The 121,896-nt window shown below is 47.6% G+C and overlaps 1 protein-coding gene across 1 annotated transcript; it reads right to left on the reverse strand.

The window, feature by feature from the left end:
- Positions 1–41,638: 41,638 nt before the first annotated feature.
- VANGL1 (VANGL planar cell polarity protein 1) lies at positions 41,639–119,722 on the reverse strand. The gene is made up of 8 exons (XM_063445800.1): positions 119,659–119,722; positions 101,316–101,376; positions 79,630–79,738; positions 47,746–48,350; positions 47,134–47,267; positions 46,708–46,825; positions 43,258–43,492; positions 41,639–42,616 (listed from the first exon to the last, which is right to left on the reverse strand). Exons 2-8 carry the CDS (start codon positions 101,372–101,374, stop codon positions 42,365–42,367), a joined length of 1,512 nt encoding a protein of 503 aa, XP_063301870.1. The 5' UTR covers positions 101,375–101,376; positions 119,659–119,722; the 3' UTR covers positions 41,639–42,364.
- Positions 119,723–121,896: the final 2,174 nt, after the last annotated feature.

Genomic DNA, 121,896 nt, shown 5'->3' on the forward strand with positions numbered 1-121,896 from the left:
AAAGAAAAATAAAGGGAAAAAATATAAAATAATAATAATGAAATAAAGATAAAAAAAATAATAATTAAAAAATATGGATAGAGGACAAAAATGAGATGAATTGATGTGCATCCTAAATAAGGGTGATATGAAATCACTTCATTCAGTCCGTTGGGGGAAACGGTGTTGAGCTCGTAAATCCAGAATGTCTTTTTCCTCAATAACAAATTATCCCGGTCCCCGCCACATTGTGGTTGTGGTATGTGATAGATTGCCACAAATTTAAGAGTTGCAAGAGGATGTTTCTTCTCCAAAAAAAGTTTAGCGACCGGTTTATCCGAGGAGCCATCTCGGTATGCTGTTCTGATGTTAGATCTGTGACCCCTGATACGATCGCAAAGGGGAGTGATGGTTTTACTAATATAAGCAAGTCCACATGGGAAAGATATCTTATAAATGATGTGTGTTGTCTTGCAGGTAATAGTGTGACGGATATTATATAGTTTGTTATTGTGAGGATGGTTGAATGTATGTGACGGGACCATGTGGCCACAAGTGACACAACTAAGACATCTCACGCTACCCCTGACTTGGGTCGATTTGGGTTGATAGCATATCACTGGGCCTGTCTTAACCAGCACGTCACGCAAATTTTTGTTACGTCTATGGCATATCATAGGTGCCTCCTTGAACACTTTGGGTAATGTGTCGTCCGTAGACACCATTTTCCAATTGTTTTTGACATTGTTGGAAATCAGTGGAGATTTGTTGTGATAGGTGTAACGGACACCTTCCGTTGACGGATGCTCCTAGCACTTCCTGAGGACTCCAAGCACTGCAGCAGACACTACAACCACCGCAGACTCCACAACCGCCATAGCTTAACTGGAACCGCGCAGTCTTCCTTCCACCCTGGATCAGCTTTTGTCCTCCAGGACCATGTGGGAAAGACCTCTTCCTTCCACCCTGTTTGAACCTCCAGCATCCAGGACTGTGTGGGGAAGACCTCTCCTCCAAGGAGAGCATAACAGGAACAGCTCTTAAAAGAGCTATGTGATTCAAGCTCAGGGGAGTATGCAGAGCATAGCTGTAACGGATCGCCTGGCACCCCGACCGGGTACCTCTGTTAAAGGATGCTCCTAGCGTTTCCTGAGGATTCCAAGCACTCTGGCAGACACCACAATCACCGAACTGAAGCAGCATATGAATCTTCTCAAGCATAGGAATGCTGTAGACCGTTGAATAGGAACCTGTCAGGGACCAGGAACCAGACAGAGACAGAAGTAGATGCAAACACACCTTTATTAATAAATAACAAATAATAAACAAAAGCAAAGTCCAGGAATCAAGCAGGGGTCAGTCACCAGAGCGGGTAGTCAGACAAGCCAGGATCAGGAGCACGGAGAGCAGCGGAGTCAGGAACAAGGCTGGAGTCAGGAACCAGGATCAAACAGGAAACACAGGAACAAGGAGACTTCTGGGAAACAGGAAACCACGCAAGGGCAAGGAGGTTCTGGGCTTAGCTGCTTAAATAGGCAGAACTGATTAGCAGCAGGGTTGATTACTGCTCACAGGTGAGTAACCGTGGCAACAAGCAGAAGCAGCTCAAGTAATTGCAGCTGCAAACTCAATCACTGAAACAGAAAGGTTTTGCTGTTTAAAACAGCAAAGAAACCCTGACAGTACCTCCCCCTCAACGATTCCCCCCATCTCTGTTGGTGGGTCCGGGCTTCATGGGGAAGCGGGCGTGATAGGAACGAAGGAGGGATGGTGCATGGACATCAGAGGCTGGAACCCAGGAGCGTTCCTCTGGACCGTATCCTTTCCAGTGCACCAAGTATTGGATCTGTCCTCTGAAGACCCGTGAGTCAATGATGCTGCGTATTTCATATTCCTCATGATTGTCAATCAGAACAGGACGTGGACGTGGCACTGAGTTGGTGTAGCGATTACAAACCAACGGTTTCAAGAGGGAAACATGGAAAACATTTGAGATGCGCATGTTAGCAGGAAGGTCAAGTGCGTAAGCTACAGGGTTAACCCTTCGAAGTATACGAAATGGCCCAACGTATCGGGGTGCCAGTTTTTGTGAGGGAACACGGAGGCGTAGGTTGCGGGAAGACAGCCAGACCCTCTCTCCGACCTGATAGGTAGGTGCAGGAAGGCGTCTGCGGTCGGCCTGGAGTTTGTAGTTCTGCATTGCGCGTTGCAAAGAACTCTGAACCTGCACCCAAGTGGAACGGAGTTCCCTGAGATGTCCCTCCAATGCCGGTATCTCCTGTGGCAAGAACGTATCAGGCAACATGGACGGTTGAAACCCATAGTTTGCCAGGAACGGGGATAGCCGGGAGGAGGCATTAATCGCACTATTGTGGGCAAACTCCGCCCAGGGTAGCAGATCAGACCAGTTGTTCTGGTGGTCAGAAATGTAGCAACGCAGAAACTGTTCCAGTGTTTGGTTAGCTCGTTCCGCTGCACCATTGGATTGCGGGTGGTAGGCCGATGAGAAGGAAAGCTGAATTCCCATTTGCGTACAAAAAGCTCTCCAAAATCTGGACACGAACTGGCTACCCCTATCTGAGACTATCACTTTGGGTAACCCATGCAAACGAAAGATCTCCCGACCAAAAATTGTTGCAAGTTCCTGGGAAGTTGGTAGTTTTTTCAAGGGAATGCAATGCGACATCTTCGAGAATCGGTCAACAACCATGAGAACGACTGTATTGCCACGAGAGACCGGAAGATCTACGATAAAATCCATGGACAAGTGGGTCCAGGGTCGTTCACCATTAGGTATGGTTTGCAGGAGACCCACTGGAGGGCGTCGTGGGGTTTTGTTTTGAGCGCACACAGGACAGGCAGCTACAAAAGCGGTGACATCTGAACGGAGACTAGGCCACCAAAATTGCCGGGATACGGACCAGATTAACTGGTTTTTGCCTGGATGTCCAGCTGCTTTGGAGTCGTGGTATGTACTCAATAGTTTCGTACGGAGGTTAATAGGTACAAAACAACGGCCATTAGGTTTCTCTGGAGGAGCATTACTTTGTGCAGCCAGAATCTCCTCGCCTAGGGGTGAGGTGAGGTTAGTACGGATGGTTGCCAGTATATGGTCCGGAGGAATCACAGGAGTAGGGGTTATCTCCTCTCTAGATGGAGGGGAGAACTGTCGAGACAAGGCATCAGCCTGGATGTTTTTTGTACCGGGCAAGTAAGAAACCACATAATTGAATCTTGATAGGAAGAGAGCCCATCTAGCTTGCCGGGGGGAAAGTCGCTTAGCTTCAGAAAGATATGTTAGATTCTTGTGGTCTGTGAGTATGAGGATTGGCACTGAAGTACCCTCAAGAAGGTGCCTCCATTCTTTGAGAGCTAAAATTATGGCTAGAAGTTCTCTATCACCAATCTGGTAGTTGCATTCCGCCGGGTTCAATTTCCTCGAGAAATACCCGCACGGATGCCTGGAACTCTCTGGGTTAGGACGTTGAGACAGGAGGGCGCCCACTCCTGTCTCAGACGCATCGACCTCAAGAATGAATGGTAAGGCAGGGTTAGGGTGTGCCAGTATAGGGGCAGCAGCAAAGGCGACTTTGAGAGACTCAAAGGCAGTAATGGCTTCCTGTGACCAATGCTGTGGATCAGCATCTCTCCTGGTCATGTCCGTGAGAGGTTTAACCAAGGAAGAAAAGTTGCGTATGAACTTCCGATAATAATTGGCGAAGCCCAGAAACCGTTGTATAGAGCGAAGACCCGTAGGTCGAGGCCATTTAAGTACAGCCGAAAGTTTCTCCGGATCCATAGAGAATCCAGTATCTGAGATAACATATCCCAAGAATGTAACCTGTTTGCAGTGAAACTCACATTTCTCCAATTTGCAGAACAGACTATTTTCTCGAAGTCTCTGTAGAACACGAGAAACGTCTGCGTGATGGTTCTCGAGAGATGTGGAATGGATCAGAATATCATCAAGATACACCACCACACATTGCTGCAGCATATCTCGCAGGACGTCATTTATAAATTTTTGGAAAACCGCCGGAGCATTGCAAAGACCAAAGGGCATTACTAGGTATTCGTAATGGCCGCTCCTGGTGTTAAATGCGGTTTTCCATTCGTGGTCCTCTTTTATCCGGACGAGATTATATGCCCCTCTCAGATCAAGTTTGGTGAAGACCGTTGCTCCCTTGAGGCGGTCAAATAATTCCGTGATTAATGGAATGGGGTAGGCATTCTTAATAGTAATGCGATTGAGACCCCTATAGTCGATACAGGGTCTCAACTCGCCATCTTTTTTCTTTACAAAGAAAAAGCCGGCCCCGGCAGGAGAAGATGACTTCCGAATAAAACCCTTAGACAGTGCATCGGTAACATACTCCTCCATGGCTCGATTTTCTGCTACAGACAGTGGGTAAATCCGGCCCCGGGGAGGATTGGTACCCGGTTGGAGTTCGATACCACAGTCATACGGACGGTGTGGTGGCAGAACGCTGGCTTGACCCTTGTCAAATACATCTTGGAATTCTTGGTACTCAGCGGGTAAGGAAGAGGCAGAACATGCGCCCAAAACTTTGACCGGTTTCTGGAGACAGGACAATGTGCATTGCTGGGACCATGATAATATCTCAGCTTTGCGCCAATCAATTGTGGGGTTATGCTTCTGTAACCAAGGGTATCCCAAAACAACCTGGTAATATGGAGAGGAAATGACCTGGAATTGGGTCGTCTCATGATGTAGAGCCCCTACAGCCAGAGATATGGGCACGGTTTCTTGGGTCACGTGGGTTGGCTGTATTGGTCTGCCATCGATGGCTTCGAAGGCTAGTGGGGAGTTGCGAGACTGTAAGGGTATAGAGTGCTTTGCTGCAAATGCACAATCTATAAACAAGCCTGCGGCCCCAGAATCAAGTAACGCCCGGGTTTCAATGGATGAATCAGACCAGGAGAGGATAACAGGCACCAAGGGTTTGTGCATACATATCTCTGGGTCTGCAGAAAGACCACCCAAGATCTGCCCCTGACAGTATCTTGGGTACGGACCCTTTGCCGGACGGATCGGGCAAAACTTTAACATGTGACCGTGGTGTCCGCAGTATAGGCACAGGCCCTCCCTCCTCCTAAAGGCTCTCTCCTCGGCCGAGAGGCGTGAGAAGCCTAACCGCCTTGGCTCCACACAGACAGAGGACTCAGGACCAGGAGGCAAGGGAGGTGAGGGAGGTTCGGGTGGGCAAGAAAAGCTCGGTGTCAAATTTACAAGAGGCCTCCGCAGGCGCTCCTTGGATAAGGATCTCTCTCGGAGTCTGATATCAATGAGGGTGACAAATGATATCAGTTCCTCGAGATCTTTAGGTAATTCTCTGGCTGCAATCTCATTTTTAAACACATCGGAGAGACCTTGTGCAAAGGCAGCCACAAGAGTCTCGTTGTTCCAGCCACCCTCTGCTGCCATGGTACGGAATTCACTGGCATACTCGACAATAGTTTTTGTGCCCTGAGAGTTAGACATGAGTAGTTCGGCAGTAGGGGTGGAGCGAGCTGGAATATCAAAAACCCTATTGAAGGATGCAACAAATTCAGGGTAATTGTAAATAATAGGCTTCTCCGCCTCCCAGAGAGGTTTTGCCCAAGCTAGGGCCTTTTACGACAGCAAAGAAATCATGAAGTGAACTTTGTCACTGTCTGTAGGAAATGCCTGGGGCAGGGTTTCAAGGTATCCTTTAACCTGATTTATAAATTCTCTGCACTGTGCTGGGTCGCCGCCAAAATGCTGAGGGAGCGGGACAGACCCAGTCATTTCTCTAGCCGCTACAGGTTTGGAGGTTACAACCAGTGCTAGAACAGGAAGTGAGGCAGAGGCGGCCGCAATCGCAGGCTGGCCGGGTACTGGATCCAGATGGGCATACTGGTCCAAATGGTGGTTCTGCTGGTCCCACTGGGTAAGCAGGTTAGGTATAGGTGTCTTGCCTGTACCATCTGTATTCATGGCCCTTGCGTAATGTCAGGGACCAGGAACCAGACAGAGACAGAAGTAGATGCAAACACACCTTTATTAATAAATAACAAATAATAAACAAAAGCAAAGTCCAGGAATCAAGCAGGGGTCAGTCACCAGAGCGGGTAGTCAGACAAGCCAGGATCAGGAGCACGGAGAGCAGCGGAGTCAGGAACAAGGCCGGAGTCAGGAACCAGGAGCAAACAGGAAACACAGGAACAAGGAGACTTCTGGGAAACAGGAAACCACGCAAGGGCAAGGAGGTTCTGGGCTTAGCTGCTTAAATAGGCAGAACTGATTAGCAGCAGGGTTGATTACTGCTCACAGGTGAGTAACCGTGGCAACAAGCAGAAGCAGCTCAAGTAATTGCAGCTGCAAACTCAATCACTGAAACAGAAAGGTTTTGCTGTTTAAAACAGCAAAGAAACCCTGACAGAACCATACGAATAGGCTTGCACTCCTAGCAGTCAACTGGAACAGCATGCGATAAATCCTCCCCCAATAATGAGATGACACATCACTTTGAGGGTAAAAACTGGAACTCTGGACTGGCACATCCAGCCTGGCTTTTATTTCCATCTTACACATATAAGCCTGCCCACAGGGCACCAAGTATTGGATCTGTCCTCTGAAGACCCGTGAGTCAATGATGCTGCGTATTTCATATTCCTCATGATTGTCAATCAGAACAGGACGTGGACGTGGCACTGAGTTGGTGTAGCGATTACAAACCAACGGTTTCAAGAGGGAAACATGGAAAACATTTGAGATGCGCATGTTAGCAGGAAGGTCAAGTGCGTAAGCTACAGGGTTAACCCTTCGAAGTATACGAAATGGCCCAACGTATCGGGGTGCCAGTTTTTGTGAGGGAACACGGAGGCGTAGGTTGCGGGAAGACAGCCAGACCCTCTCTCCGACCTGATAGGTAGGTGCAGGAAGGCGTCTGCGGTCGGCCTGGAGTTTGTAGTTCTGCATTGCGCGTTGCAAAGAACTCTGAACCTGCACCCAAGTGGAACGGAGTTCCCTGAGATGTCCCTCCAATGCCGGTATCTCCTGTGGCAAGAACGTATCAGGCAACATGGACGGTTGAAACCCATAGTTTGCCAGGAACGGGGATAGCCGGGAGGAGGCATTAATCGCACTATTGTGGGCAAACTCCGCCCAGGGTAGCAGATCAGACCAGTTGTTCTGGTGGTCAGAAATGTAGCAACGCAGAAACTGTTCCAGTGTTTGGTTAGCTCGTTCCGCTGCACCATTGGATTGCGGGTGGTAGGCCGATGAGAAGGAAAGCTGAATTCCCATTTGCGTACAAAAAGCTCTCCAAAATCTGGACACGAACTGGCTACCCCTATCTGAGACTATCACTTTGGGTAACCCATGCAAACGAAAGATCTCCCGACCAAAAATTGTTGCAAGTTCCTGGGAAGTTGGTAGTTTTTTCAAGGGAATGCAATGCGACATCTTCGAGAATCGGTCAACAACCATGAGAACGACTGTATTGCCACGAGAGACCGGAAGATCTACGATAAAATCCATGGACAAGTGGGTCCAGGGTCGTTCACCATTAGGTATGGTTTGCAGGAGACCCACTGGAGGGCGTCGTGGGGTTTTGTTTTGAGCGCACACAGGACAGGCAGCTACAAAAGCGGTGACATCTGAACGGAGACTAGGCCACCAAAATTGCCGGGATACGGACCAGATTAACTGGTTTTTGCCTGGATGTCCAGCTGCTTTGGAGTCGTGGTATGTACTCAATAGTTTCGTACGGAGGTTAATAGGTACAAAACAACGGCCATTAGGTTTCTCTGGAGGAGCATTACTTTGTGCAGCCAGAATCTCCTCGCCTAGGGGTGAGGTGAGGTTAGTACGGATGGTTGCCAGTATATGGTCCGGAGGAATCACAGGAGTAGGGGTTATCTCCTCTCTAGATGGAGGGGAGAACTGTCGAGACAAGGCATCAGCCTGGATGTTTTTTGTACCGGGCAAGTAAGAAACCACATAATTGAATCTTGATAGGAAGAGAGCCCATCTAGCTTGCCGGGGGGAAAGTCGCTTAGCTTCAGAAAGATATGTTAGATTCTTGTGGTCTGTGAGTATGAGGATTGGCACTGAAGTACCCTCAAGAAGGTGCCTCCATTCTTTGAGAGCTAAAATTATGGCTAGAAGTTCTCTATCACCAATCTGGTAGTTGCATTCCGCCGGGTTCAATTTCCTCGAGAAATACCCGCACGGATGCCTGGAACTCTCTGGGTTAGGACGTTGAGACAGGAGGGCGCCCACTCCTGTCTCAGACGCATCGACCTCAAGAATGAATGGTAAGGCAGGGTTAGGGTGTGCCAGTATAGGGGCAGCAGCAAAGGCGACTTTGAGAGACTCAAAGGCAGTAATGGCTTCCTGTGACCAATGCTGTGGATCAGCATCTCTCCTGGTCATGTCCGTGAGAGGTTTAACCAAGGAAGAAAAGTTGCGTATGAACTTCCGATAATAATTGGCGAAGCCCAGAAACCGTTGTATAGAGCGAAGACCCGTAGGTCGAGGCCATTTAAGTACAGCCGAAAGTTTCTCCGGATCCATAGAGAATCCAGTATCTGAGATAACATATCCCAAGAATGTAACCTGTTTGCAGTGAAACTCACATTTCTCCAATTTGCAGAACAGACTATTTTCTCGAAGTCTCTGTAGAACACGAGAAACGTCTGCGTGATGGTTCTCGAGAGATGTGGAATGGATCAGAATATCATCAAGATACACCACCACACATTGCTGCAGCATATCTCGCAGGACGTCATTTATAAATTTTTGGAAAACCGCCGGAGCATTGCAAAGACCAAAGGGCATTACTAGGTATTCGTAATGGCCGCTCCTGGTGTTAAATGCGGTTTTCCATTCGTGGTCCTCTTTTATCCGGACGAGATTATATGCCCCTCTCAGATCAAGTTTGGTGAAGACCGTTGCTCCCTTGAGGCGGTCAAATAATTCCGTGATTAATGGAATGGGGTAGGCATTCTTAATAGTAATGCGATTGAGACCCCTATAGTCGATACAGGGTCTCAACTCGCCATCTTTTTTCTTTACAAAGAAAAAGCCGGCCCCGGCAGGAGAAGATGACTTCCGAATAAAACCCTTAGACAGTGCATCGGTAACATACTCCTCCATGGCTCGATTTTCTGCTACAGACAGTGGGTAAATCCGGCCCCGGGGAGGATTGGTACCCGGTTGGAGTTCGATACCACAGTCATACGGACGGTGTGGTGGCAGAACGCTGGCTTGACCCTTGTCAAATACATCTTGGAATTCTTGGTACTCAGCGGGTAAGGAAGAGGCAGAACATGCGCCCAAAACTTTGACCGGTTTCTGGAGACAGGACAATGTGCATTGCTGGGACCATGATAATATCTCAGCTTTGCGCCAATCAATTGTGGGGTTATGCTTCTGTAACCAAGGGTATCCCAAAACAACCTGGTAATATGGAGAGGAAATGACCTGGAATTGGGTCGTCTCATGATGTAGAGCCCCTACAGCCAGAGATATGGGCACGGTTTCTTGGGTCACGTGGGTTGGCTGTATTGGTCTGCCATCGATGGCTTCGAAGGCTAGTGGGGAGTTGCGAGACTGTAAGGGTATAGAGTGCTTTGCTGCAAATGCACAATCTATAAACAAGCCTGCGGCCCCAGAATCAAGTAACGCCCGGGTTTCAATGGATGAATCAGACCAGGAGAGGATAACAGGCACCAAGGGTTTGTGCATACATATCTCTGGGTCTGCAGAAAGACCACCCAAGATCTGCCCCTGACAGTATCTTGGGTACGGACCCTTTGCCGGACGGATCGGGCAAAACTTTAACATGTGACCGTGGTGTCCGCAGTATAGGCACAGGCCCTCCCTCCTCCTAAAGGCTCTCTCCTCGGCCGAGAGGCGTGAGAAGCCTAACCGCCTTGGCTCCACACAGACAGAGGACTCAGGACCAGGAGGCAAGGGAGGTGAGGGAGGTTCGGGTGGGCAAGAAAAGCTCGGTGTCAAATTTACAAGAGGCCTCCGCAGGCGCTCCTTGGATAAGGATCTCTCTCGGAGTCTGATATCAATGAGGGTGACAAATGATATCAGTTCCTCGAGATCTTTAGGTAATTCTCTGGCTGCAATCTCATTTTTAAACACATCGGAGAGACCTTGTGCAAAGGCAGCCACAAGAGTCTCGTTGTTCCAGCCACCCTCTGCTGCCATGGTACGGAATTCACTGGCATACTCGACAATAGTTTTTGTGCCCTGAGAGTTAGACATGAGTAGTTCGGCAGTAGGGGTGGAGCGAGCTGGAATATCAAAAACCCTATTGAAGGATGCAACAAATTCAGGGTAATTGTAAATAATAGGCTTCTCCGCCTCCCAGAGAGGTTTTGCCCAAGCTAGGGCCTTTTACGACAGCAAAGAAATCATGAAGTGAACTTTGTCACTGTCTGTAGGAAATGCCTGGGGCAGGGTTTCAAGGTATCCTTTAACCTGATTTATAAATTCTCTGCACTGTGCTGGGTCGCCGCCAAAATGCTGAGGGAGCGGGACAGACCCAGTCATTTCTCTAGCCGCTACAGGTTTGGAGGTTACAACCAGTGCTAGAACAGGAAGTGAGGCAGAGGCGGCCGCAATCGCAGGCTGGCCGGGTACTGGATCCAGATGGGCATACTGGTCCAAATGGTGGTTCTGCTGGTCCCACTGGGTAAGCAGGTTAGGTATAGGTGTCTTGCCTGTACCATCTGTATTCATGGCCCTTGCGTAATGTCAGGGACCAGGAACCAGACAGAGACAGAAGTAGATGCAAACACACCTTTATTAATAAATAACAAATAATAAACAAAAGCAAAGTCCAGGAATCAAGCAGGGGTCAGTCACCAGAGCGGGTAGTCAGACAAGCCAGGATCAGGAGCACGGAGAGCAGCGGAGTCAGGAACAAGGCCGGAGTCAGGAACCAGGAGCAAACAGGAAACACAGGAACAAGGAGACTTCTGGGAAACAGGAAACCACGCAAGGGCAAGGAGGTTCTGGGCTTAGCTGCTTAAATAGGCAGAACTGATTAGCAGCAGGGTTGATTACTGCTCACAGGTGAGTAACCGTGGCAACAAGCAGAAGCAGCTCAAGTAATTGCAGCTGCAAACTCAATCACTGAAACAGAAAGGTTTTGCTGTTTAAAACAGCAAAGAAACCCTGACAGAACCATACGAATAGGCTTGCACTCCTAGCAGTCAACTGGAACAGCATGCGATAAATCCTCCCCCAATAATGAGATGACACATCACTTTGAGGGTAAAAACTGGAACTCTGGACTGGCACATCCAGCCTGGCTTTTATTTCCATCTTACACATATAAGCCTGCCCACAGGGCACCAAGTATTGGATCTGTCCTCTGAAGACCCGTGAGTCAATGATGCTGCGTATTTCATATTCCTCATGATTGTCAATCAGAACAGGACGTGGACGTGGCACTGAGTTGGTGTAGCGATTACAAACCAACGGTTTCAAGAGGGAAACATGGAAAACATTTGAGATGCGCATGTTAGCAGGAAGGTCAAGTGCGTAAGCTACAGGGTTAACCCTTCGAAGTATACGAAATGGCCCAACGTATCGGGGTGCCAGTTTTTGTGAGGGAACACGGAGGCGTAGGTTGCGGGAAGACAGCCAGACCCTCTCTCCGACCTGATAGGTAGGTGCAGGAAGGCGTCTGCGGTCGGCCTGGAGTTTGTAGTTCTGCATTGCGCGTTGCAAAGAACTCTGAACCTGCACCCAAGTGGAACGGAGTTCCCTGAGATGTCCCTCCAATGCCGGTATCTCCTGTGGCAAGAACGTATCAGGCAACATGGACGGTTGAAACCCATAGTTTGCCAGGAACGGGGATAGCCGGGAGGAGGCATTAATCGCACTATTGTGGGCAAACTCCGCCCAGGGTAGCAGATCAGACCAGTTGTTCTGGTGGTCAGAAATGTAGCAACGCAGAAACTGTTCCAGTGTTTGGTTAGCTCGTTCCGCTGCACCATTGGATTGCGGGTGGTAGGCCGATGAGAAGGAAAGCTGAATTCCCATTTGCGTACAAAAAGCTCTCCAAAATCTGGACACGAACTGGCTACCCCTATCTGAGACTATCACTTTGGGTAACCCATGCAAACGAAAGATCTCCCGACCAAAAATTGTTGCAAGTTCCTGGGAAGTTGGTAGTTTTTTCAAGGGAATGCAATGCGACATCTTCGAGAATCGGTCAACAACCATGAGAACGACTGTATTGCCACGAGAGACCGGAAGATCTACGATAAAATCCATGGACAAGTGGGTCCAGGGTCGTTCACCATTAGGTATGGTTTGCAGGAGACCCACTGGAGGGCGTCGTGGGGTTTTGTTTTGAGCGCACACAGGACAGGCAGCTACAAAAGCGGTGACATCTGAACGGAGACTAGGCCACCAAAATTGCCGGGATACGGACCAGATTAACTGGTTTTTGCCTGGATGTCCAGCTGCTTTGGAGTCGTGGTATGTACTCAATAGTTTCGTACGGAGGTTAATAGGTACAAAACAACGGCCATTAGGTTTCTCTGGAGGAGCATTACTTTGTGCAGCCAGAATCTCCTCGCCTAGGGGTGAGGTGAGGTTAGTACGGATGGTTGCCAGTATATGGTCCGGAGGAATCACAGGAGTAGGGGTTATCTCCTCTCTAGATGGAGGGGAGAACTGTCGAGACAAGGCATCAGCCTGGATGTTTTTTGTACCGGGCAAGTAAGAAACCACATAATTGAATCTTGATAGGAAGAGAGCCCATCTAGCTTGCCGGGGGGAAAGTCGCTTAGCTTCAGAAAGATATGTTAGATTCTTGTGGTCTGTGAGTATGAGGATTGGCACTGAAGTACCCTCAAGAAGGTGCCTCCATTCTTTGAGAGCTAAAATTATGGCTAGAAGTTCTCTATCACCAATCTGGTAGTTGCATTCCGCCGGGTTCAATTTCCTCGAGAAATACCCGCACGGATGCCTGGAACTCTCTGGGTTAGGACGTTGAGACAGGAGGGCGCCCACTCCTGTCTCAGACGCATCGACCTCAAGAATGAATGGTAAGGCAGGGTTAGGGTGTGCCAGTATAGGGGCAGCAGCAAAGGCGACTTTGAGAGACTCAAAGGCAGTAATGGCTTCCTGTGACCAATGCTGTGGATCAGCATCTCTCCTGGTCATGTCCGTGAGAGGTTTAACCAAGGAAGAAAAGTTGCGTATGAACTTCCGATAATAATTGGCGAAGCCCAGAAACCGTTGTATAGAGCGAAGACCCGTAGGTCGAGGCCATTTAAGTACAGCCGAAAGTTTCTCCGGATCCATAGAGAATCCAGTATCTGAGATAACATATCCCAAGAATGTAACCTGTTTGCAGTGAAACTCACATTTCTCCAATTTGCAGAACAGACTATTTTCTCGAAGTCTCTGTAGAACACGAGAAACGTCTGCGTGATGGTTCTCGAGAGATGTGGAATGGATCAGAATATCATCAAGATACACCACCACACATTGCTGCAGCACGTCATTTATAAATTTTTGGAAAACCGCCGGAGCATTGCAAAGACCAAAGGGCATTACTAGGTATTCGTAATGGCCGCTCCTGGTGTTAAATGCGGTTTTCCATTCGTGGTCCTCTTTTATCCGGACGAGATTATATGCCCCTCTCAGATCAAGTTTGGTGAAGACCGTTGCTCCCTTGAGGCGGTCAAATAATTCCGTGATTAATGGAATGGGGTAGGCATTCTTAATAGTAATGCGATTGAGACCCCTATAGTCGATACAGGGTCTCAACTCGCCATCTTTTTTCTTTACAAAGAAAAAGCCGGCCCCGGCAGGAGAAGATGACTTCCGAATAAAACCCTTAGACAGTGCATCGGTAACATACTCCTCCATGGCTCGATTTTCTGCTACAGACAGTGGGTAAATCCGGCCCCGGGGAGGATTGGTACCCGGTTGGAGTTCGATACCACAGTCATACGGACGGTGTGGTGGCAGAACGCTGGCTTGACCCTTGTCAAATACATCTTGGAATTCTTGGTACTCAGCGGGTAAGGAAGAGGCAGAACATGCGCCCAAAACTTTGACCGGTTTCTGGAGACAGGACAATGTGCATTGCTGGGACCATGATAATATCTCAGCTTTGCGCCAATCAATTGTGGGGTTATGCTTCTGTAACCAAGGGTATCCCAAAACAACCTGGTAATATGGAGAGGAAATGACCTGGAATTGGGTCGTCTCATGATGTAGAGCCCCTACAGCCAGAGATATGGGCACGGTTTCTTGGGTCACGTGGGTTGGCTGTATTGGTCTGCCATCGATGGCTTCGAAGGCTAGTGGGGAGTTGCGAGACTGTAAGGGTATAGAGTGCTTTGCTGCAAATGCACAATCTATAAACAAGCCTGCGGCCCCAGAATCAAGTAACGCCCGGGTTTCAATGGATGAATCAGACCAGGAGAGGATAACAGGCACCAAGGGTTTGTGCATACATATCTCTGGGTCTGCAGAAAGACCACCCAAGATCTGCCCCTGACAGTATCTTGGGTACGGACCCTTTGCCGGACGGATCGGGCAAAACTTTAACATGTGACCGTGGTGTCCGCAGTATAGGCACAGGCCCTCCCTCCTCCTAAAGGCTCTCTCCTCGGCCGAGAGGCGTGAGAAGCCTAACCGCCTTGGCTCCACACAGACAGAGGACTCAGGACCAGGAGGCAAGGGAGGTGAGGGAGGTTCGGGTGGGCAAGAAAAGCTCGGTGTCAAATTTACAAGAGGCCTCCGCAGGCGCTCCTTGGATAAGGATCTCTCTCGGAGTCTGATATCAATGAGGGTGACAAATGATATCAGTTCCTCGAGATCTTTAGGTAATTCTCTGGCTGCAATCTCATTTTTAAACACATCGGAGAGACCTTGTGCAAAGGCAGCCACAAGAGTCTCGTTGTTCCAGCCACCCTCTGCTGCCATGGTACGGAATTCACTGGCATACTCGACAATAGTTTTTGTGCCCTGAGAGTTAGACATGAGTAGTTCGGCAGTAGGGGTGGAGCGAGCTGGAATATCAAAAACCCTATTGAAGGATGCAACAAATTCAGGGTAATTGTAAATAATAGGCTTCTCCGCCTCCCAGAGAGGTTTTGCCCAAGCTAGGGCCTTTTACGACAGCAAAGAAATCATGAAGTGAACTTTGTCACTGTCTGTAGGAAATGCCTGGGGCAGGGTTTCAAGGTATCCTTTAACCTGATTTATAAATTCTCTGCACTGTGCTGGGTCGCCGCCAAAATGCTGAGGGAGCGGGACAGACCCAGTCATTTCTCTAGCCGCTACAGGTTTGGAGGTTACAACCGGTGCTAGAACAGGAAGTGAGGCAGAGGCGGCCGCAATCGCAGGCTGGCCGGGTACTGGATCCAGATGGGCATACTGGTCCAAATGGTGGTTCTGCTGGTCCCACTGGGTAAGCAGGTTAGGTATAGGTGTCTTGCCTGTACCATCTGTATTCATGGCCCTTGCGTAATGTCAGGGACCAGGAACCAGACAGAGACAGAAGTAGATGCAAACACACCTTTATTAATAAATAACAAATAATAAACAAAAGCAAAGTCCAGGAATCAAGCAGGGGTCAGTCACCAGAGCGGGTAGTCAGACAAGCCAGGATCAGGAGCACGGAGAGCAGCGGAGTCAGGAACAAGGCCGGAGTCAGGAACCAGGAGCAAACAGGAAACACAGGAACAAGGAGACTTCTGGGAAACAGGAAACCACGCAAGGGCAAGGAGGTTCTGGGCTTAGCTGCTTAAATAGGCAGAACTGATTAGCAGCAGGGTTGATTACTGCTCACAGGTGAGTAACCGTGGCAACAAGCAGAAGCAGCTCAAGTAATTGCAGCTGCAAACTCAATCACTGAAACAGAAAGGTTTTGCTGTTTAAAACAGCAAAGAAACCCTGACAGAACCATACGAATAGGCTTGCACTCCTAGCAGTCAACTGGAACAGCATGCGATAAATCCTCCCCCAATAATGAGATGACACATCACTTTGAGGGTAAAAACTGGAACTCTGGACTGGCACATCCAGCCTGGCTTTTATTTCCATCTTACACATATAAGCCTGCCCACAGGGGAGGTGTAAAATATCCAATAGCATAGAGGTTACCTCCCACACATCTCCTCCCCTGAGATTAATACTTAACACAATTATACAGTACACACGTTTCCCCAATTCCTTGATGTACCTCAAATACATATGATACACCTCTAAAACATTCCCTGATAGCCCTGATCTGGGTGAGCAACATACTCAAAAATCACCCAGATCGGACCAGGGGTTCGGGAGTTAGGAGCAGGCAAAAGATTTGACCGACCGCATGGGTAAAGTATCCGAAAACAGTTCCATGTATTTTGGCCCTGCGGTCGGTCACAGAAAAGGGAATAAAAACAAACAAATTGCCTGGGTTATGGAGCCTAAGGGGGATTCGAATGAATCCCCTAGTTCGTGGGGTTCTTTCTACCCCGTTCGGTAGTTTCCACACGACATACTGGAAGTCTGGAGGTCTCAGCGGTGTTTGCCTAGTCGAGTGTCCGATTTTAGTTCCAGACACTCGACGGCAAAACACCGCTGTTCGGGAGTTTAAGATGGCCGCCGCCACGTGTTTGTTTCCCGAATGGCGGCCACCCAGAGGACAAAGACCACACTGCACTGATTGCCAATTACCCGTTTGCAACATTGTTGCAAACGGTAATTGGAGGCACACTTATTCCTGGGTGGTCTGGTTGTTCGGTAGTTTCACTCAATATAATGAATGGAGTGATTCTACTGTACTATGCTCCACAGTCTTAAAGGGACAGTGTTCCCAAAAGTCCCAATATGTCCACGGATGATTCTAAAAGGGCCAGCAGCAGCAATACAGAATACAACATGCCCAAATATAGTCCAAACGTACCAATTGTCCAGGGGCCATAGTCAGCAGGTAGGAGGCAGGCAGCCAGGCCCCTTCAATGTCCAGTGGCGAGGCGGGTTCCGCCACAATAGCAATCCCCAGTGTGATTATAACAGCTCTCTCCAATAACGAGACAAGGCTACGTTTTGAGGGATCAAAAAGAACAGTGATACGCCCTGCCGATAAGGGGGGAATTACATCGCCCTTAGGCCCATGGTGAGGATAGAATCCAATTGTTGCTGAATTTGCGCCGTAGGATCCCCTGGCAAGACCTGGTAAGTGTTAGTGTCATTCAGTTGACCTCTTATGTCATTTGCATATTGTTGGTAGTCCATTATGACGGCCCCCTTATCGGCAGGGCGTATCACTATCTTAGGGTCTTTGGCCAGGTTGTCTATTAGAAGACGTTGTTTCTTCGGGATGTTATGGTTAGGTTGTTGTATGGCTGTAGTAGTTTCTTGTAAGGTGGTAGAAAGAAACATTTTAATGCTGGCTTTATTTGTTTTAGGATTGAATTTGGATTTGGGTTTAAATTGTTTGAAGCTAGTATGCTGTTCAAGAGTGTTTGAGTTAGCCTTATTGAAGAATTCACGTAACCGCATGGTTCTTCCAAAATGGAATAGTTCTACATTCCATAAAAAAATGATTAGGAAAAGCTGTAGGAACAAAGAGTCCTAAAGAAAGTATCTTTAATTCTTCTGGAACTAATTGGCGTTGTGACAAGTTGAACACTGGAATCAGCGTTTGAGTGGTGGTTTTCCACGGGTGGTTGGACCGCCCCTTGCGACTCCTTCTCGAGATGCGTTTTCTGTGTCCTTGGTACGGCTCCTTGTAGTGGTGCCCGTAGTTGGGGCTCCTAAAAAAGGTGCGTTGTCTCACGGTGGTTCAGTTTCAGAGGCTGATTCAGCTGGTGTAACATCCACCGTGGGTATGTTGGGACATATTATTTTCCTTCTCTGTCGCCTTGGTCTGCATGGTTGTGTGCCAGTAAGCCATTTGTAGACACGGTGCTCTTGGTAATCTTGAGAGACACGTTTGAATTTTTGAATTTAACAAGATTGTTTTTGTATTTCAGCAATTCCTCTTTAAGTTTATCTTGGAGATGACAATATGATGCCATGTTCGGTCTCTCTTGCTGTGATTTTCCGCATCGTGTCCTCATAATCAGATTTGACGTCTTGTATAATTATTAGCATCAAATCAAGTGATGCTTTGTTAAGCACTGAAGTCCAGTCCTTGCGCACTTTTGCCTTTGATCTTCCTATTGTAGGGATATTCATGATACAAAAACCCCTTGGTATCTTTTTGGCTTCATAATAATCTGAAAGAAACATCCCATGGAGATCCAAATCAATGCGTTTCTTATGCAGCCTGAGTAATTCGAAGTATATGTCTTTAAGAGTGACATTAATGGGCAAATCAGAACTGGATTGACTATATATATATATATATATATATATCTATATCTATATAGATATATAGATATAGATATATATATATACATACATACATAAACAATTTGCAACTTATTCGCCCTGGGTGTGAAAAACTTTGAAAGAGTTACCAATACAAAGGCCAGGCTAAGAGGGGCAATCAGGGCAGTAAAAACTGGTTTCCGTCCTTATGCTCCTCTGGTAGCCCACCCTGCACCTGCTGCTAGGCCCGGCTGATGGTTCCCCACTGTGGCACTCAGTGAGCAGCCCAAAAATCAGCTGAAACTGAAAATCCAGAAATTTGGATTTAATTTAAGAATTTGCCTTTTTGTATAGAATAAAAGGCATTGTGTGTTGTCATTTGCATTAAGTAAATGCCAAGTTTTTTTGTACCATGCCCTGGTCTTCCTCAGTATTAAATAGGGCTGCAGCAGTTGGTCGGACAGGTCAAATTTCCCCAAATGCTTGTTGTACTGCCTAATGCAGACTGGCACCCATCTAGTTTCTTGTCTGCCACGAACTGGGATCCTTAAAGTGGGCTCACTGTGCATGGATGTTGGCATGAACACCTTTTTATCTTTAAATTTGAGATCCAGCAGTTCGTCCTGGCAGAGAGCAGCTGTTTCCCCCTCTTGAGCTTTTTTTGTGCCAGAGCTTTTGGGAAACTGGCACAGGTTTTTCGGATGGTGCTGCAGGCCACAGTTTCAAAGCAATAAAGCATCCTAACAAGAGGGATGCTGTTGTAGTAGTTGTCTATGTACAAATGATACCCTGTGACAAACTGCCCTTTGTCACTGGTTTTTCATGTGACCAACTGCCCATTGCCCCTGACTTTTGGAGGAGCCTAATTGCCAGCCTCATGCCTTATGACTATGGCCCTTGGGTGTATGGCCCTTTAAAAACATTATTTGGGCATATTGGATTGTAACATTTTTTTCTGCCCCTTTAATTCCATGGGAAAATGTGCCACTTCCCCTCCCCCTTTTTCCTGTCCCATTGTTTTCCAGCAGGGCGTTGTCCCAGGGACACTGCCAGACCAGTTGAAACTGGCTGCTTTGTCCCTCCTCAATCTCTCATCAGCCCTAGCTAAACTTTAACCCCATGGCGATTTTATTCTGTTCGTGGGATCTGAACACTGTTTGGATATTGAGTGCTCAGATCCAAGCTATCTGGGGATGGGATAGGTTGAATGTGGGAGTTCTGTTCAGTATAATAGGAATTATGCATTTCTACTGTTGTTGTAAATGGAGATATTCCCTGTACCTGGAGATAATTAAGTTACCACACCCACTTAAGCCAATTATGTCCAGGATAGAGGAGAAGATAGACCGGCTGCACAGCCTAAATCTGTGAAACTGTTTTGGGCACGAAAGCCATGCTTGCAGTCAGTCAAATAGGACTTTCACCTAACTTTTGAACCACTGGACCAAATTGTATGATTTTTGGATATGTTTGTATAATGATTATGCTGATTCAGAATATGTAAATTTATGGAAATTGCATGTATGGTTTGGAAGTTATGAATATTGTGTAAAACTGTATATTTTCCTGCCTGTGATAATTAAGTTAACTAGTGATGTCCTGAACGGTTCGCTGGCGAATAGTCCTGGCGAACAAAGCGTGTTCGCGTTCGCCACGGATGGCGAACATATGCGATGTTCGGTCCCCCCATTCGTTATCATTGAGTAAACTTTGACCCTGTACCTCACAGTCAGCAGACCCTCCCTCCCAGACCCTCCCACCTCCTAGACAGCATACAATTTAGATTAATTCTGAAGCTGCATTCATTTTTTTGTTTGTTTATTATACATTATCCTCCATAGCCAGTAACCTGTGTTTATTATACATTATCCTCCCCATAGCCAGTAACCTGTGTTTATTATACATTATCCTCCATAGCCAGTAACCTGTGTTTATTATACATTATCCCCCCATAGCCAGTAACCTGTGTTTGGGGGGAGACCTAATGTCCTCCCCCCTGGCCCCCACCCCTGAGCGGTGGGTGGGGGCCCTAAACAAAAGTAAGGGGGGAGGACCTAATGTCCTCCCCCCTGGCCCCCACCCCTGAGCGGTGGGTGGGGGCCCTAAACACAAATTGGGGGGGGGAACCTAACGTCCCCCCCTGGCCCCCACCCCTGAGCATTGGGTGGGGGCTCTAAACAAAAGTAAGGGGGGGAGGACCTAATGTCCTCCCCCCTGGCCCCCACCCCTGAGCGGTGGGTGGGGGCCCTAAACACAAATTGGGGGGGACCTAATGTCCTCCCCCCTGGCCCCCACCCCTGAGCGGCGGGTGGGGTCCTAAATACCAACCAATAGGGGGGACCTATTGTCCTCCCCCCCGGCCCCCACCCCTGAGCGGCGGGTGGGGGCCCTAAAAATATGTGTCCCCCACAGGGGGCCCCCCTTTATTAGTATTTAGGGCCCCCACCCACCGCTCAGGGGTGGGGGCCAGGGGGGAGGACATTAGGTCCTCCCCCCCTTACTTTTGTTTAGGGCCCCCACCTACCGTTCAGGGGTGGGGGCCAGGAGGAGGACATTAGGTCCCCCCCAATTTGTGTTTAGGGCCCCCACCCACCGCTCAGGGGTGGGGGCCAGGGGGGGAGGATATTAGGTCCCCCCAATTTGTGTTTAGGGCCCCCACCCACCGCTCAGGGGTGGGGGCCAGGGGGGAGGACAGTAGGTCATCCCCCTTTACTTTTGTTTAGGGCCCCCACCCATCGCTCAGGTTAAATGTCCCCCCCTCATTATTTTTAGGGTGAGGGGGGTAGGTAGGGGGATCATTTTTTTGGGGGGGAGGGGGTGACTAGGGGTTTGGGGACCCCTAGTCAGCTGTGGGGACACACATTTTTTTTAGGGCCCCCACCTGCCGCTCAGGGGTGGGGGCCGGGGGGGAGGACAATAGGTCCCCCCCTATTGGTATTTAGGACCCCACCCGCCGTTCAGGGGTGGGGGCCAGGGGGGAGGACATTAGGTCCCCCCCAATTTGTTTTTAGGGCCCCCACCCACCGCTCAGGGGTGGGGGCCAGGGGGGAGGATATTAGACCCCCCCCAATTTGTGTTTAGGGACCCCACCCACTGCTCAGGGGTGGGGGCCAGGGGGAGGACATTAGGTCCCCCCCAATTTGTGTTTAGGGCCCCCACCCACCGCTCAGGTTAAATGTCCCCCCCCGTCATTATTTTTAGGGTGAGGGGGGTAGGTAGGGGGATCATTTTTTTTGGGGGGGGGGTGACTAGGGGTTTGGGGACCCCTAGTCAGCTGGGGACACACACATTATTTTTAGGGCCCCCACCCGCCGCTCAGGGGTGGGGGCCGGGGGGGAGGACAATAGGTCCCCCCCCTATTGGTATTTAGGACCCCACCAGCCGCTCAGGGGTGGGGGCCAGGGGGGAGGACATTAGGTCCCCCCTCTTTATTAGTATTTAGGGCACTCCTAGCAGTCAACTGGAACAGCATGCGATAAATCCTCCCCCAATAATGAGATGACACATCACTTTGAGGGTAAAAACTGGAACTCTGGACTGGCACATCCAGCCTGGCTTTTATTTCCATCTTACACATATAAGCCTGCCCACAGGGGAGGTGTAAAATATCCAATAGCATAGAGGTTACCTCCCACACATCTCCTCCCCTGAGATTAATACTTAACACAATTATACAGTACACACGTTTCCCCAATTCCTTGATGTACCTCAAATACATATGATACACCTCTAAAACATTCCCTGATAGCCCTGATCTGGGTGAGCAACATACTCAAAAATCACCCAGATCGGACCAGGGGTTCGGGAGTTAGGAGCAGGCAAAAGATTTGACCGACCGCATGGGTAAAGTATCCGAAAACAGTTCCATGTATTTTGGCCCTGCGGTCGGTCACAGAAAAGGGAATAAAAACAAACAAATTGCCTGGGTTATGGAGCCTAAGGGGGATTCGAATGAATCCCCTAGTTCGTGGGGTTCTTTCTACCCCGTTCGGTAGTTTCCACACGACATACTGGAAGTCTGGAGGTCTCAGCGGTGTTTGCCTAGTCGAGTGTCCGATTTTAGTTCCAGACACTCGACGGCAAAACACCGCTGTTCGGGAGTTTAAGATGGCCGCCGCCACGTGTTTGTTTCCCGAATGGCGGCCACCCAGAGGACAAAGACCACACTGCACTGATTGCCAATTACCCGTTTGCAACATTGTTGCAAACGGTAATTGGAGGCACACTTATTCCTGGGTGGTCTGGTTGTTCGGTAGTTTCACTCAATATAATGAATGGAGTGATTCTACTGTACTATGCTCCACAGTCTTAAAGGGACAGTGTTCCCAAAAGTCCCAATATGTCCACGGATGATTCTAAAAGGGCCAGCAGCAGCAATACAGAATACAACATGCCCAAATATAGTCCAAACGTACCAATTGTCCAGGGGCCATAGTCAGCAGGTAGGAGGCAGGCAGCCAGGCCCCTTCAATGTCCAGTGGCGAGGCGGGTTCCGCCACAATAGCAATCCCCAGTGTGATTATAACAGCTCTCTCCAATAACGAGACAAGGCTACGTTTTGAGGGATCAAAAAGAACAGTGATACGCCCTGCCGATAAGGGGGGAATTACATCGCCCTTAGGCCCATGGTGAGGATAGAATCCAATTGTTGCTGAATTTGCGCCGTAGGATCCCCTGGCAAGACCTGGTAAGTGTTAGTGTCATTCAGTTGACCTCTTATGTCATTTGCATATTGTTGGTAGTCCATTATGACGGCCCCCTTATCGGCAGGGCGTATCACTATCTTAGGGTCTTTGGCCAGGTTGTCTATTAGAAGACGTTGTTTCTTCGGGATGTTATGGTTAGGTTGTTGTATGGCTGTAGTAGTTTCTTGTAAGGTGGTAGAAAGAAACATTTTAATGCTGGCTTTATTTGTTTTAGGATTGAATTTGGATTTGGGTTTAAATTGTTTGAAGCTAGTATGCTGTTCAAGAGTGTTTGAGTTAGCCTTATTGAAGAATTCACGTAACCGCATGGTTCTTCCAAAATGGAATAGTTCTACATTCCATAAAAAAATGATTAGGAAAAGCTGTAGGAACAAAGAGTCCTAAAGAAAGTATCTTTAATTCTTCTGGAACTAATTGGCGTTGTGACAAGTTGAACACTGGAATCAGCGTTTGAGTGGTGGTTTTCCACGGGTGGTTGGACCGCCCCTTGCGACTCCTTCTCGAGATGCGTTTTCTGTGTCCTTGGTACGGCTCCTTGTAGTGGTGCCCGTAGTTGGGGCTCCTAAAAAAGGTGCGTTGTCTCACGGTGGTTCAGTGTCAGAGGCTGATTCAGCTGGTGTAACATCCACCGTGGGTATGTTGGGACATATTATTTTCCTTCTCTGTCGCCTTGGTCTGCATGGTTGTGTGCCAGTAAGCCATTTGTAGACACGGTGCTCTTGGTAATCTTGAGAGACACGTTTGAATTTTTGAATTTAACAAGATTGTTTTTGTATTTCAGCAATTCCTCTTTAAGTTTATCTTGGAGATGACAATATGATGCCATGTTCGGTCTCTCTTGCTGTGATTTTCCGCATCGTGTCCTCATAATCAGATTTGACGTCTTGTATAATTATTAGCATCAAATCAAGTGATGCTTTGTTAAGCACTGAAGTCCAGTCCTTGCGCACTTTTGCCTTTGATCTTCCTATTGTAGGGATATTCATGATACAAAAACCCCTTGGTATCTTTTTGGCTTCATAATAATCTGAAAGAAACATCCCATGGAGATCCAAATCAATGCGTTTCTTATGCAGCCTGAGTAATTCGAAGTATATGTCTTTAAGAGTGACATTAATGGGCAAATCAGAACTGGATTGACTATATATATATATCTATATAGATATATAGATATAGATATATATATATACATACATACATAAACAATTTGCAACTTATTCGCCCTGGGTGTGAAAAACTTTGAAAGAGTTACCAATACAAAGGCCAGGCTAAGAGGGGCAATCAGGGCAGTAAAAACTGGTTTCCGTCCTTATGCTCCTCTGGTAGCCCACCCTGCACCTGCTGCTAGGCCCGGCTGATGGTTCCCCACTGTGGCACTCAGTGAGCAGCCCAAAAATCAGCTGAAACTGAAAATCCAGAAATTTGGATTTAATTTAAGAATTTGCCTTTTTGTATAGAATAAAAGGCATTGTGTGTTGTCATTTGCATTAAGTAAATGCCAAGTTTTTTTGTACCATGCCCTGGTCTTCCTCAGTATTAAATAGGGCTGCAGCAGTTGGTCGGACAGGTCAAATTTCCCCAAATGCTTGTTGTACTGCCTAATGCAGACTGGCACCCATCTAGTTTCTTGTCTGCCACGAACTGGGATCCTTAAAGTGGGCTCACTGTGCATGGATGTTGGCATGAACACCTTTTTATCTTTAAATTTGAGATCCAGCAGTTCGTCCTGGCAGAGAGCAGCTGTTTCCCCCTCTTGAGCTTTTTTTGTGCCAGAGCTTTTGGGAAACTGGCACAGGTTTTTCGGATGGTGCTGCAGGCCACAGTTTCAAAGCAATAAAGCATCCTAACAAGAGGGATGCTGTTGTAGTAGTTGTCTATGTACAAATGATACCCTGTGACAAACTGCCCTTTGTCACTGGTTTTTCATGTGACCAACTGCCCATTGCCCCTGACTTTTGGAGGAGCCTAATTGCCAGCCTCATGCCTTATGACTATGGCCCTTGGGTGTATGGCCCTTTAAAAACATTATTTGGGCATATTGGATTGTAACATTTTTTTCTGCCCCTTTAATTCCATGGGAAAATGTGCCACTTCCCCTCCCCCTTTTTCCTGTCCCATTGTTTTCCAGCAGGGCGTTGTCCCAGGGACACTGCCAGACCAGTTGAAACTGGCTGCTTTGTCCCTCCTCAATCTCTCATCAGCCCTAGCTAAACTTTAACCCCATGGCGATTTTATTCTGTTCGTGGGATCTGAACACTGTTTGGATATATTGAGTGCTCAGATCCAAGCTATCTGGGGATGGGATAGGTTGAATGTGGGAGTTCTGTTCAGTATAATAGGAATTATGCATTTCTACTGTTGTTGTAAATGGAGATATTCCCTGTACCTGGAGATAATTAAGTTACCACACCCACTTAAGCCAATTATGTCCAGGATAGAGGAGAAGATAGACCGGCTGCACAGCCTAAATCTGTGAAACTGTTTTGGGCACGAAAGCCATGCTTGCAGTCAGTCAAATAGGACTTTCACCTAACTTTTGAACCACTGGACCAAATTGTATGATTTTTGGATATGTTTGTATAATGATTATGCTGATTCAGAATATGTAAATTTATGGAAATTGCATGTATGGTTTGGAAGTTATGAATATTGTGTAAAACTGTATATTTTCCTGCCTGTGATAATTAAGTTAACTAGTGATGTCCTGAACGGTTCGCTGGCGAATAGTCCTGGCGAACATAGCGTGTTCGCGTTCGCCACGGATGGCGAACATATGCGATGTTCGGTCCCCCCATTTGTTATCATTGAGTAAACTTTGACCCTGTACCTCACAGTCAGCAGACCCTCCCTCCCAGACCCTCCCACCTCCTAGACAGCATACAATTTAGATTAATTCTGAAGCTGCATTCATTTTTTTGTTTGTTTATTATACATTATCCTCCATAGCCAGTAACCTGTGTTTATTATACATTATCCTCCCCATAGCCAGTAACCTGTGTTTATTATACATTATCCTCCATAGCCAGTAACCTGTGTTTATTATACATTATCCCCCCATAGCCAGTAACCTGTGTTTGGGGGGAGACCTAATGTCCTCCCCCCTGGCCCCCACCCCTGAGCGGTGGGTGGGGGCCCTAAACAAAAGTAAGGGGGGAGGACCTAATGTCCTCCCCCCTGGCCCCCACCCCTGAGCGGTGGGTGGGGGCCCTAAACACAAATTGGGGGGGGGAACCTAACGTCCCCCCCTGGCCCCCACCCCTGAGCATTGGGTGGGGGCTCTAAACAAAAGTAAGGGGGGGAGGACCTAATGTCCTCCCCCCTGGCCCCCACCCCTGAGCGGTGGGTGGGGGCCCTAAACACAAATTGGGGGGGACCTAATGTCCTCCCCCCTGGCCCCCACCCCTGAGCGGCGGGTGGGGTCCTAAATACCAACCAATAGGGGGGACCTATTGTCCTCCCCCCAGGCCCCCACCCCTGAGCGGCGGGTGGGGGCCCTAAAAATATGTGTCCCCCACAGGGGGCCCCCCTTTATTAGTATTTAGGGCCCCCACCCACCGCTCAGGGGTGGGGGCCAGGGGGGAGGACATTAGATCCTCCCCCCCTTACTTTTGTTTAGGGCCCCCACCTACCGTTCAGGGGTGGGGGCCAGGGGGAGGACATTAGGTCCCCCCCAATTTGTGTTTAGGGCCCCCACCCACCGCTCAGGGGTGGGGGCCAGGGGGGGAGGATATTAGGTCCCCCCAATTTGTGTTTAGGGCCCCCACCCACCGCTCAGGGGTGGGGGCCAGGGGGGAGGACAGTAGGTCATCCCCCTTTACTTTTGTTTAGGGCCCCCACCCATCGCTCAGGTTAAATGTCCCCCCCTCATTATTTTTAGGGTGAGGGGGGTAGGTAGGGGGATCATTTTTTGGGGGGGGAGGGGGTTACTAGGGGTTTGGGGACCCCTAGTCAGCTGGGGGGACACACATTTTTTTTAGGGCCCCCACCTGCCGCTCAGGGGTGGGGGCCGGGGGGGAGGACAATAGGTCCCCCCCCTATTGGTATTTAGGACCCCACCCGCCGTTCAGGGGTGGGGGCCAGGGGGGAGGACATTAGGTCCCCCCCAATTTGTTTTTAGGGCCCCCACCCACCGCTCAGGGGTGGGGGCCAGGGGGGAGGATATTAGACCCCCCCCCAATTTGTGTTTAGGGACCCCACCCACTGCTCAGGGGTGGGGGCCAGGGGGAGGACATTAGGTCCCCCCCAATTTGTGTTTAGGGCCCCCACCCACCGCTCAGGGGTGGGGGCCAGGGGGGAGGACAGTAGGTCCTCCCCCTTTACTTTTGTTTAGGGCCCCCACCCACCGCTCAGGTTAAATGTCCCCCCCCGTCATTATTTTTAGGGTGAAGGGGGTAGGTAGGGGGATCATTTTTTTTTGGGGGGGGGGTGACTAGGGGTTTGTGGACCCCTAGTCAGCTGGGGACACACACATTATTTTTAGGGCCCCCACCCGCCGCTCAGGGGTGGGGGCCGGGGGGGAGGACAATAGGTCCCCCCCCCTATTGGTATTTAGGACCCCACCAGCCGCTCAGGGGTGGGGGCCAGGGGGGAGGACATTAGGTCCCCCCTCTTTATTAGTATTTAGGGCCCCCACCCACCGCTCAGGGGTGGGGGCCAGGGGGGAGGACATTAGGTCCTACCCCCCTTACTTTTGTTTAGGGCCCCCACCCACCGTTCAGGGGTGGGGGCCAGGGGGGAGGACATTAGACCCCCCCCATTTGTGTTTAGGGACCCCACCCACCGCTCAGGGGTGGGGGCCAGGGGGAGGACATTAGGTCCCCCCCAATTTGTGTTTAGGGCCCCCACCCACCGCTCAGGGGTGGGGGCCAGGGGGGAGGACAGTAGGTCCTCCCCCTTTACTTTTGTTTAGGGCCCCCACCCACCGCTCAGGTTAAATGTCCCCCCCCCCTCATTATTTTTAGGGTGAGGGGGTAGGTAGGGCGATCATTTTTTTGGGGGGGGGGGAGGGGGTGACTAGGGGTTTTGGGACCCCTAGTCAGCTGGGGACACACACATTATTTTTAGGGCCCCCACCCGCCGCTCAGGGGTGGGGGCCGGGGGGAGGACAATAGGTCCCCCCCTATTGGTATTTAGGACCCCACCCGCCGCTCAGGGGTGGGGGCCAGGGGGAGGACATTAGGTCCCCCCTCTTTATTAGTATTTAGGGCCCCCACCCACTGCTCAGGGGTGGGGGCCAGGGGGGAGGACATTAGGTCCTACCCCCCTTACTTTTGTTTAGGGCCCCCACCCACCGTTCAGGGGTGGGGGCCAGGGGGGAGGACATTAGGTCCCCCCCCAATTTGTGTTTAGGGCCCCCACCCACCGTTTAGGGGTGGGGGCCAGGGGGAGGATATTGGGTCCCCCCCAATTTGTGTTTAGGGACCCCATCCACCGCTCAGGGGAAGGACAGTAGGTCCTCCCCCCTTATTCTTGTTTAGGGCCCCCACCCACCGCTTTCTGTGGCCAGAAATTCGCCTGCCTATTGAAGTCTATGGCGGTTGGCCGGGTTCGCCCATTCGCGAACATTTGCGGAAGTTCGCATTCGCCGTTCGCGAACGGAAAATTTCATGTTCGCGACATCACTAAAGTTAACCCATTGTGTACAGTAATTACATCACAGGCAGAGGGGAGGGTTTGGGTGCCTTGGCTGGGAGTGTCTGACTGTACTGTTCTGTTTTGGTTGGCTGATAGAACTGCATGTCCTGTATCCCACAAGGTCCACGTGGGTGGTAACCTTGTGGGAAAACTTGTATAAAAGAAAGTCCTTTGTGCTCATTAAACAGTTCTAGTTGACCCTCAACTCGCAGCTTTGACTCGTGTTTGGAGGGGACAGCGATAATCACTACAGGGATTGCTATGCTCTTCATACTCCCTTAGCTACTGAGCTCTTGTTCCTGATCCTGCTTCGCTCTACAGAAGGAAGAGGTTCACCCACTGGAGCCTGGTCATAGGTCCAGGGTGGATAGCAGACGGCGAGATCCCAGCCCAGCAGCGGCGTTTCGTAGAGTTTGCAGTACTTATGGTGCCAACGGTCCTTTGGTGAGCGCTAGGAGCATCTTTTCTACGGTCCAACGTTCAGCTAGCCTGGAGGCAACCGTAACATACCCCTTGTTTAGCAATAGGGTAATTAGATCCTATACAATTTTGCACTAGTCCCAATGATATCCGGGCAATCTGGGGGAACCAAGTGACTGTTTTTACCTTCGTAAACACGGAAGGTGTAAACATAGCCACTGGCACTTCGCAAAGTTTGTATAACTTTATCCCATATCGGGATCTTTTGGCCGGGATTTATTGCTTAAACCCCAGTCTGCCCTTGTAGTTCATTGAAGACTCGTCTATACAAATATTTTTTTGTGGGGTGTAAATTGAGCCAAATTGTCTGTTGAAGTGGGAAATTAGGAAGCGAATCTTATAGAGGTTATCATACTGAGGATTACCTCTTGGGGCGTGGGGCGGGACCGCTGCCTGTCCGTGAAGTGCCTGTCTGTGTGATTTCCCCATTCTTTAGTTTATTGTGCCCACTCCCTGTTTGGGATGTCTTCCACAAAGGGAATCTGTTCACCTCCTGAATGGGGACTACCCCAATCCCTCATTTAGAATGTTCACACTTCGCCACATAAGTGTCAAACCCCAAACCGACAGGAGGCGCCCAGTTACAGGACAGAGCGTATAACAACGGCTGACAGGAAGCTAAGATGGAGACGTCCAGTTACAGGACAGTGCATATAACAATGGCCGACGGGGAGCTAAGATGGAGACGCCCAGTTACAGGACAGAGCATATAACAATGGCTGACGGACAGCTAAGATGGAGACGTCCAGTTACAGGAAAGAGCGTATAACAATGGCTGACAGGAGCTAAGATAGAGGCGCCCAGTTACAGGAGAGAGCGTATAACAATGGCTGATGGGGAGCTAAGATGGAGGCGGCCAGTTACAGGACAGAGCGTATAACAATGGCTGACGGACAGCTAAGATGGAGACGTCCAGTTACAGGAAAGAGCGTATAACAATGGCTGACAGGAGCTAAGATAGAGGCGCCCAGTTACAGGAGAGAGCGTAAAACAATGGCTGATGGGGAGCTAAGATGGAGGCGGCCAGTTACAGGACAGAGCGTATAACAATGGCTGATAGGGAGCTAAGATGAAGACGCCCAGTTACAGGACAGAGCGTATAACAATGGCTGACAGGGAGCTAAGATGGAGACGCCCAGTTACAGGACAGAGCGTATAACAATGGCTGACAGGGAGCTAAGATGGGGACGCCCAGTTACAGGACAGAGCGTATAACAATGGCTGACAGGGAGCTAAGATGGAGACGCCCAGTTACAGGACAGAGCGTATAACAATGGCTGACAGGGAGCTAAGATGGAGACGCCCAGTTACAGGACAGAGCGTATAACAATGGCTGACAGGGAGCTAAGATGGAGACTCCCAGTTACAGGACAGAGCGTATAACAATGGCTGACAGGGAGCTAAGATGGAGATGCCCAGTTACAGGACAGAGCGTATAACAATGGCTGACAGGGAGCTAAGATGGAGACGCCCAGTTACAGGACAGAGCGTATAACAATGGCTGACAGGGAGCTAAGATGGAGACGCCCAGTTACAGGACAGAGCGTATAACAATGGCTGGCAGGGAGCTAAGATGGAGACGCCCAGTTACAGGACAGAGCGTATAACAATGGCTGACAGGGAGATAAGATGGAGACGCCCAGTTACAGGACAGAGCGTATAACAATGGCTGACAGGGAGCTAAGATGGGGACGCCCAGTTACAGGACAGAGTGTATAACAATGGCTGACAGGGAGCTAAGATGGAGACGCCCAGTTACAGGACAGAGCGTATAACAATGGCTGACAGGGAGCTAAGATGGGGACGCCCAGTTACAGGACAGAGCGTATAACAATGGCTGACAGGGAGCTAAGATGGAGGCGCCCAGTTATAGGACAGAGCGTATAGCAATGGCTGACAGCGAGCTAAGATGGAGACGCCCAGTTACAGGACAGAGCGTATAACAATGGCTGACAGGGAGCTAAGATGGAGGCGCCCAGTTATAGGACAGAGCGTATAGCAATGGCTGACAGCGAGCTAAGATGGAGACGCCCAGTTACAGGACAGAGCGTATAACAATGGCCGACAGGGAGCTAAGATGGAGACGCTCAGTTACAGGACAGAGCGTATAACAATGGCCGACAGGGAGCTAAGATGGAGACGCCCAGTTACAGGAAAGAGCGTATAACAATGGCTGACAGGAGCTAAGATAGAGGCGCCCAGTTACAGGAGAGAGCGTATAACAATGGCTGATGGGGAGCTAAGATGGAGGCGGCCAGTTACAGGACAGAGCATATAACAATGGCTGACGGACAGCTAAGATGGAGACGTCCAGTTACAGGAAAGAGCGTATAACAATGGCTGACAGGAGCTAAGATAGAGGCGCCCAGTTACAGGACAGAGCGTATAACAATGGCTGACGGGGAGCTAAGATGGAGACGCCCAGTTACAGGACAGAGCGTAAAACAATGGCTGACAGGGAGCTAAGATGGAGACACCCAGTTACAGGACAGAGCGTATAACAATGGCTGACAGGGAGCTAAGATGGAGGCGCCCAGTTACAGGACAGAGCGTAAAACAATGGCTGATGGGGAGCTAAGATGGAGACGCCCAGTTACAGGACAGAGCGTAAAACAATGGCTGATGGGGAGCTAAGATGGAGGCGGCCAGTTACAGGACAGAGCGTATAACAATGGCTGATAGGGAGCTAAGATGAAGACGCCCAGTTACAGGACAGAGCGTATAACAATGGCTGACAGGGAGCTAAGATGGAGACGCCCAGTTACAGGACAGAGCGTATAACAATGGCTGACAGGGAGCTAAGATGGGGACGCCCAGTTACAGGACAGAGCGTATAACAATGGCTGACAGGGAGCTAAGATGGAGACGCCCAGTTACAGGACAGAGCGTATAACAATGGCTGACAGGGAGCTAAGATGGAGACGCCCAGTTACAGGACAGAGCGTATAACAATGGCTGACAGGGAGCTAAGATGGAGACTCCCAGTTACAGGACAGAGCGTATAACAATGGCTGACAGGGAGCTAAGATGGAGATGCCCAGTTACAGGACAGAGCGTATAACAATGGCTGACAGGGAGCTAAGATGGAGACGCCCAGTTACAGGACAGAGCGTATAACAATGGCTGACAGGGAGCTAAGATGGAGACGCCCAGTTACAGGACAGAGCGTATAACAATGGCTGGCAGGGAGCTAAGATGGAGACGCCCAGTTACAGGACAGAGCGTATAACAATGGCTGACAGGGAGCTAAGATGGAGACGCCCAGTTACAGGACAGAGCGTATAACAATGGCTGACAGGGAGCTAAGATGGAGACGCCCAGTTACAGGACAGAGCGTATAACAATGGCTGACAGGGAGCTAAGATGGAGACGCCCAGTTACAGGACAGAGCGTATAACAATGGCTGACAGGGAGCTAAGATGGAGATGCCCAGTTACAGGACAGCGCGTATAACAATGGCTGACAGGGAGCTAAGATGGAGGCGCCCAGTTACAGGACAGAGCGTATAACAATGGCTGACGGGGAGCTAAGATGGAGACGCCCAGTTACAGGACAGAGCGTATAACAATGGCTGACAGGGAGCTAAGATGGAGGCGCCCAGTTACAGGACAGAGCGTATAACAACGGCTGACAGGGAGCTAAGATGGAGGACCAAGTTACAGGGTAAAGAAAGAGGTGTGGATTTCTACTTTCTACAAATTTCTATTTGTTACATATAGCGATAGGTAAATATAACATTAACGATCTGCTTTGAATCCATTGTGCCTGTGATTTATAGTCAGATTTAAAGGACAGTCTGGACACCATAACATTGCCCACGTAGAAACTGGCGGGTTTCATTTTGGAAATGCTGTAAAGGAAGTCTAGTCGAGTGGTATCAGACCCAGATAAGTATCAAACTGTCTAAAGCAGCTCAACTGGGAGGCATCAGAGGTCTCCTGGCACCATTATTACTACAAAAGTCCTATTTTATGGTGAAATGATAAATGAGAGCCCATAAACAGAATCCGTGCATTCCTATCCAAGATGAATATTTTTAAGACATGAACGGTGAAGATATTTCCATGTCTGGATAAGTGAGCAGTAGTTTGAAGAGGTAAATCCTTGTGTCCCCTGGGTGGTGATATACCCACAGACCTCCTGGTTACACTGCACAGGTTTTCATCATAACCAGAGCATGCTAGGTTAAGAAAGCGGCGCCGGCCTTGCCTCTGTGTCAGATATTGCTGCATTTGAAAAGGAATCAGTGACATGAAGTGGTTAAACCTTTTGGAATACTGATTTCACTTTTTGTATAATAAATGTGCGAGCTGATCTTGTCACCTAACGCAAAGTTTATGCAACAAGTAAATGCTGAGCTCTTCATCCAGAATGCGAACTATGAATATTAAATAAAACCAAACCATCTTTTAACCAGAATGAATTCAGCCCTATGTACAATCCTATGGGTCTCTAATAGAGTTGAGGAAACCCAAACTGTAAAGTTCGGGTTCGTACCGAACATTATGATTTTTTTTGACCCGAACCCAAACCTGGATATTTTAGTAACATTTCGGGTTGGAGTTCGGTGTTCGGCAATTTAATGGCGCGTTTTGAAAAGCTGCAGGGAAGCCTACTAATGGCATGGCTGTGATTGGCCAGTGCAGCATGTGACTCAGCCTCTGTATAAGCTGGAGTCACGTAGCGCCGCACGTCACATGAGCTCTTATTAGTGTAGGGAGAGGATGCTGCAGCTGTGAGGGACAGATTAGGAAAGAATTCTGGTGTTGAATCTGCAAACTACAGCGATTATTTTTGTGGGTGCTATACTACATTTTTGTACCCAGCCCTGAGCCCAGTGCCACAGAGAAATAAGCAATCAGTCTGTTTGTTAGGTGGGCGTTGGAGGCCATTTTTGCAAGTGCATGTGTGCCAGGCACGTTACTTTAATCCTGTTCTGGTAGCTCAGTGGGCAACATCTAGGCATTTTTAAATACTGCTGTGACATTGCAGTTTAAACTATTCACATTTTGGTGCTAAAAAGTAAATTTGGGGCAGGCACTTCATATCTGAGAGTCAAATAGAAACGTCAAATACTGCTGTGACATTGCAGTTTGACTAATTCAAATTTTGACGGTGCTAAAAAGTAAATTTGGGGCGTGCACTTCATATCTGACAGTGAAATAGAAACGTCAAATACTCTGGTTACATCGCACTTTGAAAAATTCTAATTTTGTTGGTGCTAAATAGAACATTTGCGGCCTGCAATGCATTTCTTGCAGTCCAATAAAACCCTTAAATACTACTGTTACATTGTTGGTTTAAGAAATCACTTTTTTTTGTGCTAAATTGTACATTTGCGGCCTACGGTGTATTTCTTGCAGTCCAATAAAACCGTTAAATACTACTGTTACATTGTTGTTTGACAAATTCACATTTTTTGAGACGATGAAGTAACTATTAATTACGCCTGTCACACTGTTGTGTGACCTCTAGAATTTTTTTCTCTTTAGGACACCGGCACTGCCTTACTGTCAGTGAACTTAATTGTTGACTATTGGCGGTTACATTGTCGCCTGACATAAACCATCTGCTAGTTTGGTGGGTGAACGCAAAGAATCGGGGGGGGGGGGGCGTCAAATAAGGGACGTGGCCCTGGTTGTGGTGCTGCTGGTGTTGGTGGAGCTCCTGTTGCAGGGAGAGGACGTGATCGATCTGTGCCAGCTATACGCACAAGTGAAACACCTTCCTCAGGTGCTAGTAGGCGACAGAACCTTCAGCGTTATTTGGTAGGCCCAAATGCCGCTCTACGAATGGTGAGGTCAGAACAAGTACAGGCGATAGTAGATTGGGTGGCTGACCGTGCCTCCAGTTCCTTCACACTGTCTCCCACCCGGTCCCCTGCTGAAAGCTCAGAGTTGGAACCTGCAGCCCATGGCCATCTGTCTTTGCAAATCAGCCAAGCATTTTTTGACGACTTTGCTGGTGGGGTTTCCGTGGGCCATCCACCTAGCCCTGCCCCAGAAGTGGAAGAGATTGAGTCCACTGATGCACAACCACTTATGTTTCAGGATGTGGACATGCAAGGACCACCGCAGCACGTCTCTGATGATGACGAAACACAGATGCCAACTGCTTCTTCAGAAAATGTGCCGATGACAAGACATGAGTGGTTTGCACGCTGTGCAATCAGAGCCTGAAGCGAAGCATAAACGTTCTAAACCTGAGGACAACCTGCATGACCAGGCATCTACATGCAAAGCACGAGCTGCAGTGGTGTAAGCACCTACAAAACCAAGAAAGGTCTCAGGCTCCTCCTGCTTACTCTTCTGCTGCTGTCTCGGCGTCTTCCTCCATCTCTGGAGTGACAGTGGCACCTGCGACCCCGCAAACAGAGGATGTGGCAGCAAAGCCACCATGTCCGCCTCCGTCCCCAAGTATCTCCACACTGTCCCATGGAAGCGTTCAGCTATCCATCTCCCAAACACTAGAGAGAAAGAGGAAGTACACCCTACCCACCCACGATCCCTGGCCCTGGATGCCAGCATTTCAAAATTCCTGGCCTTTGAAATGCTGTCATTCCATTTGGTGGAGACGGACAGTTTTAAATACCTGATGGCGGTGCACAACCAATTGGCGGACAAAATTAGGTGTGCACTGCACAACGCCATCTGTGGCAAGGTCCACATAACTACTGATACGTGGACCAGTAAGCACAGGCAGGGACGCTATATCTCCCTAACTGCACACTGGGCAAATGTAGTGGCAGCTGCGCCTGAGGCGGATAGCACATGTCCTTCCGCCACTGAGGATTTCAGGGCATTTCTCTTTGCCTCCTGTTGCCTCCTCCTCTACCACCTCCTCATCCGGTCAGCGTAACACCTTCACCACCAACTTCAGCACAGCCAGGGGGAAACGACAGCAGGCTGTTTTAAAACTCATATGTTTGGGGGAAAAACCCCACACCGCACAGGAGCTGTGAACGGGCATGGAACATCAGACCGATTTGTGGTTGTTGCCACTGAGCCTCAAGCCCGGCCTGGTGATGTGCGATAATGGGCGAAATCTCGTAGCAGCTGTGGGCCTAGCCGGTTTGACGCACATCCCTTGCCTGGCGCATGTGCTGAATTTGGTGGTGCAGAAATTCCTGGAAAACTACCCAGCTATATCAGAGCTGCTGCAGAAAGTGCGGGCCGTCTGTGCGCACTTTCGGCGTTCTCACCCTGCTGCTGCTCGCCTGTCTGTGCTGCAGCGTAACTTCGGCCTTCCCGCTCACTGGCTCATATGCGACCTGCCCACAAGGTGGAACTCCACCTTGCACTTGCTGGAGAGACTGTGCGAGCAGCAGCAGGCGATAGTGGAGTTTCAGCTGCAGCACGCACTGGTCAGTCGCTCTGCGGAACAGCACCACTTCACCACCAATGAGTGGGCCTCCATGCGAGACCTTTGTGCCATGTTGCGCTGTTTCGAGTACTACATAGAAACATAGAATGTGACGGCAGATAAGAACCATCAGGCCCATCTAGACTGCCCAATTTTCTAAATACTTTCATTAGTCCCTGGCCTTATCTTATAGTTAGGATAGCTTTATGCCTATCCCACGCATGCTTAAACTCCTTTACTGTGTTAACCTCTACCACTTCAGCTGGAAGGCTATTCCATGCATCCACTACCCTCTCAGTAAAGTAATACTTCCTGATATTATTTTTAAACCTTTGCCCCTGTAATTTAAGACTATGTCCTTTTGTTGTGGTAGTTTTTCTTCTTTTAAATATGGTCTCCTCCTTTACTGTGTTGATTCCCTTTATGTATTTAAATGTTTCTATCATATCCCCCCTGTCTCATCTTTCCTCCAAGCTATACATGTTAAGATCCTTTAACCTTTCCTGGTAAGTTTTATCCTGCAATCCATGAGCCAGTTTAGTAGCCCTTCTCTGAACTCTCTCTAAAGTATCAATATCCTTCTGAAGATACGGTCTACAGTACTGCGTACAATACTCCAAGTGAGGTCTCACCAGTGTTCTGTACAATGGCATGAGCACTTCCCTCTTTCTACTGCTAAAGGCCCCAGGGAGAGTGCACAGCTTAGCGGACAGGGGCACATGTATGAGTGTGGGATGGATAATGCATGATTGGCTATATGCTACTTGTGGGAGTGTGAGATGTGAGGAAGTGGGTGGTGACAGATCAGACTGACCTCAGTGCCACTTAGGAGCCGGGCCAGCAACAAGTTTCCCGCCCACCCTCCCTTTGCTGCTTTGGGTCCGGGGGGTTGTCACAGCGAGGCGGGGGTGTGAACTTGCCAAATAAGGGATGGTTTGGTAGATTAGATGAAAAAGGGGGATAATGGCCGGGTCTCATCCTCCCCCTGTCTCTTATGGTGAACCTGAAGGAGGTACTAGGTTGGACGTGTCCCCACTGGGTTGTAAGTCGACCAGTGGGGAGCATTATGGTTGGGCCCCACCGAGTTGGTGGGGAGCCCTGAAAAGGAAGATTTTTTTTTTTTATTATGCCGAGGGGGGGAGGTGAGAGCCTTGGGGAAGTTAGATTGGCAAGGACAGTTTCTTTGGTTACTGTATGACTATATGCAAATTGTTTGTTAATTTATGATATTGATTATTTCGTTATATGTTAAAGGAGTTATACAGTATTTGGTTGTGTTAATAAATGCTGTGGCCTGTTTTCTCCAAGAAGTTGTCTGTTGTTATTTGAAGGGGTACGTTATGGTTTTGTGGGGGATGAAGGGAATGCTATCCAATGCCCACTACGTACATACATGCCTCTCCCTATACAACCAAGCATTCTGCTAGCATTTCCTGCTGCTCTATTACATTGTCTGCCTACCTTTAAGTCATCAGAAATAATTACCCCTAAATCCCTTTCCTCAGATGTTGAGGTTAGGACTCTATCAAATATTCTGTACTCTGCCCTTGGGTTTTTACGTCCAAGACAAATTATCTTGCACTTATCCACATTAAATATCAGTTGCCTCAACTCTGACCATTTTTCTAGTTTACCTAAATCATTTGTCATTTGGCTTGTCCCTCCTGGAACATCAACCCTGTTACATATCTTAGTATCATCAGCAAAAAGACATACCTTACCATCAAGTCCTTCGGCAATATCACTAATAAAAATATTAAAGAGAATGGGTCCAAGTACAGATCCCTGAGGTACCCCACTGGTGACAAGCCCAAACTTCGAATATACTCCATTGACTACAACCCTCTGTTGCCTGTCACTCAGCCACTGCCTTACCCATTCAACAATATTGGAATCCAAACTTAAAGATTGCAATTTATTGATAAGCCTTCTATGTGAGCAAGATATTACTTTGCTGCAGAAGGATTTAGATAGACTGGAGGACTGGGCACTCAAATGGCAGATGAAATTTAATGTTGAAAAATGCAAAGTTATGCACTTCGGCGTAAAGAATACACAAGCAACGTATACCCTTAATGGAAGTGAATTAGGGATAACAACACACGAAAAGGACTTGGGAATTGTTATAGACAACAAACTATGCAACAATGTGCAATGTCAATCAGCAGTGGCCAAGGCCAGTAAGGTATTGTCATGCATGAAAAAGGGCATTCATTCTCGGGACGAGAATATCATTTTGCCTCTCTATAAATCACTGGTAAGACCACATATTGAATATGCTGTGCAATTTTGGTCACCTGTTCTAAAGAAGGATATCATGGCACTAGAAAAAGTGCAGAGGCGGGCTACAAAATTAATAAAAGGAATGGAACATATCAGCTATGAAGAAAGGTTAACAAATTTAAACCTATTTAGTTTAGAAAAACGTCGCCTGAGAGGGGATATGATAACATTATACAAATATATTCGGGGCCAATACAAACCATTGTGTGGAAATCTATTCACAAACCGGACTTTACATAGGACACGAGGCCATGCGTTTAGACTGGAAGAAAGAAGATTTCGTCTAAGGCAAAGGAAAGGTTTTTTTACTGTAAGAACAATCAGAATGTGGAATTCTCTGCCTGAAGAAGTGGTTTTATCAGAGTCCATACAGATGTTCAAACAGCTACTAGATGCATACTTGCAAAGACAGAATATTCAAGGATATAATCTTTCAATGTAGGGTAATAACTGCTTGATTCAAGGATAAATCTGACTGCCATTCTGGGGTCAAGAAGGAATTTTTTGTCCTAGCTTGTTGCAAAATTGTGCTTCAAACTGGGTTTTTTTTTTTTTTTTTGCCTTTTGGATCAACAGCAAAAAACAGGTGTGAGGAAGGCTGAACTTGATGGACGCAAGTCTCTTTTCAGCTATCTAACTATGTAAAATGTAACTATGTGCAACAGTGTCAAAAGCCTTACTGAAATCTAGGTAAGCAATGTCTACTGCACCACCCTGGTCTATTATTTTAGTTACCCAATCAAAAAAATCAATAAGATTAGTTTGGCATAATCTCTCTAAAGTAAGCCCATGTTGTCTCTGATCTTGAAATCCATGTGTTTTTAGATGTTCAACAATCATATCCTTTAACATGGTTTCCATTACTTTCCCCACTACTGAATTAAGGCTTACTGGCCTATAGTTGCCCAACTCCTCCCTACTACCTTTCTTGTGAATGGGCACAACATTTGCTAACTTCCAATCTTCTGGGACTACTCCTGTTAACAATGATTGGTTAAATAAATCTGTTAATGGTTTTGCTAGTACACCACTAAGCTCTTTTAATAACTTTGGGTGTATTCCATCAGGTCCCATTGACTTTTTTTTGACAGTTGAAATAGAACCTCTTCCTCTGTAAACTCACATGTAATAAATTACTAATTTGTCCTTTTTCCTAACTGAGGTCCCTTTCCTTCATTTTCATCTTTAAATAATGAACACAAATATTCATTGAGGCAGTCAGCTTGACCTTTATCCTCTTCTACATACCTCCACCAACATGGCCAGTGCCGATGACGCCGTTCTCAGCATTACTATCCCGCTTCTATGTCTCCTTGAAAAAACACTTCGGGCGATGATGGAAGAGGATGTGGCACAGGAGGAAGAGGAGGAGGAAGAGGAGGAGGAAGAGGGGTCATTTCCACGGTTATCTTGCCATTAACAGTCATTAACAAGTGGCTTGGAGGGTGGGCTCTTGCACCAGCATAGGCCAGGTACACAATTGTCCAGCCAGGGCACAGTTCTAAATGAGGAGGAGGAGGAACCATGTTCACAGCAGGGTGGCAGCCAACGCAGCTTGTGGGCATCACTGGAGCGTGGCTGGGGGGATACGGAGGACACAGACGATACACCTGCCACAGAGGACAGCTTGTCCTTGCCTCTGGGCAGCCTGGCACACATGAGCGACTACATGCTGCAGTGCCTGCGCAACGACTGCCGAGTTGCCCACATTCTAACTTGTGCTGATTACTGGGTGGCCAGCCTGCTGGATCCCCGTTACAAGGACAACGTGCCGTCCTTAATTCCCTCACTGGAGCGTGATCGGAAGATGCGCGACTACAAGTGCACGCTGGTAGACGCGCTGCTGAGGGCATTCCCAACTGACACCGGGGGCTCTGTGGAAACACAAGGCAAAGGCAGAGGAGGAGGAAGAGGTCGCCAATGCAGCTGGGGCACCGCCAGCACCTCAGAACACAGGGTTAGCATGGCCGAAATGTTAAAAGCTTTGTCAGCACGCCACAACAACCAGCACCACCAGTTAATATGGAATGTCTTAGCAGGAGGCAGCATTTCAGCAACATGGTGGAACAGTACGTGTGCACACGCCTACACGTACTGACTGATGGGTCTGCCCCATTCAATTTCTGGGTCTCCAAATTGGGCACATGGCCTGAGCTTGCCCTTTATGCCTTGGAGGTGCTGGCCTGCCCTGCAGCCAGTGTATTGCCTGAAAGTGTGTTTAGCACGGCAGGGGGTGTTATCACAGACAAGCGCAGCCGCCTGTCCACAGCCAATGTGGACAAGCTCATGTTTATTAACATGAACCAGGCATGGTTCCCACCAGACTTGTCTGTACCTTGTGCGGAATAGACATTTATACCGTCCTCACCCAGCCATACTCAAGTGCACTTATTCTTTGTTTTCTTTTTTTATATGTCCCAATATTTTGGGGGCTACCCCAATAAAATAAAAAATAAAAAAAGTGTTGGCTTCCTCCTCCTTCTCCACCGCCGCTTCCACCTACACCGCCACGGTCACTGCCTCCTCAACCTCCTACTCCACATCCACCTCCTCCTCCTAGTTCAAGATTATTATTTTTATGTATTTTATGTTATTTTAAGTGATTTCCCTATCCACATTTGTTTGCAGGGCACTTGTCCTACTCTTATCCCCATTTTACTTCCTTTTGCAGCCCTCTAGCCCTTTCCAGGACTTTTTTAGAGCCACTTTAGTGCCCAAAAGTTCGGGTCCCCATTGACTTCAATGGGTTTCGGGTTTGGGGTCAAGTTCGGGTCAAGTTCGAGCCCCGAACTCAAACTTTTTGCCGAAGTTCGGCCGAACCCGAAAATTCAGGTGTCCACTCAACTTTAGTCGCTAAGTCTCAAAGTGAATCTGTAATTGACCTGGCAGCCTGACATCTAGAACAACCAGACTGGCATACCTCATCACTGACCTAGAACAGCCAAACTGGCATACCTCATCGCTGACCTAGAACAGCCAGTCTGACATACCTCATCACTGACCTAGAACAGCCAGTCTGACATACCTCATCTCTGACCTAGAACAGCCAGTCTGACATACCTCATCGCTGACCTAGAACAGCCAGTCTGACATACCTCATCGCTGACCTAGAACAGCCAGTCTGACATACCTCATCGCTGACCTAGAACAGCCAGTCAGATATATAGTGGATTAGTGGGGAGCACAGTGTGTTACTTTAATACTATATGAGTGGAATATTTACTCACTGTTACATATTAGCATATATGCTGTATATATTGATATCAGTCACAAACAATGAACATATAAATCCTTATCACATTGGTATGCGCAACATTTGGAGCAAAGGATGATTTGCAAGTATTCATCCATTGTTAATGTCTATCAAGGTCCTTCCTTTGGAAATTAGTATCGAGATTTCTTCTCACTGTATTGCCATTACAAAGGCATGCTCAATCGTGGAACAGTTCCTGTCGTGTAGTATTTGCGGATTTCTCCACTGCCAGGGTTATTTTGGCTCTTGATCTCATAGTCAGGGATATGTCTGAGCCAGTGTCATTATCGTTAAAAGAGAATAAGGTTCTCTGGCTACCAGAGCTCACAGATTTAGATCAGGAGTCGTAACAGTGAAGCGGTGCGAGGTTGGAGGGATGAATGTTTCATTTAGTCTGAGCGTGGGAACCCCACTCACAGTCACCACCAGATTAGAGTCTGTGGATTGCAGACAGAATGTCATATTTGATCGTATGGGTCGTGTTACTGGTTCCTCGCTCACCAAAGTCCAGACCCCTGTGGGGATCGTCTGGTATTGAACAAGAGGACCTGGCTGCAAATATTCTTCCAGAAAGGCCTGTGGTAAAGAAATGATTAAAATTACTTAACAAGGTAGAGTGAATTCTATATTTTGTCAATGTTTTAGATGTGTATTTAAAGCACAGTAGAATATACATTTTGCTGTCTGTAGGTCTTGTTTGTGGGTCTTGTTTTAACTGCTTCCATAAAATGTTATATAACTTTTAACTGTTTGGCTCCCATTTTTACTCAACCGCCCCACCCCATGGTTTGGGTGCGTTTGCTTAGTTGAGAATTCACATTATAAGTTCATTAACAGAACATGAGGGTTGTCTAATGGATAAACTAATAATTATAAAAAAAATCATATGTAATAATTACACGTCTTTCAGCTCCATTAAAAACCTAGAATAACATGGAACTTCAATGATGCTAAACAGGAACCATCCAACACAGAATCTTTAGTTGCCATGTATAGAGAGATCTGTCTACGAAGCTGTATGGAATGGGTCGATGTGGGCTCAAGCCATGCATGATTTACAGAAGATATACATGATGATATAAACGTGAAAACATATTTACAGTCATTGGCTACCTGCATATTGAATTAGAAGCTGAACGCTATGAGCACACAGCACAAGAGTAATTTCCCATCCGACCACTCACTGATTCACTCCAGGAATAAATCTAGGACTTCACCTGTGGTGACATGTTGTGCGTCAGGCACATCGTTAGATGTTGTATGATGGATTCCATGCTGTGCAGGTGAGCTTGTCGTGTTGTGCGCAGGTAACGCTGAAGACTCTGAGCAATCAGTGGAAATACGCTCTGAGCAGCATCTCTTGGGTGTAGTACATATGGACTCTTCCCCTCTTTATCTTGCTCAGACAAACGCTGTAACTGACAGAAAGCTTCATTTATGGAGATTACCAACCTGTGGGCATACAGTAGAAAAAAAATATTTTTATTTGAAAAGACACATTATCATGGCCAAGATGGTAGCCAGTATCAAGTTCTGAAACCAATAGATCAACACATTCCACACCTCATCCAACCCTTTATACCACATGTCACAATGTGAGCAGGTTAACTACATCCTACCCAGCACTCCTCCACCTTCATATCCTTTGTGCTATTCATCATCCCTCTTTACCTGGTCACCCTGAGATCATCCAACATATTATTCTACACATCACCCAACTTTGTCCGCCCGAGAGCAGTCCTACATCCCACCTAGTGTCCTACTCATTACCCTCTATACTTGGTCACCCTGAGATCATCAAACATAGGGTTCTACTAATCACCTAACTTTGTCACAATGAGAGCAATCCTACATTCCACCCAGTGTCTTCTCACCATGTCACACTGACCGTGAACAACCTCCACATATTATCACTCAAATTCCTCACATTATTCTGTGGTGTCACACAGGGGAGGCCGTTTATATCCAAACCATAAAATATGTTAAATAATTGAAGAAGAATGGCACAATCTGTGCGAAAATACTGCATTTATTTATCTCTCTCAGTATTCATATGGACTACTGCCAAAATAAGCTGTAATTAAATTAGCTCCCTGTTTTGTTTTTTTCACGTTGACAGAAGTCCCGGTCAACCAGCCTTCACTGACTATCACTGTTTGACTCTGTCTGTAACCCCAGATTCCTGAGTGGTGCCTGTGGCGAAAGGGACCTCACCACTAGTTTTTGGTGGGGACTGATTGTCAGCCTCATGCCTTGGGACTATGGCCCCTGGGAGATTGGGCACTTTAAAAACAGTATTGGGGCTTATGGACTTGTATTGGTGTTTAAAAGACTGTTCTGGCCCTTTAATTGAAACTGGCTGCTTTGTCCCTCCTCAAGCTCTATTTCAGTCCTTGCTAAACTTAAACCCCATGGCGATTTGACTGTGTTCGTGGGATCTGAGCGCTGTTCGTATATATTGAGCGCTCAGATCCAAGCTATCTAGGGATAGGTAGAATGTGAGGGTTCTGTTCAAAATGATAGGAATTATGTATGTTTGTGTACTTTTGCTGTTGTTGTGAATAGAGATATTTTCTGTATGCTCTAGATAATTTGCTTACCACACCCAAGCCATGCTTGCAGTCGGTCAAATAGGACTTCCATCTAACTTTTGAACCACTGGACCAATTTGTATGATTTTGACATATGTTTGTATTTGGAGTATGCTGATTCTGAAAATGTACGTTTATGTGAATATGATGTATACTTTTAAAGTTATGAATATTGTGTAAAACTGTGTGTTTTCCTGCCTGTGATAATTAAGTTAGCCCATTGTGTTTTACTATATATTACTTGTTTGATTGGTTGTTCTTCAAAACCCTGTGGGCAGTATGAGTTGTGTAAAATGTTTCATTAAAACTTCAGTTCTACTTCACCCTCAATTTGGAGTGCTGTCTCTTATTGTGGGAATCTGCTACAAGGGATTGCTATGCTAGTCATACTCTCTTGCTATATCACTACTAAGCTCTTGTAAGAGCTTGTTCCTGTCTTGCTCTCTGAAGGAGTCTACGGTGGTTATGGTGTCGGCTGGAGTGCTTGAAGCCCTCAGGAAGCGCTAGGAGCATCCATCAAAGGAGGTACCCAGTCGGGGTGCCAGGTGATCCGTTACAGTGCTAATCTCCCCCACACATGCCAATGGCACCTGTGACAAATGCCCTGTGGTCTGGTCGTTTGCCACGAGCTCCTGGAGGAGCCTGTTAGCCAGTCTCCTGCCCCAGGATTATGGGCCATACAAAATACCCTACAAACTACTCGGTTCATGTGATTTGGGACTATGTTGTTCGGGAACCGAACAATCGCACGGACCAGAGACCACCCAGGAGCTTGTTAAGCCCAATTGACACAATAGTACCAGGGTAGAAATATGGATTTCGCTTGGTAGTTTGCTCGGTTTTAAACTACCGAACTCTACCGACCGTTAGCACTGATTTCATGGAACTGTTTTGGGCATAGGACCATGTGCACAGTCGGTCAAAATTATGACTTCCATGGAAATCCCGAACCCGTGAACCGATCTGGGTGATTTATGGATATGTTGGTCACCCAGATATTTTGGCTTTTGTGGGGTTTTCATGTGTTTTGGGGTTATTTTTTGGGGCAGGTTTGTTATATTGCCTGCTTCTGTACGTAGAGATAATTCAATTGTATGTTTGTGTGCTCATGTAATTATCTCTCAGACACAGAGGATGAGTATGTTAGATGTTTGCTTGTAACTAGTCTCCTCTCCAGGGCCAGATTAAGAGCCCAGTGGGCCTGGTGCTGACAATTATGATGGGGCCTAATTACAGAATCTTATCAACCAAAAACACTAAAACAGTCATACCTCCCAAGTGTCATGTATCTGATGGAGATGGTGTTGGAGGGAAACTCAAAGGATGCAGCTATAAGAATACACATACTCTATGCTAATCTCTCTCTAATTTATGCTTTCATCTTTCAAGTAAATCCATACCCCCTAACAGCAGTGTCCAGTGAAGCAGGAAGTCAATGGGCGGGGTAAAAGGGTGGGCCACTGACGCGAATCACGTGAGCAGAACTGCCAAAAGGGGCGAGCATGCCCAAAAAGGGGGCATGTCCGTCCAAAGAATTGGACGCCCAGTCCCCTAGTCTTGCAGTGTGTTAGTGTCCTCATTTCTCCCCGTCTCCCCATGTCTGTGTTTCCCTTGTCACTAGGATACCAGGGGACACAGACACCAGGGGACACTGAGACACCAGGGCACACTGAGACACTTGGGGACACTGGGAGACATGGGGGCACTTGTGGATACAGACATGGGGACACTGGGAGACATAGAGACACTTGGAGACATGGGGACATAGACACTGGGAGACTAGGGGACACTGGGAGACATGGGGACACTGGCTGGGCATACATACCTTGTATATTACTATATCCGTTCTGGTGTATGTATGTATGTGTGTGTGTGTGTGTGTGTGTGTGTATATATATATATATATATATATATATATATATATATATATTACTGTATGGGAGACAGACACAATATTACTCTATGGGAGAAAGAAGTTTTGAACCCCTGTTTAGCTCTATATTGAGAAGACAATCCTGATATGTTCATTATAATCACTCCGTAGGAGATTACAGGACAGACACCAAGCTTTCTCACCTGGCTTTACGTTTGCGGACCTTGCGAGCATATTCAGCCTCTTCATAATATCTCTCCTTGTAACTGGATGAAGTCGAGATAAGAGATTGAGATTGTCTGACTGTACTTTCTTCTGGACCTGTGGGAGGGAGAGACCATTAAAGAGAAATCCTTTGATAAGCTTCAAAGTGTCTGCACCCATTCTCTAGGTCAACCAGTCTGGAAAGATCACTCTTTAATAAATTATTTTTGTATATATACTGCCCACACTTTAAATATTTATCAAATATTTACAGGAGAGTTATGGGTGAGATCAATGTGTTCTCCATCCCTCTAGTTTACAGGAGAGCTATCGGTGGGTGAGATCAGGTGCAGTCAGTTATCACTTTTGTCTATTGCTTTTGGACTTTATGAACAATATCAAAACCTGCAGCTTCACATACTCACCATCCACATTGTACATTTTAACACCAAGGATCTGAGAATGCTTTGCCGGTTTCTTGGCTGCCAGATATGAAGGTTTAAAGACAGGGAAGTCCTTGTGGTAATTCTCCAGAACAAACAGCGCCGCTCTCTGTATACTGAACATGTGGGAAAATCCGATAGAACTTTGAGGATTGCTCATATTTAATTACATGAATCCATTAGTCTAACAAGAGATGGTTACAGCTTGAAGGAAGGCATAAGAGAGATCAAGTATCATGGGGAATGATGACCGTGGTATAAGCCAGGACTGGCTTATAGTTAAACAATCTGTGGGTATGGGAGGGCAACAGATGTGTAGTCAAGATGGAAAGTAAGATTCAGAAGACAAAGAACAGGTCAATTTGTGAAAATATGTAACTATTGGTTATTAGTGCAGACAATCAGAGTTAGTAATGCATTAGAAATGTGCCACTAGGCTTGTCATTGTCACAACTCGTTGACCAAATGAAAATAATGGAATCGCCTATCCCATCTCATAGGTTGGGTCCACAGTGATTGGTATGGCTCTTCTCATTGCTAGGTACCACAAACAATTTAGTTTAATCAGTCCTCTCATTACTTAGAAACATTTACCTGAGTTTTCCAAGACTGTAGAATCTGGACTCCCCATCACTGCTTCGCATGACCTTAAGGAAGAAGAAGGGCTGCAGCTGTCGGAGCTCCAGCAAAACCACTGCAAGGTAATGGATGAAGATAAGAGCATCCAGCAAGGAAGCTGAATACTGCACCACACCCAGCAAGTTCTTTTCATTCCCCCCAAGAACCCGTACTCCATAAAACAGCCAGTAGGACATAAGGAGCAGGAAGAGCAGCAGGAGAAGCAGAGCATGGAACTCCACCAGACGAGGGAGAGAACTACTTGGGCGTCGCAGGAAAACTGCCCAGGATCCTAAGATCAACAGCAACATTTTAAAGGCCACAGAGATGTAAAGTCCCTCACAAATGACTCCACATGGCTCCATCTCAGGCCCCCACACAATATGTGGGATTGTAATAAATGCAGGGGGTGTGAGGAGTGCAACCGCACCTAGAATACAAAAGACATAGAACCCCAAAAGAGTCCGTATGTTTGGCTTTGTCCTCTCAGTAACCGTGTAGAGCTCTGTCTGAGTCAGATCTTGTACCGACGTGCTGCGCTCTGAGGTCACTGCTGTAGTAGTCTCAGCCCAGTTATCATCCTATAATAAGAAGGAGATTAAATAATGCTTAATATAAAAAATGGGTAACATAATGTATAGCTTGGAGGAAAGACGAGACAGGGGGGATATGATAGAAACATTTAAATACATAAAGGGAATCAACACAGTAAAGGAGGAGACTATATTTAAAAGAAGAAAAACTACCACAACAAGAGGACATAGTCTTAAATTAGAGGGACAAAGGTTTAAAAATAATATCAGGAAGTATTACTTTACTGAGAGGGTAGTGGGTGCATGGAATAGCCTTCCAGCTGAAGTGGTAGAGGTTAACACAGTAAAGGAGTTTAAGCATGCGTGGGATAGGCATAAGGCTATCCTAACTATAAGATAAGGCCAGGGAGTAATGAAAGTATTTAGAAAATTGGGCAGACTAGATGGGCCGAATGGTTCTTATTTGCCGTCACATTCTATGTTTCTATGGTGGAGAACTGGAGCAATATCTGTCCAGATGCAGGCAACAGACCAACATATGAGCTGGTGGAATAAAAGACCGCACCTTATTCTCTTACCCAATAAAACACAAACACCGATCTTATATGGGTCAATAAGTCCACATCTTTATTAAATATATAAATTATAACGTAACATGAGAACATGAATAATTAAAGTCATTGCCTCCCACCCCACCTATAACATGACATATCCCTCTTTCATAAAAAAGGCAATGTAGCGGAATGGGCATGTGCAAGTTACTTTTTATTCCCTATAGTGGCTGTCCTTATCTTCTCCCCTTGTTATTTTGTATGTTTTTCCGGTTATTTTGTGCGGTTCTCCTTTGGCCGTTCGGGAGACTTCATACGAATGGAATCCATTTTTCTCCCGAGCAAGGACCACCCCTGTACCCCATTAGAACGTTAACACCAAACACTTAAGTGCGAAACCGCAAGGGAAACAATTAATGAATGCCCTCTTGGGTGGCCGCCATTTCGTGTAACCGAACACGTGGCTGGGAGAATGGCGGCCATCTTGTCTCCTCTGAACGAGGGCAGCGGTACTTGGTCGTCGAGTGCCTGGAACTATTTTCAGCTTGGTGTGAACACCGGTAAACTGCGGACCGCTGCAGTTCCGTTTCCCGACCACCTACACAGGAACCTCATGAACAGAGACTGGCCAGGGCACCTAATCTCCTGGAACTATTTTCGACTACCACCTCGTGTCTGTCCGGTCAAATCTTCACACGATGCCGTTCCCATTCTACCAAACCGATCTGAGTGATTCTTGGATATGTTGGTCTCTCAGATCGGGGCTATCAGGGAATGCTTTTTTTGTGGGGTTCCTATGTATGGTTGGTGGACTTTTGGGGTAAGTGATATTTTTGTGATTTTTTTTGTGCTTGAGAGATAATTAAATTGGAGGAGTTTGCTCAGGCAATTATCTCTCAAGCACAAAGGATCCTGGGATTGAAACCCTTGTATTTTCTGCCTGTGAAACCCATTGCATGGGAGCAGGGCCAGACTGGGAACTAAAATCCGCCCTGGAAAAAAATTCTACACCAGCCCAATAATGCGTCGCGCCAGCATAGTGTGCTGATAAAGAGGGTGAAAAAATAACTAGAAATTGAAAACTCTTACTCCAACAAAAAAACGCATATAGGGCTTCAAAATAAACAAAAGAGCGCCTTTATTTTAAGTAGACGTACATTTGCATGTGATCAATGTTTCAGTACAACTACTTTGGCCTATTAAGGACATTTTAGTAATGGGACTGAAATGCTGAAGTGATTTGGTTAATTTTGAAGTTCTATGTGTGCGCTCTTCACTTTGCATATGTTATTGTGCATGAGTATGCAACAAGCAACAAGACAGGGCCAATACGTGCTCATTACACACACACACACACACACACACACATATATTAATGACATTTATGTGTGTATTATGCATATATAAATGTATATTGCTATATGTGTAAATATTATAGGCATAATTATATGTTACTAATACACATATCAATATATATATTTCCTGGTCATATCCATGGCAGCACAACATTGGGTAGCTCCTCCCTATCCCCATTGGACAGGAATAATAATTAAGCCGTAGGAGTAGGAGTACCACCTCCTACCCCTCCTTCCCCAGTCTTCTTTTCCTGTCCTATCCCTAGGACATGTCAGTCTTTTAAAAGACTATAGAGATTTTCTTTAATGGCGTACCTGAGGATTAGTTCCTCTGGCCCCTGGGGAGTTCACCCTCTCTCCCCTGGGAAGTCTCCAGTATACGGCCCTGCGCAAAGGTGTCCCCCTGGAGAAAACCCCTTTAGTGACCGGGGGTTTTTCCTTTCTATAATCTTGCAATGACCCCAAGTGAAGGACCATGGAATTAAGCTGGTTTTCTGATTGGATTTCCCCCCACCAGTAACAAGGTAATGGCTCAAGTGGATTTGTACTTACCACCAGGATCATTTTGCCGGTAAGTGGCCTGTTTCTCCAACTCTAAGGAACCTCCTTGCGCCTATAGTGTATGCTGTGCAGCGTTCTGTGGTTCCTGTGCGCCTGCGCAGCGTTTGGGAGTTTCCTGTGCACCTGCGCGGCGTTCGGGCGTCTCCTGTGCGCCTGCGCGGCATTCGTGAGCTCCAGGACGCATGCGCGGCGTTCGGTAGTTTTTAGCGTTCACACGGATTTTCATTCAGATAAGCGTGCAAACGCGATTAAGTGCGCGAGCACGAATGAGCGCGTTCACGCACAAAAGCCGTTCGTATATGTCCAATTTGGGCCGTTTGCGCGTTTTTTCGATCGTTTGCGCATGCGCGATGACGTCAGACGCCCTTCTTAAAGTGCCAGACCTCTTTTTAGGGCAGGCTGAATTTTCATCCTCCTGGAAAGTTTTTCTGCACCATAAAGTTCCCGTGACTGTTGGTTCTTCACCTTTCCAGGTTCCTTTTTCTTCCAAAATGTATAGTAAGTTTTTTCCCTATTAGTATTTCTTATTTCTTATATTTTCTTCTTCTTGATTTAAGTTTCGCTGTTCCATCAATTATTTATAGATGGATTCTCGTTCAAGATCCAGGGAATCGGATTCTTCTCACCATAATATGTCACAATCTAAGCAATATAGGTAAGCCATCTTTTCATACAAAAAAAAAAAAGAGTGGTAATGTACTAATAAGCACGTTTGGTGTATTGCAGTGCTAAAAGTACAAAGACTTCAGGATCGCCTAAAGGGACGCTGTGCATATCCTGTGATAACAGAGCCATAGAAGGGAAACGTCTCTGTTCGGATTGTCTCTCAGCAGCTGCAGGACCTTCTCATTCAACACCGGACATTATGCAACTTATTAAGCATGCAGTTGCCCAGGGCATCAGAGAGTTTGGAAAGACCCACAAGCGACCTAGATATTCTGAGCCCTCAGATTTGTCTCCAGGAAACTCGGAAGATGAGTTTATGGATTCAGCTTCGCTGAGAGACCTAGCTTTTTCCTCGGAGGAGGATGCTATGCCAGATCCTGACTTCCTGGTACCTGCGTAAGTGGATCATTTAATTGCACGGGTCAGAGAAACACTCACCTTAAAGGAACCCTCGGAGGAGGAACCCTCGGAGGAGGAACCCTCGGAGGAGGAACCCTCGGAGGAGGAACCCTCGGAGGAGGAACCCTCTACGTCTAACCGCTATTTCTCTGATCTTAGAAGGAAAAGAGCGGCTTTCCCTGTGCATGCCTCAATTAGTGATCTTATTAAAGAAGAATGGTACAGATCTGATAGGTCATCTGCAAAAGGGAAGTTCTCCAGATTATATCCATTTGATCCCAAAGATGCAGAAACATGGGATCTTCCACCCAAAGTTGATGCTGCAGTTGTCAGACTAGCCAAGCACACTACCCTACCTGTGGACGATGCAGGTTCGTTCAGGGATCCAATGGATCGTAAGATGGAATACTACCTTTCCAAATCCTATGTAGCCTCACCAACCCTGCTGTTGCTCTCACGTCAGTTACAAGAGAACTACAACAGAAGGTTTGGCTACAGGAGCTGGAGGAGGACATCAGGAGTGTCAGAAGCCGTTCCTCCATTGTGGATGGCCTAAGAGATATGTGTCTAGCCATTGATTTCTCATCAGAGGCAGCAGTGGATCTAGTAAGGAATTTTGCTAGAAATATGTCCTTCTCGATTTCCTCTAGACGTGCGCTTTGGCTCAGATCTTGGGCAGCCGATGCTTCCTCCAAGAATAGTTTGTGTTCCTTGCCATTCCACAGGAGTATGTTGTTTGGTAAGAATTTGGACGAATGCATTAAGAGGGCAGCTGAAGGAAATAAAGCCTTTCTCCCTCAGGAGAGGAAATATAAACGATCCTTCCATGCCCGGAAAGAGTACCATTCCTTTCGAGACAGTAGGTCATACAAGCCGGGCAGAGAATATTACAGATTTCAACCTGGGAAAGGAGCCCCATCTGGAAGCAGAGGAGGCAAGTCACGCAGTTATTCTTCCTCCAAAAATCCGAGGAATTTATGACTACATAATTCCCAAATCGAAGGTGTTGGGGCTTGTCTTCTCCAATATCTACCGATATGGGACAAATCCACAAGCGACGGTTGGGTGCTGGATATTATTCGGAGAGGATACCTTCTAGAATTCTTTGAACATCCTCCCAACAGGTTCTTTCACCTCACAAAGTGGCCAGGGGACAAAGAAATGTGCATGGCCCTACGAAACTTCATCCTTTCCTTGCAGAAGGAGAAGGTCATCATCAAAGTACCAGCAGACGAAAGAACTCAAGGGTTTTATTCCTACATTTTCCTAACGAAGAAATCCTCAGGGGGATGGAGACCCATTCTGGATCAACACAGGCTAAACAAGCATCTGCACATTCACAGATTCAAAATGGAATCCCTGCAGTCTAGAATAAAAGTAGTGTCACCCAACCAATGGATGCTGTCTATAGATCTGTTAGACGCATATTTTCACATACCCATTGCCCAAACCCATCAAAGGTTTCTGAGGTTTGCTGTGGAAGAAGGTAATTTCCAGTTCAGAGCCCTCCCATTTGGACTGAGCACAGCCCCGAGAACATTTACAAAGGTACTGATTGTTCTAATTGCAGAACTCAGAAAGCAGAACATCGCTATTTACCATTATTTGGACGACATCTTGATCATAGGAAACAACGAAGATTCTCTGACATCCCATGCTATTACCAGCATTCAGTTCCTGCAAGCCCACGACTGGAAGATCAACACCAAGAAGAGCCACCTCCACCCAACACAATCTATGATTTACTTAGGTGCTCACTTCGACACCCTGAAGGGCACTGTCCAACTTTCATCAGCAAGAATACTGAAACTCAGGATACTATTGAGAAGGATGTTGAAATCCAGGGTTGCCCCTGCAAAGGCTGTCAAGAGCCTCCTAGGTTCTATGTCCTCCACAATAGGACTGACCAGATGGGCACAATGGAGAATGAGACCATTCCAAGCCAATTTCCTGAGGCAATTCTCCTCCAGGAACCTGCTCCAACCCATCAAGTTACCCCTGACTGTGCGCCATTCTCTAATGTGGTGGCTAAACATAGAACACCTTTCCAAGGGTTTTCCACTAGGAGACATCGCATGGATAACAGTGACAACGGATGCCAGCCAGTGGGGATGGGGCGCTCATTGTCTCCAAGACTTTGCGCAGGAAGAATGGAGTTTCAGGGCAAGCAATGTTCATTCCAATTTGCTAGAGCTTCTGGCTGTCCTCAAAGCATTGAAACACTTCTCGATTCATCTCAAGGGTCAATGGGTGAAGATAAAAATGGACAACTCCACCGTGGAATCCTATGTCAATCACCAAGGATGTACACAGAGCTGCAAGATGATGGAAATCATGAATCACCTGATGTGGTGGGTTCAGAGAAACCTGGCAGGTCTTACAGCCATCCATCTACCAGGGAAACGGAATCAACTGGCGGATTTCCTCAGCAGATCCAGGATAGATCCAGGGGAATGGTGCCAATCGGACAGAGTATTCCGCATGGTTGTGGACAAATGGGGTCTCCCTCAAGTAGACCTACTAGCCACTCGGGCCAACAGAAAAGTATAAAATTTCTTCACAAAAGAAGAAGACCATCTAGCACTGGGAAGCGATGCTTTATCAAGCCCCTGGAGATTCAGGATGGGATATGCATTTCCCCATTTCCACTGATTCTCCCACTCCTGAGGAAGATGAGAACAGAGCAAGTGTCACTCATCCTGATTGCGCCTTATTGGCCTCGAAGACCTTGGTTTCCCCTGGTTTTCCCCAGAGCTCTGGATCTTCTGTTCCAGGGTACGGTGTTGCATCCAAATCCTGTTTCACTCAATCTCATGGCTTGGAGACTGAAAGGAACCGGCTTTTGAACAAAGGATTCTCCCAGGCTGTAATAGACACTATGCTGAAGGCACGTAAGCATTCCACTTCGGCCACCTATTATAGAGTGTGGGAAGTTTTTTCCGACTGGGCCCTTCCCAGAAGCATTGATATTCAAGATCCCTCTTCCTCTGATATTTTGGAGTTCCTGCAGTCTGGGCTTGCTAAAGGTCTGAGTTACAACACTCTTAAAGTACACGTCTCAGCTTTGTCCGCTCTAACCAATCATAGATGGGCATTGGACTCAGATGTCATCAGATTCATCAAAGCTTAAGATTAAGCCTCCAATTAAGCCATTTGTTCCATCCTGGAATCTCCCTTTGGTCCTGAATGCCTTAAAATTGGAGCCCTTTGAGCCGTTTGGTAACTATTTCTCTGCATGTTCTCTCTATTAAGACTGCTTTGCTGATCGCCCTAGCTTCCGGCAGAAGAGTTTCTGAGCTCCACACTCTATCCATTAAGGAGCCTTTTACGTTCTTTCACAAAGACAGAGTTATCCTCCGTACGGTTCCTGGATTTCGACCTAGAGTCACCTCCTCCTTTCACATCAACGAGGATATTGTTCTTCCATCTCTGAGGTCTGAATCCCGAGAAAGTGGGAATTCTACTGACCTGTCTTCTCTGGATCTAGTGAGATGCCTCCAGATATATATTGAAAGGACTTCTGCTTGGCGCTCTTCTCACAGTCTTTTCGTCCTTCACAGCGGCTGTAAAAAAGGCTCACAAGCTCCCAAATCTACCATTAGCAGGTGGATAGTAGCAGCTATTATTCTGGCTTATCAATCTGCTGGATATCCGGTCCCTGTGGGTCTTAAAGCCCATTCCACTAGGACTCTCTCATCTTCCTTGGCAGCCGCAGCTAATGTCTCTCCTGAACTCATTTGTAAAGCAGCCACATGGTCTTCCACTAACACTTTCATTAAGAGCTACCAGATTGATGTCAGAGCAGGTCTATCTGATCAATTTGCTAAATCGGTTCTGTCTGTATCCGATGCCTGATTTCTATGTTTGTCACTTGTTGTGGTGTTAATACACTTTGCATTCAAAATTTGTGAGTCTGTGTCTTCTTCCCTCCCTGGTTTATTGCTTGGGTATTACCCAATGTTGTGCTGCCATGGATATGGCAAGGAAAATAGAAAATGTATTCATATTTACCGTAATTTTCTTTTCCTGGTCATATGCCATGGCAGCACAAGGGTCCCACCCGGGGCTATTGCTGAAAAACGTGACTGGGGAAGGAGGGGTAGGAGGTGGTACTTATACAGCTTAATTATTATTCCTGTCCAATGGGGATAGGGAGGAGCTACCCAATGTTGTGCTGCCATGGCATATGACCAGGAAAAGAAAATTACGGTAAGTATGAATACATTTTCCATTATATGTGTATTACTGTCAGGATCACATCAATTTACGTCTATTACCTTTACCTCGTTTAGTGAATCTTGTATCCAATTGTCTCCTTTTTTTCTCTTACAGCAACCCTTGTGCATATTTTACTTCATCCCATTCCCTGTGCGTTTCTTTTTACCCTTCTCCAGCCTCTGTATTTCTCTTTCCCCCAGCCCCTTTTGTGTTGTTCTTAGACCCAGCCACTTTGTCTCTTTCACCCCTTCCAAATCTCTTTCTAACTCCAGACTCTGTGTGCCTCTTTCTCTTCTCCCAGCCACTCTCTGTCTCTATTTCCCCAGCCCAGCGTTGCCTCCCACAAATCTTGTGTCACTTTGTTCCCCTTACCTACTGTATGTCTCTTTGTCGCCCCAACACACCTTCGCCCCAACACACCTTCTCTCTCTACTCTTCCCCATCTCCTCCCTGTGTATCTCTCTTACCCCTCTGTCTCTTTGTACCCCATCCCCTGTGTCTCTCTATTACCCCATCTGTCTCTGTGTCCCCCTTCTCCTGTGTCTCTCTATTTTACCCCTCTCTTTGTCCCCCCAACGCCTATGTCTCTATATTACCCCTCTGTCTCTTTGTCCCCCCTCCCTGGTGTCTCTCTATTACCCCTCTCTTTGTTCCCCCATCCCCTGTCTCTCTATTACCCCATCTGTCTATGTGTCCCCCCCAACCTGGTGTCTTTCTATTACCCCTCAGTCTCTGTCTCAATCTCATGGCTTGGAGACTGTGTTTCTATTACCCCTCTATTTGTCCCCCCCTTCCCCTCTATTTGTCCCCCCCCCTTCCCCTCTATTTGTCTCCCCCCGCCCCTCTATTTGTCCCCCCTTTTTCTCTATTTGTCTCCCCCCTTCCCCTCTTCCCCTCTTCCCCTATTTGTCCCCCCTTTCCCTCTTCCCCTCTTCCCCTCTATTTGTCCCCCCTTCCCCTCTATTTGTCTCCCCCCCTCCCCTCTATTTGTCTCCCCCCGCCCCTCTATTTGTCCCTCCTTTTTCTCTATTTGTCTCCCCCCTTCCCCTCTTCCCCTATTTGTCCCCCCTTTCCCTCTTCCCCTCTTCCCCTCTATTTGTCTCCCCCCGCCCCTCTATTTGTCCCTCCTTTTTCTCTATTTGTCTCCCCCCTTCCCCTCTTCCCCTATTTGTCCCCCCTTCCCCTCTTCCCCTCTATTTGTCCCCCCCTTCCCCTCTATTTGTCTCCCCCCCTCCCCTCTATTTGTCTTCCCCCCTTTCCCCTTCCCCTTTCCCTTCTGTGTCCCTTCTGACCTTGTTACAGGAGGACTGAGGGAGGGGGCAGCCGGCCCTGCATGGGAGATTGCATAAAAGCCGTGTATGTGACAATAAAAATCAGTTATATCCCCAGAGCTGAGTGTCGTCCAGTTGCTGGACGACACAGGGTTTGCAGTGCAATATAGTCCAGGACCATAGTCGCAGGGGAGGAGGCGGGCAAGCAGGCCTCTCCAGGACAAAGTGGCGAAGGGCACTTCGTCACACGTGTGATTGTTTGTTATAATGTATGTTTATTGCTGAAAATATGGGTAATTGCCTGTAGCGGAGCCCTAGTCCTAGCAGGGACTCTCCTCCGCTGGGTACTCCAATATATACTCAGGAACAGGCAACACACTCCAATGGAACAGCCAGACACAGTAAAATAATCCAGGACGTTGATTGTTTGTTATAATGTATGTTTATTGCTGAAAATATGGGTAATTGCCTGTAGCGGAGCCCTAGTCCTAGCAGGGACTCTCCTCCGCTGGGTACTCCAATATATACTCAGGAACAGGCAACACACTCCAATGGAACAGCCAGACACAGTAAAATAATCCACTCTGGCTGTTCCATTGGAGTGTGTTGCCTGTTCCTGAGTATATATTGGAGTACCCAGCGGAGGAGAGTCCCTGCTAGGACTAGGGCTCCGCTACAGGCAATTACCCATATTTTCAGCAATAAACATACATTATAACAAACAATCAACGTCATAACCATAATACATAAAGTGCCATTAGGTTCTGATACCGACAAGCTTGAAACCCACCAAACTTAAACATGAACAGTATTAACCCCTTCCTAACCAACAGAATAACAGAATAACTAACCAAGATACTTAACCAAGAGCCTGTTTCCCCCTAAACTTTAGCTCCCTAACCCTGCCGCTGTGACATAGCGAGGAATAACCCTTAGGGAGGGCGGGAGGGACAAATTCAGGCCAGTGAGTAAATGAAACTGAGGGGATCTAAAATGGCTTCCTATTTATACTGTATCAGCCCGCTAGTTAGATCGCCCAATTACAACACACGTGTGACGAAGTGCCCTTCGCCACTTTGTCCTGCAGAGGCCTGCTTGCCCGCCTCCTCCCCTGCGACTATGGTCCTGGACTATATTGCACTGCAAACCCTGTATTCAGGCATATGGACTTGTATTAGACTGTCTTTTTCCCTTTATCTATGCTGTAGGTTTGGACTGCTAATATAACCTAACAGCCAGGGGGTTTAGGCGAATATAGTGCATGAGAATGCCATTACTGGAGAATACAGCCGTTCGCATGATTTCATGCGAATTCTTTGTGCTCTGAATAGGTGGCCGCCATTTCGGGACTTTTTCACGTGTTCGCGGCCATCTTGCGTGCGAACAGCGGTGTTTGCCTGTGAACGCATGGAACTGAAATCGGAAGCACAAACAGGCGAATACCGCTAAGACCTCCAGACATCCAGAATTACGCACGGAAACTACCGAACGACCGGCCGTTCGGTAGTTATACTTAACTTAGTATGGGGATTCTAGCGACCACAAAGATGCGAATGGATGGCAAGAATTTCGTCTATTTTACCGTGCGAACGGAGACCGACCGCAAGGCCAAAACTCATGGAACTATTTTCGGCTAGTTGGTCTGTGCGGTCGGTCAAAACTTTGGAGCCCTGTATCTCCCGAACCATCCATCCGAATGGGCTGATTTTTGGACAGACTGTTCCCCTGAACAAGGGCTATTTGGGGATACCAGATTTAAAGCTGTACCCCCTGTTTTTGGGGTACATCCAGAACTTGGGTAAAATAATGTATGTTTTAATTGGGTTATGTGTTTATCTGAGGGGAGGAGACGTGGGGGTGTTACCATGCATGTGATTGGTCAATTTCATCCTCCCCCTGGGAGTGTCCTGTATGTACCTGATCCTAATAAAAAGCAGGCTGGGTGTTCCAGTCCTCAGACCTCTTCTGACCCTCAATACGTAGCCGTGTCTCGTTATTGGAGGGAACTGCTATATCACACTGGGGATTGCTATGCGATGCATATTCCCCTGAGCTCTTAATCACTTAGCTCTTTTAAGAGCTTGTTCCGGATACGCTCTCCTGGAGGAGAGGTCTTCCCCACACGGTCCTGGAGGACAGAAGCCGATCCAGGGTGGAAGGAAGACGGCGCGGCTCCAGTTAAGCTACGGCGGTTGTGGAGCCTGCGGTGGTTGTGGTGTCGTCTGCAGTGCTTGGAGTCCTCTGAGAGCGCTAGGAGCATCCATCAACGGAGGGTACTCGGTCGGAGTACACGGAGCTCCGTTACATTGGTGGCAGCGGTGGGATGGCGTCCTAGTGCGAGGAGAAGCAGCTCAGAGACACTGGTAACGTTTGGAGTTACAATTGAGGGCAACGCTAGCCATTGGGCAGCGCCCCTGGCTACAACAGGATGGCTTCCCTAGGGCGAGGAACAGCATCCTGGGAACACCCAGCAAAACTGGACTATTGGTATAGTCACGTACAGTTTGACGCTATGCTGAAGCGGCGGTTGGATATCTACGGGTCCCTTCTAACCGAGGAAATGGTACCAAGAATAAGGAGAGAACTGGCGGAGTATCTGCAGATGGAAGCAGAATATCGGGCAGTGAGGGCAAAGTATTCCGTCCCTGCGCCCCAACAACAGCGTGAGTTACAGGGGGCCGAAGGGGCCGTCCTTCCCCCCCAGCAGCCGTGTGTCCTACAGAGAGCAGAGACAGCTGGTCCCTCTCTACAGCAACAGGACCATGGTAAGGGAGTGGAGACAGGCGGTCTCCCTCTCCAGCGGCAGTGTGTACCCCAGGGGACCGAAGGTGCCGTCCTTCCCCCCCAGCAGCCGTGTGTCCTACAGAGAGCAGAGACAGTTGGTCCCTCTCTACAGCAACAGGACCATGGTAAGGGAGTGGAGACAGGCGGTCTCCCTCTCCAGCGGCAGTGTGTACCCCAGGGGGCCGAAGGTGCCGTCCTTCCCCCCCAGCAGCAGTATGTCCTACAGAGAGCAGAGACAGTTGGTCCCTCTCTACAGCAACAGGACCATGGTAAGGGAGCGGAGACAGGCGGTCTCCCTCTCCAGCGGCAGTGTGTACCCCAGGGGGCCGAAGGTGCCGTCCTTTCCCCCCAGCAGCAGTGTGTCCTACAGAGAGCAGAGACAGTTGGTCCCTCTCTACAGCAACAGGACCATGGTAAGGGAGTGGAGACAGGCGGTCTCCCTCTCCAGCGGCAGCCTGTGTTTCCAGGAAAGGAGCACAGCACCCCCTCTCCCCAGCGGCAGCTTCCCCCAACAAGGGGAGACACCAATCCTCCAGACGGCGCAGATGGGACCGTGGTCTCTGTGCCTGACCTACAGGGATGCTGGACAGCCTTTCCAGATCCCCAACTACCCTCACCGGGACACCCAGAGGAGGGGGTAAGTACAAATTCCCCTCCCCAGCTAACTCCTAGCGTGGCACCAGGGTTAACGGAGGCGATGCTAACCCCTCCTGACGTCCATGTTCCCTTGACTACTGAGCCGGACTATGGTCTCAGTACCCCAGCGGAAGAGCTGGCAGCTGGACAGAGCGCAGTCGGCCTCTGCCCTACCTTTGTCCCTGGTCCAGAGCCTGATGTCCTGCAGGCTACCCCAGCGGAAGAGCTGGCAGCTGGACAGAGCGCAGTCGGCCTCTGCCCTACCTTTGTCCCTGATCCAGAGCCTGATGTCCTGCAGGCTACCCCAGCAGAAGAGCTGGCATCTGGGCAGAGTGCAGTTGGCCTCTGCCCTTCAAGTACCCTCGGCATGTGGCCTCATTACCACAGCCAAATACCCAGGTGCAGTAACTGTGTGTTGGGGGTAGGCTGTTCCTGTACTTTGATGTTGTGGGGGGGCCACTCGGACATCTGTTTATTGTGGGTTGGTGGATCGACTAACGGAGGCACTGACCGACAGAAGGTCAGGTGCCTGGTTAGTCTTCCCCCCAAAGGGGAGATGTGTGACGAAGTGCCCTTCGCCACTTTGTCCTGGAGAGGCCTGCTTGCCCGCCTCCTCCCCTGCGACTATGGTCCTGGACTATATTGCACTGCAAACCCTGTATTCAGGCATATGGACTTGTATTAGACTGTCTTTTTCCCTTTATCTATGCTGTAGGTTTGGACTGCTAATATAACCTAACAGCCAGGGGGTTTAGGCGAATATAGTGCATGAGAATGCCATTACTGGAGAATACAGCCGTTCGCATGATTTCATGCGAATTCTTTGTGCTCTGAATAGGTGGCCGCCATTTCGGGACTTTTTCACGTGTTCGCGGCCATCTTGCGTGCGAACAGCGGTGTTTGCCTGTGAACGCATGGAACTGAAATCGGAAGCACAAACAGGCGAATACCGCTAAGACCTCCAGACATCCAGAATTACGCACGGAAACTACCGAACGACCGGCCGTTCGGTAGTTATACTTAACTTAGTATGGGGATTCTAGCGACCACAAAGATGCGAATGGATGGCAAGAATTTCGTCTATTTTACCGTGCGAACGGAGACCGACCGCAAGGCCAAAACTCATGGAACTATTTTCGGCTAGTTGGTCTGTGCGGTCGGTCAAAACTTTGGAGCCCTGTATCTCCCGAACCATCCATCCGAATGGGCTGATTTTTGGACAGACTGTTCCCCTGAACAAGGGCTATTTGGGGATACCAGATTTAAAGCTGTACCCCCTGTTTTTGGGGTACATCCAGAACTTGGGTAAAATAATGTATGTTTTAATTGGGTTATGTGTTTATCTGAGGGGAGGAGACGTGGGGGTGTTACCATGCATGTGATTGGTCAATTTCATCCTCCCCCTGGGAGTGTCCTGTATGTACCTGATCCTAATAAAAAGCAGGCTGGGTGTTCCAGTCCTCAGACCTCTTCTGACCCTCAATACGTAGCCGTGTCTCGTTATTGGAGGGAACTGCTATATCACACTGGGGATTGCTATGCGATGCATATTCCCCTGAGCTCTTAATCACTTAGCTCTTTTAAGAGCTTGTTCCGGATACGCTCTCCTGGAGGAGAGGTCTTCCCCACACGGTCCTGGAGGACAGAAGCCGATCCAGGGTGGAAGGAAGACGGCGCGGCTCCAGTTAAGCTACGGCGGTTGTGGAGCCTGCGGTGGTTGTGGTGTCGTCTGCAGTGCTTGGAGTCCTCTGAGAGCGCTAGGAGCATCCATCAACGGAGGGTACTCGGTCGGAGTACACGGAGCTCCGTTACAACACGTATCACCTAAACCCGCCTTCTAGCTCTGTCAAGGCCCTACCCACTAAGCTGCGCTTGTTTCTTGGGGCTACATGGGAACTGGCATTGCACATAGAGACCTCGGCCCTGTCTCAAGTCAGAGAGTCCTAGGCAGGTTCAGAGGAGAACACAGTATTCATGCAGGGCCGGATTAACATAGGGGCTGATGGAGCTGCAGCTACAGGCCCAGGCCCATGGAATAGGCCCATTAAAAAAAAAATTATTTTTTTTACACACTGCTTACAAACTTGGGTTTGCCACCTGACTGGTATTTTACTGGCTCAGCTGGTATTTGAGGCTGCCTGGCCGTGCCAGTATTGCAGTAATACAAATGCAGATATTTTTCTCAGTATAAACAGAGATTACAATGCAATACCAGCACCAGCCAGTAGGGGTCACTGTGTATGGAGAGAGGCAGGGATAGGAAGTTACAGCATCTGTGACGAGACCAATCTCGCCACATTGCATTGGAGGAGCCTGGTTGCCCGCCTCATGCCCTGTGACTATGGACCCTGGGAGATTTGGCCCGTTCAGTATGATAGGAGTTATGTATATTTGTATCCTTTTGTGTTTTACTGGTAACATGGTGCTTAATGGAGTCTGCCTCTATCCCTGGATATAATTGGATTATTTTCCCCATTGTCTCCAGGATAGAGGGCTCTGTAAAACCGGTTTGGGCCAGATAGCCATGCTGCCAGCCAGGCCCCAAAAGATACTTTACTAACTTCTGAACCCCTGATCTGATTCATGCCATTATTTGATATGTTGTTCCCCTGAATGGATTGATTGTGAATATATAATTTTTATGTGAATGTGATGTGTATTTTATAAGTTATGAATATGCTGTAAAAACTGTATTTTTCCTGCCTGTGATAAATTACATTAACCCATTGTGTTCAGTAATTATATCACAGACAGAGGGGAAGATTTTATGTGTTTGTGCTGGGTGTGTTTTATGTTTTACTGTATGGGATTGGTTACATGTTGTCCCTCCCTGTGGGATGTCCCCTTGCATGGGGACTTGCATAAAAGTCTGTGAGTGTTAATTAAAACAGACCACTGCTTGACTCTCAACACGGCGCTACACAAGCCAGGTTCCATGATCTCTTTGAGTGGAGGGAGAGCAGGTATGACTGGGACAACACTCATGAGATTGAGCAAGACCTGGTCCACCTGGTGACCCGGGAGATGGAGCTGGAACAGGGCTACCAAAATCTGTTCCACTCCAGTGAGAAGGCTCAGCAGGGAAGCGGAGACGCAGATCCAGACCCATTCAGCTGGGCAGATATTGTAGAGATTTACTGGGAGGAACCCCAGGCGGCAGGTGGAGATGGGACTGAGGTCTCTCCACCGGCCCTACAGGGATGCTGGGCGGTCAGCCCAGATCCCCAGCGGCAGATTGATTTGCAGGGAATAGAGAGCCGTGTCTCCTTTCCCCAGCGGCAGTGTGAAGTGCAGGGAGAGGAGACCAGCGTCCCCAGAGTTACAGGGGGCAGAGGTAGTTGTTCCTGTCCTCCAGCAGCAGAGTGGTATGCCGGGAAGGCAGTGTGAAGTGCAGAGGATTTTATGTGTTTGTGCTGGGTGTGCTGTCTCGTTCTTGGGGGGATTCACTGTATGCTGTTAGAGACTGATTGCCAGGAGTGTAAGCTGATTGTCTGTTTTTCCTGTTCGTCTGCTAGCAGCTATTAGTGAGGTTCCAGTTCGGGTGGTGGAGTGCTATTTTGTATCCAGTTCGAGAGTTTGGTGTTCTGCAGTAGCTGTGCCTGTATCTCTGGAAGGGGAAGATCTCCTAAACGGCTGTTAACCCCTTTTATGCCTGGGGGTGTCGTTACAGCATCTCCCTCCCTGCCTCTCTCTACTACTCGCTGATCCGCAGGGGAGCAGCTACACAGCACAGAGAGTTCAGACAGCAGCTACCAGTCTGCAGACAGACAACAGCTCAAGGAAGTGAGGGATGGGGGGGGGGGGGAAGGCAGCAGGGAGACATGGGGACACTAGGGGACACTGAGACACTTGGGGACACTGAAACACTAGGGGACACTGTGAGATGTGGGGACATTGGGAGACACATTGGGACATGGAGACACTCGGGACATAGTGTCTCCATGTCTCCCAGTGTCCTGTCTCCCAGCCAGTGTCCCTAGTGTCTCAGTGTCCCCTAGTCTCCCAGTGTCTGTGTCCCCATGTCTCCCAGTGTCCCTAAATATCTATCTCCCAGTGTCCACATGTCTCCCAGCCAGTGCCCCTTGTGTCTCAGTGCCCCCATGTCTCCCAGTGTCCCTAGTGTCCCAGTGTTCCCATGTCTCTAAGCCAATGTCCCTAGTGTCTTAGTGTCCCCATGGCTCCCAATGTCTGTGTCCCCATGTCTCTCAGTGTCCCTAGTATCTCAGTGTCCCCATGTCTCCCAGTGTCCCCAAATATCTGTCTCCCAGTGTCCACATGTCTCCCAGCCAGTGTCCTTAGTGTCTCAGTGTCCCCATGTCTCCCAGCCAGTGTCCCTATTGTCTAAGTGTGTCAGGATCGGGACAGGGATCCAACACGCAGAGTACAAACAGTAGCCAGATACGTATACCGGACCTTAGAATGGCCGGACTAACGTAAGTAGTACAGTATAGAATGGTCAAAGACAAAACGAGGTCGAGGGTAACAGAAGACAGGTAAGCGAGAGACAAGCCGAATCAAGGGTAACAGAGATAAGCAGAGTAAGGTAAACAAGCCGGGTCAAAACCAAAAGGGATAATAGAATACACAAGCACTGAGTGACTAGAACAAGCTAGAACCACGACAGGGCAATGAGCTAATGAAAGAAGCTCTGTTAAATACCCTGTTCAGAGCAGTAACCACGCCTCCGAGGCGTCCTGATTGGTCCTGCAGCAATTGAGTGACAGGTCGTTCCGGAGGAGTGTCCTGATGACAACTTCCTGCCTAGATGCTGTAAAAGGCAGTCACTCCCTCGCGGCCGGCCTTGCATGACCGGATAGACCATGGGAAAGGGAGCCATCAGGCCGTCTGGATGAAGGAACAGCTAAGTCTCTACCTCTTTCGGAGGTAGAGACCGCAGGTACCCTGACAAAGTGTCCCCATGTCTCCCAGTGTCCCCACATTTTCCTTGTCCCCATGTCTCCCAGTGTCCCCATGACCATGTCCACAAGTGCCCCCATGTCTCCCAGTGTCTCCAAGTGTCTCAGTGTCCCCATGCCTCCCAGCCAGTGTCCCTAGTGTCTGTGTCCCCATGTCTCCCAGTGTCCCCTAGCCTCCCAGTGTCTGTGTCCCCATGTCTCCCAGTGTCTGTGTCCCCATGTCTCCCAGTGTCCCCATGTCTGTATCCACAAGTGCCTACAAAAACAAGGTATGGAGAGATTATATAATAATAAAGACAATATCACACTAGGTGCTATTACTCACTGGTACTCCCTCTAGTACCCACATAAACACCCTTGAAAAAGGCAGCCAGTTGGTGCCGAAACATTGGGGGGGGGGGGGGGGGGAGGGTATTGTGATTCATGCTTCTGCCCGGTTAGGCTTGTGAGAACTCTGGTAAATTGTTACTGTTTGATTTCTGTTGCCTCTTTATTGTCACTCTGTATATTTTTTGCAATATGCATATTTAACCAATTTTTGGTTTACTAAATATTTGCATACATTTATTTTTGGTTCTGGTGTGCATTCTCTTTTATATAATATTGATGTATCCACAAGTGCCCCCATGTCTCCCAGTGTCCCCAAGTGTCTGAGTGTCCCCATGTCTCCCAGTGTCCCTAAATATCTGTCTCCCAGTGTCCACACATTTCCCAGCCAGTGTCCCTAGTGTCTCGGTGTCCCCATGTCTCCCAATGTCCCTAGTGTCCCAGTATCCCCATGTCTCCCAGTGTCCCCATGTCTCTAAACTAATGTCCCTAGTGCCTTAGTGTCCCCATGGCTCCCAGTGTCCCCTAGTCTCACAGTGTCTGTGTCCCTATGTCTCTCAGTGTCCCTATGTCTCCCAGTGTCCCCAAATATCTGTCTCCCAGTGTCCACATGTCTCCCAGCCAGTGTCCTTAGTGTCTCAGTGTCCACATGTTTCCCAGCCAGTGTGGCGAAACCGACCTCGCCACGTGTCCTTGGAGGGGGCTGCTTGCCCGCCTCTTGCCTTTGGACTATGGACCAGACTTTATGTGAATGTGTTAACCCAGATAGCTATGCCATGGAGCCCATTCGTGTAGTTAAAGACTTCGGCTCCATGGCAATTGAACTGTGTGAATAGGATCTGCGCACTATTCAGTAGTTTTGTGCGCTCAGATCCCAGCTATCTGGGGATATGTGAAATGTCTGTGTGTTATGTGTAAAAGGGGACTTTATGTATTTTAAAGTGTTTTATGTATTTTTGCAACCATGTGCTCAATGGAGTCTGCCTCTAGCCCTGGATAATTGGATTACTTTCCCCTTTATCTCCAGGATAGAGGCCTCTGTAAAACCTGTTTGAGCCAGATTGATATGCTACCAGTCAGGGGAACAAAATATACTTTTACTAACTTTTGAACCCCTAGTCTGATTCATGCCAATTTTGAATATGTTGTTCCCCTTAATGGGTTGATTGTGGATATGTATTTTTTATGTGAATGTGATGTATGGTTTTGAAGTTATAAATATTGTGTAAAAAGTATATTTTAAACTGTATGAATAATGGGATTATGTGTCACACTAAGGGGAGGGGATGTGTGGGTTGCACCTGTGATGCTATTGGTTATTTTCAACCTCCCCCTGGGTGTGTTCTGTTTGTACCTTTTTGTAATAAAAGCCAGGCTGGATGTGACAGGCCAGAGTTCCTGTTTTACCCTCAAAGTGAAGTGTCGTCTCATTATTGGGGGAAGGATTTATTGCATGCTGTTCCAGTTGACTGCTAGGAGTGTAAGCCTATTCGTATGGTTCCTATTCAACGGTCTACAGCATTCCTATGCTTGAGAGGATTTATATGCTTCTCCGGTACGGTGATTGTGGTGTCTGCCAGAGTGCTTGGAGTCCTCAGGAAACGCTAGGAGCATCCTTTAACGGAGGTACCCAGTCGGGGTGCCCGTCGATCCGTTACAGCCAGTGTCCCTAGTTTCTCAGTGTCCCAATGTCTCCCAGTGTCCCCAAATGTTTCAGTGTCCCCATATCTCCCAATGTCCCCATGTCCACAAGTGCCCCCATGTCTCCCATTGTCCCTAGTGTCTGTGTCCCCATGTCTTACAGTGTCCCCTAGCCTCCCAGTGTCCCCATGTCTCTGTGTCCCCATGTCTCTGTGTTCCTAGTGTCTGTGTCCCCATGTCTCCCAGTGTCCCCATGTCTGTCTCCACAAGTGCCTACAAAAACAACGTATGGAGAGATTATATAATAATAAAGACAATATCACACTAGGTGCTATTACTCACTGGTACTCCCTCTAGTACCCACATAAATTGTTACTGTTTGATTTTTGATGCCTGTTTATTGTCACTCTGTATATTTTTTTGCAATATGCATATTTAACCAATTTTTGGTTTACTAAATATTTGCATACATTTCTTTTTGGTTCTGGTGTGCATTCTCTTTTATATAATATTGATTTATCCACAAGTGCCCCCATGTCTCCCAGTGTCCCCAAGTGTCTCAGTGTCCCCTTGTGTCTCAGTGCCCCTGGTGTCTCAGTGTCCCCATTCCTCACTGTGTCCACACGTCTCTCAGTGTCCCCTAGTATTATAGTGACAAGGGAAACACTGAGACATGAGGACACGGGGAGAAATGAGGACACTGGGAGACTAGGGAATGGGCGACATGGGGACACTGATGTCAGACTGGCCTTCCAATTCTTTGGCCAGACATGCCCCCTTTTTTGGCATGTTCGCTCCTTTTGGCAGTTCTGGTCATGTGATTCACGTCAGTGGCCCACCCTTTTACCGCACCCATTGACCCACTGCTGTTAGGGGATATGGAATTACTTGAAAGATGAAAGCATAAATTAGAGAGAGATTAGCATAGGTTATGTGTTTTCTTATAGCTGCATCCTTTGAGTTTCCCTCCAACACCATCTCCATCAGATACATGATGCTTGGGAGGTCTGTTTGTTTTAGTGTTTTTGGTCGATACGATTCTGTAAATAGGCCCATCATAATTGTCAGCACCAGGCCCACTGGGATCTTAATCTGGCCCTGTATTCATGGCCCACGAGATGAGAGGGATCTGGGCTGTAGACATGTACAATATATTCTTGGATTACATAGGCACTGGGAAGGAGGGTAAAAACCCAGGTCAAAATATAGGTAATCAGGTAATGTCATCTCACTGAGAAAGTAGGACTTCTCCTATAATTCCAATCAATTGTTATAGGCTGTATTAGGAGTTCTATACGTAACAGAGTGATGGGGATATAGGAGGAGTTCTATACGTAACAGAGTGATGGGGATATAGGAGGAGTTCTATAAGTAACAGAGTGATCGGGACATAGGAGGAGTTCTATAAGTAACAGAGTGATGGGGTTGTAGGAGGAGTTCTATATGTAACAGAGTGATGGGGATATAGGAGGAGTTCTATACGTAACAGAGTGATCGGGATATAGGAGGAGTTCTATAAGTAACAGAGTGATGGGGATATAGGAGCAGTTTTATAAGTAACAGAGTAATGGGAGTTATAGGAGGAGTTCTATAAGTAACAGAGTGATGGGGATATAGGAGGAGTTCTATACATAACAGAGTGATCGGGATATAGGAGGAGTTCTATAAGTAACAGAGTGATGGGGATATAGGAGGAGTTCTATAAGTAACAGAGTGATGGGGATGTAGGAGGAGTTCTATATGTAACAGAGTGATCGGGATATAGGAGGAGTTCTATAAGTAACAGAGTGATGGGGATATAGGAGGAGTTCTATATGTAACAGAGTGATCGGGATATAGGAGGAGTTCTATAAGTAACAGAGTGATGGGGATATAGGAGCAGTTTTATAAGTAACAGAGTAATGGGAGTTATAGGAGGAGTTCTATAAGTAACAGAGTGATGGGGATATAGGAGGAGTTCTATACATAACAGAGTGATCGGGATATAGGAGGAGTTCTATAAGTAACAGAGTGATGGGGATATAGGAGGAGTTCTATAAGTAACAGAGTAATGGGAGTTATAGGAGGAGTTCTATAAGTAACATAGTGATGGGGGTTATAGGAGGAGTTCTATAAGTAACAGAGTGATGGGGATATAGGAGGAGTTCTATAAGTAACAGAGTGATGGGGATATAGGAGGAGTTCTATAAGTAACAGAGTGATGGGAGTTATAGGAGGAGTTATACAAGTAACAGAGTGATGGGGGTTATAGGAGGAGTTCTATAAGTAACAGAGTGATGGGAGTTATAGGAGGAGTTCTATAAGTAACAGAGTGATTGGAGTTATAGGAGGAGTTCTATAAGTAACAGAGTGATGGGGATATAGGAGGAGTTCTATAAGTAACAGAGTGATGGGCGATATAGGAGGAGTTCTATAAGTAACAGAGTGATGGGAGTTATAGGAGGAGTTCTATAAGTAACAGAGTGATGGGGATATAGGAGGAGTTCTATAAGTAACAGAGTGATGGGGATATAGGAGGAGTTCTATAAGTAACAGAGTGATGGGAGTTATAAGAGGAGTTCTATAAGTAACAGAGTGATTGGAGTTATAGGAGGAGTTCTATAAGTAACAGAGTGATGGAGATATAGGAGGAGTTCTATACGTAACAGAGTGATCGGGATATAGGAGGCGTTCTATAAGTAACAGAGTGATGGGGATATAGGAGGAGTTCTATAAGTAACAGAATGATGGGAGTTATAGGAGGAGTTCTATAAGTAACAGAGTGATTGGAGTTATAGGAGGAGTTCTATAAGTCACAGAGTGATGGGAGTTATAGGAGGAGTTCTATAAGTAACAGAGTGATGGGGATATAGGAGGAGTTCTATAAGTAACAGAGTGATGGGGGTTATAGGAGGAGTTTTATAAGTAACAGAGTGATGGGAGTTATAGGATGAGTTCTATAAGTAACAGAGTGATGGGGGATATAGGATGAGTTCTATAAGTAACAGAGTGATGGGGATATAGGAGGAGTTCTATAAGTAACAGAGTGATGGGGATATAGGAGGAGTTCTATAAGTAACAGAGTGATGGGGGTTATAGGAGGAGTTCTATAGGTAACAGAGTGATGGGGATATAGGAGGAGTTCTATAAGTAACAGAGTGATGGGGATATAGGAGGAGTTCTATAAGTAACAGAGTGATGGAGGTTATAGGAGGAGCTCTATAAGTAACAGAGTGATGGGGATATAGGAGGAGTTCTATAAGCAACATAGTGATGGGGGTTATAGGAGGAGTTCTATAAGTAACAGAGTGATGGGAGTTATAGGAGGAGTTCTATGAGTAACAGAGTGATGGGGATATAGGAGGAGTTCTATAAGTAACAGAGTGATGGGGGTTATAGGAGGAGTTTTATAAGTAACAGAGTGATGGGAGTTATAGCATGAGTTCTATAAGTAACAGAGTGATGGGGGATATAGGAGGAGTTCTATAAGTAACAGAGTGATGGGGATATAGGAGGAGTTCTATAAGTAACAGAGTGATGGGGATATAGGAGGAGTTCTATGAGTAACAGAGTGATGGGGATATAGGAGGAGTTCTATAAGTAACAGAGTGATGGGGATATAGGAGGAGTTCTATAAGTAACAGAGTGATGGGGTTATAGGAGGAGTTCTATAAGTAACAGAGTGATGGGATATAGGAGGAGTTCTATAAGTAACAGAGTGATGGGGATATAGGAGGAGTTCTATAAGTAACAGAGTGATGGGGATATAGGAGCAGTTTTATAAGTAACAGAGTGATGGGAGTTATAGGATGAGTTCTATAAGTAACAGAGTGATGGGGGATATAGGAGGAGTTCTATAAGTAACAGAGTGATGGGGATATAGGAGGAGTTATATAAGTAACAGAGTGATGGGGATATAGGAGGAGTTCTATAAGTAACAGAGTGATGGGGGTTATAGGAGGAGTTCTATAAGTAACAGAGTGATGGGGATATAGGAAGAGTTCTATAAGTAACAGAGTGATGGGGATATAGGAGGAGTTCTATAAGTAACAGAGTGATGGGGATATAGGAGGAGTTCTATAGGTAACAGAGTGATGGGGATATAGGAGGAGTTCTATAAGTAACAGAGTGATGGGGATATAGGAGGAGTTCTATAAGTAACAGAGTGATGGGGGTTATAGGAGGAGCTCTATAAGTAACAGAGTGATGGGGATATAGGAGGAGTTCTATAAGTAACATAGTGATGGGGGTTATAGGAGGAGTTCTATAAGTAACAGAGTGATGGGAGTTATAGGAGGAGTTCTATGAGTAACAGAGTGATGGGGATATAGGAGGAGTTCTATAAGTAACAGAGTGATGGGGGTTATAGGAGGAGTTTTATAAGTAACAGAGTGATGGGAGTTATAGGATGAGTTCTATAAGTAACAGAGTGATGGGGGATATAGGAGGAGTTCTATAAGTAACAGAGTGATGGGGATATAGGAGGAGTTCTATAAGTAACAGAGTGATGGGGATATAGGAGGAGTTCTATAAGTAACAGAATGATGGGGATATAGGAGGAGTTCTATAAGTAACAGAGTGATGGGGATATAGGAGGAGTTCTATAAGTAACAGAGTGATGGGGTTATAGGAGGAGTTCTATAAGTAACATAGTGATGGGATATAGGAGGAGTTCTATAAGTAACAGAGTGATGGGGATATAGGAGGAGTTCTATAAGTAACAGAGTGATGGGGATATAGGAGCAGTTTTATAAGTAACAGAGTGATGGGAGTTATAGGATGAGTTCTATAAGTAACAGAGTGATGGGGGATATAGGAGGAGTTCTATAAGTAACAGAGTGATGGGGATATAGGAGGAGTTCTATAAGTAACAGAGTGATGGGGATATAGGAGGAGTTCTATAAGTAACAGAGTGATGGGGGTTATAGGAGGAGTTCTATAAGTAACAGAGTGATGGGGATATAGGAGGAGTTCTATAAGTAACAGAGTGATAGGGGTTATAGGAGGAGTTCTATAAGTAACAGAGTGATGGGGATATAGGAGGAGTTCTATAAGTAACAGAGTGATGGGGGTTATAGGAGGAGTTCTATAAGTAACAGAGTGATGGGATATAGGAGGAGTTCTATAAGTAACAGAGTGATGGGGATATAGGAGGAGTTCTATAAGTAACAGAGTGATGGGGATATAGGAGGAGTTCTATAAGTAACAGAGTAATGGGAGTTATAGGAGGAGTTCTATAAGTAACAGAGTGATGGGGATATAGGAGGAGTTCTATACATAACAGAGTGATCGGGATATAGGAGGAGTTCTATAAGTAACAGAATGATGGGGATATAGGAGGAGTTCTATAAGTAACAGAGTGATGGGGATATAGGAGGAGTTCTATAAGTAACAGAGTGATGGGAGTTATAGGAGGAGTTATACAAGTAACAGAGTGATGGGGGTTATAGGAGGAGTTCTATAAGTAACAGAGTGATGGGAGTTATAGGAGGAGTTCTATAAGTAACAGAGTGATGGGAGTTATAGGAGGAGTTCTATAAGTAACAGAGTGATTGGAGTTATAGGAGGAGTTCTATAAGTAACAGAGTGATGGGGATATAGGAGGAGTTCTATAAGTAACAGAGTGATGGGCGATATAGGAGGAGTTCTATAAGTAACAGAGTGATTGGAGTTATAGGAGGAGTTCTATAAGTAACAGAGTGATGGAGATATAGGAGGAGTTCTATACGTAACAGAGTGATCGGGATATAGGAGGAGTTCTATAAGTAACAGAGTGATGGGGATATAGGAGGAGTTCTATAAGTAACAGAGTGATGGGAGTTATAGGAGGAGTTCTATAAGTAACAGTGTGATTGGAGTTATAGGAGGAGTTCTATAAGTAACAGAGTGATGGGAGTTATAGGAGGAGTTCTATAAGTAACAGAGTGATGGGGATATAGGAGGAGTTCTATAAGTAACAGAGTGATGGGGGTTATAGGAGGAGTTTTATAAGTAACAGAGTGATGGGAGTTATAGGATGAGTTCTATAAGTAACAGAGTGATGGGGGATATAGGAGGAGTTCTATAAGTAACAGAGTGATGGGGATATAGGAGGAGTTCTATAAGTAACAGAGTGATGGGGATATAAGAGGAGTTCTATAAGTAACAGAATGATGGGGGTTATAGGAGGAGTTCTATAGGTAACAGAGTGATGGGGATATAGGAGGAGTTCTATAAGTAACAGAGTGATGGGGATATAGGAGGAGTTCTATAAGTAACAGAGTGATGGGGGTTATAGGAGGAGCTCTATAAGTAACAGAGTGATGGGAGTTATAGGAGGAGTTCTATGAGTAACAGAGTGATGGGGATATAGGAGGAGTTCTATAAGTAACAGAGTGATGGGGGTTATAGGAGGAGTTTTATAAGTAACAGAGTGATGGGAGTTATAGGATGAGTTCTATAAGTAACAGAGTGATGGGGGATATAGGAGGAGTTCTATAAGTAACAGAGTGATGGGGATATAGGAGGAGTTCTATAAGTAACAGAGTGATGGGGATATAGGAGGAGTTCTATAAGTAACAGAGTGATGGGGATATAGGAGGAGTTCTATAAGTAACAGAGTGATGGGGATATAGGAGGAGTTCTATAAGTAACAGAGTGATGGGGGTTATAGGAGGAGTTCTAAAAGTAACAGAGTGATGGGATATAGGAGGAGTTCTATAAGTAACAGAGTGATGGGGATATAGGAGGAGTTCTATAAGTAACAGAGTGATGGGAGTTATAGGAGGAGTTCTATAAGTAACAGAGTGATTGGAGTTATAGGAGGAGTTCTATAAGTAACAGAGTGATTGGAGTTATAGGAGGAGTTCTATAAGTAACAGAGTGATGGAGATATAGGAGGAGTTCTATAAGTAACAGAGTGATCGGGATATAGGAGGAGTTCTATAAGTAACAGAGTGATTGGAGTTATAGGAGGAGTTCTATAAGTAACAGAGTGATGGAGATATAGGAGGAGTTCTATAAGTAACAGAGTGATCGGGATATAGGAGGAGTTCTATAAGTAACAGAGTGATGGAAGTTATAGGAGGAGTTCTATAAGTAACAGAGTGATTGGAGTTATAGGAGGAGTTCTATAAGTAACAGAGTGATTGGAGTTATAGGAGGAGTTCTATAAGTAACAGAGTGATGGGGATATAGGAGGAGTTCTATAAGTAACAGAGTGATGGGGGTTATAGGAGGAGTTTTATAAGTAACAGAGTGATGGGAGTTATAGGATGAGTTCTATAAGTAACAGAGCGATGGGGGATATAGGAGGAGTTCTATAAGTAACAGAGTGATGGGGATATAGGAGGAGTTCTATAAGTAACAGAGTGATGGGGATATAGGAGGAGTTCTATAAGTAACAGAGTGATGGGGATATAGGAGGAGTTCTATAAGTAACAGAGTGATGGGAGTTATAGGAGGAGTTCTATAAGTAACAGAGTGATGGGGATATAGGAGGAGTTCTATAAGTAACAGAGTGATGGGGGTTATATGAGGGGTTCTATAAGTAACAGAGTGATGGGGATATAGGAGGAGTTCTATAAGTAACAGAGTGATGGGGATATAGGAGGAGTTCTATAAGTAACAGAGTGATGGGAGTTATAGGAGGAGTTCTATAAGTAACAGAGTGATGGGGATATAGGAGGAGTTCTATAAGTAACAGAGTGATGGGGGTTATATGAGGAGTTTTATAAGTAACAGAGTGATGGGAGTTATAGGATGAGTTCTATAAGTAACAGAGTGATGGGGGATATAGGAGGAGTTCTATAAGTAACAGAGTGATGGGGATATAGGAGGAGTTCTATAAGTAACAGAGTGATGGGAGTTATAGGAGGCGTTCTATAAGTAACAGAGTGATGGGGATATAGGAGGAGTTCTATAAGTAACAGAGTGATGGGGGTTATAGGAGGAGTTATATAAGTAACAGAGTGATGGGGATATAGGAGGAGTTCTATAAGTAACAGAGTGATGTGGATATAGGAGGAGTTCTATAAGTAACAGAGTGATGGGGGTTATAGGAGGAGTTCTATAAGTAACAGAGTGATGGGGATATAGGAGGAGTTCTATAAGTAACAGAGTGATGGGAGTTATAGGAGGAGTTCTATAAGTAACAGAGTGATGGGATATAGGAGGAGTTCTATAAGTAACAGAGTGATGGGGATATAGGAGGAGTTCTATAAGTAACAGAGTGATGGGGATATAGGAGGAGTTCTATAAGTAACAGAGTGATGGGGATATAGGAGGAGTTCTATAAGTAACAGAGTGATGGGGATATAGGAGCAGTTTTATAAGTAACAGAGTGATGGGAGTTATAGGAGGAGTTCCATAAGTAACAGAGTGATTGGAGTTATAGGAGGAGTTCTATAAGTAACAGAGTGATCGGGATATAGGAGGAGTTCTATAAGTAACAGAGTGATGGAGATATAGGAGGAGTTCTATACGTAACAGAGTGATCGGGATATAGGAGGAGTTCTATAAGTAACAGAGTGATGGGGATATAGGAGGAGTTCTATAAGTAACAGAGTGATGGGGTTATAGGAGGAGTTCTATAAGTAACAGAGTGATGGGAGTTATAGGAGGAGTTCTATAAGTAACAGAGTGATCGGGATATAGGAGGAGTTCTATAAGTAACAGAGTGATGGGAGTTATAGGAGGAGTTCTATAAGTAACAGAGTGATCGGGATATAGGAGGAGTTCTATAAGTAACAGACTGATGGGAGTTATCGGAGGAGTTCTATAAGTAACAGAGTGATGGGGGTTATAGGAGGAGTTCTATAAGTAACATAGTGATGGGAGTTATAGGAGGAGTTCCATAAGTAACAGAGTGATTGGAGTTATAGGAGGAGTTCTATAAGTAACAGAGTGATTGGGGATATAGGAGGAGTTCTATAAGTAACAGAGTGATGGAAGTTATAGGAGGAGTTCTATAAGTAACAGAGTGATTGGAGTTATAGGAGGAGTTCTATAAGTAACAGAGTGATTGGAGTTATAGGAGGAGTTCTATAAGTAACAGAGTGATGGGGATATAGGAGGAGTTCTATAAGTAACAGAGTGATGGGGGTTATAGGAGGAGTTTTATAAGTAACAGAGTGATGGGAGTTATAGGATGAGTTCTATAAGTAACAGAGCGATGGGGGATATAGGAGGAGTTCTATAAGTAACAGAGTGATGGGGATATAGGAGGAGTTCTATAAGTAACAGAGTGATGGGGATATAGGAGGAGTTCTATAAGTAACAGAGTGATGGGGATATAGGAGGAGTTCTATAAGTAACAGAGTGATGGGAGTTATAGGAGGAGTTCTATAAGTAACAGAGTGATGGGGATATAGGAGGAGTTCTATAAGTAACAGAGTGATGGGGGTTATATGAGGGGTTCTATAAGTAACAGAGTGATGGGGATATAGGAGGAGTTCTATAAGTAACAGAGTGATGGGGATATAGGAGGAGTTCTATAAGTAACAGAGTGATGGGAGTTATAGGAGGAGTTCTATAAGTAACAGAGTGATGGGGATATAGGAGGAGTTCTATAAGTAACAGAGTGATGGGGGTTATATGAGGAGTTTTATAAGTAACAGAGTGATGGGAGTTATAGGATGAGTTCTATAAGTAACAGAGTGATGGGGGATATAGGAGGAGTTCTATAAGTAACAGAGTGATGGGGATATAGGAGGAGTTCTATAAGTAACAGAGTGATGGGAGTTATAGGAGGCGTTCTATAAGTAACAGAGTGATGGGGATATAGGAGGAGTTCTATAAGTAACAGAGTGATGGGGGTTATAGGAGGAGTTATATAAGTAACAGAGTGATGGGGATATAGGAGGAGTTCTATAAGTAACAGAGTGATGTGGATATAGGAGGAGTTCTATAAGTAACAGAGTGATGGGGGTTATAGGAGGAGTTCTATAAGTAACAGAGTGATGGGGATATAGGAGGAGTTCTATAAGTAACAGAGTGATGGGAGTTATAGGAGGAGTTCTATAAGTAACAGAGTGATGGGATATAGGAGGAGTTCTATAAGTAACAGAGTGATGGGGATATAGGAGGAGTTCTATAAGTAACAGAGTGATGGGGATATAGGAGGAGTTCTATAAGTAACAGAGTGATGGGGATATAGGAGGAGTTCTATAAGTAACAGAGTGATGGGGATATAGGAGCAGTTTTATAAGTAACAGAGTGATGGGAGTTATAGGAGGAGTTCCATAAGTAACAGAGTGATTGGAGTTATAGGAGGAGTTCTATAAGTAACAGAGTGATCGGGATATAGGAGGAGTTCTATAAGTAACAGAGTGATGGAGATATAGGAGGAGTTCTATACGTAACAGAGTGATCGGGATATAGGAGGAGTTCTATAAGTAACAGAGTGATGGGGATATAGGAGGAGTTCTATAAGTAACAGAGTGATGGGGTTATAGGAGGAGTTCTATAAGTAACAGAGTGATGGGAGTTATAGGAGGAGTTCTATAAGTAACAGAGTGATCGGGATATAGGAGGAGTTCTATAAGTAACAGAGTGATGGGAGTTATAGGAGGAGTTCTATAAGTAACAGAGTGATCGGGATATAGGAGGAGTTCTATAAGTAACAGACTGATGGGAGTTATCGGAGGAGTTCTATAAGTAACAGAGTGATGGGGGTTATAGGAGGAGTTCTATAAGTAACATAGTGATGGGAGTTATAGGAGGAGTTCCATAAGTAACAGAGTGATTGGAGTTATAGGAGGAGTTCTATAAGTAACAGAGTGATTGGGGATATAGGAGGAGTTCTATAAGTAACAGAGTGATGGGGATATAGGAGGAGTTCTATAAGTTATAGGTAGTGATGGGGATATAGGAGGAGTTCTATAAGTAACAGAGTGATGGGGATATAGGAGGAGTTCTATAAGTAACAGAGTGATGGGAGTTATAGGAGGAGTTCTATAAGTAACAGAGTGATGGGGATTTAGGAGGAGTTCTATAAGTAACAGAGTGATGGGGATATAGGAGGAGTTCTATAAGTAACAGAGTGATGGGAGTTATAGGAGGAGTTCTATAAGTAACAGAGTGATGGGGATATAGGAGGAGTTCTATAAGTAACAGAGTGATGGGAGTTATAGGAGGAGTTCTATAAGTAACAGAGTGATTGGAGTTATAGGAGGAGTTCTATAAGTAACAGAGTGATGGGAGTTATAGGAGGAGTTCTATAAGTAACAGAGTGATGGGAGTTATAGGAGGAGTTCTATAAGTAACAGAGTGATGGGGATATAGGAGGAGTTCTATAAGTAACAGAGTGATGGGGATATAGGAGGAGTTCTATAAGTAACAGAGTGATGGGGATATAGGAGGAGTTCTATAAGTAACAGAGTGATGGGGATATAGGAGGAGTTCTATAAGTAACAGAGTGATGGGAGTTATAGGAGGAGTTCTATAAGTAACAGAGTGATGGGGATATAGGAGGAGTTCTATAAGTAACAGAGTGATGGGGATTTAGGAGGAGTTCTATAAGTTATAGGTAGTGATGCAAATTATCAGGAAGCTGTGGAGTGATAAGATTTATATTGCATTATGCAAAGAGTTCTTAAAGGGGCACCCATCTTAATAGAGTGTTTTTTGCAGAGATGCTGCCCCTTTAATTGAACAATGTAAATCTGTGACTATTTGTCAGAGAGGGCACCTCTAGGGGAACAGACTGGCAGCCGTTAGCACTGCTTCCTTTGTAACACTTCGAAGGTCTTCATCGTGCCCACCATGACAATGCCAAAAACTGCTTCTAATAGAAAATAATTGGATTTACAGATTCTGAGAAGCATTGGATTGTTCGAGCATAGCGATTGGTACACATGCTGTTCTAGCCAATGACTGCCCCAGCGCAGGCCTGCAGGGGGGAGGGGTCAAACTCTAACCACTAACAGACACTTACATTAAAAAATCTATTTATTTAGTTGCGTCTGCATATTCCTTTAGTAGCGGGTTCAGTATTAATGTTTTGGGATTTTGCAGGTTTTAACGCCTGATGTCTGGCTCCTCACCTGTCCGTCCTGATTTTCGTCATCCTTTTCATTCTCGCCCCCACCCAGTAGGGGTTCACCCGCAGGGGTCTGTATCGTGACTGACTTGTGTCCTTCGCGGGATTTCTCCCTAAAGTGTATGAAATGGTGGAAATGCAATAAATTATTATCAAATATATCATTTTGTATTTTAGTGTATTAAATATGTATGAGATTATATTCCAGGGTAAAATACAATACATTTTTGACAAAATTCGCTGAATAAACCTGTGTGGAGTAGTCTTCTCACTGGGATCTGGATCCAGGTGTTTGGTCCAGGGTGAGAAGGGACGGCGAGACCCCAGCCAAGCTGCAGCAGCTTAGGGGCTACAGTGCTTATGGTGTCCAGTGTGGTGCTTATGGTACTCGGCGACAGTTAGGATGCAGCGACCAGTTGGGGGGCCAGGTAGTCCGTCACATCTGTTGGGATGGCTTCCTAGTGCGAGGAGAAGCATCCTGTAGACACTGTTCTTGGATTTATAATGGAGGGCGACGCTAGTACCCGTACAGCACCCCTGGCTACAGCAGTATGGAACCAGCTAGTTCCCGAACAGCGTTCCTATACGACGAGGAGGATGACCTAGACTGGAGGGATGCAGACAGGAAGGAAGTTTGGCATGGGGCCCTGGAGGGTATACAGCATCGGGGGGAGAGAGTCTCCCCAGCAAGGAGCACTGGCTAAAGATGCAAGTGGCGCTGCGGATGTCCCTCCTGGGAGAGCAGCCTCTGGAGGAGTGGGTGATGGAGCTCGAGAGCCTGGTATGGAAGGAGCTTTGGTTGGACGACGTATACCAGGTACTTTGGTAGTACACGGTTCGGCATGCCCCCTGGATGGCTGAGCACGACAGGCCCGAGGGTGAGGATTACAATGGCCCTGGCCTGGGGATTGCTATGTCAAGATACTCCCCATGGCTATAATCACTAGTTCTGGTAAGAGCTACACTGCTATACCTGCTATACTCTCTTGGAGGAGAGGTCTTCTCACTGGGAGCTGGATCCAGGAGTTTGGTCCAGGGTGAGAAGGGGCGGTGAGACCCCAGCCAAGCTGCGGCCTCTAAGGGGCTACGGTGCTTATGGTGTCCGGTGCTGTGCTAATGGTACTCGGCAACAGCTAGGAAGCAGCGATTGCCATTTGGGGTGCCAGGTGGTCCTTCACATTCTCCATATCCTCTGAGGGTACTAATCGTCTGAGTATAGTTATTTTGAAATAGTTTCCTAGGATCTGCTGTTAACTTGATGTGCAAGTATTTGTCAATCATTTTTTATTGAGATTTTCCAAGTTATCAACAATATGACATAACATACTTGACAAACAGAGCTCCGTATGTAGCAAGTGCTAACATGGTAACTTCGAATTTGCAGTTATAACATTGTTAGAGAACGTATCTCAGGAAGCCAATTCTAGCTAGGTCTTCTTGTTTTTTGTATCATGTCAGTCTCAGTCGGAGTCCATCTGGCCTCAATTTTGTGCACCTTTGATTGGTGGTATGTACCCGTCTCCCCCTATTATCATCAGCTTAGCTCCTGTCTCATCTCTGCTGGGATATCTCCTTAGTACTCTGATGCCTATGTCTAGCTAGTCTGTAGTCAAGCTCTGTCCGTGAGGGGGTTTCTGGTTGTTACAGTGTTAGGTTCTGGCCTCTGTACCTTGTGGAGTGTGTTTGGCCAAAGGCTCATTAGTGGGGGGTGGGGGGGTGGGGGTATATGTCGCCCCCTGTGAGTCCTGTATTAGTGAGGTTCCGTGTCGGGTCTGCTAGCTGTCTTTGTGGATCTGGGTTTGTCTGTGGGCCCATGTCTGGGCAACTTCTGGTTCCTATGTCTACGTGCGTACACTTGTCGTCAACTACAGTGTTGGCCTGCCTGTTTGGCGGGTGCCGGACACGTTCTGTTTGGTCGGTTTATTGGCTCTTGTCTACATCCGACCTCAGCGTCGTTTGTCTGTCTGGGTAGCATCTTGCCAGGGCGGGGCTAGCCTCGCCCTCTGCCCTGTGTTGTGGGAAGGGGCGGGGTTGTCAGGTAGTGGGCAGGAAAGGAGAGAGTTGGGGAGGGGGAGTAGGGTAGGAACAGGTAGGGTTAGGAGTCTGGTGCCCGGGTGAGGTCCCTCAGAGTTTTGCAGTTCCCACGGGGGTTCTACGCGGGGTATGTGTCGGCATGTCTATGTGTTCTGAACCAGCCTCCCCGGGCCACTCGCCTGTCCCATGTATAGCTAGGCGATTCCCGTAGAGACGTAGAGCCGCCAGGGGTACCACTTTAATGCGCATTTGTCCGAACGTCCCTGCAGGGAGGCCGTCAGTATCTCCATGTCATATATGCTCTCAACTTTGTCTACCCATTGTCTGAAGGTGGGTGTCGATGTGTGTTTCCAATGTAAGGGTATCAACACCTTTGCGGCAGTAACGGCTACCCAGGTATTGAGAGGGTATCTGCCGTTGGAGACGTCCTTTTCCCTGCAAGCTGCTGTGGAGAAGTAAAGCTGGTATAATCCCATCCACGATATCCAGAGAGAGTCAGGTTTAGCTGTAAACAGGAGCAGAGTAATCTTCCCAAATAATCCCCTTCCAAGAACGAGACGAGGCTACGTTTTGAAGGGTCAAGATGAACTGAGGACTGGAACACCCAGCCTGCTTTTTATTAGGAACAGATACATACAGGACACTCCCAGGGGGAGGATGAAAACAACCAATCATACGTATGGTAACACCCCCACGTCTCCTCCCCTCAGATAACCACATAACATAATTAAAATGTCCACATTTTTACACAAGTTCTGGATGTACCCCAAAAACAGGGGGTACAGCTTTAAATCCGGTAGCGCTGGATAGCTCTCCTTCAGGGGAACAATATGTCCAAAAATCAGCCCATTCGGATGTATAGTTCGGGAGATACAGAGTTCCAAAGTTTTGACCGACCGCACAGACCAACTAGCCGAAATTAGTTCCATGAGTTTTGGCCTTGCGGTCGGTCTCCGTTCACACGGTAAAAAGACCCGAAAATCTGGTCATCCATGCGAATCTCTGTGGTCGCTGAAATCCCCATAGATGGTTAAGCATAACTACCGAATGGTGGGACGTTCGGTAGTTTCAGTACGAATTTACGGAGGTCTGGAGGACTCAGCGGTGTTCGCCTGTTTGTGTATCCGTTTTCAGTTCCATGCGGTTACAGGCAAATACCGCTGTTCGTGCACAAGATGGCCGCGAACACGTGTAAAAGTCCCGAAATGGCGGCCACCTATACTTTACACACGGAATTCGTACTGAATCATGCGAACGGTTTATTCTTTCGAATCCTCTTATATTTTACACTGTGGATTCACTTAAATCATGCGAACAGGAGACAATGAAACGAATAGAAGTTTGAACTGTAATTCCCTTGCTTGCTTCACAGCTACCAGGGACTTGTAAGGATCCGTTACACTGCTCCCCTTTTGTGGAACACTCCGGCAGACCCGGATTGATCCTTTTCGGGTCAACTTGGGGCTGTCCGGTCTGCTGCTACGGTAAAAGTTCCGTTTGCCTGGATAATCCGTCAGCGTTTCCATTGAAGCGGCCCGGGCGATACTGAATGCAGAAATTATATGGCTGTAGTGCTAAGCTCCATCTTAGTAAGCGTCCATTGTCTCCAGCTACTCGGTTCAGCCATACCAGGGGGTTATGATCGGTGATCAAGGTAAACTCCTGTCCATATAAGTAGGGGGTAAGTTTCTTTAGGGCCCAAACTAGGGCTAGACATTCTTTTTCCACTGCCGCGTAACTCACTTCTCTGGGTAATAGTTTTCTGCTGAGATACGCGACTGGGTGTTCTCCCCCATCCTCTCCGATCTGGCTCAGAACTGCCCCCAGTCCATACATGGATGCATCTGTATGGACGACAAATCTTTTGTTAGGAACGGGGGCAGATAGAACAGGTGCATTGATCAGAGCATTTTTCAAGGCTTGAAAGGCTGTTTCACAGGCCGGAGACCACAGGACTACCCTAGGCAAATTCTTTTTCGTTAAGTCGGTCAGGGGTTTAGCGATAGCACTATAGTCCGGGACAAATTTCCTATAGTATCCTGCTGTCCCTAAGAATGCCAATACCTGCGTCTTGGTGTGGGGTGTGGGCCAGTTAGCTACCGCCTCAACCTTAGCGGGTTCCGGGCGTTGTTTCCCACATCCTACCCTGTGTCCCAGGTATTGGACTTCGGCCATGCCGAAGTTACACTTCTCTGGTTTCAGAGTCAGGCCTGCGGCCCGAATCTGATCCAGTACAGCCTCTACATGTCGCAAGTGTTCCCCCCATGTTTCACTATAGATCGCTATGTCATCCAGGTATGCGCAGGCAAAGTCCTGGAAGCCATCAAGAAGTCTATCCACCAAGCGCTGAAAGGTAGCTGGGGCGTTCTTCATCCCAAATGGCATGACCTTAAATTGGTACAGGCCAAATGGGGTGACTAACGCCGACTTGGGGATAGCCTCCTTGGCCAGGGGGATCTGCCAGTATCCCTTGCATAGATCAATGGTGGTCAGATACCTCCCCCTGGCAATGCGGTCTAATAGTTCGTCCACTCGGGGCATAGGGTACGCATCTGTCACGGTACGGTCATTGAGTCGCCTATAGTCTACACAAAATCTAGTAGCGCCGTCCTTTTTGGGCACTAGGACTACAGGTGAAGCCCAGGGGCTGTCAGACGGCTCTATGACTCCCAACCTTAGCATTTCTTGTACTTCCTTTTTCATTTCTTCCCTGACTGCCTCAGGGATTCTATATGGGGTCTGTCTAAGGGGTACTTGTCCTGGGGTCTCGACATAGTGGGTCGCTAGCGTGGTGTACCCTGGTTCCTGAGCGAACGTTAATTTCTTTTCCATTATCAACTGTCTAAGTTGGCCCTTTTCGGCTGCGGTTAGCCGCTCCCCTAGTTGGATGGTGTCCAGTAAGCTAGGGGATTTTCTGGGTGCTAACAGGTCTGGGATAGGTAGGCTGTCGGGGTCCTCGGCAGCAGAAATGCATATAGCGGCAATATCCTCTGGCCGCTCTTGGTATTCTTTTAGTAAGTTTACATGAAAGGTTTTTTGGATTCTCTCATCTTTATTGCTGGCAATCACATAAGTAGTGTCGCAGACCTGCGCTACTACTTTGTAAGGGCCCTGCCAGGATGTCTGGAGTTTATTTCCCTTTACCGGTCTAAGTACCAGCACTTTCTGACCCACCTGGAAAGTTCTCTGTCGGGCGCCCCTATCATACCAACGCTTCTGTCGACCCTGGGCCGCATGGAGATGGTCCCGTGCCATCTGGGCCAATTGCTCCATGCGGTCCCGCATCTCCAGAACATATGGTACAATAGGGATCCCTTCAGATTCCATCTCCCCTTCCCAATGCTCCCGGATGAGGTCGAGGGGACCTCGCACCCTTCTTCCGTAGAGCAGTTCGAACGGGGAGAACCCAGTGGATTCCTGCGGCACCTCTCGGTATGCAAACAAGAGGTGCGGCAAGGGCGGAGCCAAGCTACAGCACTGAATGGCCGCACACAGCCCGAGCTCCGGAGGAAAAAAACACAATTTTCCCGATAATACCGGTCAAACCTGCCAGACCGGAGGCAAAACGGGTGCCAAAGCTGTAGAAGCAGACATGGGACGAAAAACGAAGAAACCCAAGCCAGACAAACCACGGCAGCAAGCCAGCATAGGCGATCTCTGGAGGCAGGCTCGAGACACGATGGGCCCTGTCATGGCCGCCTTCCCGGATGAGTATTCAGACTACTCAGACGACTTCACGGCAGAACCCGAGGTAGCTACCAAAACTGCCCCACAGCACCCTCGCCAATCCTCCCCACAAGCTGATTCTACCCCGATCACCACGGCGGTGTTGAAAGAACTGCTCGCTGGGGTACAGCTCGCCCTGCAAGCAGACATGGCCCAGATACGATCAGACCTGCAAGGCCTGACAGGCCGCATGGGCGCCCTAGAAAATGGCGCGACTCAGAACGCCAAACAAACACAGCTGCTACAACAACAGGTCTCTGAGCTGCAGAGACAGAATGTCCAGTTCGACAAACAATTTGCCACACTGGAGGACCAAAGAAGAAGCAAGAACATAAAGATCAGGGGCATAGCAGAGGAAACGCCGGAGGCTGAGCTGCCCCATCTTGTACGGCGACTCCTCATAGCCCTCCTTACGCCTAAACAAGCCAAACAGGTGATCCTAGAGGGGATGTTTCGCCTCCCACGGCCAACCAAAGCCTCAGGCACCCTACCCAGAGACCTCTTAGTTCGCTTCAACAGCAACAAAGACAAGATGGCAGTGATGAACGCAATCAAAACCCAGTCCCCCTACATATTTGAGGGCATGTCGCTCACTTTCTATACAGACCTGTCGCGGTCCACAATGGCCTGGCGTCGCTCTCTTCAATCCTTCACCTCCCTACTCCGCGCGCAAACCATCACCTATAAATGGAAGAGCCCACATGCGCTACAAGTAAGCCACGGAAACAGCCAATACAACGTTCATGACATGCAGGGCGCACGCGACCTATTGCCCGCGCTGGGACTTGGAAAGGACTCCCTACCTTCCAGGGGACAAAGACCGGCTAATGCGCCATCTGGGATGGGTGACCCCGCCACGTCTCCTCCGTTTGTCCCCCGAGAGCTCAATGCCGCAAACTACGCAGCGATCACGACCTGAGGAGACCAGGAGGGTGAATATGGGACTGTGTCCACATCCATATGACTTCCAGCACATAACACTGGACATACCGCACAAATGGACTTAAAGTTTGCTTGGTTTGTTTTTGTTCAATTTTATTTTTATTCTTTTTCTTCTTTTACTTTTCTTTTCATTGATGATGTTATAATGATGGTCACTCTTTGCCGCCCGGCCACGCCTAAGGTTTAAGCGAGACCGCACCAATAAGCACTCACTCCCTCATTATGAGGACGGAAGAATGTTTTCACCCACACGGCACCCTCAGCGCCCTGTGCCCCACACGCTAGTCCCTGATAGGGAACGGGCCTATGGTACACCTCCCCCCCCCCTGCCCAGGGTTATAGGGCATCAACCAAGGTTTATCATGTCGAAAGACACGACTCACACTCCTCTTGAACCACACGCAACGCCTACAATGCTGCCACCCGCGCGACACACACTGAGCGATTTTCACTGCTACGACACCACAGCGCAGGCAAGCATTAAAGGCAAGCCGAACACCCCTACGGGGATATAGCCTTTGCCACATCACTTTGTACCCCACTACACGTAGGGCTGCAGCACAACGTTACAAGTTTATATAACTAAAAATGCGCATTACAAGCACTGCCATGTATTTGTTTTCTGTTGATTGATATACCATGCTTGTCACAGCTATTGTGGCGTTTCAAGCAGATTTGTTACACTGTGCAAATAAAATAAAGAATTTAAAAAAAAAAAAAAAAAAGAGGTGCGGCAAGAATCGCTCCCAGTCTCTGTATTCCGCGGTAAAGGTCCTCAGCAACTGTTTCAAGGTACCATTAAAGCGTTCACAGAGACCGTTCGTCTGGGGGTGGTAGGGTGAGCTGAGGAGGTTTTGAATACCGCAGACCTTCCATAACTGTTGGGTCAGATCTGCGGTAAATTGAGTCCCCCTATCCGACAGTATTTCTCGGGGAAAACCTACTCTAGTAAATATCCCCACTAGGGCACTGGCGACAGTGTCGGCCTGGATATTTGTCAGGGCGACGGCTTCCGGGTAAAGGGTAGCGTAGTCCACCACAGTAAGTATATATTTCTTACCGGATGGGCTAGGGTTAGGTAGGGGCCCCACCAGGTCGACTGCCACCCGGCTAAACGGTTCCTCGATTATGGGCATAGGTGACAGTCGAGCTTTAGGGTGATCCCCTCTCTTCCCTACCCTCTGGCATATGTCGCAGGTACTGCAGTAGCGCCGCACATCCTTGGAAATCCCTGGCCAGAAGAAGGTCTGGGCGATCCGATAGGTTGTGCGGTTACCCCCCAAATGTCCTACTAGGGGAATATCATGGCCAATTCGGAGAAGCTCCAACCGGTACTTTCTGGGTACCACTAGTTGGCGTTTCTGTGAAGGGGCACAGCCCTTCTTCCTACTCACAGTCAGTCGGTATAACCGGTCATGTTCCCATACAAAACGTTCATGTTCATCCCCCCCACTAGCGGCTATCTCCCGGTACGTCTGTAGGGTGGGGTCCTCTCTAGTCTCCCTCCCAAACTCTTCTGGGGTGTCCCAAGTTAATGGCCTCTCCCTTATGTGTGACCTACGTGTCGGTGTGTTGCTTACCTGGGTCTCCTGGCCTGTGGTGGCGTCATCGGTGAGTCTGCTCTGGGCTCGGGTGGTTACGGGGCAAGCTGCATCTGTGGTGGGTAAGTAGGCTGAAGTCAGAGGGCTAATATCGTTGCCCAAGACGACCTCAGCTGGTAGATTATCCATGATGCCCACCGTGGTCTTTCCTGACCCAACCCCCCAGTCCAAGTGTACCCCGGCCGTGGGTAAACGAAATACAGCCCCCCCTGCAACACGGACAGCAACGGTGTGTTTGGCCAAATGTTCTGGTTTTACCAAGTGTCGCTGCAAAGTAATGGTAGCCCCCGTATCTCTCAATCCTTGGGCTATTTGTCCATTCACGCGTACCTCTTGCCTATGGTGCTGGCGATTATCTGGGGAGGCGGCTTGTATCGGATCCGCCTCATACAAAATGCCCAAACATTCCTCGGGGCCCATCTCGGCCTCTACACAGTGGGCAGCAGAGGTACATGTGGTGTTGTTCTCGGTGGGGTTGCGCCTCCAATTATTATTAGCGGCTGGTCCTAGCGGCAATACCTTGCGACATGTCCAGGGTTGTTGCACCGGTGACAGATGGTTCTATGCGAGTCTCGGGGGTAGTTGTTGTGTCCTTGAGGCCGAGCTGGTCCTGGTGGTATGGGAGCCCGGAACTCTGGTCGAGACGAGGCAGCCGGGGGCCGTTGCTCCACTTTGATAGCTGGCCTTGGGGTATTTTGGCTTACTCTCCTGCTTTCGGCGTACTCGTCTGCCAGCCGAGCTGCCTCCTTTAAATTGCTAGGGCGTCTGTCCCTTACCCAATCCTGCAAGTCAGCAGATACACCTTGGAAGAAGTGTTCCAATAAAAAGAGTTGTAATATTTCTTCTCCCATGCTAGCGTTGCATCCTTGCATCCAGTGTGATGCCACTCGCTGTAACTTATTAGCCCATTCCATGTGGGAGTCCACCGCTTTCTTTTTGGACTCCCGGAAGCGGCGACGGTATGTCTCTGGGGTTACAGCGTACCGGTGGAGTAGTGCCTCTTTTACCTTTTGATACTGTGCAATCTCCTCCGTAGTCAGTGCTCGAAAAGCCTCATTTGCTTTTCCGGATAGCTTCCCAGCCAGAATAGTGACCCATTGCTCTGGTGGTACTTGGTGTAGGGAGCACTGCCTTTCAAAGTCTGCCAAATAACCGTCAATTTCTTCTTCACTTTCCACAAAGGTTTTAAAAGCAGTAAATGGAATTTTCTTTACTGCAGCATTGTGTGGAGGAGTAGGAACTGTATGTGTAATAGGCTGGTTAGCCCTTACCAGTGCCGTTTCTTGCTCCTTCTTAGTTTGTATCTCTTCCCTTGTTTCTCGGATCAGTTGGTTTATTAGCTCCACGGACGTGGCTGGGTATAAAGATAATCTCCGCCTTACAATTGCAGTAATCTCATCGTCCTCGCTGACGGGTGCCATGGGCTCAGTGACTTCCATGGACCTATCCATCTCATCTAGCTCCAGTAGGTCTGCTATCAGCTCTCTCCGTGGTCTGTTACTGGCGCTCCTACCACGACTCTCCAATAGATCTTTCAATGTGGGCCTTTTTAGCTTGGCATACTGTGTCTCCATTCAGGTCTTGCTCCTTGGATGAAAGGACCATCCCACCGCTGCCAACCAAAGTAACGGCTACCCAGGTATTGAGAGGGTATCTGCCGTTGGAGACGTCCTTTTCCCTGCAAGCTGCTGTGGAGAAGTAAAGCTGGTATAATCCCATCCACGATATCCAGAGAGAGTCAGGTTTAGCTGTAAACAGGAGCAGAGTAATCTTCCCAAATAATCCCCTTCCAAGAACGAGACGAGGCTACGTTTTGAAGGGTCAAGATGAACTGAGGACTGGAACACCCAGCCTGCTTTTTATTAGGAACAGATACATACAGGACACTCCCAGGGGGAGGATGAAAACAACCAATCATACGTATGGTAACACCCCCACGTCTCCTCCCCTCAGATAACCACATAACATAATTACAATTTCCACATTTTTACACAAGTTCTGGATGTACCCCAAAAACAGGGGGTACAGCTTTAAATCCGGTAGCGCTGGATAGTTCTCCTTCAGGGGAACAATATGTCCAAAAATTAGCCCATTCGGATGTATAGTTCGGGAGATACAGAGTTCCAAAGTTTTGACCGACCGCACAGACCAACTAGCCGAAATTAGTTCCATGAGTTTTGGCCTTGCGGTCGGTCTCCGTTCGCACGGTAAAAAGACCCGAAAATCTGGTCATCCATGCGAATCTCGGTGGTCGCTGAAATCCCCATAGATGGTTAAGCATAACTACCGAATGGTGGGACGTTCGGTAGTTTCAGTACGAATTTACGGAGGTCTGGAGGACTCAGCGGTGTTCGCCTGTTTGTGTATCCATTTTCAGTTCCATGCGGTTACAGGCAAATACCGCTGTTCGTGCACAAGATGGCCGCGAACAAGTGTAAAAGTCCCGAAATGGCGGCCACCTATACTTTACACACGGAATTCGTACTGAATCATGCGAACGGTTTATTCTTTCAAATCCTCTTATATTTTACACTGTGGATTCACTTAAATCATGCGAACAGGAGACAATGAAACGAATAGAAGTTTGAACTGTAATTCCCTTGCTTGCTTCACAGCTACCAGGGACTTGTAAGGATCCGTTACAGCGGCATTCAACAAATGGATGGTGAGGGAGTGTTTGTATTTCTGCGTGGGGGTGGGTGTATGGTGTAGAAGCATCGTCATGGGTTGTAGGGGGAGGTCGTCTCCAGTGATCTCTTTGATTTTTGTGTTGATCAGCTGCCAGAATGTCAATATGCGTGGGCATGACCACCAGATATGTAGGCTTGTTCCCAGGGCCGTGCTGCACCTCCAGCATTCGCCCGTATTGGCTCCGTCGAAGTGTCTGAGGGTATCAGGCGTTCAATACCAATGTGACAGCAATTTATAACTGGTCTCTTGAATCTTCGAACTGATAGAGCATTTGTGGGCTAGGAGGACTATCTTGTCCCATTCCTGATCTGAGAGTTGTGTACCGGTTTCTCGTTCCCATTTGCTCATGTATCCCAGGGGGCTGGTGTCCATGGCCCCTCGTAGGGTTCCATACAGGAGTGACACCCCATGCTCGATGAGTCTCCTACTCGTGCATAGCCGTTCAAAATTCGAGAGTTGTCTATGAAGGTGGTCTTTACCGACTAGTCTGGCAACATATGTTTGCACCTGGTGGTAACAGAATTTATCTAACTGGGTGGGTTGCGATTCCCCCATCAGGTCGGTTAGTGGCCGAAGCACACCCCCTGAACACCACTGACCCACATACAGCCAATCCGTCTGTTGGAAGTTCCCAAACGCCGCTGGGTGGAGGCCCCCGGCCAGGTTCGGGTTGTGTGTAATAGGGGTCAGCAGGTTCGGCGAGGTTGTTAACTGATGGGTGTATCGGATTTTGCACCAAATTTTGAGCGTCGCATCGATCATGGAGTAATCTGTGCGTAGGTCCGTGAACGTGTTACCCCACAGCCAAAGTCTCGAGGGAATCCTGCCCGATGTTTGCTGTAGTTCCATGGCCACCCAGCGTTTCGGGCTTGCGCTTACATGCCAGTCCGTGATCTTGTGCAGGTGTATGGCTCTATAGTAAGCGGATGCCGACGGCAGCCCTAGCCCCCCGGCTAGTTTGGGTCGCTCAATGACCGATCTGCGGATGCGCGATGGTCTATGGTTCCACACGAACCCGCGAATGGCAGTATCTACCGATTTGAAGAATGATTGTGAGATCGTTATCGGCAGGGTGGCAAAGAGGTACAGCAACCGCGGCAACACGTTCATCTTGACCGCGTTAATACAGCCGAAGCAGGTGATGTAGTGAGTCGTCCAGCGTTGGAGATCCTGTTGTAGATTCCTGAGGAGCGGTAGGAAGTATGTGCAAGTATTTAAGCAAATCTTGTGTTATCTTTATGTGATAATGATCCCAACCATGTCCGCATCCAAGAAATAAAGCAGGAGCACACAAAATTTTCCCAAGTTGATTCTGTGTCCCACTATATCCCCAGATTCTAGCAAAAGGGAATGTAGATGTTGCATTGAGACAACAGGGTTTGCCAATGTAAAGAGGATGTGTATGCATAGACTAACACCAGAAACTGCTGCCTCCCTTACCACCACCTTATTACTATTAGGATGAATTTGTATGGAGTGTAGTAATGGTTCCAGACATAGAATGAACAGCAGTGGAAAAAGGGGGCATCCTTGCCTACTACCGTTTCTCATTGAATTTTTTTTTTTGTTGCCCCTGTAATCCTGATCTGTGCTCATACATTTGTGTATGGGGCTTGGACTGTGGTGGTGAAGGTTCACCCAGTCTCCACTCCTTCAAAAAATCATTAAAAAGCGTATCAATTAAACTCTTAATAGCTCCCAACTGATTCTCTCTTCTGCAACTGTCACTAGTCTAATACTATCCTTACCTTTTGTGTCATTTTACCCCACTCCCTCTAGCATGTAAGCTCATTGAGCAGGGCCCTCAACCCCTCTGTTCCTGTGTGTCCAACTTGTCTGGTTACAACTACATGTCTGTTCGTCCACCCATTGTAAAGCGCTGCGGAATTTGACGGCGCTCTATAAATAATATAATAATATAATATACAATAAATTGTAAAAATCTGTAAACATTTTTGTTATATTGTCTGTGCCTGTGGCTAGCTTAATGGCAACAGATTTGATGGCTGTAATATGTGTGTGTCTGGGCCTAGGGCATAGGGTTCAGGGTTCGTATAATGTCTTTTTAGATCACACAATAGATTGGGCTAGGTCTTTGACAAGGGCCTCTTTAATGGAGTGTCTAAGAGCTTAGCCAGTTTGGTTGGATTGAATTCTGATTAGATTTGTGCTGCTGTCCCACTATGTGTAATGCAGCTTGTAACTGAAATATCTTTTGCATTTTTTATTTCTTTTTATGGGTATCAGCTTCTATAAAATGTCCCTTAATGTCTGCTTTATGTGCAGAACATAAGTGTAACGGCTACCCAGGTAGTGAGAGGGTATCAGCCGTTGGAGATGTCCTTTTTCCCGGCAAGTTGCTGTGTAGTATTGGAGTTACTTATTCTCATCCACGAGATACAAGCGAAGAGTCAGGCATAGCTATTAAAAGAGCAAAGTAGTTATGCAGAAAATCCCCTTCCAAGAACGAGACGAGGCTACGTTTTGAAGGGTCAAGAAGAACTAAATTTTAAGGACAAGGATTCTCCTTTTATGTGATTCTGCCCATGCAAGGGAGACACCCACATAATTAACACAACAACCAATAAAACATAAGGTACATCCCACACATCTCCTCCCCTCAGATAAGCGTGTAACCCAATTAACACGGACAAATTTTTCCCCAAGTTTTGGATGTACCCCAAATACCTGGGGTACATGCATAAATCCGGTGTCCAACATATAAAAAAAATCAGCCCATTCGGTTCAGTGGTTCGGGAGATATGGGACTTTAAAGTTTTGACCGACCGCACAGGCAAAGTAGCCGAAAATAGTTCCATGAATTTTGGCCTTGCGGTCGGTTTTTGTTCGTGTGTTAAAAGTCACAAAAAGACTTGCCATCCCTGCGTAACTCGACATTCGCTAGCATCCCCATAGGCTATTAAGTCTTTCTACTGAACGGCAGGGTGTTCGGTAGTTTTGGCACAACGTTCCGGTGCTATGGAGGTCTCAGTGGTGTTTGCCTACTCGAGTGTCCGATTTTAGTTCCAGACACTCAACGGCAAAACACCAGGCACTGAAACAACGCGTTCATGCGTTTCCCATTGAAGCTGGATGTGCCGATCAGGGAGGTAAATGACCACTTAATTAAACAGCAGGGTGGTCCGTTGTTCGGTAGTTTACATCCGTATAGGGAATACGTTAAAAGTCCCGAACTGCTGTATAGCAATATCCACACGAAAACAGGTAAGGATCTTCAATTTGTTACAATAAGGTTGAAGTGACATTTCTAGGGTGATGTATGTAGCAGATTTGGTCTTCTTTTAATTTGGTTGCCCATACCCCCTTGTTCATTTCCCGAACGTAAGACTCATTCCCCCTTTTTATACCTACCAAACACAGACCACTCCCTGGTTCATTGACTTCAAATAAGCTAATTACCTCAAGTGCTCTCTCTGGGTGGCCGCCATTCGTATAATTTCGGGAAAACTGTACCGTTGCCTGCTCCTCTCACACACAAACCAAGAGAGCGCTCTTTGGGGAAAAGATGCTCTCGACTGGGGAGAGCAATTGCTCACTAAGAGCCAGGGGGAGCATTTGTTTATATTTGCACAGGAACTCCCAAAAGTTGACCGGCCGCTGCCTCTTTCTTCCTGGAACTATTTTGGGCCACAACCACATGGGCGGCCTGTCAGAACTTTACCTTAATGGTGATTCCTCTACACCGGATTGATTTGAGCGATATTTGGACAATTTAGGCGCTGAGATCCAGGCTATTCAGGGAAATGGGACATGTGGGGTTCCAGTGCAGTTTGAATGTGGTTTTGGGTTGTTTTTGTATTTTTTATGTATGGTTCCCTGTAACTGAGAGATAAGTGAGTTACTGGTCTTTGACTCAATTATCTCCCAGACAGAGGGATGCCTGGTATGGGTTTGTGCTTTAATGTATCGAGACCCCATGCTGACGTCTGTGCATAAAAGGCAGAGTTTGGCACAATAAAGTGTGTTGTCCATTTACTGGAGATAGAGCTATTCACTTTGAAGCACCTTGTTCCAGAGTTCCAATTCCTACAATTCTTCCAATTCCTGTGGAGTTTAGTTTCCACATCCAGGGAGATGCTGTGCGTGATCCGACCATGTAATAATGTTGACTAGAGTTGATCTCGGATTTCCCTATTCTAGCCATTCACACGCCATTAGAGAGAAATTAGTATTGTAGCAGACTCCTTCCCCTTGTTGTTTGGTTGTCCATTCCGTACCCCTTTTTCATCTACCGAATGGATGGTGTGTGGTCGTCGAGTACCATAAGCACTGCACCAGACACTATAAGCACCGTAGTCCGCTTAGCCGCCGCAGCTTGGCTAGGGTCTCGCTGTCCCTTCCCACCCTGGACCAACACCTGGATCCAGCTCCCAGGGTGCTTAGTAACACATCTAGTGACAGTCACTCAGATGGATACTAGAGAGTCCTGGGTCACTGCTGCATCATGTGCAGCACTTACGTTCAGTGTCTTCAAGCTCTGTTCCTCATAGAGATTCATTAATTTAATGCATCTTTATGAGGAGATGCGGATTGGCACACTTGCTGCGCATGCACTAAATCCTCCCAATACTTTCCTAAGGGAAAGCATTTGTGTAGCTGAGATCATAAAGATTGATCATCTCAGCCATGGAGGTGGGACCAGCCGCGGCGAACCTGGCACAAAGTGGGAACAAAGTTGAGTAAAAACACCTTCCTCATGCGATCGGAGGGGGCAGGTACCTAAACGCGCACATGCACATACTCTGACAGGCTCACATTCACACTCATGCTGCCAACAGGCTTGCACACATACAATGACAGGCACACACACTGACGGGCTCACACAAACTCACTCTGACAGGATCACACACACTTACATTTCTGTTTTAATTGAACCCCACTCAGCCTTCCTACCTTTGGGAGGCTGAGTGGGTGAAGGTACCTAAATGCGTGCGCGCGCACACACACACACTGACAGGCGCACACACACTCATGCTGACAGCAGGCTTGCACACACACACTCTGACAGGCAGGCCCACACACAGTCTGATAGGCAGGCACACTCTCACTCTGACAGGCTCACTCACACTTACATTTTTGTTTTAATTGAACCCTGTGGCGAAACCAACCTCGCCACTGGGCATTGGAGAAGCCTGTTTGCCCGCTTCCTGCCTGCTGACTATGGCCCCTGGGAGATTTGACCCTTTAACCCCTTAAGGACCAAACTTCTGGAATAAAATGGAATCATGATATGTCACACATGTCATGTGTCCTTAAGGGGTTAAATACAGGATTTGGACATGTTGTATTATATTAAGTTGCTACTGGCCCTTTAAGAACCATCTGGGGACATACTGTGGAGTTACATTTCATGTATCAGAGGCACATGGTGAGAACAATGGATGGCGGCCATTTTAACTCACAGACACTGTTGTGACTTTTATATGGGGTTATTGCATGTTTTGGGGTCCCTGTGATATGTTTTATAAAACTGTCTGTAGCGGAGAGCTGATATCCCACAGCTATTCTCCACTGACGATCCCAGGAAGGCTCAGGAACAAGGCAATAGTAGATCCATAGGCAGAGTTTCCAGCAGGCAAAGTAACACAGCGATATCCCCACAGCAATCCCAATAACTGGACGACACACAGTTTCAGGAACAGAACTGCTGGCTGGTACATCCAGCCTGCCTTTTATTACAACTGTACACAGACAAGCCACACCCAGGGGGAGGCATACAACAACCAATGGTATCTTGGGTACAACCCACACATCCCCTCCCCTTAGTGTGACACTGTTACACATGGCTATTTGATTCTGGCCCTTTAAATGAGAAATTGCCCTGCTTCCCTGGATTGTGGAGAAGCATGTTTGCCAGCCTCCTGCCTCATGACTATGGCCCCTGGAAGATTGTGCCCCTGAAAACGTATGGACTTTTATTGGGTGTGTATGGCCCTTTAAGAACCGTCTGGGGACATATTGTGACTTTGGTGAACAATGCCCCTTTAAGACTATGTCCCCAGACCGGTAAAATAACTTGTCCCTGGCTTTCTCCCACTGGGTTCAGTAAATAGGGCTTACTGAACCAAGTACCACACAGGCGGACCACCCAGAAGTTAAAGTGTGCAGGCAATTTACCTCCCAGGCTGTGAGGTTACTGCCGGTCAATTGCACGTGGCGGCGGCCATCTTTGTTCAGTCGAACGCGGTCAACGGTATATGCTAAAGATTCTGTGGAACTAAAATCGGCTACACATTCTGCCGAACACCGCAGACCCTTACCTTCTTCCATACTGAACTTGCAGCTCCAGAGACTAAGTCCCGTTCGAAATGGGACTTAGTCGTTTTTCTGCATGAAATTGACCGACCGCACAGCCCAAATCTATGGAACTGTTTTGGGCAGGAAATTGTGCTTGCGGTCGGTCATAAAGGACTTCCAGCTAACTTTTGATCCACTGGAGGGATTTGGCTGATTTTTGGAAGTGTTTATGTTTGATGTATGCTGAGTCTGAATATGCAACTTTTATTGAAATTGGATGTATGGTTTTAAAGTTACAGTGTGTGTGTGTAAAAACTGTATTTTTATTGTATGTAATAATTGGTTTAACTGTTTATCTGAGGGGAGGGAATGTGTGGGCTGCACCAGATGTGTGATTGGTGATTTTATGCCTCCCCCTGGGAGTATCCTATTTGCATGTAACCTCAATAAAAGCCAGGCTGGGTGTTCCAGACCTGAGACCTCTTCTGACCCTCTAACTTGCAGCCTCGTCTCATGTTTGTAGGGGACAGCTATAATCACTACATGGATTGCTATGCTCTTCATACTCCCTTAGCTACTCAGCTCTTGTAAGAGCTCTTGTTCCTGATCCTGCTTCGCTCTACAGAAGGGAGAGGTTCACCTATTGGAACCTGGAGCCTGGTCGTAGGTCCAGGGCGCAGAGCAGACGGCGAGATACCAGCCCAGCAGCGGTGGTTCGTGGAGTTCGCAGTGCTTATGGTGGCTACGGTGCTGATGGTCCTTGGGTAAGCGCTAGGAGCATCCTTTTCTACGGTCCAACTTCCAGCCAGCCTGGAGGCAACCGTAACAGACACATAATCCCATTATTGTACAGTTTCAAACATAACTTTTACACAATATTCATAACTTCTATAATATTCGTGCTACAAACATAAAACATGCATTTTCAGAATCAGCAGCCTTTAATTAGTAATCCTCTCAAAAATCGTCCCCGTCCCTCCAGTAGATCAAAAGTTAGTTGGAGGTCCCTTTATGACCGACCGCAAGCATATTTTCCTGCCCAAAATAGTTCCATAGATTTGAGCTGTGCGGTCGGTCAATTTCTGGCATAAAAACGTCTAAGTCCCGTTCGAAGTGCGGCCAGTACTTCGACGTTAGTCGAAGTGTCGAAGTGGAGTCGATGGTACGGGTCGGCGATGTTTGGAGTTAAAATGGCCGCCGCCACGTGGTCCTTTGTTCGATGCCGTGCACTTCGACAGCTTCGACGGTTACTTCGGCACTTCGACGGTATCCGAAGTGCCCATTTGAAGTAGCAACACTGCCCTGAGGTAATCCAAGGGCCAGGCACAGTATTTGTCTTTAGGGCCAAGGTAGGGTAGATGAGGGCAATCCACAATACAGGAAGGATAGCCACAATAGGGTTCCGCTACACTGTATTTCTCTGTCTGTGATAATTATATTACCCATTGTGTTCAGTAATCATATCACAGGCAGAGGGGAGGATTTTGTGTGGGAGCGTCTGTGTGTATTGTACGGATTGATTGGTCGTGTTTTAGAGCCCTGTGGGCAGTGCTATGTTTGTGGATTGTGAATAAAAGAGGCTGTATGTGCCAGTACAGTCAGTTCTGCTTGACCTCAAAACGAAGTGTCGTCTCGTTATTGGGGGAATTGGATTGTATGCTGATTGCCAGGAGTGTAAGCTGATTGAATGCTTTTCCTGTTCAGCTGTTTACAACATTCATATGCTTGAGAGCATTCGTATGCTTCTTCGGTTTGGTGGTTGTGGTGTCTGCTGCAGTGCTTGGAGTCCTCAGGAAGCGCTAGGAGCATCCTTCAACGGAGGTACCCAGTCGGGGTGCCCATCGATCCGTTACAAACCCCACTCAGCCTTCCTACCTGCGTGCTAGGGAGCAGTACTCTACCTGCAGTTCCTCTCTGCTCCCTCGTGCTCTCTGTAATGATGCTGGGGCCGGAGTTAAGTCATATTACGGCTCCCGGCATCATTAGACAGTGCAAGAGAGCAAAGAGGAGCTACAGGCAGACTACTGCTCTCTCTCATGCTGCCTACAATGCTCCCGCAGGCAGCCGGCTCCATCCTGCCTCAGCCAGCCGCCTCCATCATCCTCAGGGCGGGGGGCCTCGCTACTTCGGCTAGCCACCTCCATGCTCCCAAGGGCAGCCGGCTGCAATATTCCCCTCGACGGCCGCCTTCAAAGCTCCGGCGGCCATATTAACTAAGTAGCTGGCAAATCCCAGGCGCCAGGGTGAAATTTCTAGTCGCTGTTGTGACCTGGCACCTGGGATTTGTCGAGCCCTGACTTAACCTTTCAGCACACATAGCCAGACATAAAGAGGAATTCTGCTGCTCCCGAGAGCAAGCCCACAGCAGCCCTGCCGCAAATTGCTGTGAGTAAAGTTCCCAACGAAGTTCTGGCATGCACAGCTAGTATTCTGAGAGTGCCAGAACTTCAGTGATGTCATAACCCTGTGGACCCGGCCAACCTCAGATCAGCCTCCCTCTCCAGATGCCAATGATTTTTTTTTTTTTTTTTGTGTAGAGCAGAAGACTGGGCGTTCCTATCACATTGACAGAGGTGGCAAAATGCCACCCCTGTCAAAGTGCCGTCTGGAGTCATGGTCCCACATGCGAACCGGCCCTGACAGATACACAGACACAAACACTGTCACACGTGCAGATACAAATATGCACATACACAGAAATACAGATACACACACACACACACACACACACACTGATATACAGATACACAGACACAAACACTGTCACACGTGCAGATACAAATATGCACATACACAGAAATACAGATACACAGATACACCCACACACTGATACACAGACATACAGATACACAGACACCCACAGTGATACACAGACAAAATGGTACACAGACACCCACACTGATACACAGACATACAGATACTCACACACACACAGATACAGATACACAGACATACACAGAAAAACAGATGCGCACACACAGTGATATACAGATACACAGATTCAAACACTACATACATTCTGAAACCCAAAACACACATGCACATACCTTTTGAGTGGCTTTTGCTGACTGTGCCTTTAGGGAGTTGAGGGAGAAGATCTCCTTTCCCGGTCCGGTCAGCCCCGCCCCCCTTTGCGGCCCACTCCCACGTAGCTTGTGTTACAGCTGGGAGGAAGTGTGCATCTCGCTCTCACCACTTCCTCACAGCATCCTGGGTGAGTTAGAAGGGGCCCGGTTGCGCTATTAAAGCGCTGCAGCGCACGACCGGGCCCCTCATGGCACATGTCCTTCGGGTGACCCTGAGTGCATGGGCCACCCAATGGACCTTCTCACCATGCGGTTCCCACTGCCGCCATTGCCAACTTTTTTCGCGTACCCCCTGGGGTACGAGTTGGGAACCGCTGATATAATCGAACACACATGCTCCAGTGAATGGTGGCCATTTTGTCTCCCGAACACAGGCAGCGGTACATGGTCGTCGAGCGCATGGAACTATTTTCGGCCACGCAAGTTGATGAATTCGGGCAAAGATTGTACTGCTGCCCGTCCTACTTCCCGACCAGCTAGACGAACGACGTTCAGGGGATAGGAACTAGTTTGTCAGTATTCGCACCAGAAAGTAGACCCAGCGTTGCCCTTGATTCTCTGGAACTGTGTTGACCTATCACCTCGTGGCCGGCCGGTCAGAACTTTACCCAAATGGTGATTCCGCTCTACTAAATGGATCTGAGCGCTATTTGGGTAACTTGGGTGCTCAGATCCAGGCTATTCATGGATATAAGACTTCCTGTAAAATATGACTATGTTTTGGGGGTGTTTTAGGAAAGATTCCTGTATTTTATTGTGTAACTGAGAGATAGAGTTACTTGGTTTTGACTCAATTATCTCCCAGACACAGGGACGCCTGGGAGGGGCTTGTGTATATTTTGAATGGAGACCCCATGCTGGGGGTCTGTGCGTAAAAGGCTGAATAAATCAGTTGTACTCCCAGAACTGTGTATCGTCTAGTTACTGGGGAGGGATAGAGCTTTTCACATGTTACTGAGTACCTCTCTCCACAGATCCAGTGGAGGACTAGCACTACGCTACAAGTATAACCTGGAATATGTATTGTGTGGTGCCGAGAAGTAGGTCAAATCTACAGTGTCTAGGTGTTGAAGCCACCACACATCTATTAGACCTGTCCTTTGTATGAACTGGTTAACTAATCTGTCCTGACCTCCTAGTACATGTAAGCGGAAAATCCCAGGGCAAAAGCTCATGTTGGCTGCAGGACAGGACACAGCACTGAACTGAAACCCCCCCCACACCAAAACCACCCCATATGAATGAATGAATTAGCATTAAATCTATGATTGGACAATACAGATATATAACAGTGACAGAGTGACAGTGCATAATAAAGACTCATTAATGAGGAGATTTAGACCTGGAAATACCTTGAATGTCCTTGTCGGGAATGAAAAGAGTATCCAGAGTAATTAGATTCGTTGTCCATATCTGTCAGGGGATAAAAGGGAACAAGGTGTAAATGGGTATAATGGGGGAGCAGGGTATGAGGGTGTAATGGGGAGCAGGGTATGAGGGTGTAATGGGGAGCAGGGTATGAGGGTGTAATGGGGAGCAGGGTGTGAGGGTGTAATGGGGGAGCAGGGTGTGAGGGTGTAATGGGGAGCAGGGTATGAGGGTGTAATGGGGAGCAGGGTGTGAGGGTATAATGGGGGAGCAGAAGTGAGGGTGTAATGGGGAGCAGGGTGTGAGGGTGTAATGGGGAGCAGGGTGTGAGGGTATAATGGGGAGCAGGGTGTGAGGGTGTAATGGGGGTGCAGGGTGTGAGGGTATAATGGGGGAGCAGAAGTGAGGGTGTAATGGGGAGCAGGGTGTGAGGGTGTAATGGGGGAGCAGAAGTGAGGGTGTAATGGGGAGCAGGGTGTGAGGGTATAATGGGGAGCAGGGAGTGAGGGTGTAATGGGGAGCAGGGTGTGAGGGTAATGGGGGTGCAGGGTGTGAGGGTATAATGGGGGTGCAGGGTGTGAGGGTATAATGGGGAGCAGAAGTGAGGGTGTAATGGGGAGCAGGGTGTGAGGGTATAATGGGGAGCAGGGAGTGAGGGTGTAATGGGGAGCAGGGTGTGAGGGTGTAATGGGGGTGCAGGGTGTGAGGGTATAATGGGGGAGCAGAAGTGAGGGTGTAATGGGGAGCAGGGTGTGAGGGTGTAATGGGGAGCAGGGTGTGAGGGTGTAATGGGGAGCAGGGAGTGAGGGTGTAATGGGGAGCAGGGAGTGAGGGTGTAATGGGGGTGCAGGGTGTGAGGGTGTAATGGGGAGCAGGGTGTGAGGGTGTAATGGGGGAGCAGGGTGTGAGGGTGTAATGGGGGAGCAGGGTGTGAGGGTATAATGGGGGAGCAGGGTGTGAGGGTATAATGGGGGAGCAGGGTGTGAGGGTATAATGGGGGAGCAGGGTGTAAGGGTGTAATGGGGAGCAGGGTGTGAGGGTGTAATGGGGAGCAGGGAGTGAGGGTGTAATGGGGAGCAGGGAGTGAGGGTGTAATGGGGAGCAGGGAGTGAGGGTGTAATGGGGAGCAGGGAGTGAGGGTGTAATGGGGAGCAGGGAGTGAGGGTGTAATGGGGAGCAGGGAGTGAGGGTATAATGGGGGAGCAGGGTGTGAGGGTATAATGGGGGAGCAAGGTGTGAGGGTGTAATGGGGAGCAGGGTGTGAGGGTATAATGGGGGAGCAGGGTGTGAGGGTATAATGGGGAGCAGGGTGTGAGGGTATAATGGGGAGCAGGGAGTGAGGGTGTAATGGGGAGCAGGGAGTGAGGGTGTAATGGGGGTGCAGGGTGTGAGGGTGTAATGGGGAGCAGGGTGTGAGGGTGTAATGGGGGAGCAGGGTGTGAGGGTGTAATGGGGGAGCAGGGTGTGATGGTGTAATGGGGGAGCAGGGTGTGAGGGTATAATGGGGGAGCAGGGTGTGAGGGTATAATGGGGGAGCAGGGTGTAAGGGTGTAATGGGGAGCAGGGTGTGAGGGTGTAATGGGGAGCAGGGAGTGAGGGTGTAATGGGGAGCAGGGAGTGAGGGTGTAATGGGGAGCAGGGAGTGAGGGTATAATGGGGGAGCAGGGTGTGAGGGTATAATGGGGGAGCAGGGTGTGAGGGTGTAATGGGGAGCAGGGTGTGAGGGTATAATGGGGGAGCAGGGTGTGAGGGTATAATGGGGAGCAGGGTGTGAGGGTATAATGGGGAGCAGGGTGTGAGGGTGTAATGGGGAGCAGGGAGTGAGGGTGTAATGGGGACAAGGGTGTGTGGGTGTAATGGGGAGCAGGGGAGTAGATTGTAATTAGGTACCGGTACGGTGAGTCTGCTTTTATCCGGATAGGAGATTCACTGTATCAGCAGCTGATACTTTATATTGCTGCTGCTAATTCCCAGACGCTCCCATCACACAGAGGAATGTATCCAGGCTGCACCCAGGGTGTGGAATTCCTTTACCAGTGAGTCCTGACAAACAGCTCCCAAATCCCTCAATCTGTGCTAACATGCAGAGTTTTAATCTCTAGATAATATTGGGTCATCCTCTCGGCATGTAACAATCCTCCATCTAATCCTATCACACCCCAAACCTCCATGTAATCCTATCACACCCCAACCCTCTATCCAATCATATAACACCCCAACCCTCCATCAAATCCTATCACACCCCAACCATCCATCTAATCCTATCACACCCCAACTATCCATCCAATCCTATCACACCCCAACCCTCCATCCAATCCTATCACACCCCAACCCTCCATCAAATCCTATCACACCCCAACCCTCCATCAAATCCTATCACACCCCAACCCTCCATCTAATCCTATCACACCCCAACCCTGCATCTAATTCTACCACACCCCAACCCTCCACCTATTCCTATTACACCTCAACCCTCTACCTATTCCTATCACACCCCAACCATCCATCTAATTCTACCACACCCCAACCCTCCACCTATTCCTATCACGCCCCAACCCTCCACCTATTCCTATCACACCTCAACCCTAAACGGATTCCCTTACCATCCATCTAATCCTATCACACCCCAACCATCCACCTATTCCTATCACACCCCAACCATCCACCTATTCCTATCACACCTCAACCCTCCACCTATTCCTATCACACCCCAATCCTCAATCTAATCCTATCACACCCCAACCCTCCACCTATTCCTATCACACCCCAGCCATCCATCTGATCCTATCACTCCCCAATTCTCAATCTAATCCTATCACAACCCAACCCTCCACCTATTCCTATCACACCTCAACCCTCCACCTATTCTTATCACACCCCAACCATCCATCTGATCCTATCACTCCCCAATCCTCAATCTAATCCTATCACACCCCAAACCTCCATGAAATGCTATCACACCCCAACCCTCCACCTATTCCTATCACACCCCAACCTTCCACCTATTCCTATCACACCCCAACCATCCATCTAATCCTATCACACCCCAACCCTCCACCTATTCCTATCACACCCCAACCCTCCACCTATTCCTATCACACCTCAACCCTAAACGGATTCCCTTACCATCCATCTAATCCTATCACACCCCAACCATCCACCTATTCCTATCACACCCCAACCATCCACCTATTCCTATCACACCCCAACCATCCACCTATTCCTATCACACCTCAACCCTCCACCTATTCCTATCACACCCCAATCCTCAATCTAATCCTATCACACCCCAACCCTCCACCTATTCCTATCACACCCCAGCCATCCATCTGATCCTATCACTCCCCAATTCTCAATCTAATCCTATCACAACCCAACCCTCCACCTATTCCTATCACACCTCAACCCTCCACCTATTCTTATCACACCCCAATCCTCAATCTAATCCTATCACACCCCAACCCTCCACCTATTCCTATCACACCCCAGCCATCCATCTGATCCTATCACTCCCCAATTCTCAATCTAATCCTATCACACCCCAACCATCCACATATTCCTATCACACCTCAACCCTCCACCTATTCCTATCACACCCCAATCCTCAATCTAATCCTATCACACCCCAATCCTCAATCTAATCCTATCACACCCCAACCCTCCACCTATTCCTATCACACCCCAGCCATCCATCTGATCCTATCACTCCCCAATTCTCAATCTAATCCTATCACAACCCAACCTTCCACCTATTCCTATCACACCCCAACCATCCATCTAATCCTATCACACCCCAACCCTCCACCTATTCCTATCACACCCCAACCATCCACCTATTCCTATCACACCCCAACCCTCCACCTATTCCTATCACACCCCAACCCTCCATCCAATCCTACCACATCCCAACCCTCCATCCAATCCTACCACATCCCAACCCTCCATCTAATCCTACCACACCCCAACCATCCATCTATTCCTATAACACCCCAACCATCCATCTATTCCTATAACACCCCAACCATCCATCTATTCCTATAACACCCCAACCATCCATCTATTCCTATCACACCTCAACCCTCCATCTAATCCTACCACACCACAACTATCCATCAAACCCTATCACACCCCAACCCTCCATCCAATCCTATCACACCCCAACCATCCATCAAATCCTATCACACCCCAACCATCCATCAAATCCTATCACACCCCAACCCTCCATCCAATCCTATAAAACCCCAACCCTCCATCCAATCCTACCACACCCCAACTATCCATCAAATCCTATCACACCCCAATGCTCCATACAATCCTACCACACCCCAACCCTGCATCTAATCCTATAACACCCCAACCCTGCATCTAATCCTATAACACCCCAACCATCCGTCTAATCCTATCACACTCCAACCCTGCATCTAATTCTGCCACACCCCAACCCTCCACCTATTCCTATCACACCCCAACCCCCCACCTATTCCTATCACACCCCAACCATCCATCTAATCCTATCACAAACCAACCCTCCACCTATTCCTATCACAACCCAACCCTCCACCTATTCCTATCACACCTCAACCCTCCACCTATTCCTATCACACACACACCAACTCTCCACCTATTCCTATCACACCCCAACCCTCCACCTATTCCTATCACACCCCAACCCTCTATCCAATCCTACCACACCCCAACTATCCATCAAATCCTATCACACCCCAACCCTCCATCCAATCCTACCACGCCCCAACCCTGCATCTAATCCTATAACACCCCAACTGTAGCGGAGCGGCAATATTAAATCCCACGATCTCCGCTGGTATTAAAGGTAAATCCATAGTCAGCGCTGAAAAGTATGGCAATATCCCAAATCCCCCAGTATCCGGACGAAACACAGTGCTGGGAGTCAACTGAGGTCTTTATTCACAGCTTCCAGTATTTTTGCAAGTCCCCATGCAAGGGGTTTCCTTACTGACATAGCAGGGGTAATACAGTAAGGGACTACATGGGGGACTTAACATTTGGAGCATTTCTCCCATCAGGCACTGCTGCACGAGAGGGATACTCCCACTGAAATATACCGTTAAGTGGATTATCCCTCCGTGCAGCAGAACCGGCATTTCACATTTAAATCCATAACTCCAACAATATTCACATTATTTGCACGAACAGACGTTCGGTAGATAGCTGGGGTCTGAGTGCACATTTCGTGTGAATACCGCTCAGATCCCAGCTAAAACAACCGAACGCTGCACGAAAAACATTTACTTATTTAATTCGTTTAAAAGTACCGAACACCGATGGGGATCCACAATAGGAGAAGACCGGAGCTCCCGAACGACCTGGACAGCGGTGTTTGTGTCGTCGAGTAGCCGTTTTTAGTTCCACGTGCTCGACGACCAAACACCGCTGGGGAGACAAAGGATCCAAGATGGCCGACCGCCGCGTGGTCGGTAGTCGAACAACGGCCACCTAGTAGGAACACACTTAATTACCGATTGCAACAATGTTGCAATCTGGTAATTGGTGCCACACGACCCTCCGTGTGTGGGCTTGCGTTCGGTACCTAATTTGTTTCACGAACAGCCGGTAAAGTTGCTGTTCGTGAAACGACCATGTAAATGCCAGCGGCTTTCGACTGCTAGCATACGAATACTATAGGAATAAAGGCAAACATACATTTCAATACAGAGTGTAAATTACATTCAAACACAATATGGCAGCAGTGTTTAGGACAACCTTTAGAGACCCAGTTCTATAGTCTGAAGTGGCTAGTAGTGTTGTCGCGAACCCGGAATTTTCGGTTCGCGAACGGCGAACGCGAACTTCCGCAAATGTTCGCGAACCGCGCGAACCGCCATTGACTTAATGGGCAGGCGAATTTTAAAAACAACAGGGACTCTTTCTGGCCACAATAGTGATGGAAAAGTTGTTTCAAGGGGACTAACACCTGGACTGTGGCATGCCAGAGGGGGATCCATGGCAAAACTCCCATGGAAAATTGCACAGTTGATGCAGAGTCTGCTTTTAATCCATAAAGGGCAGAAATCACCTAACATTGACACCTGTCCTCAAAGCCCAGCCCTGATACACACTGACACAGAGCAGAATAAAGACTGTTCCCCCTACATAGGGTCACTTGGCAGATATGGATTGACACCTGTCCTCAAAACCCCTGATACACACTGACACAGAGCAGAATAGGGACTGTTCCCCCTACATAGGGTCACTTGGCAGATATGGATTGACACCTATCCTAATGAACCCTGATACACACTGACACAGAGCAGAATAGAGACTGTTCCCCCTACATAGGGTCACTTGGCAGATATGGATTGACACCTGTCCTCAAAACCCCTGATACACACTGACACAGAGCAGAATAGGGACTGTTCCCCCTACAAAGGGTCACTTGGCAGATATGGATTGACACCTATCCTAATGATCCCTGATACACAGTGACACAGAGCAGAATAGGGACTGTTCCTCCTACATAGGGTCACTTGGCAGATATGGATTGACACCTATCCTAATGATCCCTGATACACAGTGACACAGAGCAGAATAGGGACTGTTCCTCCTACATAGGGTCACTTGGCAGATATGGATTGACACCTATCCTAATGATCCCTGATACACACTGACACAGAGCAGAATAGAGACTGTTCCCCCTACATAGGGTCACTTGGCAGATATGGATTGACACCTATCCTAATGATCCCTGATACACACTGACACAGAGCAGAATAGAGACTGTTCCCCCTACATAGGGTCACTTGGCAGATATGGATTGACAAATCCCTGACAAACAGCTACCACATGCAAGGAAGGCAGCAGGGGCGCAAATGACCCACTCCCGACGCGGGAAGGTAGTGACGACAAATAACAATACAGGACTCTTTAGAGGCCCTGTAATTGTAATCAGTCCACTTGAAATCCTTTAACTTTGATCAATTGGAGGGAAGTCTGGTGCAAAGCCACTGACCCATGCGCAGGGCCAGCCTTAGGCCTTTGGGCGCCCTGTGCAAGAAATCTTCCCGACGCGGGAAGGTAGTAACGACAAATAACAATACAGGACTCTTTAGAGGCCCTGTAATTGTAATCAGTCCACTTTAAATCCTTTAACTTTGATCAATTGGAGGGAAGTCTGGTGCAGAGCCACTGACCCATGCGCAGGGCCAGCCTTAGGCCTTTGGGCGCCCTGTGCAAGAAATCTTCACCCTGTCACACCCATGTGCAAGAAATCTTCACCCTGTCACACACACACACACACAGGCAGACAGCCATACACACGCACACACACAACTGCGACTGACTAGGTTTGTCACCTCCTCAAAAGGACGCATGAGCCTACAGGCATTGCGCATGAGCGTCCAGTAACGTGGCAAAAAAATTCCCAGCTCCCCAGAGGCTGTCCTAGCACCCCGGTCATACAAATATTCATTAACAGCTTTTTCTTGTTGGAGCAGGCGGTCGAACATTAGGAGTGTTGAATTCCAACGTGTAGGGCTGTCGCAAATCAAGCGCCTCACTGGCATGTTGTTTCGCCGCTGGATATCTGCAAAGTGAGCCATGGCCGTGTAGGAACGCCTGAAATGGCCACACACCTTCCTGGCCTGCTTCAGGACGTCCTGTAAGCCTGTGTACTTATGCACAAAGCGTTGTACGATCAGATTACACACATGTGCCATGCACGGCACATGTGTCAACTTGCCCAACTTCAATGCCGCTGTGGCGAAACCAACTTCGCCACTGTGAACTGGAGAAGCCTGGTTGCCCGCCTGCTGCCTTTGGACTATGGACCAGACTTTATGGGAATGTGATACCCCAGATAGCTATACCATGGAGCCTATACATATAGTGAAAGACTATGGGAAAGACTTTAGCTCCATGGCAATTGTACTGTGTGAATAGGATCTGCGCGCTATTCGGTAGTTTTGTGCGCTCAGATCCCAGCTATCTGGGGATATGTGAAATGTCTGTGTGTTATGGTTAAAAAGTAACTTTCTGTATTTTAAAGTGTTTTATGTCTTTCTGTAACCATGTGGTTAATGGAGTCTGTCTCTGGGCTGGAGATAATTAGATTACTTCTCCAGCACAGAGAAGGCTCTGTAAAAAACAGTCTGAGCTGGGAAGCTAGGGGTTTTAAAAGATACTTTACTAACTTTTGAACCCCTGGTCTGATCCATGCCATTTTTTTAATATGTTGTTCCCCTGAATGGATTGATTGTGGATATGTATTTTTATGTGAATGTGATGTATGGTTTTAGAGTTAGGAAAGTTGTGTAAAAGTATATTTTAAACTGTATGCATAATGGGATTATGTGTCACACTAAGGGGAGGGGATGTGTGGGAGGTAACATCTATGTCATTGGTTCTTTTATGCCTCCCCCTGGGTGTGGCCTGTATGTGTGAGTTGGAAATAAAAGCCAGGCTGGATGAGCCAGTCCAGAGTTCCTGTTTAACCCTCAAAATGAAGTGTCGTCTCGTTCTTGGGGGGGAATTGGATTGTAAGCTGACTGCCAGGAGTGTAAGCGGATTGTATGCTTTTCTTGTTCAGCTGTTCCAGTTCGGAGTGTTATCTTGTATCCAGTTCGGGAGTTTGGTGTTCTGCAGTAGCTGTGCCTGTCTCTCTAAAAGGGGATTATCGCCTAAACTGGGTTTTATCCTCTTGTAAGTGAAACGGTCCGTTACAGCCGCTATCAAATTTTTTCCGTTGTCACACACCACTTTGCCGATATCCAGTTGCTGCGGAGTCAGCCACTTTTCCACCTGTGCGTTCAGGGCGGACAGGAGTGCTTGTCCGGTGTGACTCTCTGCTTTCAAGCAAGTCAAACCCAAGACGGCGTGACACTGCCGTATCCGGGATGTGGAATAGTACCTGGGGGGGTGCCGTTGATGTGGAGCAAGAAGCAGCGGCACAAGAGGACTCAGCCGAGGAGGTTATGGAAGAGGATGGAGTAGGAGGAGTAGAGGAGGTGGCAGCAGGACTGCCTGCAATTCGTGGCGGTGTCACCAACTCCTCTGCAATGCCACGCATTCCTTGCTTGTCAGCCGTCAGCAGGTTTACCCAATGCGCAGTGTAGGTGATATACCTGCCCTGACCATGCTTTGCAGACCAGGTATCAGTGGTCAGATGGACCCTTGCCCCAACACTGTGTGCCAGACATGCCATGACTTCCTTTTGCACAATCGGGTACAAGTTGGGGATTGCCTTTTGTGAAAAGAAATTCCGGCCGGGTACCTTCCACTGCGGTGTCCCAATAGCTACAAATTTTTTGAACGCCTCAGACTCAACCAGATTGTATGGTAAAAGCTGGCGGGCTAATAGTTCGGACAAGCCAGCTGTCAGACGCTGGGCAAGGGGGTGACTTGGTGACATTGGCTTCTTACGCTCAAACATGTCCTTGACAGAAACACATGCCTGTGGGCAGATGAGTGGGAACTGCTCAAGGCGGGAGACGGAGTGGCGGATGGTTGAGAGGGGGCAAGAAGGACAGCAGTGGTTGACGTGGCTGAAGATGCTGGACCAGGAGGAGGATGGCGGCTTAGAGTAGGCGTGCTGCTTGTACTCATGTGTTGATCCCATAGGCGTTTGTGATGTGAGATCATGTGCCTACGCAAAGCAGTTGTACCTAGGTGGGTGTTGGACCTCCCACGACTCAGTTTCCTTTGGCACAGGTTGCAAATGGCATCGCTGTTGTCAGAGGCAGACACACAAAAAAAATGCCACACGGCTGAGCTCTGCAATGACGGCATTCTGGTGGTGGACACAGCATGCGTTGATTGGCGTGCTGTCGGGCTGACCCCGGGTGCCGATGCATGCTGTCTGACTGTGCCACTAGCTCCTTGCGACGACCCCCCCCTGCTTCCAACTGGTCTCCTCCTCCTCCTCTCTGTCTCCCCATCTGAACTTTCGCCCTGTTCTTCTTCTCTTCTAGCGGGCACCCACGTGACATCCATGGACGCATCGTCATCATCAACCGCTTCGCTTGTATCTGACAACTCAGAAAAGGAAGCAGCAGCGGGTACAACATCATCATCATCACACCGTACCTCCATGTGTTTAATGCTGCCTGCCTGAGACATATCCCTGTTATCTACATCCTCTGGCAATAATGGTTGCGCATCACTCATTTCTTCAAACGGGTGTGTGAATAACTCCTCTGACATACCAAGTAAAGCGGCTGTGGTGCTAGTTTTGGTGGTGGCGGCAGGCGGGTGAGTGCTATCTTGAGAGGTGCCTGAAGCTAAGCTGGAGGAGGATGGTGCGTCAAGGTTCCGAGCGGAGGCTGTACAAGATTGGGTGTCCTGTGTTAGCCAGTCAACTAAGTCCTCAGAACTTTTCAAGTTCAGGGTACGTGGCTTCTGAAAACTGGGCATTATTCTAGGGCAAAAGGGAATCACAGCACCACGACCACGACTGCCCCTGCGGGGTGGCCTGCCTCTGCCTGTCATTTTTTTTGGGATTAGTGGTACTATGCGTGCAAGCTACTGTGAGACCAGATATGATTGGCAATGTGCACTGGAACAGTTATGCAGAGCACACGCTGAAGGAAGGACTGACAGAGCCGCTTGAAGACAAGTAACTGCTATTCAATCTATAACAGTGAAAAACAAATTTTGGTTGTAAAAGCACGCTATAGAGACACCAGATATGATTGGCAACTGTCAAAGCACGCTGGCACAGGTCTGCAGAGCACACGCTGAAGTAGGCCTGAAACACAGACGCTTGCAGACAACTAACTGCTCTTCTATTACAGTGAAAAAAAAATATTTATTTTAAATGTAAAGCTTAACCTATTGTTAAAACAGATATGAGTGGTGGCACTGGGCAAATAGGCACAGTATCCAATGTGAACCTCACACAGAAGCTGGCAGGCAGGCAACTGCTCTTCTATTACAGTGAAAAAAAAATATTTATTTTAAATGTAAAGCTTAACCTATTGTTAAAACAGATATGAGTGGTGGCACTGGGCAAATAGGCACAGTATCCAATGTGAACCTCACACAGAAGCTGGCAGGCAGGCAACTGCTCTTCTATTACAGTGAAAAAAAAATATTTATTTTAAATGTAAAGCTTAACCTATTGTTAAAACAGATATGAGTGGTGGCACTGGGCAAATAGGCACAGTATCCAATGTGAACCTCACACAGAAGCTGGCAGGCAGGCACCTGCAATTACATTACACAGGAAAAAAAAAAAAAAAAAAAAAGCAGCCTGATGTTATAGCCCTAAAAAGGGCTTTTTGGGGTGCTGTCCTTACAGCAGAGATCAGATGAGTCCTTCAGGATTGTAGTGGACACTGAATACCCTAGCCTAGCTATCAATTTCCCTATGTAATCAGCAGCAGCTAAACTTTCCCTCCTCTCACTAAGCATGCATCTTCCGAATGAATCGAAAATGGATGCTGGGAGGCAGGTTGGAGGGTGTGGAAGGGAGGGAGTGCTGCTGATTGGCTGAAATGTGTCTGCTGACCGAGAGGCACAGGGTCAAAGTTTGCCCAATGATGACGAATAGGGGGCGGATCGAACTGCGCATGTGTCCGCCCGCTGCGGCGAACGCGAACACGCTAATTTCGCCGGGAACTGTTCGCCGGCGGACAGTTCGGTACATCACTAGTGGCTAGGTTTGCCACAAGGCTCCCCCAGAACGAAGCCGGCATACACAGTCTGATCCCAGCGGATCGGCTTGGGGATGTCCGGGGGAGTACCCACAGATCACTTTTCAAGTTCAGTTTGTCTAGATAACCCGTCGGCGTTACCGTTTTGCTTCCCTGGCCAGTAATGAATTGTAAAGTCAAAAGGCTGCAGCGCCAAACTCCAGCGCAGCAGCCTGGCATTGTCCCCAGCCACACGGTGTAGCCACACCAACGGGTTGTGATCTGTGAGTAAGGAGAAAGGTTGTCCATACAAATACGGCTGTAACTTTTTGAGGGCCCACACCACGGCCAGGCATTCTTTCTCAATGGCGGCGTAGCTTACTTCGCGTGGCAATAACTTTCGGCTCAGGTAAGCTACGGGATGTTTCTTCGCCATCTGCTCCAACTTGGCTCAGCACTGCTCCCAATCCAAACATTGAAGCGTCTATGTGGACAAGAAATATTTTAGTTAGATAAGGAGCAGCAAGTACAAGGGCATTGGTTAGAGCAGTCTTTAGTTGTTGGAATGCCCGATCACACTCTGGGGCCCAGACAACCTGTCGAGGAAGGTTCTTGCGGGTCAAGTCAGTCAAGGGTTTGGCCAGGGCACTATAATTGGGCACACATTTTCTATAGTACCCTGCAGTACCTAGAAACGCTAGCACTTGGGTCTTTGTCCTAGGGGTGGGCCATTTGGCTACGGCTTCAATTTTGGCTGGTTCGGGTTTCTGTTGCCCGCTCCCCACCCGGTGGCCCAAGTACTGCACTTCTGCCATCCCTATATGACACTTGCTAGGTTTCAGTGTTAACCCTGCCTCTCCGATACGATCCAGAATGGCTCCTATGTGTTGTAGGTGCTCTGCCCAGGTCTGGCTAAATATGGCGATGTCGTCCAAGTATGCGCATGCATATTCCTGGAACCCGTCCAATAGCCAATCTACCATCCGCTGAAAGGTTGCCGGGGTGTTTTTCATCCCGAATGGCATGACCCGAAATTGATACAGGCCAAATGGGGTGACAAACGCCAACTTGGGGATGGCATCCTTGGCTAGTGGAATTTGCCAGTATCCCTTACATAAATCTATGGTAGTGAGATACTGGCCCCGTGCCATCTTATCCAGCAGCTCGTCTGTCCGGAGCATCGGATAGGCATCAGACACCGTTTTGTCATTTAGCCTCCGGTAGTTGACACAGAAACGTGTCGTGCCGTCCTTCTTAGGTACCTGCACTACCGGCGATGCCCAGGGGCTATCGGAAGGTTCGATAACCCCTAGCTGCAACATCTCTTCAATCTCATTCTTCATATGTGCCCTGACTGCTTCAGGGACACGATATGGAGTCTGCCGCATAGGTAGCTGTCCCGGGGTTTCGACTCGGTGAGTGGCTAGCGGAGTGTACCCAGGCAAATTGGAGAAGGTAGCCCCTTTAGCTACAATCAGCTCTCGTACCTGGGCACGCTCCTGAGGGCTTAGCCGCTCTCCCAGCTGAACCCCCTTGTAGGGCTCTGTCTGTTCTTCCTGTTCCAATAGGTCAGGTAGGGGCAGATTCTCCTGATCCTCAGAGGCGGAGGCGCATATCGCCGCCACGTCCTCTATCCTCTCATGGTAGGGTTTGAGCATATTCACATGGAGCATGTGTCTCTTCCCTACCCCTGAGCAGGGGCCAATCACATAGGTGGTGTCACATCTCTGTTCCACCACCTGGTATGGGCCTTGCCAGATGGCCTGCAGCTTGTCTGTGTGGACGGGTTTTAAGATCAAAACCTTTTGTCCCACCTGAAAGCTGCGGTCTCTGGCTCCCCTATCGTACCAGCAGCGCTGGCGTTGTTGGGCCGCCTGGAGGTTGGTGCGCACAGCCTGAGTTAGCGCCTCCAGGCGCTCCCGGAACTCCAGTACGTAAGATACAATAGGGGTTCCATCTGGGCTACTCTCTCCCTCCCAATGCTCTCTAATTAGGTCTAACGGCCCTCGCACCCTTCTCCAAAACAGCAATTCGAAAGGGGAAAACCCTGTCGACTCTTGCGGTACCTCGCTATATGCGTCTTTATGAGCCTCTCCAAACGTACGGAGCATCTGCTTCAGCGTACCATTAAACCTCGCATAGACCATTGGACTGGGGGTGTGTAACGGCTACCCAGGTAGAGAGAGGGTATCTGCCGTTGGAGACGTCCTTTTCCCTGCAAGCTGCTGTGGAGAGGTAGAGCTGGTAGAATCCCATCCACGATATCCAGAGAGAGTCAGGTTCAGCTGTAAACAGGAGCAGAATAATATTCCCAAATAATCCCCTTTCAAGAACGAGACGAGGCTACGTTTTGAAGGGTCAAGAAGAACTGAGGACTGGAACACCCAGCCTGCTTTTTATTAGAGTTACATACAGTAAGAACACACCCAGGGGGAGGCATTAAATCACCAATCATGTACAGGTTACAACCAACACATCCCCTCCCCTCAGATAAACAGTTAACATAATTAACGGGTACAGTAATTTACACAAGTTCTGGATGTACCCCCAAAACAGGGGGTACAGCTTTAAGTTTGTTATCCCCAGATAGCCCTTGTCCATGGGACTAACATACCTAAAAATCAGTCAATTCGGACAAATGGTTCGGGAGATACAAGGTTCCAAAGTTTTGACCGACCGCACGGACCAACTAGCCGAAAATAGTTCCATTAATTTTGGCCTTACGGTCGGTCTCCGTTCGTACGGTGAAAAGACATGAAATCCGTGCCATCCAGTCGAATCTCGGTGGTCGCTTGAATACCCATAGTTGGTTAAGTCTTTCTACCGAACAGCAGGGCGTTCGGTAGTTGTGGCACGAATCCCCGGTGTTATGGAGGTCTCAGCGGTGTTCGCCTGGTAGCGTAGCCGATTTTAGTTCCAGACGATGGCTGGCAAACACCGCTGTTCATGCACAAGATGGCCTGCGAACACGTGTAAAGTCCCGAAATGGCGGCCACCTATACTTTACACAGTGGATTCGTGCAACCCATACGAACGGATGACATGGAACGAATATAGTATATAAACTGTAATTCCCTTGATTATTTCACCAGACACCAGGAACTTATAAGGATCCGTTACAGGGTGATACGCGGAATTTACAATTGGCTTAATGCCACATATCTTCCCCAGTTGTTGGGTGACCTCGGTGGTGAACTGGGTGCCCCTATCTGATATGATTTCTTGGGGAAACCCCACCCTGGAAAATATTTTCATTAAGGCCTCTGCCACAGTTTCGGCATGAATATTGGAGAGGGCTATGGCCTCGGGGTACCGGGTGGCATAGTCCACTACAGTTAAAATATATATTTTCCCGGAGGGACTGGGCTTGGGTAAGGGCCCCACTATGTCTACGGCCACCCTACTGAAGGGTTCTTCAATAATGGGAAGAGGACAGAACTTTGCTTTGTGGCGGTCACCTCGCTTGCCCACTCGCTGGCAAATGTCACATGAGGTGCAGTACTGCCTCACATCCTTAGAGATCCCTGGCCAGAAAAAAGCGTGGGTCAACCTGTATCGGGTACGTGTCATCCCTAGATGCCCAGACAAGGGGATGTCGTGAGCAATCCTAAGCAGCTCTTGCCTATACTTCTGGGGAACTACTAACTGTTTAGTCGTCACTGTGACCGACCCCCCCCCACTCCTCTTTCAGCAATGCGATAAAGTAGCCCTTTCTCCCATGTGTACCGCTCCCCCTCTAACCCGGCCTGATCGGTGTGTACTCTGTCCCTGTATATCTGTAGCGTGGGGTCTAACTTCACATCTGCCTCAAATTTAGTTGGGGTATCCCAGGACATACGTGTCGTGTGGGGGTCATGGTCTCTTACCTGAGCCTCAGAGTGTGTTGGTGGAACCGTGGTGCGAGCCTGTTGCCGTGTGGTCACTGGATGGGCTTCCTGGTGTGGAGCCTGTGGTATAAAAGCAGAGGTCATCTGGCCCAAGTCATTCCCCAGCACAACATCCGCCGGTAAGTTTTGCATGAGGCCCACTTCTACAGTCCCCTCTCCCACACCCCAATCCAAATGTACTTTGGCAGTGGGTAGTCGGTACACTGCTCCCCCTGCCACTCGTACTGCCACTGATCCGTCAGTGTGTGCTGAACCTGGAACCAAGTGGGGTGCTACCAACGTTAGAGTGGCTCCTAAATCTCGGAGCCCTTGTACTTCCTTCCCCCCCCCAGGGCCACTAGCTGGCGATGATGTTGCCTGTTGTCGGTGGCTCGAACTGACATCACTTTGTGTAGTACTCCTAAGGGTTCCTCTGCCTGAGCGCTCAATATCTCCTGGGTGGCTGGTGCTACTTGGTAATGATGGGCAGCGGCCCTTGGTGCCAGATTCTGTCGGACTTGGTTCCACGCTTGTCGGCTCCGGTTCTGAGTGCACTCTCGGGAAATATGTCCCCACTGCTTGCATGTGTGACACTGGATGTTAGCCCAGCCATTATATTGGGAGGGAGGTGGTGGATTCCCCTGCGTTGGTCTAGACAGTGGTGCTGTTGGGCCGGTAGGCGTGAAGGTACTGGGTTATTAGCATTAGTATTTATTATCAGTGTATAGATACTCCGTATTATTATACAGAGCAACATGTTTATTATCAGTGTATAGATACTCCGTATTATTATACAGAGCAACATGTTTATTATCAGTGTATAGATACTCCGTATTATTATACAGAGCGACATGTTTATTATCAGCGCATAGATACTCAGTATCATTATACAGCGCGGTGTGTTCATTATCAGTGTATAGATACTCAGTATTATTATACAGAGCGACATGTTTATTATCAGTGTATAGATACTCAGTATTATTATACAGAGCGGTGTGTTCATTATCAGCGCATAGATACTCAGTATCATTATACAGCGCGGTGTGTTCATTATCAGTGTATAGATACTCAGTATTATTATACAGAGCGACATGTTTATTATCAGTGTATAGATACTCAGTATTATTATACAGAGCGACATGTTTATTATCAGCGTATAGATACTCAGTATTATTATACAGAGCGACATGTTTATTATCAGTGTATAGATACTCCGTATTATTATACAGAGCGACATGTTTATTATCAGTGTATAGATACTCAGTATTATTATACAGAGCGACATGTTTATTATCAGTGTATAGATACTCAGTATTATTATACACAGCGACATGTTTATTATCAGTGTATAGATACTCCGTATTATTATACAGAGCGACATGTTTATTATCAGTGTATAGATACTCAGTATCATTATACAGAGCGACATGTTTATTATCAGTGTATAGATACTCAGTATCATTATACAGAGCAACATGTTTATTATCAGTGTATAGATACTCCGTATTATTATACAGAGCAACATGTTTATTATCAGTGTATAGATACTCCGTATTATTATACAGAGCGACATGTTTATTATCAGTGTATAGATACTCCGTATTATTATACAGAGCGACATGTTTATTATCAGCGTATAGATACTCAGTATCATTATACAGAGCGACATGTTTATTATCAGTGTATAGATACTCAGTATCATTATACAGAGCAACATGTTTATTATCAGTGTATAGATACTCAGTATTATTATACAGAGCGACATGTTTATTATCAGTGTATAGATACTCAGTATTATTATACAGAGCGACATGTTTATTATCAGTGTATAGATACTCGGTATCATTATACAGAGCGATATGTTTATTATCAGCGTATAGATACTCAGTATTATTATACAGAGCGACATGTTTATTATCAGCGTATAGATACTCAGTATTATTAAACAGAGGGACATGTTTATTATCAGCGTATAGATACTCAGTATTATTATACAGAGCAACATGTTTATTATCAGCGTATAGATACTCCGTATTATTATACAGAGCGACATGTTTATTATCAGCGTATAGATACTCAGTATTATTATACAGAGCGACATGTTTATCATCAGTGTATAGATACTCAGTATTATTATACAGAGCGACATGTTTATTATCAGCGTATAGATACTCAGTATTATTATACAGAGCGACATGTTTATTATCAGCGTATAGATACTCAGTATTATTATACAGAGCGGCATGGTTATTATCAGCGTGTAGATACTCGGTATCATTATACAGAGCGACATGTTTATTATCAGCGTGTAGATACTCGGTATCATTATACAGAGCGACATGTTTATTATCAGCGTGTAGATACTCGGTATCATTATACAGAGCAACATGTTTATTATCAGTGTATAGATACTCAGTATTATTATACAGAGCGACATGTTTATTATCAGTGTATAGATACTCAGTATCATTATACAGAGCGACATGTTTATTATCAGCGTGTAGATACTCAGTATTATTATACAGAGCGACATGTTTATTATCAGCGTATAGATACTCAGAATCATTATACAGAGCGACATGTTTATTATCAGCGTGTAGATACTCGGTATCATTATACAGAGCAGTAATATATTGTGTGGATATTCCTGATATTTTATCCTAAAGCCAGTTTGTATTAATGAAATCTTTGCCCAACCCCTTTACCAAGTCTCCAAAATCTGCCCCCTTTCCTGCCCCCGCCCCTTTACCTGAGTTACTTCTGGCATTGAGTAAGGCTCGGCGCGGTGATTAATAACTCCCAGCGACCGTTACACACTCGGTATCACTAAACAGCTCTGTCTGTTTCGTCCTCACCTGTCGCTCCTGTGCTCTGCGACCCGTATGCAATCCAAGTGCACCGAACACAGCCTGACCTGCAGCTCACCTAACCTGCTCTGCAAACCTCCTCCCCCCTCCAGGGGAGCGTCAGCCTCCCTCCCCCAGGTATGAGGGCAAACACAGCCTCATACTGCAAGCCTGAGTCACAGAAACGAGTAAACACTCAGAGACAGGGACCCAGATACAGCACCGAGTAAACACTCAGAGACAGGGACCCAGATACAGCACCGAGTAAACACTCAGAGACAGGGACCCAGATACAGCACCGAGTAAACACTCAGAGACAGGGACCCAGATACAGCACCGAGTAAACACTCAGAGACAGGGACCCAGATACAGCACCGAGTAAACACTCAGAGACAGGGACCTAGATACAGCACAGAGTAAACACTCAGAGACAGGGACCCAGATACAGCACCGAGTAAACACTCAGAGACAGGGACCCAGATACAGCACTGAGTAAAAACTCAGAGACAGGGACCCAGATACAGCACCGAGTAAACACTCAGAGAGAGGGACCCAGATACAGCACCGAGTAAACACTCAGAGACAGGGACCCAGATACAGCACCGAGTAAACACTCAGAGACAGTGACCTAGATACAGCACAGAGTAAACACTCAGAGACAGGGACCCAGATACAGCACCGAGTAAACACTCAGAGACAGGGACCCAGATACAGCACCGAGTAAACACTCAGAGACAGGGACCTAGATACAGCACCGAGTAAACACTCAGAGACAGGGACCCAGATACAGCAACGAGTAAACACTCAGAGACAGGGACCCAGATACAGCAACGAGTAAACACTCAGAGACAGGGACCTAGATACAGCACTGAGTAAACACTCAGAGACAGGGACCCAGATACAGCACCGAGTAAACACTCAGAGACAGGGACCCAGATACAGCACCGAGTAAACACTCAGAGACAGGGACCCAGATACAGCACCGAGTAAACACTCAGAGACAGGGACCCAGATACAGCACCGAGTAAACACTCAGAGACAGGGACCCAGATACAGCACCGAGTAAACACTCAGAGACAGGGACCCAGATACAGCACCGAGTAAACACTCAGAGACAGGGACCTAGATACAGCACAGAGTAAACACTCAGAGACAGGGACCCAGATACAGCACCGAGTAAACACTCAGAGACAGGGACCCAGATACAGCACTGAGTAAACACTCAGAGACAGGGACCCAGATACAGCACCGAGTAAACACTCAGAGACAGGGACCCAGATACAGCACCGAGTAAACACTCAGAGACAGGGACCCAGATACAGCACCGAGTAAACACTCAGAGACAGGGACCCAGATACAGCACCGAGTAAACACTCAGAGACAGGGACCCAGATACAGCACCGAGTAAACACTCAGAGACAGGGACCCAGATACAGCACCGAGTAAACACTCAGAGACAGGGACCTAGATACAGCACAGAGTAAACACTCAGAGACAGGGACCCAGATACAGCACCGAGTAAACACTCAGAGACAGGGACCCAGATACAGCACAGAGTAAACACTCAGAGACAGGGACCCAGATACAGCACCGAGTAAACACTCAGAGACAGGGACCCAGATACAGCACCGAGTAAACACTCAGAGACAGGGACCCAGATACAGCACCGAGTAAACACTCAGAGACAGGGACCCAGATACAGCACCGAGTAAACACTCAGAGACAGGGACCTAGATACAGCACAGAGTAAACACTCAGAGACAGGGACCCAGATACAGCACCGAGTAAACACTCAGAGACAGGGACCCAGATACAGCACAGAGTAAACACTCAGAGACAGGGACCCAGATACAGCACCGAGTAAACACTCAGAGACAGGGACCCAGATACAGCACCGAGTAAACACTCAGAGAGAGGGACCCAGATACAGCACCGAGTAAACACTCAGAGAGAGGGACCCAGATACAGCACCGAGTAAACACTCAGAGACAGGGACCCAGATACAGCACCGAGTAAACACTCAGAGACAGTGACCTAGATACAGCACAGAGTAAACACTCAGAGACAGGGACCCAGATACAGCACCGAGTAAACACTCAGAGACAGGGACCCAGATACAGCACCGAGTAAACACTCAGAGACAGGGACCTAGATACAGCACCGAGTAAACACTCAGAGACAGGGACCCAGATACAGCAACGAGTAAACACTCAGAGACAGGGACCCAGATACAGCAACGAGTAAACA

This window comes from Pelobates fuscus, chromosome 1 (assembly GCF_036172605.1).
Source record: "Pelobates fuscus isolate aPelFus1 chromosome 1, aPelFus1.pri, whole genome shotgun sequence".
Classification (NCBI taxonomy): Eukaryota; Metazoa; Chordata; class Amphibia; order Anura; family Pelobatidae; genus Pelobates; species Pelobates fuscus.

Excerpts from the sequence above, each read along its gene's own strand:
- VANGL1 (XM_063445800.1), bottom strand. The coding sequence starts at position 101,374 with ATGGACAACGAATCTAATTACTCTGGATACTCTTTTCATTCCCGACAA. Across the intron at positions 48,351-79,629 it reads ACGAAAATCAGGACGGACAG|GATGATAACTGGGCTGAGAC; the intron begins GTGAGGAGCCAG and ends TTCTTATTATAG. Across the intron at positions 46,826-47,133 it reads TAAAATGTACAATGTGGATG|GTCCAGAAGAAAGTACAGTC; the intron begins GTGAGTATGTGA and ends TCCCTCCCACAG.